Here is a 144,179-nt window from a genome sequence, read left to right as displayed (position 1 = left end):
TTATTTGAGATTGGTTCACTTTATACGCAGGCGCATTTGCTTGAGGGTTAAAATTACAAAACCTGGAAGAACAGTTAATAAAGAAATTTTATTCTTTGCAGGAAGTATACATAATTAGATTTGTGGGTATGAAAGATGTGAAATTTAATACCAGGCCTGCCACTGGCAGCAACAATGGTTCATACCTATCTGGGCATCAAGTCAAGCAATCAAGTGTGGATGTCAGATAAGGATATGGAATATCATGCTGCTTCAACTCCATACCAGAGTTCATCAACCACACTGACTTTGTGAGTGATGGTGTGCCTGTCTCTCTGCCCATGACTAGATGTTTTATGTTGGCAAGAGATTCAAAGAACATGTAAGCCAGGCCAACAGTCAAACAACCTCTTGGTAAAGGTAGGTTACAACAGCACGGGCAATGCAGTGTTGCACTAATTTATTGAAAGATAATGTCGTGGATACCTAGAAGATGGGATACATCCACCAGCATTAATGTATCAGAAATGTAATGGCAGTTCTCCTTGTAAGCTTCACAGTTGGATATTCCTCATGATGCTGTATGCAGACCTGGGGCTTGTATGGAAAGATGACCTGCTGCCACTCTTGTGCCCGGTGTTGCCTTTGGATGCACCATTGCTGGTGCACTTGTCTATGCTACCAAGCCGGGAAGCCGCAACATTGGCCATCATGGTGCAGCAGACATCATTGCATTGTCTGTGTGGATACTTGTCTTGCTTCAGCAAACAAGTCCGTCCATATGAGGCTGTGAACATTTCACCTTGTCCTGGTACTTCAGGTGAAACATAGGCCTCCTACACAAAATACAAAGCATTTCTGACCTCTTAAAAAAGGGTCTAGGTTTTGTTATACTAGTGCTTTTACATACTGTAGCATAAAGACACGCTGGAATGAGAGTACAAGGAAGAAGTGAAATTTAACGGTTGCTCTTGTGAAAAGAAAGAAATAAGAGTTAACATTACATAGAAATGCAAAAGTTTCATTATGGTAAATGGTTTAACCTCAGGCTTACAGCAGTACTAATTACTTCTTAAAGAGATACATATAACAACTTATCAGAATATAATGTACATTTCAGAAATGTAAAACACTCTATATGACGAAAAGTATAATGATGGAGAACATGGTGTGAATAGAAATAAAAGCAGCGGTTCTGTAAAATATCTATGTTCAGAAAGTAATAAATAACACCACCAGTTATTCAGTATAAAATCTTAAAATTGCTAGCTGATCATACCAAAAAGGAAAGCATGAATTATGGAATGCAAAATTAATGGCAACATTATTAATAATAGGTTTATTGTGTAGTGAGGGTGGTCAAACAAAGATTGCCAATACAGCAGATTGATAAATATATGTATTAAAACAAACTTCTTCATGAATTTTTTCCAGATCTTTGATAGGAAATAAGTTTTTCAGTGAATATTCAAACCACACTGAAAAAAACTCTGAGGGTGTGAAAGATGGATGAGTTCAGTAAGGAAGAGACTGCATGTTATGATTGGCTGCTGATGGGTGAGGGGAGCAGGAAAACAGTAGATTAATTTTATAGGAAAGTTCTGGTAGATAAATTTAGACAACATTGTCTATGGTGTGCAGCAATCTGTTGGAATATTGGTACAATTAGCAGTCGAGATCACAGTAATACTGTCCGTCCCCGGTAGCTGAGTGGTCAGTGCGACAGAATGTCAATCCTAAGGGCCCGGGTTTCATTCCTGGCTGGCTCGGAGGTTTTCTCCGCTCAGGGGCTGGGTGCTGTGTTGTCCTAATCATCATCATTCCATCCCCTATTGACGCGCAAGTCACCGAAGTGGCGTCAAATCGAAAGACTTGCACTCAGCGAACAGTCTACCCGACAGGAGGCACTAGTCAAACGACATTTTGCATTCACAGTAATACTTGTTTATTTACCAGTTTCGGCTTATGTTAAAGCCATCTTCAGAATTTTTGGCACCCTATGGCTGGCAGTGGTGGTTCATCAGTTTCCTCGTGATACTATGACTGTACATTGTTTATGTACTACCACCACAATCTGAAGATTACCTGGGGACATAAGCTAGGAGAGGTGACAGGATGCAGGAAGGGGAAACTGTTGGATGGAGGGTGTGGGGACAGTGGGTTACCAGAGATTGAAGCCAGGACGATTATGGGAGCAAAAGGTGTGTTGCAAGGATAACTTCCATGTGCATTTTTGACAGAAGCTGGTGGTGGTGGGGGGAAGGATCCAGATGGCCAGGTTGTGAAGCAGCCATTGAAATTGCGTGTTGTGCCACTGACTGGTCAACTATATTGTGGGCAACAGTTTGGTAGTGGCCAATTCATCCTGGTGGACAGTTGGTTGGTAGTCATACCAACATAAGAGCTGTGCAGTGTGTGCTGCAGAGTTGATATATAACATGGCTGTTTTCACAGGTGGCCTGCCGTTGGGGTAGGACAAGCATGTGACAGGAGTGGAATAGGAAGTGCTGGGAATGTGAATTGGGTAGATGGTAGCTTGGTCTTCCATTGGGATATAATTCCTATGATAAGGATTTGGCAGTGGAAGTGGCATAGGGATGGACCTGGATATTGTATCGGTTGGATGGGCAATGGAAAACCACTTTGTGATGGATAGGAAGGATCTTGAATGGATGTCCCTCATTTCAGGGTATGATGAGAGATAATGAAAACCCTAATGAAGGATAAGGGTCAGTTGTTCCAGTCGAGTGTGATATTGAGTGATTGAGGGGTGGGGGTGGGGGGCTCTTTTGCAGCTGATTCGTGGGTGTGGTGGGAGGTTTGGGGCTGTGTGAGGATATGGCATGTGAAATCTGTTTGCAGACTGGGTTTGAGGGGAGGGAGGGGTGCATAGTGCCTGCTGCCTGTGGAGGCCTATTACTGGGCAAGGAAGTTCTTATTGCTGCAGATGCGTGGTCTGCAGATAGCCAGACTGTACGGGAGGGATTTTTTGGCGAAAAAGGGAGGGCAACTGTCGAAATGCATATACTGTTTGTGGTTAGTGGGTCAGTATGATAACCAACTAGCTGTCCACCGGTTAATGGCCACTGCCAATCTATTCCCGAGAATAAAGTCAACCATCCGATGGCACAACATGGAACTGAGTGTAATGTGCTCAGTTTCAGTGGCTGAATCCTTCCTTCCATCATCAGTTTCTCAGAACTACGCAGATGGGAATTATACTTGCAACAAGTCCTTCGCTTCTGTAATCATCTTGCTAACCTATTGTCCCCACATCCTCCAATCAACAGTTTCCCCTACCGTCATCATGTCACCCCTACCAACTGACATCCCCACATCACCTTCAGTGTGTGCTGCTCCCAAACAACCCCAATAACCATGCATTACATGCCTGGTCCATGCACCTGCCATCCCTCTGCCCCCTCCACCCCCCTCCCGCCCCCTCCATTCCTAGCCAGCAAACCGGCTGCATGTAGGAGCTAAGGCATATGTTTGTGTGTGTGTGTGTGTGGGGGGGGGGGGGTTCTCTAGCCCAAGAAAGGATTACTCCACAAGCTAACAAGTTTTCTTTCTTTTTTGTATGTGGTTGTTGATGAATGATCTTCTTCACTCCAAAAAAGTAGATTAGATAGTTTTTTGAGATGGTGCCTGGAAGGCTGTTCCATTTGTTGGAGAGCACAGGCTTCAGTTTGGGAGATGGCATGTGTAAGAGTGGGCTGCGTAATAGAAGTATTTTGGAGAAAGCAGAGATAGCTGAGGGATGCCTGTGCTGTGAAAATTTCTTTCTGTAAGATCACGTTTGTGAGAACAAGGAATTGGCAGAATCTGAGGTCTTTATGAAAGCAAGTGTGAAATGGAAATTTTTACATTTAGGACAAGGAGGAAGGAGGGGGAATCCTTAGAGTAGTCTGTCTTTCAGGAACAGGATTTTGAGCTGGGTTTTTGCTAGGAACCTGGATGATTTCCTGAACTGATGCAAGCAGATGGACCAAGCTTTCATGAGGAAATTTAGTTGTAACTACTAATAAAGAAATTTAATACAAATCGCTCCAGGAAATGATCATAGGGGTTAATTGTTGGGAAGAAACATAGAAGGAAAACACTGGAGCTGTGAAAGGGTGGTAGCTGTAGCTTAAATAAGGCAACCACAGCACTAGAGCAACATAGTATGTGTACTTGTCAGTTAGGTAAGAGGGACATTCTTTGAAAGCTAACCTTCAAGTTCCAAATTTTGTTTATTTGTCTGTCTGTTTACTGCTCAACAACTCAGTTTAAGGGTAAGTGGTTAGCTTTACTCTTTCCATTGTTTTTACTTTAATTGTGACAATTTCTTCTCCTGCCACATAATACTGTTGGTGCTGTGAGACCAAGTTAAACCCATTCAAGCAAGACGCAATTAAGAAAGGATGAAGTACTGTCACTTGCAGATTTTGCATGGATGTACTTTCTTCTGTTTTTCACCACAGGTGGATTCACTGTCCGGAAACAGTATTAAGAAGTGTTTCATTCATTTGCACGTATATGTCTGCAATAGTAAATGGTCATCTAAAAGTTTAAACATTATTTGCAATGTCACATATCTGTAATGTGTTTTCTGTTGACATCTCTGTATGGGGGGGGGGGGGGGGGTCTCTTGTATATGTTCACAGCAAGTGGTAACATATTCACAGGGTTTTCCTGGTACCTGTACTGCAGGACTGAATAAATGTAATATTTTTGAATCTTGAACTTTGGTTAGAAGAATATATTCCAGGCACTTCCATAAATTAAATGTAAGACCTATAAAAAGCAAATTTTTCAATATGATATGTCAGACTTTCCCCTTGTTGCAGTTACCAAGTCAGGTATTTTCCGATAGGTGTCAGCAGCTAAAATTTGGCATGTGTATTCTGTGTTATGTTAACACCGAGTAACAAAACAATGACGTTTGTATTATTGGATGATAGTCATGGGAGGTTAATGTCAGAGTATTTTTAAGACAAGTGCAGGGCTCAACAATGACACCTGTGATTTAAACTCTTTGAGGTCTTATAAAGACCATGTAATAATAATTGGGAGGGGTGGCAGGGGGAGAAGGGAGTAGATAATAACTTGTTGGACCATTACCATAAAGATCATACCACTCTCTGAGTGGAATGATAAGTCATGGATGAAATGTTTAATGTAACATGTAAATATATAGTTTGGAAAATAACTCAGTGAGTTCTTTGAAACTGATGCATCAGCCATCACTCCGTCCAATCATATATTGAATGGATTACGCCTGAATTCTTCTGGTAAGAGGCTACTTGGCCTTTTTTAGGGTAAGTTTGTCTGAAACAGAGATGCAGAATAAATATAATTACTGTTGAAACAGCTTACAAAACAAAGTATGGCAGGTTGGAAAAAGCCAAGGACATTAAACAAAATGCACATAGTATCTTCCATCAAAACAACAAAAGTCTCATTAATAAAAAGGATGAAATTTTCATGGAAATAGAGGGAAATGAAAGGGAAGTTCTGCTAGAATGTAAATACCTTAGGAGTAAAGGAGACAAATCATTGAAAAGTAGAAACATTGAGTCGTCGACAGGCATACACAAAAAGAAAGGAAACTTGCTAAATTTTGGAGTAATCCTTTCTCAAGCTAGATCATACACCCACACACACATATGCCTACACCACTACATGGTGCTGGCTGGATGCAAAACGCCAGTGCTGCAATTTGGCAGGTGGACTACGTTGGGTTGGGAGTTATGTCAGGTGGGGTGGTTCGAGGGAGAGAGAGGCTGGAATGACTGCCAACCAGCTGTCCACCAGGATGACTGACCACTGCCAAACTGTTGCGCAGAACAAATTGGACCACATGGTGGAACAACATGCAGTGGAACATAACATGATCAATTTCAGTGGCTGCTTCACAACACAGGGCATCTGGATCCTTCTCACCACCACCAACGTATCTGAACATGGAGTTACCTTGCAACACGTCCTTCGTACATGGAGTTGTCCTTGCCTCAATCTCCAGGTAACCACTGTCCCCACACACTGCATCCAACAGTTTCCCTTTCTTCCTTTTGTCACCCTTCTCCCTCTACCCACCACACCTGATACAATCCCCACCCCAACCTAATCCACCTGCTGAACTGCAGCAATGATATTGTGCATCCAGATTGCACTCTGTAGGTGTGTGTGTGTGTGTGGGGGGGGGGGGGGGGTGTACTCTAGCTTGAGAGAAGATCATTCTGAAAGCAAACAAGTTTTCTTCCTTTTTGGTGTATGTGTGCTTGTTGATTCAACACTTCTATTTTTTAGTGAGTGATCTTTACTCCTAAAATGAAAAGGCTGATGAAATTTCAGTAGACTTGTTGTTCATACACTGCCAGAAAAGAAAATTGTTACACCTGGAAAGATTGTGTTGAATTGGAACCAAAGACAGCATATGCCCCCTCGGGGATAGTAAATGTACTGATATGGTTTCAACGTTGTCTGCCAATAGATAGCATAGTGGCGTAGCTACCAGAATGCCGTCTTTGTCTACCCTTTAATAGGGAAGGCCCACAGCCAGAAGGCTCAGTGTGATGCAAACATGTGAAACAAGCAGTCAACATGCCGTGGAGATGCACTACTGCTTCCTACAGCCAACTAAGTGAAGTTGAAAGGGGTCAAATGCTAGCTTTCTGAGTGGCGTGATGGTCATTTCAGAGAATTACCACATGAGCTGGATGTGCTATACCAGTTGTGCAATGATGTTGGTATCAGTGGTCTCATGAACATTCTCACAGTCATGGATGAGAATTCCACTCTACATCTACGTTTATACTCTGCAAACCATTGTGCGTTGCGTGGCAGAGGGTACGTCCCATTGTACCAGTTACTATGGTTTCCTCATGTTCCATGCATGTATGGAGCATGGGAATAATGATTGTTTGAGTGCCTCTGGCATGCAGCAATTATTCTTATCTTATCCTCACGATCCCTATGCGAGTGACACATCTGGGGTTGTAGTATGTACCTCCAGTCATCATTTAGAGCTGGTCCTTGAAATTTTGTTCACAGACTTTCTCGGGATAGTTTACACCTATTTTCAAGAGCCTTCCTGTTCATTTCCTTCACTATCTGTATGGCATTCTCCTATGGATCAAACAAACCTGTGACCATTTGTGCTGCCCCTCTCTGTATATGTTCAGTGCCCCTGTTAGTCCTATACGGTACAGGTCCCACACACTCGAGCAATATTCTATAACTGGTCACATGAGTGATTTGTAAGCATTCTCCTTTGTAGACTGATTGCACTTCCTCAGTATTCTCTCAATAAACCATAGTCTGCCACCTGCTTTACCCACGACTGAACCTATGTGATCATTCCATTTCATATCCCTACGAAGTGTTACACACAGGTATTTATGCTTTTCAGAAATGAATAGTGGTTGCCTTGATCCAAAACTTTCAGTATGTCATGTGAGAAAAGTGCAAGTGGTTTTCACGTGATCGATGTTTTGGAAATCCATACTGATTGGCATTGAGGAGATCATTCTGTTTAAGATACCTCATTATGTTTGATCTCAGAATATGTTCTAAGATTCTGCAACAAATTAATGTCAAGGATATAGGCAGTAGTTTTGTGGATCACTACTACTACCCTTCTTGTAGACAGGTAGGACCTGTGCCTTTTTCCAAGAATTGGGTACAGTTTTTTGTTCAATAAATCTATGGTAGATTATAGTTAGAAGAGGGGCTAACTGAGCCGCAAATTCAGTATAGAATCCGACAGGGGTCCCATCGAGGCCTTTAACTTTGTTCAGTTTTAGCTGTTTTTCAGCATCAGTGGTACAAGGGTTCAATTAGGGCAATTCACCTGGGGTTTTCTTTGTTTGAACATTTGAAGCATTCAGTTTTTGCTTTACTACCCTCAATTGCAATTCCTGTCTCATTCATTAGGGCTGGACACTAGCTTTGTTTATTTATTTATTTCATGTTCCATAGATCCAGTTAGTGAGTCAATCACAAGGATATGGAACGTGTCAAATTGTACAGGTTTCAATTTAAACTTACAATAAATACAAGGGCAATTCAATGCCAAATTGTACATAGTTTACACAAGACAAACTATAAATACAGTAATAGATATAATGTCAACCAGATAACATAACAACCATTTAACAGAAAACGGAGTTTCAAATAAAGGTTAAAGATAAGAGCACAAAGTTAAATCAGATATTAGGCCTACAAGAGTAAATACAGGTACAGCCAATTTGTTGTTACAAAAAGTGTGTTAATGCTCAAATGCACAATAAGGTGCCATTAACAGCCTTTACATATGACCAGAATATCCTTGGGTTCTGTGAAAGATCATTTGATAATATTCTGCTATTTTAATCATGGAAGGCATCATGTATTGCTCTCTTGACAGCTAAATGTGTTTCATTTGGCATATATCTATCTATAGCTCTACACTTTGTTTTACACCTATTATGCAGCAATCTGTTTCTTTACAAGTTTCTTTACAGTGAGTGTATACTATGGAGGTTCCCTCCCATTAGGAAGTGTTTTACTGGGTACATATCTATTCAGTACATGGTCAACTATTCGTTTAAACTTGAGCCAGAGTTCTTCTACCTGCCCCTGCCCTGTGCTGAAAGTTTCAAGTTCCTGATTGAGTTATGACACTGCTGATTTTTTATCTAGTTTGCTGAACATAGATATCTTTCTGCTTGTTTTAGTTGTCCTTTGTTCTCTGGTAATCATTGTTGCCACAACTGCATCACGGTCACAGATACAAGTTTTGATGTGGATGTCCTCAACAAGGTCAGGTCTATTTGTTGCAATTAGATCCAATATATTTTAATCATGAGTGGGGTTCCTAACTGTCTGTTCGAAGTAGTTTTCAGAGAAGGCATTTAGTAAAGTTTCACAGGATGTCTTATCACTTCCACCACTAACAAAACTGAAATATTTCCAATTAATTCTTGGTTCTGGATGTCTACGCAGCACAGATGCCTGCTAGGTTCATCACCACCTAAGGGCAGCAGTGGCAGATTGTACAGCGAACACAATAAAGATAAGAGGGCTTGCGAGCCAGGATGTGTCAACATGAGCTGTTGCAAACCAGTTATTAGCAGTGTGGCTATAGGCATGCACATCTCTAGCCTGTCTTCCACTGTAGCCAAAGCATCAACATGCACTACTCGACTGGTACCATCAGAGGATCACTTGGAAAATGGAATGGCGCGTCATGCTCTTCAGTGATGAAAACAGATTCTGCCTGCAAGTAGTGATGGTCGTTTCCACGTATGACTTAGATCTGGTGAGAGCTGTCTCGTAGAGTGCATTCATCCAAGACACACTGGCCCCTGCCAGCCCTTATGGTCTGGCCTGCAATAAGCTGCAACTCTCATTCATCTTTGGCATTTCTGGAGGGAAACTAACCAGCATTCATTATGTGCAGAATGTTGTTAGATCCACTCTTTTGCCATTCTTGCAATAGGAAGGTGATTTGTTATTCCAACGGGATACTCCTCAGCCACACACTGCCTGTGAAACTCAATGCGTTCTGCAAGATGTGCAGCAACTTACATGCCGAACAGGATCTGCCGACTTGTCTCCAATCGAGCACATATGGGATATGATGGGCAAGAAGTGGCGTGTGGGACTAGTCAACTAACAACTCTTACAGAACAACATGAACAGATTGAGCAGATGTGGCATAACGTATCCCATGACAATATGAACCATCCATACAATCAAGAGTCAGCAGCTGCGTTGCTGCCCTTGGAGACTACACCACAAACAAATATGGGTGTTTCACCATGGTTCTATACCTGATACCTCAGAACTGCTTGTGCTACTGATATGTAAATGTAATCATTTCATGTACACCATTGCAACAATAAATATTGAGTGAATTGGAAACCTCTAAAAAGGTGTAACATTTTTTTCTGGCATTGTATTAAAATATGTGGAAGGCACTTAAACTGAAAAGAGCCATCTTGGTCAATACAAACTAATATCATGCTACTGTATGACCAATTAGAAGGAGACGGGAGTCACTGTTTGTACAAAAAAAATGGATTTAATTCTCCGGCCATTGAGGTTAATGTGTATTAAGCTGAACTGCTTTTTGAATTCTATGCCACAATAACAGATAGTGAAACACACATGCTTGTAGTACTGACAGTTCATAGGCCATCAATGAAGTATCATAAGCTTTCTAAAGCAACTAGAAACAGCTTTAAAAAAGTTATGCAGACTTAGTTGGAAAACAATTGTTTATGGGTACCTCCAATATGTATTTTTTGTCAAGTAGTATTGATCAAGGGTACCTAGAGTTTTTGATGTCCACATTTTTATTCATTTCCACAGTAAACTTTTCTACATGGACTGAATGACATGATACAACAACAGCCATTGAGAATTTGTTTTTAGGCACAATAAGTTGCAGAAATTTAACTGTAAAATGGTTAATCAATAGTTTATGTAGCCACAGTGGTCAGACATTAATAATAAAAAATAGTTACCGGTTGGGTTCAGAACACAGATAAATGGTATTGTATTGTAAAACAATAAACAATGACTCAATCACAGTGATTAGACAGGAATTATGGAAAGAAAAATGGGCATAAATTTATAAAGCAGACAGTGTGCCTTTAAAAATCTTGCAATTTTGTAGTATAGTATATGTAGTATAGTGTGCTATGCCATGTAGCTATAATTTTACTGAGAATTACCAATTTTATGTCAGTTCCAATGTCTGTAATGTTATATGGTTTTAAATGTTATCTTCTTATGAAGTATTTTATATGATGATAACATTTTTCTCACAAATCTCTTCATCTGTTACTATATGGAATCGTTTGGGTTTTCTGATGAGGACCCACAGTCAGTGTCGAAACCAGGTTAAAGTAAAAATTTGTTGCAACTGGCTGGCTGTATCATACAAATCAAATGCAGGCAGTGTTAACAGAAAATTTAACAGTATCTTAGACATATTCCTCCAAGACTTCAAAGGGAATCAAAGACAAAGGAGTAGAATACTTTCTGGTAGGAAGAGAAAGATATCCATATTTCAGAGAACAAACTGCGGTCAAATGTTCAAATTTCATTGCAACCAGTATAGTAAAATCCTCCTGTCCGTTATTAAAAAAGCAAAGCTCATGTACTTCTTGAAACATAATTATACAAGAAACAGTCAAAGCTAGTAACCCAAATTAAACTGAGCACCCAGAACAAAGTTCTGGCAGAAGTACTGAAGATTTCAAATAATTGAGGAGCATTTTTTAAAAAGTTGATAAATGTTCAAGTGAACATAATTTAGATTTTTGTAATTACAAGTCAAGCTTGTTGCCATGCATGATCTGTTGAAACAGTTTTGTGAAAAGCTGAAGTTTGCTGTTGTTACTGGGTGTTGGAAACCACAAGTTTGTGCAAAACTCGACATTTGCTCTCAGCCAGTCAAAGCAAAAGTCACTAAAAGCGAACTGTGCTTTGTTTCAGAGAGACCTGGAGGTAGAATAACAGTGCAGATGTCATTTTCAATGATAATGTGAGAGAGTTTACTAGGGAAGGGGAGGAGGAAGAGGAGGGGGGGGGGGTGAGGGAGTGGACACCAGCTGTAGGTGAACACTTGCCACCAGAACTAACAATAGAAATAAATGAGTCGTTTACAAGTCAACATTAACTGCTGATTATTTCTCAGCTTGACCCAGCTTTGTCAGGGAGAAGAAACATCACGAAAAAAATCAAAAAGGAAGAATGCTGTTTCAATAAAGTACAGCATAAGAGAAAAAGATGGCCACACAGTAAATATGTGTGCCACAACATTGCAAGCAACATCAGGTATGTCCAAAGGTAGACTCTCAGGAGAGACAAGATCTGGAGAAAAAGTATCAATAAGTAATGAACCACAGGTTACACTAACTTTGTGCAAAATAGAAGCGGTAATGAAGGAGAAAAATCCAAATGTCCTTAACGTATACGTTGATATACAATATGATCAGTCTCTACTTTGGCCATCATCAGTTATAAATCTTCCTCATTGAGGGCACTGCAGTCATATACTTATTGAGTGTGGCCTTTTTCTTCCACTCTGGGTGTTATTTATTTACACTTTTCCTTTGCTTCAGAATATCTAGAAAAACTGCTATATGCTATATTTTGTGCTTCCATTCATTTTGATTAACAAAATAACAATGACAAAGACAAGAGCATAAATAAAGATTTTCAATTAGACAAATGAAAACTTTGTCTTTAATAAATGAGTGAAACAAGGTGATGGAATGTCCACTGACTTATTCAGTATAGAGGGAAGTGGACAAAAATATGGAAACATCAAAAACACAACACACTACTGTACCTAATATGGTGTAGGAAAACCATTTGGATTCAAAACAGCTTTCAGTAGTCTCAGAATGGATAAATAGAGGTCCTGTATGATTTTCAACCATTCTTTCTCCAAAATAGTGACAAGTTCAGATAACTATGATAGAGACGGATAGCAATTATGCACTCTTCTCTCCAAATTAGATCACAAAGTTTCAATAATATCAAGATCTAGTGGCTAAGGTGATGAGAGATGCAACAATTTATCCTAATGCTGCAGTCCTGGATGATGTGAGCTGTGTCAAAATGTGCGTCCTGTCATCTTGCAACATAGCATCACCATTGGAGAACAAACATTGTACCATTGGATGGATCTCATCAGCCAAAATTGTCACTTTATACTTGGCAGTAATGTGATGTTTCAGAGTAACCATGGGGACCATGGACTACCATGATGTAGCTGCCCGAATCATCACCAACCACTGCCATATTTCACTCTTGGGATGTAAACTTGGCCAGAAATTGGAAACAGTGTGAAACAAGACTCATCCAACCAAATTACTTTCTTCCATTGTTCCGTAGTCCAGGTTGTATGGCTTCAGCATCATGTTTGCCTGTTAAGGGCATATAAATGATTAATGGAAAATCTCATATAGAGATGTGAAACAAATACTAACAAAGAGATAGAGGGGCTGGCCAGTACTTACCTCAGCTCAGTACAGCCGATAGATACACATAAAACAAAACCAAAAATTTATGTTCCTAGCTTTCGGAACAAATGTTCCTTCATCAGGGAGGAGAGAGGGGAAAAAAAGGGAAGAAGGGAAAGGAGATTCAGTTACTCACAACCCAGGTTATGAAGCAACAGGGAAAGGAAAATAGGGAGGGTAGCAAGGATGGAGGCATGGTTGTCAGAGGGAAGCCAAAGATATTCTACTGTAAGTACTGTGCCAGCTTCAAACCAAAGAGGATGCATACAGAAGTAAAGAGGTATATAGTATAAAGATAAACACAACTATGCAGGATGAAAAGATGCGTGAATGGCTAAGAGGAAAGGGAAAGAGGAGAAGACTGAAGAGTAAATGGGAGTGAGGTTGTTTAACGTAGGTTCAGTCCAGGGGGATGGCGGGATGAAAGGATGTGTTGGAGTGCAAGTTCCCATCTCCGCAGTTCAGAGGGACTGGTGTTGGGTGGGAGAAGCCAAATGGCACATACGGTGTAGCAGGTTCCTAGGTCCCTAGAATTATGCTGGAGGGCATGCTCCGCTACTGGGTATTGGGCATCTCCTAGGCGGACAGTTCGTCTGTGTCCGTTCATGCGCTCAGCCAGTTTAGTTGTTGTCATGCCGATGTAAAAGGCTGTGCAGTGCAGGCATGTCAGTTGATAAATGACATGTGTAGTTTCACATGTGGCCCTGCCTTGAATTGTGTACGTTTTACCAGTAGCGGGGCTGGAGTAAGTGGTTGTGGGGGGATGCATGGGGCAGGTTTTGCAGCGGGGTCGGTTACAGGGGTAGGAACCGCTGGGTAGAGAAGGTAGTCTGGGAATATTGTAGGGTTTAACAAGGATGTTACGGAGGTTAGGGGGCCGACGAAAGGAAACTCTGGGTGGTGTGGGGAGAATTTTGTCAAGGGATGATCTCATTTCAGGGGTTGACTTGAGAAAATCATATCCCTGGCGGAGTAATTTGTTGACGTTTTCGAGGCCAGGATAATATTGGGTGACAAGGGGGATGCTCCTGTGTGGTCTTGGGGTAGGAACATTGTTGTTGGACGGGGAGGAATGTATTGCTCGAGAGATCTGTTTGTGGACAAGGTCTGCAGGATAGTTGCGGGAGAGGAAAGCACTGGTCAGGTTATTGGTGTAATTGTTGAGGGATTCGTCACTGGAGCAGATACGTTTGCCACGAATACCTAGGCTGTAGGGAAGGGAGCGTTTGATGTGGAATGGATGGCAGCTATCGAAGTGAAGGTACTGTTGTTTGTTTGTGGGTTTGATATGGACAGAGGTGTGGATGTGAGCTTCAACAAGATGAAGGTCAACATCCAGGAAGGTGGCTTGGGTTTTGGAGAAGGACCAGGTGAAATTCAGATTCGAAAAGGAGTTGAGATTATGGAGGAAATTAAGGAGTGTTTCTTCACCATGAGTCCAGACCACAAAGATGTCATCTATAAACCTATACCAGGCCAGGGGAAGCAGCTATTAGGTCTTCAGGAAAGCCTCCTCCATGCGGCCCATGAAGAGGTTGGCATAGGACGGAGCCATCCTGGTTCCCATGGCCGTTCCCCTGATTTGTTTGTAGGTCTGGCCTTCAAAAGTGAAGTAATTATGGGTGAGGATGAAGTTGGTAAGTGTGATAAGGGACGAGGTTTTTGGAAGATCTTCGGGTGGGCGTTGGGAGAGGTAGTGCTCAAGGGCAGAGAGACCATGGGTATGTGGGATGTTTGTGTAAAGGGATGTAGCATCTATGGTGACAAGAAAGGTTTCAGGTGGGAGAGGAGTGGGAATGGATTTGAGGCGTTCTAGGAAATGGTTTGTGTCTTTGATGTAGGATGGGAGTCTGCGGGTGATAGGTTGGAGGTGCTGGTCTACCAGAGCTGAGATACGTTCGGTTGGGGCTTTGAAGCCTGCTACAATGGGACGGCCAGGATGGTTCTCTTTGTGGATTTTGGGTAATAGGTAGAAGGTAGGGGTACGTGGCTCAGGTGGAGTGAGTAATTCTATGGAAGCCGTTGTGAGGCCTTGTGAGGGACCTTGGATTCTTAGGATTTTTTGCAGCTCAGTCTTCAAGCACTAAACATTTTGGCTACCTTGGTTATGGACTACCCACCATATGAGCACTAATTATTTGACCACCTTTGAATTCACTTAGCTCTGACATAATGCATTCACAACTATATGGAACACTGTTCTGGCCATGACCATGAAATATGCTTGCCTATGGAAACAGAAGCATTAAATGAAAATTAATAAATGATAATAAAACAAAATATATCACAAAAAGAAAGATCTAAATAGCAGTGGGTAAATGTTTCAAAGGAGTGTCCTCTTTCAGTTACCGGAGAGCCTTAATGTCAAATGGTAACGCACTGGAAAGGCTATAAGGGAAAGAATACAAACAAAGACTGAGCTTTGCAAATTTACAACTCTTTAGAAACAGCCTTTTTACAAGAAGAATGAAGCTCTTAGTGTATAATTCCCTAGTTCACCCAGTTGTCACATATGAGTCAGAGGTATGGATGCTGACAGAATATGGAAATATGCTTAAAGAACCATCAAGCAAAAATTACTATGCAACATTTTTTCGCCCAGCAACTCAGGGAGCACACTGGAGGATAGACTTATAACACTGAGCTATGGGTTTTAATACAAGGAAGAGAGATATAGTAACATTTGTCAAATCATAATGAACATGTTGGCTAGGGCATGTGAAGAGAATGGCAAAGGACAGAATACAAAAGGAGATAATGAGAGGTGTGTTCCACAGTACTAGATGAAAAGGCAGACCTAGAAGAAAGTGGATTGATGATGTAATAAAGAATCTGACCAGTATGTGAGCCCAGGGATAGAAAACAGGTGCATAAAGAAACGAGAAGCATGAAGGAAAATGGTTGAAGAAGCCAAGATCCACCAAGGGCTGTAGCTCTATGGAAGAAAAAGATGGTTCATTTTGGTTCACAAAAATTTAACTGTTGTCAATGATTTGACTGTTAGTTTATGCAAATATTGTGGGAAATGTGCAAAGATATAACACTGCCCAAAGAAAAGGTGAAATAAATAAAAGCCTGAGTGTAAGAAAATGCCCATACATTCATCATCAGTTATTTTAAACCCTAAAGAGCACATCTGATCTACTGCTTTTAGTGTCTCATTTCCTGACCAAATTCCATCAGCATCACCTGATTTCAACTGGTTACATTCTACTGTTCTCACTTTATTTTTGTTGATGTTCATCTTATAATTTTTTAGACACTATCCATTCCATTCAATTGCTCTTCCAAGTCCTTTGCAATGTCATCAGCAAACTTCAAAAGTTTTTATTTCTTCTTCCCAAACTTTAATCATCTTCCCAAATTTCTCTTTGGTTTCCTTTACTGGTTACTCAGTGTATAGACTGAATAAAATTGGTATAGGCTACAGCACTGACTCACTTCCTTTTCAACCACTGCTTCCATTTCGTGCCCTTTGATTCTTATAATGAACCTGGTTTCTAAAAAAAGTTGTGAATAACCTTTCACTCCCTGTAGTTTAACTTGGCTACCTTCATAATTTCTACATCTACATCTACATCTACATCTACGTTTATACTCCGCAAGCCACCCAACGGTGTGTGGCGGAGGGCACTTTACGTGCCACTGTCATTACCTCCCTTTCCTGTTCCTGTCGCATATGGTTCGCGGGAAGAACGACTGCCAGAAACCGTCCGTGCGCGCTCAAATCCCTCTAATTTTACATTCGTGATCTCCTCGGGAGGTATCAGCAGGGGGAAGCAATATATTCAATACCTCATCCAGAAACGCACCCTCTCAAAACCTGGACAGCAAGCTACACTGCGATGCAGAGCGCCTCTTTTGCAGAGTGTGCCACTTGAGTTTGCTAAACATCTCCATTACACTATCACGCTTACCAAATAACCCTGTGACGAGACGCGCTGCTCTTCTTTGGATCTTCTCTATCTCCTCCATCAACCCGACCTGGTACGGATCCCACACTGATGAGCAGTGTTTTGTAAGCCACCTCCTTTGTTGTTGGACTACATTTTCTAAGGACTCTCCTAATGAATCTCAACCTGGCACCCGCCTTACCAACAATTAATTTTATATGATCATTCCACTTCAAATCGTTCTGTACGCATACTCTGAGATATTTTACAGAAGTAACTGATACCAGTGTTTGTCCCACTATCATATAATCATACAATAAAGGATCCTTCTTTCTATCTATTTGCGTTACATTACATTTGTGTATGTTAAGGGTCAGTTGCCACCCCCTGCACCAAGTGCCTATCCGCTGCAGATCTTCCTGCATTTTGCTGCAATTTTCTAATGCTGCAACTTCTCTGTATACCACAGCATCATCCGCGAAAAGCCGCATGGAACTTCCGGCACTATCTACTAGGCCATTTATGTATATTGTAAAAAGCAATGGTCCCATAACACTCCCCTGTGGCACGCCAGGGGTTACTTTAATATCTGTAGACGTCTCTCCATTGAGAACAAAATGTTGTGTTCTGTTTACTAAAAACTCTTCATTCCAGTCACAGAGCTGGTCTGATATTCCGTAGGCTCTTACTTTGTTTATCAGGTGACAGTGCGCAACTGTATTGAATCCCTTCCGGAAGTCAATGGCATCTACCTGGGAGCCTGTATCAAATATTTTCTGGGTCTCATGAACAAATAAAGTGAGTTGGGTCTCACACGATCGCTGTTTCAGGAATCCATGTTGATTCCGACAGAGTAGATTCTGGGTTTTCAGAAATGTCATGAAACGCGAGCAAAAAACATGTTCTAAAATTCTACAACAGATCGATGGCAGAGATATAGGCCTATAGTTTTGTACATCTGCTCGACGACCCTTCTTGAAAACTGGGACTACCTGTGCTCTTTTCCAATCATTTGGAACCTTCCATTCCTCTAGAGACTTGCGATACACGGCTGTTAGAAGGGGGGCAATTTCAAAGAGTATAGTGCAGTCAACATTGTCAAAAGCTTTCTCTAAATCTACAAATACTTTCTTTAACCTAAGATAAGTCATAGGGTCAGTATTGCCTCGTGTGTTCCATCATTTCTCTGGAGCCCAAACTGATCTTCTGTAGATTGGTTTCTACAAGTTTTTCCATTCTTCTGTAAATGATTCATATCGGTATTTTGCAACCATGACTTGCAGAACTGATGATTCAGTAATGTCCACACCTGTCAGAACCGGTCTTCTTTGGAACTGAAGTAATGACATTCTTCTTCAAATCTGATTATATTTCATGTGTTTCATATATTTTGCACACTACATGGAATACTTTTGTCACAGCTAGCTCACCCAAGGATTACAATAATTCTGATGGAATATCATCTACTCCAATGGCCTTGTTTTGACTTAGGTCTTTCAGTGCTTGTCAAGGTCTTGTCACAGTATCATATCTCCTATTTCATCTTCATGTACTCCTGCTTTCAAGTTAATTATCCTTTCATAATCCTTCCATAATACCTTCCATCTTTGACATCTTCCTTCTTTGCTTAGCATTGGCTTGATATCTGACTCTTAATGTTCATACTGCTGTTTCTCTTTTCTCCAAATGTCTGTTTAATTTTCTTATAAGTGCATCTATATTCCTTCTGGCTATGCCTACTCATGCAGCCTTGCATTTGTCGTTTCTGCTTAGCCATTTTGCACTTTCTGCAAAACTCATTTTCAGATATCTATTTCCTTTCACCTACTTCATTTGCTGCATTTTTATAGTCTCCCCTTCTGTCTGTCCAGGAATTTCTACTAGACCTCATCTTTTCACCTTCCTTGACTCCCTTCACTGTACCATTTCTCAAAGCCACCAATTCACCTTTTGTTGCATTCCTTTCCCCTCTTTCAGTCAGTTGTTGTCTAATGTATCCTCTGAAACTCTCAACAACCTGCATTTCTTTCAGTTTATCCAGGTCTCATCTCCTTGATTTCCTAGCTTTTTGCTATTTCTTCAGTTTCAATCTGCGGTTCTTAATCACTAAATTGTGGCCAGATTCCACATCTGTCCCTGGAAATGTCTTGCAGTTTAAAATTTGGTTTCAAACTCTCTACTTTACCACCTATAATCAACCTGAAACCTTTCTGTATCTCAAGTTTTTTTGCATGTATACATCCTTCTTACATGATTCTGAAACCGAGTGTTAGCAATGATTAAACTTGGGCTCAGTGCAAAATTCTACTAGGCAAGCTTCTCTTTCATTCCTTTCTGCTAGTCCATGTTATCTTACTATTTTTTCTTATCTTCCTTTACCTGCTATCAAATTCCAGTACCCCATCACAACTAAATTTTTGTCCCCTTAACTCTCTGAAAAATTTGTTTTACCTCATGATACATTCTTTCAGTCTCTTCATCTGTGGAGCCAGTTGGTATATAAAAACTTGATGAAATTTGTATTTGTGTCAGCTACAATGGTGCATTCACTATGCTGTTCATGGTAGCTTACCCACATTCCTACTTTCCTATTCATTATTGCACCTGCTTCTGAATTACCCCTTTTTAATTTTGTGTTTATAACCACACACTCACTGGACCAAAAGTTCTGTTATTCCTGCCACTGCACTTCACTGATTATCATTATATCTAACTTTAGCCTACCTGTTTCCCTTTTTGAATTCTCTATGCTACCTGCAGGACTGAAGGATCTAACACTCTGTACTCCAACTGGCCAAATGCCAGTTTTAGTTTTGTTTCTCCTGATGAAGACACCCTCCTAAACAGTCCCCATCTGGAGATTCATATAGGGGACAATTTTACCTTCAGAATATTTCACCCAAGAGGATGCCACCATCATTTAACCATACAGTAGAATTGCATGTCTGCAGGAAAAATAACAGCTGTACTTTTCCCTTGCTTTCAGCCATTCACAACCCAGCAAGACCATGTTGGCTAATGTTACAAGGCTAGATCAGTCAAGCACCCAGACTGTTGTTCCTGAAACTACTGAAAATGATGCTGCTCCTTTTCAGAACCAATAGACTAGTCTCGCCTCTCTACAGATAACCCTCCTTTGGTTTTGCACCTACAGGATGGCTCTCTGTATTGCTCAGGCAAGCAAGCTACTGTGAGGTCTTCGGTTCATGGAGGGGTCAAATCTCTAGCAGAATATGAAAATTTTGATAGGATTATCCTTAAGCTATGTATATTTGTAATCAGTCAATAATTCAGTGTATATTTTCTGACAGATTTAAATATGCTGTAGTAGCATCCATGTGTAAAACTGAGATAAGCAAAGCACTTCTGATTATAGACCTATTTCACTCTTTCATATCTTTTCAAAAGTTTTAGAGAAAGTGCCCTTTGATAAAATACTGTGAGCTCACTGGGCTATTTTTTGGGTGAGTGGAGCTGAGCTCCAGCTATTTTTGGATGAGGGGACCAGTTGTATACTCACTGAGCTCCTGTAAATCTCAATATGCAGTGGTCGGACAGACACACAACCTACAATAAATGTGGCTCAACTATATCTAAGGAAGGTCAGCTGTGTACTGCTGTCACTTGGCTCAAATAATTAAGCATTGATGTGGCTTTGCATGATAGTGAAAATTTTTAGAATTAAGCAAAGGTTTTCAAATATATTAAATGAGAATGATAAACATATGGAATGGGATATCTGAAGGATAAGAATGGAGTCTAATGCACTGGTTTAAATTCAGTACTTACATTTAATTACAAGTAAAGTATCAAAAAACATGTGCAAAAAGATGGCCATATAATTCTATATAGATTTGCAGCAGTTACTTAAATGAATCAATTGACAGAGCAGAGCAAAGCAAGCAGAGTGACAAAAGAAAGGTTCGAATACTAATGAATCTCAGAGTTAGTAGGTAACACAGTTTCAATAATTTGCACTGTTTTCAAAAGTTCCACTAAACTCATTAAAGATCAAATTAACTGTGATATTGATATTGATCCTATTATTCACTTGCATAATACTTTAATGTGCCAAAGCAGTCAACCATAATCACACCAAGTCCATAATACAACTATCCTGAACACATGCGGCTTGTCAAATGCCCGATCTTAGCAAGCTTACACACAGAGATCACTGCAACAGACCTTTATTATATCAATGACAGTGATGAAAAGACAACACGGCCCATCTGCTTGCTTACTTCCAAGCTTGGTCACATGACTGACTACTGCAGTCAGGTCTGCTACTTCCCTGGGCCACCTTATTGAAAATAATGTGCTTTTCATTTCTTTGTATGCTTTTTATAAATTTGACAAACATATTCTTAAATCTACATATATTTATACCTTTTCCCATATCTAAATAAATATCTATGCTTTATCCTTATAATTTATTATTTTATGAGGGCATGCTGAAAAGTAATGCTTCCGAATTTTTTATTCTGTTCTCACCATTGGTTGAGGCATGTTGTGCATACTACGTGGTCAACTTTAGCGCTTCACTGATGCAATTTGCGGTTTGGCAGTGTGTAATGTAACTATCTTGGTGCATAAGAAACAACTTGCTGTAATGACAGCATTGCAGTTTAGATTAGATTAGATTTACTTTCATTCCAATTGATCCGTAGTGAGGAGGTCCTCCAGGATGTGGAACATGTCAGAAAAACAACAATACATGACAAATATTTACAACTAAAACAAATAAGCTAATGTACCATTCCACAGGTCCCAAGTGGAATGATCGTCATATTTTAATGAACACTAAGACTCATTTTACAAATACTAATGCACTGAATTTAAAATAAAAAAGTTTTTTATTTATTTATAAGGTAATAAACATGTAATACAACTACTGAAATACTTATTTACAATGAACACATTACTGCACTGAAATGGTGCAGAAGTTAGATTATACTTACACCCACACACACACACACACACACACACACACACACACACACAAATTTTCAGTGAACACATTACTGCACTGAAATTGTGCAGAAGTTATGTTGTACTTATATACAAATCAGTTGGTTTTACTAAGAAATTCATCAATGGAGTAGAAGGAGTTGGCCACCAATAAATCCTTTAGGCTTCTCTTAAACTGAATTTCATTGGTTGTTAAGCTTTTTATGGCTGCTGGCAAGTTATTGAAAATGTGTGTTCCTGAATAATGCACACCTTTTTGTACAAGACTAAGTGACTTTAAATCCTTGTGAAGATTATTCTTATTTCTAGTACTGATTCCATGAATTGAGCTGTTGGTTTGAAAAAGTGATATATTTTTAATGACAAATTTCATTAAGGAATAAATATATTGGGAAGCTGTAGTTAGTATCCCTAGTTCCCTAATCAGGCTTCTGCAGGATGTTCTTGAGTTCACACCACATATAATTCTTACTGCACGTTTTTGTGCCCGGAAAACTTTAGCTTGGCTTGATGAATTACCCCAAAAAATAATCCCATATGACATTATGGAATGAAAGTAAGCATAGTATGCCAGCTTTTTCATTTTTATATCCCCTATGTCTGACAAAATTCGCATTGCAAACAGAGATTTGTTAAGACGCTTCAGCAGTTCTGTGGTGTGCTCCTCCCAGTTGAATTTATTATCAAGCTGTAATCCCAAGAATTTAACACTGTCCACTTCTTCTATCTTCTTGTCATCATATGTTAGACATATACTCTTGGGACACCCCTTACAAGTTCTGAACTGCATGTAGTGTGTTTTTTCAAAGTTTAGTGACAAAGAATTGGCTAGGAACCACTGATTAATGTCCACAAATATTTTATTGGCTGATCTTTCTAAGACTACACTTGATTTGCTATTTATTGCAATGTTTGTATCATCGGCAAACAAAACAAACTTGGCATCTGGTAATGTTACTGATGAAAGGTCATTGATATACACAAGGAAAAGTAAGGGCCCCAAAATGGAACCTTGTGGGACCCCACATGTAATTAACTCCCAGTTGGATGATGCCTGATAGCTTGATACATGTCTCTTTCCTAATAACACCCTTTGTTTCCTGCCAGAGATATAAGATTTGAACCATTTTGCAGCATTTCCTGTTACACTATAATATTCTAGTTTACTTAAAAGGATATTGTGATTTACACAGTCAAATGCCTTTGACAGATCACAAAATATACCAGTTGCCTGCAATTTTTTGTCTAATGAATTAAGTACATTTTCACTGTAAGTGTAGATAGCATTCTCAATATCAGAACCTTTTAGAAATCCAAACTGTGACTTTGACAGTATGTTATTTGAGATAAGATGGTTATAAAGACGACTGTACATTACTTTTTCGAAAATTTTTGAGAACGCTGGCAACAGTGAAATTGGACGGAAATTTGATGCTATTTCTTTATCTCCCTTCTTAAACAGTGGCTTAACTTCAGCATATTTCAGCCATTCAGGAAATATTCCACTGATAAACGACTGGTTACACAGATAGCTTAATATGTTACTTAGCTCAGAATCACATTCTTTAATTAACTTTGTTGATATTTCATCATACCCACTAGATGTTTTTGATTTTAAAGATTTTATGATGGACATTATTTCTGTTGGGGTAGTGAGGGTCAAATTCATATTATGGAAGTTACTTGAAATGTCTGGTCTAAGGTAATCCATAGCAGCATCTACCGAACCTGACAACCCCATCTTTTCAGTAACAGTTATAAAATGTTTGTTAAAAAGTTCTGCAACACTATACACATCTGTCACCAATGCATCATTTACTCTTAATGCTATTTGTTCCTCTTCATGTCTGGTTCTACCAGTCTCCTCCTTCACTATATCCCATATTGTCTTTATTTTGTTATCTGATATGACTATCTTTTCCTTGTAATATATTTGCTTTGACATCCGTATTACAGTCTTTAATATTTTGCAGTATTTCTTATAATGTGCTATAGCATCAACATTGGAAATGTTTCGGATTGACAGATACAGTTTTCTTTTGGTTTTACAAGATACCCCTATTCCTCGAGTAATCCATGGCTTCTTTGTAGACTTTACTCTAACCTTGGTAAGTTTTGGGGGAAAGCAGTGTTCGAATAAGGTAAGCACTTTATTAGCAAAAATGTTATATTTTTCATTCATGCCATGAGCACTGTAAACATCAGTCCAGTGAATGTCTCTGAGGAGTGTCCTAAAATAATCAATTTTTGGCTTACTGATTACCCTTTTGAGCTCAGATTTAACAGATTTTATATCCTGTTCAGTATTAACATTTAACAGAAGGAACTGCATGTCATGGTCTGAGAGGCCATTGACTATTGGTTTTGTAATATAATTTTGTTCATTTGACTTTTCTATAAAGATATTATCAATGGCTGTTTGTGAGCAAGTGGCTATCCTAGTGGGGAACTTTACTGTGGGAATTAAGTTGAATGATAGTGTTACTAACTCAAATAAGTTCTTATTGGGAGAGTCTTTAAGGAAATCTACATTGAAATCACCAGCAACCACTATTTCTTTGTTTTTGGTTGTTAAATGGGCCAGTACAGCTTCAAGGTGGTTTACAAACAGATTAAAGTTACCTGCAGGTGCTCGATATACACTTAATATTATGAAAGATTTTTTGTGAAAATCTAATTCTGTTGCACATGCTTCCATATGCTGTTCTAGGCAAAATTTATGAATGTCTATGTTCTTAAATTTATGACAGTTCCTGATGAATGTGGCAACTCCTCCTTTCTCCATTTCTGATCTACAAAAGTGAGATGCTAACCTAAACCCTGTAACACTTAAAAGTTCTATACCAGTGGTCACATGATGTTCGGAGAGGCAGATTATGTCAGCTGGGTTTGAAGACTCTAATTCATCTATGCAGATAGTTAATTCATTAATTTTATTTCTCAGTCCTCGAATATTTTGATGCAATAAAGATAGCTGACATTTCACATTGACTGAGTTAAAATTGGGTGGAGTTAAAATATCTGCTGACAGTTGAAAATTCTTAACCAATGGCTGTTGCAGTATCTGCAACAATCCAACATCCTGGGTTCACTGTCATTGATCAGCTTCCATATAGCTCCAACTTGGTCCCATACAATTTTCACCTGTTCAAAAACTTAAAGACCAGCCTTGAAGAATTAACTTTGATAGTGACAAAATGGTGCAAGCAGAGGTGAAGCTGTGGCTCTGTCAACAAAGTCAAACATTCTACAATGATGGTATCAATAAACTGGTCTCTCATTGGGACACTACATTGAGATATAAATATGTAGACATAGAGAATAAAGTGTAGAATGTTAAAAAAGTTTGTTTTATTTAAACATCCTTTTAAGGGTTTTCACATAAGAAAATTCAGCCCACCCTTGTACATTTGTTCTGAAGGAAAAGCGCTGAACCGAGTCAAATGCATGTTATTCTGCTCGTTGTAGTAAATGACTCAAAGCACATTTCCTAATTCTTACAAACTTAACAAATCATATTTACATAAATTATTATATCATAGTCCCTAAGGCAATGTCCACATACAGAAGCTAAATAACAGTGTGCATGTATGGAATTCTCTGTTTTACCACAGCTGGATTAAATATTATAAATAATTTGTTTAACAAGTTATTTTATCTCACACTACACAACCAAGTTCACTCAGCAAATGGCTGAAATCATGACCTATTCATTGCTGTGTCATTTGCATTAATTACGTTTTCAATTACTTATTACTTCGATATAAATAAATAAACATTTAAACTTAAAAAACTTCTAACCGAGATGTTGTACAAATATGGTACTAATTTTATTGTATTCTAGGGCTTCTGGCGATTCCAAAGGTGTCCCTGTATTTTCTGTACTCAAGTGTAGGCAATTTTGGCTATTTTAGGGTTTTAGTGGACATAATATGCTCTTAATGTAACACATACAGTCAGCAGGACATTTTGGCATTCACTCATTTTATCGCCAGGCCTTTAGCCTTGGGCTTTCTCTAGTCCTGTGCTCTGTATGGAGACCCACTGACCTTGGCAGCTTCGCTCATGCTATGGCTCTGCCCAGCCTTCCTGGCTTATCTTGCCCACCCATATGCAGCATTATGCTACCTCTCTGCTGCTCGCCTCTATAATCGGTCAGCAGATTGACCAAGTTGCTTGTTTTATCACATAACCCCCTCCCCCTTGTGTCATATTAGCTTACTTGATGGACACAAAGTAGCACTTATTTATTGATACTCTCAGTCACCTAATCATTGTGCCACAACATTTGTATCAGTTCGTAGTGGTGAATTAGCTTGCGTGTTGCATACCCATTGCCTATCTTACATCTAATTCAGCAAGTAAATTTACTTGCACTTATATTTATTACTCTATAATCGTATCCTATCATGTGTATACTATTCCTAACAGGTCTGCATTATGCTGCACTTTTCACATAACCCTTAAATCACAAATGAGGGAAAACTAAGTTTGGTTGAACTATATGCTGATTGTTGGTGTCTGTTGATTGCAGCCCTCAGTCTCTTGAGTCAACATGAGGCATATGTCTTACCAAAGTCCATCAGCCCATCAGCAGTTATGTGCACTTATCACCAGCCAAACCATCTATCAAAATACAAACAAATTCTTCTTCTCTTTCTATCCTTGTCATTGGTACAGGTGGATCTCTCTCCCCCTAGGATCTATTCTTTGTAGCTTCTCCCACTTCATCCCTCTGTCCTCCATTGTGGAATAGACTAATAGTTCTGAATGGCAGAATAATGTCATCATTTTTACTTTTATGTGTGTCTATCAGCAATACTAAAGACTTTGTCTCAGTGCCTCTTGCAGGGAAGTGCTCAACCAATTGAGCTACCTGAGCACAACCCACGACCTGTCCACACAAGTTTACTTTCACCAGTACCTTATCTCCTTCCTTCCATATTTTGCAGAAGCTCTCCTGCATACCTGGTTGGACTAGCACTCCTGGAAAAAAGGATATTGTGGGAACATGGCTTAGCATAGCTTGGGAGATATTTCCAGAATAAATTTTCTTTCTGCAGAGGAGTTTAGGAGGTAGGACATGAGGTGCTGGTGGAAGTAAAGCTGTAAGGACGGGTAATGACTTGTGCTTGGGTAGCTCAGTTGATACAGCATGTTCTGGGTTTGAATCCTGGTCCAACATACAGTTTTAATCTTCCAGGAAGTTTCTTATCAGAGCACATTCTGCTGCTGAGTGAAAATTCGTTCTGGAGTTCTGTCTCATATTTATTAGTTTTTTCAACTGAATTTTCTTACAATAAAATCAAAATAATTGTAAGTATTTGAAGAGAAATTATATTCAAATGCAACTATGAGAGAAGTTTTCAAAGATTGTGAGAATGCAACTTAAAAGTAATGGAAGTTTGTAGAAAACAAAAGTAAAACTGTAAAAGGCTGGCTTTTAACTTGAAATGTGGAGCAGATTTGACTTCTCTACTAACTTCTGTTTAATGGAAATAACTGTAGCAAGAATATTTTGTATGGGATTAGAAGAAAGCAAAACTCACCCTGTCCATCTGGAGAGTCGTAAGACGTATGTATAGCTCCCTGCAACATATCATTCATTCCTGTAACCCTCCCAGTCTCAATCCTATACTTGCCTTCTATTTTGCAGATGCACTTGCAGTCCTTCACAGACTCCCAATGTTGCATCTAGCAGCCCACATCCTTGCACACTGCCATAGGTGACACTACACTTTTCCCCTATCCCTATTCTGCTCTCCCTCTCCCTCCTCACTCCACACTTCTTCTGTACCCTGCTACCCACCCTAGAAAAGATCTCTGTCACTTCAGATGCAATTGCAGTTGGGCTTTAGCGTGTGGAGATGACAGCAGCTGTGTGTTCATGAGTTATGTAGCTGTGAATGTGTGTGTGTGTGTGTGTTTGTGTTATTTTGTCTACATCAGATGAAGGAGCTAAAAACATCTAGCAGTCTTTTATCAGTGTGATGTTGTTGACTCAAAGCCTCCTCTATATGGTGACTTTTTTTCATATTGTTTTTTGCTTATGTGATAGTGGTGGAATCTAAAACACATTTTGTGTCTTAATATTAATACTTTCCTTGAAGCTAGACATCTTTGTTTCAAAATCATTATGAAATTTAAAAACACAATTTGTTTGAAAGCCATTATTCTTCTTATTCACATAATTCATTGTATATAAAAGCAGTAAGAGAGAAGCCATTTTCATTAACTGTTATATAGATACTGACACTGTTTTGTATTCCATACAAAATCATTAGCAGTTGAATTAGAGACATCTACTTTATTAGAGGGTACTACTCTCATTTGACTGATGACAGTGGTTCTACACATGGTATGGAGTTCACAATGCACCAAAAATACTGAGGAGTCATCCTAATCTATGGAAAATCAAGTACCTCTGCAAACTCATAGAAATTGATCAAATCTGGATCAAAAGTATGCACATCTTGTTTAGTGGTGTCCCAAATGTATGTCGCAATAGGACTGCAGTCAGCTGATCTTGTAGACCACGTAAGTACTTTCATATCCATGGAGAGTTACTCAAACATGTCTGTCATAATTTGGGAACAATGGAGTGGTGCATAGGTTTGCAGAAGTTTCAAGTTGCCTGCTGGGTGTTGTAGATGGGGGAGTAATAAAAAAAACATTCATTGTCTGAACAGTAGGTTTTTGTATTGTTAACTACTGAGAGATGATAGACATATAGACATGCTCAGTTTCATACCTTGCAAACATCTGCCATGTGAGAATGCCTTCAACACTTGTAGAGAGCTAAGTGTATGTGCCACACCACTGTGTGCTTAACTTACAGCTTTTGTCCCTTCTAACGGTTTCATCGTATAACACCACTTGATCACCCATTTTAAATTCTTTTGGATTTTGATCTGTGTAATAATACTTCTTATTCTTCTCCTTAAACTGCTTATTATAATCACTGGTGTACTGATGCATCAGTCTCATTTTGTCTTTTGAGTACATAATCATCACAATGACAAGTAACACATTTAAAATCTCTTTGCAATACATCCAGTATGTTACAGTCTCCATCAAAGAACAACTCATGTGGAGTACAATTTGTTGTGCTGTAGGGTGTGGAATTATGCACATATACCATGTATAGGAGCCATTGGTCCCAATCTGGTTGCACCCTATTGATACAGTGTCTCATAAATTCTGTTATAGTTTGGCGTAATCTTTTTTAATGCTCCATTAAACTGAGGATGATAACAAGAAGTCTGTATCCTACCAGTCTTTAATAATTTGCACTTGTTTTAGTGTATTGCTCAAAAAATTGCTTCCATTGTCACTTGTATTAACAAGGGTACCCAAAAAATGAAAATTATGCTTTCCACCAGGAAGCAAACTGCTGTATCTGCATCCTACTATTGTATCAGTTCTGCTACAATTAACTTTTTTAGAGTATCCCTCGGAATAATACTATATACTTATTATTTCTGTCAGACTGTCAGTGGACTGACTATTTCAATATCACGTCTATCAAACATCACTTTTGTTGTTGGTGTCATAATGAAAGGCATTTTGTCTTATTTTTGGCTATTTTTTGACAACTAACACAGTTTCTGATATAGTCCTCAATATCCTTCTCCATATTGGACCATGTTCAGTATTTTATAATTCAATTGTATGTTCTCACTATCCCTTGATGACCACCCGTGGGTGTGTCATGGAATTGTTGCAAAATTTCAGTTATTTTCTTCAGATGTAATCTTCTGCCATTCATCCTCCTTGACTATCACCTTTTCCTCACTTACATTTGTCATAGTTTCATTATCAACTAACTGTACTTCCCTTATTCCCGACAGTGCATCATCTACCTGACTGCTTTTTCTCTTGTTGTACAAAATTTCATAAACATACTCCTCTAATTTCAATCTAAACATCATTAAACATGAGGACAGGTCAGTAATATTTCTCATCCATTATAGTGGTTTATGATCTATACAAATGATAAACCTGTGACCAGATACATATGTTCTGAAATGTTTGACCAGCCAAACTGAGGCCAGTAACTCTCCCTGAATTGTAGTATAATTTCACTCTGCATTGTTCAGAATTGTGGACATATATGCAACTGGAAGGTCTTTTTGGCTGAGAACAGCACCAATCGGTTTGTGGCTGGCACCAATTTTTATCATAAACTTTTTATAAATATCTGGGTATTGTAATAGAAGGGAGTGAGTAGCTTCTCTCTGAGCTCTTGGAATGCATTCTATCTCTTGATGCCCTATTCATGCTTAACACCTTTTATCAGCAACTCATGTAGGGGTTTTACCAGTATACTATGGTCATTAGGCAAACATGTATAGTACCACATTAATGTTAGAAAACTTTTTACTGCTTTTGTTGTATCGAGCTACGAATCTTTTGCTACTCCATTAGCTTGTTTGTATCACGTCTTAACCCATCTTCGGTTAACATATGTCCCATATATGTGACCTATTGCCATAAAAATCCACATTTATCCATCTGCAACTTCAAATTGTGTTGCCTTAGTCTCTCGAAAGCCCCACCCTATCAGGCTTGTGTTCTTCCAGAGATGGACCAGAAATTACTATGTTGTCTAAATTAATAAACAATTTTTCACCCTGTACACCAATTAGTACTGATTTAATCAATTTTTGGAATGTGGAGGGTGAGGAACAGAGTTCCATTGGCATTATTTCATACATATAATGCATGTATGGTGTACTAAAAGCTCTAAATTCTTGGTTCTTTTCATCTAACAATACCTGATAGTATACTTTAGCCAAGTCAAGTGCTGAAAAATATTTTGCTGTACCTGATCCATCCATAACATCAACAATACATCAGGGTGGGAAGACCGTGTTGACAGTAATGTCATTTAGTTTTCTATAATCAGCTGCTGCTCTCCATTTCTTTTTGCCAGATGCATCAATTTCCTTGGGGATCAGGGGCTTGTTCAAGGTACTACGATGTTGTCCTATAGCGTCTGATTTATCTCTTTTTGTAACATTTCTTTCTGCATTTCTGGTATTTTGTTTGGACAAGAGCAAATTACTTGTGCCTCTGCTTTGGGTATTAATTTAATTTGATGCTGAATTGTATCTGTATGTGTCAACTTGTCTCCTGATGGATGAAATAAATCATTATAAGCAGAACACACCTCTAATTACAGAATACTTTTCTACGGCATTTAAATGATCTAGCTGTAAATTCTCTTTTAATAAACTAACTCTCAATTTTTTCATGCTTTAGACCATTTCTAGCCTGTGTACAAGTTGCTTTGGATTTGTGCTAAATTTGAGAACTTCTTCCACTTCAGTACAAGGCAGCTCAATATTGTATTGTATTGTATTGTATTTATTGGTCCAGTAAATCTTACATGTACAGTACAGCACATCAGATATTGGACAGGTCAAAGTATATCTTACAATTAAAACACTTTAGAAACTAGAAAATTATGTTCACAAAATTTTACAGCACTTCATATACTGGGCAAGTCAATGTGTAAGTTATAATTAAACCACATTAGAAACTTGAAGTTTACAACTGAATACATGTATAAGCCAATATTAACGATTAAAGTATTTGCATGGTCCTCTCTTAAGCTCTAAGGATTTTTGAGGAACTCTTCTACACTATGAACTGACATGTACACTAGAGAATTACATTCACAGAATTTTACTTCATATACTGGGCAAGTCGCTATACAACTTATACTTGAACCCCATTATAAACTTGAGAATTACATCTGAATGTATTTATAGGCCAATATTAATGGTTACAGTATTTGCATAATCATCACTTAGACTCTCGAGGATTTTGGAGGAACTCTTCCACACTATAAAAGCAATGTGTCAACAGATATTCTTTTAATGCTGCTTTAAAATTTTTTACATCTGTCATTACTTTAATTTCTCTTGGCAATTTATTGTAGATAATTTTTCCATGGTGTAATGTTCCTTTTTGGCACAAACTGGTTTTTGTATGGAGTACATGAAAGTCAGTTTTCTGTCTTGTATTATGATGATGAACATTTTCATTTTTGGGGAGGAAACTGCCTCTTCTCATGTATTTAAAACACTAATTAAACAAGAGCATTATTGTGCTCCACCAGTGCCTCTGATAGGTACTTGCCTTCCTGCAACTCTTGTTTCTCAACTATGCCTTTACTTAGGCTAGTATCTGCACCCTTGTCTTCAGAATCCTCTCCTCATGAGGACCTAAGTTTTTTCTAGCCATCTGGCCTGCCTTAGGCTCTGCAGCTTCCTTTTCTTGTTGGTCACACATCAACCTACTGGTGCCTTGTTTACATCATCATTTCTTCAGCTTATTTTTGTTTTGCTAGGTCCTTCAAGAGGCTCAGAGAACTATGAACTCCACTGCCTTCACACTTTGTAGTTACAAAATCTTTTTGTGACTTTCTAAGCCATTGCCCCTGTGTATTTGCACCTCGTGCTTCTATCTCCATACACAATTTAAAGGGACAGCCCCTAACCCACAGGGTACACTTGGTGTAATCAATTCCTACTCCACGTTTTGTGAGGAAGTCTCAACCAATGACACTGGTATAGGGAATATCAAGTTCCCTCCTACCAGAAAAACTTAAGTTTCACTCTTCAATCTCAGCTTATTCCAAGATCTAAAACTTCTGTCCCATACATATGTATGAGTTGACTTAATTTTTACAACTTCTTCAGGTCTAAACTCAATCTGGCTTCACAGATACTTCATATTAAACAAGCTAATCTCTGCTCCAGTGTTTAGAAGCAATCTTAACAGACATTCTCTACTCTGTGGGCAATTCAATCATAAATACTTTTATTTTCACAGATGACTAAGTACTTTTCCCAGTTCAGCATAAGGCAACTGCAATCTTATGCTTTTCTGTCATTTCTCTGCACAGATAATTCTGCATTTTCAGTACATTTTCTGGCCATGTCCCCTGGCCTATGACATATGAAATACACAACTGGCTTTGCTTTCTTAAAGGAACCTTCATGTCCCAATAAGTTGTAACTTTTTCATCTGAATGGCTCCAGAGTCTTTGGCACTTGTGCATGCTTGAGCTCATTCTATTTTATGAATTCTTTTCTCAAGTGGGCAGTCTCATGCTAAATACCCTGACTTGCCACATGCTTTGCACTTAATATTACTTCTGCACTCCTTAGACATGAGAAACACTTAATGATAACTTTCCCCACTTTGTCCTGATGATTTTTGTTATTAAATCCTTTTTCTTTGGTAGATATAACTGCCATTTTTTCTGTGATTGATACTCCTGTAGCCTCACATAGGGTGATAAAATTGCCCATGTGCAATCATCATACATTCTTTGAATGATTTTTGCTTGGCTTATTTTTCCTACTAGTGACAAAGATCCCACCAGTTCTGATTCTGGCATTGCACCATGGACAGCATCACAAAATTGATGATGAAGTGAATCTACCTTACTTCTGCTGTCTGCAACTGGTCTGGCCTTTGATTATCTACTGGAAACATCTAACATGCATAAAAGCCCAAGTACACTTACATGTGTAATTTTCTAATAAAACACGGCTTACTTCTTCCCATGTGGAAGATAATTCGTGCATGAAGAATTTACTCTGTCAGGACTCTTTATGTGGATTTTTACAAATTTTAAGATTATTGGATGGTCTGCTTCATGCATTAGTCCACGTTATTTATAAATTCCCTTAATGTGAACTTTGTACCATTGAAAGCCTTGGGAATGAATTTAAGGGCATCATGAATATAAATGTTAGCTATTGCTCAACTCTTGGTAAAAGCAGTGTTGACTGCGGCCATAATTTACTTTTACACTAATGAGATGTGCATTTATAAGTTGAGAGTGTGCTGCACTATGTGTTTGCTGTGCTGTGTGGGTGTGCACAGCTCCCACGATGTGATGTTGCCCTCATCTGTGTTGTGTTGAGCAGGATTGCCTGCCGAGCTGCTACTCACTGCCCTTAGCCTGCCTGGTCACTGCTGAAGGACACCTCACACTCTTCACCTCTGGGCCTCAATGCCTCTGCCACCATCCCCCCGTGAGTCCTTGTCGTGGCTGTCCTCTCTGGACCATGACTGCCACAAATCCATTAGACTTCGTCTGATAAACAATAGAACAACTTATAATATTAATCTTTACCACTGAACATTCATGGTGCCTGTTTAAAATACTGTGAAATTGATGCTGCTAAATAAAATGTGCAATACTCAACTTGTTCTACAGAAGCTTGAAAAATTTCCTGGACCTTCTGATAAACCGAGCTTGCTCCAGCATTATGAAAGAATGTAGATACTTGTTACATTCTGTTCCATCCTGAGTTGTTTTCCTGGACACTGGATTATTTTGTGGCTTGTTTTCAATTAATGGCTAGTCGCACCACTGGTGTATGGTGTATTGGGAGAGTCATAGTGGACCAGATAAATGGAGTAATTGTGGTTTTTAGTGGAAGTATGAAGAGAGATAGGCAAGTTTTCTTGAAGAAGGTATCTATAACCTGCATTTGCTCTTTCCATCAGATTTGTTCTTCCTATGTTATTGGTAGCTTGTTACCACATGACTACCGCAGGATTTGAAATTAATGTTTTGGTTACATTGGTATAATGTATTTCTACTGTGCTACAATTTTTTGATCCTTTGAACTAATCATGAAATACCCAGGTGTGCAAAACTTGAGGACAAACATAACTTTCACATTATGTGTCACTACAAAGTAACATAGCTCAATAAAACTTAGCTCCACACATAGAAAGAACAGTAGAGTACAGAAACACCCAATATGACAAATGGAAATGATTCTTTTATTTAAAGACAATAGTTACACAGAAGCCACTATGATTTACAGTAGTCTTCTGGACATTACAAAATGTGGGACATGGTTCTTAGTAGGGTGTGTGATCACCATGCACAGCAGTACACATTCTTTCTTGTTGGCCACAAGGTTTCAAAGGAATTTTTGAGGTAGGGCAATCCATTCTTCCACCAGAATGGTGGACAACTGCTGGATGGTTGTTGATGCATGTGGACACACTGCAACACCTCTCCCCAGTGCAGTCCACATGTGCTCAATGAATGGGCTCGGGGTGAGAGGCAGACCGGTCCATTTAACGAACATCCTCTTGTTCCAAGAGCTCCTCCAACTTCACTATTCGATGTGGTCACACACTGACAGCCATAAAAATGAAGTTAGGGCTGAATGTACCATTGAAAGAAGCATATGGGAAGGAGCATAGTATCACAATATTGATGATCAGTGACAGTAGCATGTTGAAAGATTTTGAGATCAACATATGCAACATTATGTGTCCCCACACCATAAGATCTAGACCATCAGAAACATCATGTTCAACAATGTTCCTGAGCGCATTATGTGTTCCCAACTCTCATCATATGGGGGTATGTCCAGAATCACTATTGAGACTGAATTTGCTCTTATCCAAGAAGACCACACAACCTCACTCCTTGTCGGTCCATCCCCACACTATGGCGCCATTGCAAACTGTGCTGCTGAGGCGCAGGTGTCAGTGGAAAATGATATACTGGTCACTGGGTGAAGAGATCACCTCCATGCTCTCACCATGCAACTATGGAGAGTGAGACTGCATGCCTTGCAGTCCAGTTAAATATGAGTGCAACTGCACCTGCTGTTTGAAGTTGGTCCCTTCTTGCCTATCACACAACATAGTGGTCACCTGGTGCTGTAGTTGACCACAGACAACCATCTCTTCTCTTTCAAGCAGCAGTGCCTGTGGTTTAAAAGGCTTCCCATACCATAAAACAATGCTGTGAATAATACCGAACTCCTGGGCTACGCTCGTCACACTTAATCCTTTGTCCAGTTTTCCGACAATTCTTCCGCGTGTGAAGTCAGGCAAATTTTGTCTCCAGGCCACGTTGTAATGAAAAACACAGTGCGACATAACTGCTCACTAATTCACACACAGTGTCTTTTCCCATTCCTTCAACTGCCTTGTGTTGTGGGGCCAGCCACATTTGGCACTTTAGTCATGCTGACCTCATGCCATGCAATGTCCAGCTTTCCGTACAGGACTGGGAAGAATCTGGCAACATACTGTTACACTTTCATTCATTTCCACCAAGTAATTAATAGGTTATGCTGCTTTACGTAGCTCAACCTTGACTTTTGTTATGTAGTATATTTAGAGTTACATTTGTAGTATAAGGGGTGATCAAATCATTTGTGTTTGAGGGTGTTGCTGCAGCATATATTCAGTGTGGTGTGATTTCAATGTGGGTATATAAGAAACGGCATGTAGGCAAGGGATTAGTGTGCCATTCATATCTTTCCAATGTGCATATGGTAAATTCAGAAATGTGAACTATGACAAGTTATTACTGAACAGGACCAACAGGCTGTTATTCTTTTCTTGGCTGCCGAAGGACAGACATCTATCAGAGAATGAAGAATGTTTGTGAGGCAGCACATATGTCGAAAACCACAATTGTGGAATTATGTGCCAAGTTTCATGCTGGATGCAGTTCAGCACAAGATACTGGTTGATATGGAAGATCAGCCTCATCCATTATGGATAAGTGAGAGACACTTGAGCTTCCAACCTATTGTCCTGATCTCTCCCCATGTCGTTATCACACTTCGGTTCCTTTTAAAAAGGGCCTCGAATGATCGATGATCCCTGTTCGGCAAGAAAGTGCAGTAGGCAGGTACAGACTTCTTCATGCAGCAGGATAAGGTGTTTTACCAACATGGTGCACTGGTGGAATGACTGCCTCAATGTTCATTGACATACCAATTCTGGACTGCACCGGCTTAAAACATAAACTTTTTGATTGCCCCTTATGTTATAGAGAATTACCACTTAGTTTCTTTTTCCTCATCTATTTGCTTTGATAATGCATTTCTGAAAGACAAAGGAGGCACAGATGGACTTACATTTATTATGATGCATAGCATGTTCTTATGCAGGGCCATACCAAATGTGTAGCAAGATAGGCCCCTAACAAGGGCACAGGCAAAAGAGAGGGCATGACAACTGAAAAAAGGAAGAAAGACAATTTGAAAATTAATTGAGAGATAAACACATGTTCTCTTACCCCTTGTGTTCCAATGAGAAGAAGCCTGTCCCTCAGCCCTCAACTGTAAATGTACACTGTTGTCTCAGTATCATTTTAACAATGTCAGTTCATTCAAGTAGTATCATAAAAAAACAACTATATTGAACAAGCAGATATTGCTAACGTATTCTCAACAGTAGGCTTGGTTGCCATCTACACAAATCACTCATGGTCAACAATGGAGTTCCTGCTTAACTTTGTTATGGTGTTATAAGATCTCAGAGGTTAGCAAACAGGTGCTAAAGCAAATATGTTATTTAAATGAAGACTTTTGATTTTTGTCACTTTTTGCCAACTGAAGACTGGAGTGTGCTTTGAAGTGTCTGACAGTATAATATAAGTCAAATGGAAAACAATGTGGGGACATTTGTCCCAGAGTGACTGAATATCTTTGACATGAACAGTGGAAGCTCTTGGGAACCTGGCAACACAAAAAGGGTATGAATAGAGGAATGCAAATGACTGGATCAGTTCTCTGATAATAAATAGCATTTTCATGATCTGTGTATGTTGACTCTATTGGTGGCTTATTACCATTGTAGTACCCCACCTCTTACATTGGTGGTCCCCCATCAACTGTGAATATCCACGAATTCATCTCAGAACTTGATCCTGCTTACCACGCAGTGACAATGTAGCCATGGTACACTTCACCATCAGGTACCACACCTACATCAATGGACTCTCTTCACAGGACAGTGTGTGAATCCAACTGCGAAAACTGAGAGCACAAATAATCCATTTTTGTTCTGGGAAGCCAACAATGGCACAATGCTGCATCAACAATGATGGCATATGATAAACCACTTAATTGACACTAAAAAAAAAGTACCTCCTCAGTTTGCCTCACAAGGGCTGAGTGCACTCCGCTTGCCAACAGCGCTTGGCAGACCGGGTGGTCACCCATCCAAGTGCTAGCCCAGCCTGACAGCGCTTAACTTCGGTGATCTGAGGGGAACCAGTATTACCACTGCGGCAAGGCTGTTGGCTCTTAATTTACTAAGACCCAATGAATTTCACAGACTCCTTTGACTGCCTTCTCAGTCCACATCATCCACTTCTTCAGCACTGTGCAACATATTTCAACATTCACAATTCACCACGCAACAACCAACTACGCACGAACAGTCAGCAGCTTCATGCCTCACATTCTTCACAGACACAGTGCGACCATCAGTTAATTGACATGTGCGGGTGGTGCTCAGCTGACTGATCTGGCCTTGTAACACTAATCAAAACGGCCTTGCTGTGCTGGTACTGCAAATGGCTGAAATCAAGGGGAAACTACAGCCGTAATTTTTCCCGAGGGCATGCAGCTTTACTGTATGGTTAAATGATGATGGCGTCCTCTTGGGTAAAATAGTCTCCCATTCGGATCTCCGGGCAGGGACTACTCAGGAGAACGTCGTTATCAGGAGAAAGAAAACTGGCGTTCTACGGATCAGAGCATGGAATGTCAGATCCATTAATCGGGCAGGTAGGTCAGAAAATTTAAAAAGGGAAATGGATAGGTTAAAGTTAGATATAGTGGGAATTAGTGAAGTTCGGTGGCAGGAGGAACAAGACTTTTGGTCAGGTGAATACAGGGTTATAAATACAAAATCAAATAGGGGTAATGCAGGAGAAGGTTTATTAATGAATAAAAAAATAGGAGTGTGGGTAAGCTACTACAAACAGCATAGTGAAGGCATTATTGTGGCCAAGATAGACACAAAGCCCATGCGTACTACAGTAGTACAAGTTTATATGCCAACTGGCTCTGCAGATGATGAAGAAATTGATGAAATGTATGATGAGATAAAAGAAATTATTCAGGTAGTGAAGGGAGATGAAAATTTAATAGTCATGGCTGACTGGAATTTGAGAGTAGGAAAAGGGAGAGAAGGAAACATAGTGGGTGAATATGGATTGGGGGAGAGAAATGAAAGAGGAAGCTGTCTGGTAGAATTTTGCACAGAGCATAACTTAATCATAGCTAACACTTGGTTCAAGAATCATAAAAGAAGGTTGTATACATGGAAGAATCCTGGAGATACTAGAAGGTTTCAGATAGATTATATAATGGTAAGACAGAGATTTAGGAACCAGGTTTTAAATTGTAAGACAGTTCCAGGGGCAGATGCGGACTCTGACCACAATCTATTGGTTATGAACTGTAGATTAAAACTGAAAAAACTGCAAAAAGGTGGGAATTTAAGGAGATGGGACCTGGATAAACTGACTAAACCAGAGGTTGTACAGAGTTTCAGGGAGAACATAAGGGAACAATTGACAGGAATGGGGGAAAGAAATACAGTAGAAGAAGAATGGGTAGCTCTGAGGGATGAAGTAGTGAAGGCAGCAGAGGATCAAGTAGGTAAAAAGACAAGGGATAGTAGAAATCCTTGGGTAACAGAAGAAATATTGAATTTAATTGATGAAAGGAGAAAATATAAAAATGCAGTAAATGAAGCAGGCAAAAAGGAATACAAATGTCTCAAAAATGAGATTGACAGGAAGTGCAAAATGGCTAAGCAGGGATGGCTACAGGACAAATGTAAGGATGTAGAGGCTTATCTCATGAGGGGTAAGATAGATACTGCCTACAGGAAAATTAAAGAGACCTTTGGAGAAAAGAGAGCCACTTGTATGAATATCAAGACCTCAGATGGAAATCCAGTTCTAAGCAAAGAAGGGAAAGCAGAAAGGTGGAAGGAGTATACAGAGGTTCTATACAAGGGCGATGTACTTGAGGACAATATTATGGAAATTGAAGAGGATGTGGATGAAAATGAAATGGGAGATACGATAATGTGTGAAGAGTTTGACAGAGCACTGAAAGACCTGAATTGAAACAAGGCCCCGGGAGTAGACAACATTCCATTGGAACTACTGACGGCCTTGGGAGAGCCAGTCCTGACAAAACTCTACCATCTGGTGAGCAAGATGTATGAGACAGATGAAATATCCTCAGACTTCAAGAAGAATATAATAATTCCAATCCCAAAGAAAGCAGGTGTTGACAGATGTGAAAATTACCGAACTATCAGTTTAATAAAACACTGCTGCAAAATACTAACATGAATTCTTTACAGACGAATGGAAAAACTGGTAGAAGCCGACCTCGGGGAAGATCAGTTTGGATTCCGCAGAAATGTTGGAACACATGAGGTAATATTGACCCTATGACTTATCTTAGAAAATAGATTAAGGAAAGGCAAACCTACATTTCTAGCATTTGTAGACTTAGAGAAAGCTTTTGACAATGTTGCCTGGAATACTCTCTTTCAAATTCTAAAGATGGCAGGGGTAAAATACAGGGAGTGAAAGGCTATTTACAATTTGTACAGAAGCCAGATGGCAGTTATAAGAGTCGAGGGACATGAAAGGGAAGCAGCGGTTGGGAAGGGAGTGAGACAGGGTTGTAGCCTCTCCCCGATGTTATTCAATTTGTATATTGAGCAAGCAGTAAAGGAAACAAAAGAAAAATTCAGAGTAGGCATTAAAATCCATGGAGAAGAAATAAAAATGTTGAGGTTCGCCGATGACATTGTAATTCTGTCAGAGACAGCAAAGGACTTGGAAGAGCAGTTGAACGGAATGGACAGTGTCTTGAAAGGAGGATATAAGATGAACATGAACAAAAGCAAAACAAGGATAATGGAATGTAGTCAAATTAAGTCAGGTGATGCTGAGAGAATTAGATTAGGAAATGAGGCACTTAAAGTAGTAAAGGAGTTTTGCTATTTGGGGAGCAAAATAACTGATGATGGTCGAAGTAGAGAGGATATCAAATGTAGACTGGCAATGGCAAGGAAAGCGTTTCTGAAGAAGAGAAATTTGTTAAAATCATGTATAGATTTAAGTGTCAGGAAGTCGTTTCTGAAAGTATTTGTATGGAGTGTAGCCATGTGTGGAAGTGAAACATGGACAATAAATAGTCTGGACAAGAAGATAATAGAAGCTTTTGAAATGTGGTGCTACAGAAGAATGCTGAAGATTAGATGGGTAGATCACATAACTAATGAGGAGGTATTGAATAGAATTGGGGAGAAGAGGAATTTGTGGCACAACTTGACTAAAAGAGGGGTTCGGTTGGTAGGACATGTTCTGAGGCATCAAGGGATCACAAATTTAGCATTGGAGGGCAGCATGGTGGGTAAAAACCGTAGAGGGAGACTAAGAGATGAATACACTAAGCAGATTCAGAATGGTGTAGGTTGCAGTAAGTACTGGGAGATGAAGAAGTTTGCACAGGATAGAGTAGCATGGAGAGCTGCATCAAACCAGTCTCAGGATTGAAGACAACAACAACAACAACAACAACAATAAAGATGAACTATAATGACATAAAACATTGCGCACAGCAAATTAAATGCGTACACTGAAGCAAATAATGGAAAATCTGGGATGGCATAATGACAATATTATGAAAGAGACACATTGCTACTCACTATATAGAGGAGACGTTGAGTCACAGACAGGCTCAACAAAAAGACTACTAAACCTATAAGCTTTCAGCCAGAAGGGCTTCTTCTGAAACAGACAACACACACACACACACACACACACACACGTTCACGTAAACACAGCTGACTCACATGACCACTGTCTCTGGCTGCTGGGGTCAGACTGCAGTCTGGCTGGCAGCTTACATGTTTAGCAGTCTTTTTGTTGTGCCTGTCTAAGAATCAACATCTTCACTACATGGTGAGTAGCAACCTGCCTTTTTTGTAGTATTGTCACTGAAGTAAAAAATTACAAAGTGTATAAACTTCCTGAAAGAACTGAAAGTAAAACAAAACATATACTGGGTGATCAAAAAGTCAGTATAAATTTGAAAACTTAATAAACCACGGAATAATGTAGACAGAAAGGTAAAAATTGACATACATGCTTGAAATGACATAGGGTTTTATTAGGGGAAAAAAAAGTTCACAAAATGTCCGAAAGATGTGCATCGTTTGATGATGATCGGGTGCTCAGCCACCACTTTTGTCATGCTTGGTCTCCCAGGTAGCCCATGCTATTATTGGCTTTGGGGTTACCTGAAGTCCAAGTGTATCGTGATCGACCGATATCTCTAGGGATGCTGAAAGACAACATATGATGCCAGTGCCTCACCATAACTCCGGACATGCTTTACAGTGCTGTTCACAACATTATTCCTCGATTCCTCGACTACAGCTATTGCTGAGGAATGATGGTGGACATATTGAGCATTTCCTGTAAAGAACATCATCTGTGCTTTGTCTCACTTTGTTATGCTAATTATTGCTATTCTGATCAGATGAAGCACCATCTGTCGGACATTTTTTGAACTTTTGTATTTTTTTGGTTCTAATAAAACCCCATGTCATTCTAAGCATGTGTGCCAATTTGTACCTCTCTATCTACATTATTCCATGATTTATTGAGTTTTCAAATTTATACTGACTTTTTGATTACCCTGTATATTATTGGGTGATCCTAAATTGGCTTTACAACTTCACTTAAAAGTATAATTTTATTGAGATGAGTTAGACTAATGTTTAAGGTGCCATTTTGTAACATTACGAGTATGTAGGTGAGTGATTTGGCCTTCTTGAATTGGTAGAAGGTAAGGTGAATTAGCTTCTGGGGGCCTGGGGCTCAGTGCACGGGATGGCCAGCCCGTCCAAAGTGCCATGGCTGGGCAAGCCACAGTAAGCAGTACAGGTGAACCATGTGCAAGGGTGTCAGCAAAGGGGTGGATATGAGGTAACTCCCAGTATGGGGAATTTTGATGACAGACTGTCGCTTAGGAGGACAGACAATACTCCAAGAAAAGACAGAGCATCAGACAATCCTAAAGATGGCTAAGTTACAGCCCTATGAACTTTGACAACTAATCACAGTTACGTATTAAAGTAAATATGAATGAATTTGTAATCTCAGAAAAATGAGGCACAGCCAGTGACACAACAGTATTTCAGTATCTTTAGAACTACAGAAGTTAATATTTCACAGTGAGTAAAACTTTCCACAATGAGCCGCTGAATTAACAACTTTTAAATGCTTCATGTAATTTCAGCATACAATACCTCAGATGATAGCATTGCACTATAGCTACGAACTCTGAAATCTACATACCTGCATCTATTTTATTTCTTCATTTATTATTTTTTTAAATCTTTTAATTATGCAAATGCTTGTCAGGACATTGTATCTCCAACAACTATGCAGCAAATGAATACGGCATGAATATCTCACCTTTTGTCATACTTGTGGATTTATTTAATGAACAGTTTACTATTTTACCAGTAACTTTATTTAAATATTAATTATAATTGATAATACAAAATCATGGTAATTTAAGAAGTGATCAGTCATATGTGTTAGCTGACATCACCTTTGTGAAAGAGTGCCAAAAGACACTTCCAACAAGCAGGCCTAAATAATTGTTTAAACAATATTTAATGGCAATCTGTTGTCATTTCTCAAGAGTGCAATTGTGCAAGAATACTGGCTTATTTATTTACTGGCAACCCTTTATTTATATTTATCCGAGTGTGACTGAATGTTTATAATATTTCTTTATTTAAATATTGTTCTAATATATTAGTTTGGTGTGGAAGAGGTCATGTTGAGTTAAATCATGTCTGTAAAGCTTAAGGACAATGAAATCGTGGGGAGAGCCTTCAGCCAATGGAAAAGCAGATAGTAGCAGAACACTATGGGAGGCAACTGTTGACTGGGCTTTTTGAGTGCAGAGGTCAAGGTAGTGATTTGAGCCACTTTTACATGAGTTGTGGATGGAAGCAGACTTGCCTGTGGTAATTAGTGGTACTCAATCATGGAGGTGTTCGATTCTGGACAGTAAATGGCCCCTACCATACTGTAATTTCTGAAGGGATTTTATATTTCAACAGGTCTGAAAGTGATCCAGGGAACGAGTTACTATGCTTTGTATTGTGTGTGATAATTTGTAAATCATCATCTTGAACTCTGACCTGTTTTGAGCTGGAGAATATTTTATGTACTGTGATTACAAAATTGACTTAATTTTCACATATCTTTGATGACTATTCAATTTTTGGGAATTTGGCTACCAGATAATGCTCTCAACATAATTCTACTGCATTTGATAATAGTATTTTCTGACTGTATTTTAATTGAATGTCGTAGAACCAGTTCCTGTTTATTTCAGATGTACTTTCTTGAATAAACATTATTCAAAATAATTCTCAGTCATCTACATCAATTACAGGCATTAGCATATAATGCTTCTTATTAAATCATTCATTCAACTTTTATTTTGTATTTCAGTGTATTTTACTAATTCACAATTCCAGCCAATGAACAGACTATTTGAGTGCAGGACCACAGCAACAGGTTATTATTTGCAGCAAATTAGCTACGGGACATGAAATCTGAAATGCGTGGTTTGACACAATGGCTTTATTGTGCTATTCTTTTTAAACAGAGCCATGCATAGCCCAAGTACCTGAAGTATGAGTAACCATAGGTAAACATGCAACTGGTTTGTTTGTAAAGGATGCTGTGTGGAAAAGCAACAACACTAGTAGTAACCATTAGGGACCATCAAAATTGAAGTTTTATTGTCCGGGATATGAGTCTCATCCCTTTAGAATTGCAATTGTAATTTTAGTACTTTACAATATTCTGTGATTCCAGTCCCAAATCTACTGCATGATAGGCAGTTTGTGTGGGAGCTCTGAGCATAAGTTTTTGCAGCAGTTGTATACATGATAATCGGCAGCAGAAGTTAGGTGTGGGGAAGTTGAAACTTAAAAATAGATGAAGAAGCTATGCAGAGGCTGCAGAGTTTGAGTCTCCAGTGTCCAGCGCCAGTGGAGACTTCAGTGGTGTGTGAGCAACAGCGGCAGCACTGACCACATCAGCATCAACACTGAGGGCAGCAGCAGTACAGCAGAGGCAGTCAGCATGACCAATACGTTAAGTACTGGAGCCAATAGCATTAATATGTGTGAAACTGCATGGTCATCATTAGTGACAGAACTTCGAGTGATTAAGCAATCACCCAGTGTGTGTGGATCAGGTAATGTTAGTGGGCCAGTTAGTCCAAAATGTGAATGAGGTATTGTGGACAGAGACAATAATAGTGAAACAAATAGTTCAAAACCAGAAAGGGAGATGTAATTGTGGATTATTCAGTGGCATGGTTAAGGGAATTTCTGCAAAATTTGAACTCTAAAATGGCATATTGGTTGCAGGGATAGGCCCAATAAAAACAGAGATAGGTTCAGTAGAGGCAAATGTAGCAGAAACAGTAAAAGCTGAGGTAAAGAAAATTAAGTCAGATGGAAAAGGGATGATTGAGTCAAAATTAGAAGCTATAAGGGTAGATGCTGAAAAACTTTCTGAGGAGGTTGGCCTTGTTAACACTGGAGTCAATGTTGTAAAAAAAGATTTTGGGGACAACTTGGAAAAGATAAAGGACAAGCTGGGTGGAAGCGACCACTAAATTGGTTAATAATTTGTCAGGTAGAGTGGTAAAATGTGAGAAAGAGGTGCTTAAGAACAGAGAATATTTCGAAATATTACTAATTAAACAAGCTGCAAAGCATGAACAGCAGTTTAAAGACATGAGGGCAGAATTAAATTCTTTAGCAGCACATTAGGCTCCTGATAACTGTGCCAGATGCTGTACATATGGTAGGGAGCAAGGTGTTGTGGTGGTCATCTAATGCAGCTGTACTGTACATATGAGGTAAGAGATGATGGACAGAGTAAGGGTAACAACTCATCGTATAGTTGAGTTGTAAGTACATAAGTACTTGAGTTGGAAGTACATAAAGGAGGGTGATAATAATGCTAAGCTTTCAGTGCAACCCTTCTTCAAAACTAACAGAATACACAACAGACACTGTCAGGGCAATGTAGCTGTGCTTCCAATATTTATATTCAACCAAGACCTTTTCATTACAGTACTTGTTCTGCATTATAATGTGCTCTTTCTTGTAACATATGAGACACAGAAACAAATACCCCTCTTGATGCAACAGACTGATGACCTTTGGTGCATATCTGGTTATTACCAGAATACTTCATCACTACTATGGAGGAAATAGTAAGCTTGGTGGCAGATAATACAGCTTATGTGTCGAGATGTTGCAGTTTGTTGCAGCGCGTTGACTTTTGATATCTATTTCTTCAAGGCTACCACAAGGGACCCAATGAACTGTTTAAGTTTTGCAGCCTTGAATGCTGTCTTTGATTTGTCAATTTTTTTTCTATGCAATGTAGAAACAAGACATTCCCTCACCAAAGTTGTCTGTTGTTCACAACAATTAATGCACACTTGCAAGGAGGAGGATCCTGTGCTTATTTTGTACAATGCTTGACACATTTCCCATAGTAGAGTGTCATTTATGTGCAGATGTCATACAATCAATTTCAAAAACTTCTAAGATGTTGCATAGTATCTGGGACATGCCTCCACAGAAATAAATATCACCCAAATATGTTCAGGTAAGCTGAATTAACTAAAGGCCAACATAAATGAAGCAACCCTCTCCAGATATCTAACAACTCTTTTTCATATTGCATCTGCTGCTCGTGGTCTTGCGGTAGCGTTCTTGCTTCCTGAGCACGGGGTCCCGGGTTCGATTCCCGGTGGGGTCAGGGATTTTCACCTGCCTTGAGATGACTGGGTGTTGTTGTGTCGTCTTCATCATCATCACTCATCCCCATTATGGTTGGAGGAAGGCAATGGCAAACCACCTCCACTATGACCTTGCCTAATACGGCGGTGCGGGTCTCCCGCATCATTCCCCTACGCTCATCATTTCATATTGTAGCTTATTTTAATTAATGGTTTTGTTTACTCACTTTTCCTACAATCCCACAGTATCTAGGGGAATGATATCTCCAGATCATTTAAGTCTGTGATTAGAATTTAGGATGCTGTGTAGCTCAGCATCTATATTTTTCAAGTTTCTTTAATAGGTTTGTCACTTGTTCAACAACAGTAATTTGAATCAGAAGCACAGCAATTTCATAATCTTTATACAGTCAGAATTTGTTGACTGTTCCTGCTACACTACAGCAGATGTCTTTGTATGATAACCAAAATGTATTGATATAATTTTGTCCTTAACATTGTAGTTTTCATATGTTGATGTATTTTGAATCTGATATATATATTTCACAAAAAAATGTTTGCTTCATTTGACACCTGTGTTATGTCTACATTGTGCCCTGTGTACCATATTTTCCAGTTATGATCAATGCCCCCCCCCCCCCCTACCCCACCCATGAACCATGGACCTTGCCATTGGTGGGGAGGCTTGCGTGCCTCAACGATACTGATAGCCATACTGTAGGTGCAACCACAAGGGAGGGGTATCGGTTGCGAGGCCAAACAAATGTGTGGTTCCTGAAGAGGGGCAGCAGCCTTTTCAGTAGTTGCTGGGGCAACAGTCTGGATGATTGACTGATCTGGCCCTGTAACACTAACCAAAACGGCCTTGCTGTTGTGGTAATGTGAACGGCTGAAAGCCAGGGGAAACTACACCCGTAATTTTTTCCTAGGGCATGCAGCTTTACTGTATGATTAAATGATGATGGCGTCCTCTTGGGTAAAATATTCCGGAGGTAAAATAGTCCCCCATTTGGATCTCCGGGCAGGGACTACTCAAGAGGACGTCGTTATCAGGAGAAAGAAAACTGGCGTTCTATGGATTGGAGCATGGATTGTCAGATCCCTTAATGAGGCAGGTAGGTTAGAAAATTTAAAAAGGGAAATGGATAGGTTCAAATGGCTCTGAGCACTATGGGACTTAACATCTATGGTCATCAGTCGAAATGGATAGGTTAAAGTTAGATATAGTGGGAATTAGTGAAGTTCGGTGGCAGGAGGAACAAGACTTTTGGTCAGGTGAATACAGGATTATAAATACAAAATCAAATAGGGGTAATGTAGGAGTTGGTTTAATAATGAATAAAAAAATAGGAGTGCGGGTAAGCTACTACAAACAGAATAGTGAACGCATTATTGTGGCCAAGATAGACAAGAAGCCCACGCCTACTACAGTAGTACAAGTTTATATGCCAACTAACTCTGCAGATGATGAAGAAATTGATGAAATGTATGATGAGATAAAAGAAATTATTCAGGTAGTGAAGGGAGACGAAAATTTAATAGTCATGGGTGACTGGAATTCGAGAGTAGGAAAAGGGAGAGAAGCAAACATAGTAGGTGAACATGGATTGGGGCTAAGAAATGAAAGAGGAAGCCACCTGGTAGAATTTTGCACAGAGCATAACTTAATCATAGCTAACACTAGGTTCAAGAATCATAAAAGAAGGTTGTATACATGGAAGAATCCTGGAGATAGTAGAAGGTTTCAGATAGATTATATAATGGTAAAACAGAGATTTAGGAACCAGATTTTAAATTGTAAGACAGTTCCAGGGGCAGATGCGGACTCTGACCACAACCTACTGGTTATGAACTGTAGATTAAAACTGAAAAAACTGCAAAAAGGTGGGAATTTAAGGAGATGGGACCTGGATAAACTGACTAAACCAGAGGTTGTACAGAGTTTCAGGGAGAGCATAAGGGAACAATTGACAGGAATAGGGGAAAGAAATACAGTAGAAGAAGAATGGGTAGCTTTGAGGAATGAAATAGTGAATGCAGCAGAGGATCGAGTAGGTAAAAAGACGAGGGCTAGTAGAAATCCTTGGGTAACAGAAGAGATACTGAATTTAATTGATGAAAGGAGAAAATACAAAAATGCAGTAAGTGAAGCAGGCAAAACGGAATACATATGTCTCAAAAATGAGATCAACAGGAAGTGCAAAATGGCTAAGCAGGGATGGCTAGAGGACAAATGTAAGGATGTAGAGGCTTATCTCACGAGGGGTAAGATAGATACTGCCTACAGGAAATTAAAGAGAACTTTGGAGAAAAGAGAACCATTTGCATGAATATCAAGACCTCAGATGGAAACCCAGTTCTAAGCAAAGAAGGGAAACCAGAAAGGTGGAAGGAGTATATACAGGGTCTATACAGGGGCAATATTCTTGAGGCCAATATTATGGAAATGGAAGAGGAGGTAGATGAAGATGAAATGGGAGATACGGTACTGCGTGAAGATGTTGACAGAGCACTGAAAGACCTAAGTCAAAACAAGGCCCCGGGAGTAGACAACATTCCATTAGAACAACTGACAGCCTTGAGAGAGCCAGTCCTGACAAAACTCTACCATCTGGTGAGCAAGATGTATGAGACAGGCGAAATTCCACCAGACTTCAAAAAGAATATAATAATTCCAATCCCAAAGAAAGGAGGTGTTGACAGATGTGAAAATTACTGAACTATCAGTTTAATAAGTCACAGCTGCAAAATACTAACGCGAATTCTTTACAGACGAATGGAAAAACTGGTAGAAGCCGACCTCGGGGAAGATCAGTTTGGATTCCATAGAAATGTTGGAATAAGTGAGGCAATACTGACCCTACAACTTATCTTAGAAGAAAGATTAAGGAAAGGCAAACCTACATTTCTAGCATTTGTAGACTTAGAGAAAGCTTTTCACACTGTTGACTGGAATAGTCTCTTTCAATTTCTGAAGGTGGAAGGGGTAAAACACAGGGAGCGAAAGGCTATTTACAATTTGTACAGAAGCCAGATGGCAGTTATAAGAGTCAAGGGACATGAAAGGGAAGCAGTGGTTGGGAAGGGAGTGAGACAGGGTTGTAGCCTCTCCCCGATGCTATTCAATCTGCATAATGAGCAAGCAGTAAAGGAAATAAAAGAAAAATTCGGAGTAGGTATTAAAATCCACGGAGAAGAAATAAAAACTTTGAGGTTTGCCGATGACATTGTAATTCTGTCAGAGACAGCAAAGGACTTGGAAGAGCAGTTGAACGGAATGGACAGTATTTTGAAAGGAGGGTATAAGATGAATACCAACAAAAGCAAAACAAGGATAATGGAATGTAGTCGAATTAAGTTGTGTGATGCTGAGAGAATTAGATTAGGAAATGAGACACTTAAAGTAGTAAAGGAGTTTTGCTATTTGGGGAGCAAAATAACTGATGATGGTCGAAGTAGAGAGGATATAAAATGTAGACTGGCATTGGCAAGGAAAGCGTTTCTGAAGAAGAGAAATTTGTTGACATCGAGTCTTGATTTAAGTGTCAGGAAGTCGTTTCTCAAAGTATTTGTATGGAGTGTAGCCATGTATGGAAGTGAAACATGGACGATAAATAGTTTAGACACTTTCTCCCAGCATTGGATTAACAATACTTTTGAAATTCTCCCAGCTTTGGATTAACAATACTTTTGAAGAAGTCTGAATTTTAAATTTGAAAAGGTTTTCTTGTAGGAATGTAACTTTTAATTTTATTACCTGGGCAGCATGATCAGAGTGTCCAAGATTTTTTACAGGAACATCAATACATTTCATTTCTGCATCTGTAATCACATGATCAGTTACTGGTGCTGAATTTTTAGATGTCCTTGTTGCACTATTAATTAACTGTGATCTGCCAAATACTTTGAAAAATATTATCCCAATATTACTGATTTCCACTATATCTGTGTTCAAGTTCCACATAATGTGATTTATTTTTGGGAGCTAATTTGAGGCACTTAAAGTGTACCACAAAACACAGTGTGAAAGACCACTCACTCAGAAAGCAGGGATATGATTCCTATGCCACATGGTGTTTACTTGGAAAAAAATGTGCAGTGCAGAGTATACCCTGTTAAAGAGTATGTAATATAATGACCATCAGATGGAAAAAAAGCAGATTGAAAAAAATCAACTTTTTGCACCTATTTCTTTATGAATTCCATTTGGATCCACAGCTGCTGCTTGTCTTGGTACAAATCAGTGATTTCTGACCAAAATAAACTGTGTAATATCTTGCCACATATTTCTTCATGTTAAACAGATAAGACAGTTCCTTAACCATTTGTTAAGAGTGGTCACCTTTGTTCTCAGTTATGTGGGGGCAATATGTCAGATACTTGCTCCAATTTTCGTGTACTGGCCCACACAGCAGTTCTTGAGTGAGCACATTGGACATTCTGCTGGCAGAGGAATATGAATAGTAGCTGAAATAATCAAATATATGTCATTTGCCTATGCTGATACCGGGCAATGTGGTGCAGTGGCTAGCACACTGGACTCGCATTTGGGAGGAAGACGGTTCAATCCATCATCTGGCCATCCTGATTTAGGTTTTCTGTGATTTCCCTAAATTGCTCCAGGCAAATGCTGGGATGGTTCCTTTGGAAGGGCATGGCCGACTTGCTTCCCTGTCCTTCCCTAATCCGATGAGACTGATGACCTAGCTGCTTGGTCTCCTCCACCAAACAAACCCCCCCCCCCCCCTATGCTGACAATAAAGTTTTCCAATCTTTAACACTATACTTCACCATGACATTCATCACTGCATAACAGCCATGGTTATTTCAACATAGGCATCTCATAAAAACACATGGACGGGAAGCCCTATTTGGGTTATTGTTTGATCACAATCTACAGCTGAAACATACAATAAACAAGAACAGATCTGTAAAAAGATTAACTGAAACAGTTTCTTTCTAAAACATCTCACAAATATAATAAAACTTCCTGTAAACAATATATTATGGAGTAACACACTTGGATTTGCAATAGGAGATTATAATTTGGGGTCGTGCACCTGCAGCCTTCATAGATCAGATATTCAGGATTCACAAAAGGACAGTTAGAATAATTGTTAATATATACAAACATCAGTCCTGCAGCAACTATTTCATCAAGTATAATTCACTGACTGTACTCTTTGTATGTCCTTTAAGACAATTACCGCATGTCTGTAAACAACATTAAAAAGCAGTAATTCGGATATGGTGGTGTTTGCAGCAGAATACTAAAATCTTGTGATGATCTGACAGAAGTACTCTTAAGCTACCTTTGTAATCAATCAATAACTCAGTGCATATTTCCTGATCTACTTAAATGTGATGTAATAACATCCATCTTCAAAACTGAACGTATGCAAACTGCTTATACTTACAAACCTATATAATTCCTTCCAGTCTTCTTAAAACTATCTGAGACAGTGGCCCACGGTAGAATAATGACACGTTTAACTTATTATAACAGGTTCACCACCTCTCTGTTTGACTTTGGTAGGGAATGCTCCACACCGAACACAATAAAAAATTTCACATATGAAATACCAACATGAGCTACATGGATTTATTTAGCCATTAGATGTATTTCAATTGGTACATGTTGTATCAGATTTTGATTATAAAATAACAGTTATATATTGTGTTCTACAACTTAGTGCATTTATAGCACACATTGCAGCATTATATACTGTATTTTACAGTGTATTCAGTTCTTTTTCACAGTGTATTTCCCTTATGTTTAAATTTGCATACATGCATTTATGTTGTTTCCTGAACTGAAAGGCCTTCTTCATTTGCCTTCCCCATCACATTTTTGAGTTTTCCTTGCAATAATAAGAAATTATTTAAGGAATAAAATGGTTTTTCCTCCAGTATTTCTCTGATGTGTCCTTAAAAGGGTTAATGTTCCTTATTTGGTTGATACTGATTGGAAGTAACTGAATAGGTGTATCCCCAATCATGTTACCTTTATATAGACTTGTTACCTTCATATAGACTTGTCCTGTATCAGATTGCTCTGTTTCCAACAGCTTTTTGTTTCATGCTAATGAACCTCTTCATTTTTCTTACAATTATTGTTTTTCTTAGTGTGTACTAGTATTTTATGTATATGAACACTTGTTACTGTTAAAATCTTTGGGACATTAAATTTTGATCTGCAGAGTGTTTGTTGTTTGACATTGGTCTTTATGTGTATAGCCCTTTTCTGCACAACGAGTACCTTCATATGTACTAAGCTTCCCCATATTTCTATTCTAAATGATATTATTGATTCAAAGTAAGCAAAGTAAAACATTTTGAGGACTTTACAATTTCGGCTAACTTCTGCAGTGCATAGCAGCCTGAACTTTACTTACTATTACGTTAATTTATCCTCAAGGTGGATACCCAGAACTTTTACAAATGGTACTTGTTCAAGTTTGTTTTCCTCAATTATTAATACTACCTCATTATCCTTGGTAACTGTTTTTAAAGCTCATGGTGTTCTTCTTTATCTTTTTTTGTAGTTTATTATTTCTAAAACAGTTTTCTAAGTCTGCATAATAAACCTTCAGCTGCATGTGTAGCTTCTTCTATCCCCAGTAGGACATTAATGTAATTTTCCGTTGACTTCACGAATGCCTTCAATTATGTGGATTACAAAATTCTACTTAGCAAACTAGTGTTACGGCATTAACAGAATTCTTGCTGCATGGATGGAATCTTACCTCCATAACAGGAAGAAATTAACAGATTCTTTCTCATGCATGAAAATGACCTCAGAATGTGGGGACATAACACATGGAGTTCCACAAGGATCAGCACTTGGACCACTGTGGTTTCTAGCCTATGTAGATTAGATTACATTCAGTTTTCATTCCATAGACCCAAAAACGAGATGATTGTAGTGGGTGTGGAACATATAAGAAAGTACTACATAAAAACATTCAACATCCAAATGTAATACTCACTTCCCAGGTAATTTTTCAGGAGATTGTCAAGATACGTGAAAGCATTACATTAAACTGGAACTGCTAATATTTACAGAATTAATACACTGTCATACACAAAATACCTAATCATGATTGTTGTGATCAAGTGCTGTCAAAACTGAAATCTAACAGACATCTTTACTTAAGCTGGTCTAACAGTCCCTGTTAAGATATCCATATACAGAGTAGGAGGAATTTGTGATGTTCACCTGCTTTATTTCTTTGTTGATAGTCCCCAGTGTCGATGTACTGTGCATTCTTATACTGGCTGAAAAATGGGGGTTGAAAGTTCAACACTGACTACTGTAAATGATGTAGCCAATAGTTGCACAATTGCGTTTCACAGTTCTTTACTTTCACTGTTCACAACCCCCCCCCCCCCCCCCCCCTCAATATTACACAATTATATGGCCAACTCACAATTGGTAAATGTTGATAAGCCTCATTAATAGGTTCCAGGCAACATCAGCATACTGCTACAATAGTTTGCTGTTGAACATCTATGAGCAGTAAAAAGCTAATCAAACAATTCACAGTTCTTGCAGAATAATACGGTATGTGTGACAATATTTTTCAAATAAATTAAACAGACATTGTCATTAAGTGTTCTAACACATGGCCTATTTGTGTTATACTTATTCCACTTTAAAGTTGATGCATTGTTGTTAATCTAACCAATACACATTTCACTTCTGAAAATTGGCTGTGGACTGCCTGTTTTGGGAGCAAAAATTGGTCAATTATATATCCTCACAATAATAAATAGGCACTGAAACTATACACTGTTCGATGTTTAAGTTACAGAAATTACACTTAAAACATAACTCATTCACTTATCTGAATACTTCAAAAAATTCCTTCCACCACAAAAGTTAGGCCAAATTGTATGTTTAAATAATGAAATTAACAGATATAGTTAAACAAACAATACTTTTGATAAACCTGGTAATTACTTTGGAATTAATTAAGGGCTGGCTTTGCTAATATGTTTACAAATAGAGCCAAATAAATACTTTAAGAATCCTAGTAGTTCTTCTTCCAAATGTTTATAATTAGTCCAGAATTTATATTTGTTTATAAGTCAAAAATAAAATCTAACTCATGAAACAATTACCCTATAATGATCTGTAGCAAAAGATATTAACTAGGAATGGTCAGAATAAATTAGGAAATCAATTACATATACAAAACTAGCACAAAATAAGACCTGGTGCTACATTCCTTAAGACTGAGGGCGAATCTTTCACTTTTATGGAAATGCAGATTATACTAATGCATGTTAACGGTAATTAGGCTAAAATGAAAATAAAATCAATTTAAGAAGGCAGATGGCAAAACAAGAGAGGAAGTAAAGAGATCCCAGCTTGCTTCGTCACAAATTCTCAACCAAAAAGTCTTTGAAACACTGTTTAAATTGTGATTTATGTGAAACAAAGTTTTAATGGTTGCTAGCAAATTATTGAAAATGTTTGTTCCTGAATACTGGACCGCATTTTACACCAAGGTGAGTGAGTTTAGATCTTTATGTAGATTGTTCTTATCCCCAGTACTCATACTATATATTGAAATAAAGACATATTATTTCCAACAATTTTCATCAATGAATAAATAAACTGAGGATCAGTGGTCAGAATGTCCAGTCCCTTGAACAGGTTTCTTCATGATGTTCTTGAATTTATGCCACAAATGACACTTATTACACATTTTTGTGCTCTAAAAACTTTTGCTCAGTTTGACGAGTTACTCCAGAATATGAACCCACAAAAACTATAATGTTTCTGACAGCACAAGCATACTACTCAATGGTCCAAACTCTTCTCCAGCAGACACAGTGCAGATGATAGCTGAACAGGTCTACAAGTGGTTCACAACATACAGCATAAGTCTTGATCTCATAAAGACTCACATTATGCATTTCAAACAAACAAAATCAACTGTTAACACCGTAAGTAGACATTAATGGTCATACACTAAATGAAGCATAGTGTGTGCATGGGGTGCAGCTGGATATCAAGTTAAGATGGAGTCAATGGACATCAAGTTAAGATGGAGTCAACGCATGGATAAACTAATTAGGAAGCCCAGTTCAGTGCTTTGTGCCCTTAGAAGCACCTCCCATTGTGTTGACCTAAAGACATAAGTGTTGCTTATTTTGCATGTTTTCACTCCCTGTCGTCCTATAGAACAGTCTTCTAAAGTAAATAAAGTGTTTGTTCAGGAGAAGGAAGTGATAAGAATATTGTGTACAGTAATCATAGAACTTTCAGAAGCCTTTTTAAAGACCTTGGAATCTTCACACTCACTTCACAATACATTTTTTCCTTAAGGGTTTCTCTTGCTGATAATAAAAATTGGTTTCAACTGAACCATGATACTCACAGGCACAATAAGACACACACACAAAAAAAAATTCCATGTGGACTTTGCTTCCCTGTCGAGGATTCAGATTGGAGTTATGTGCCCTGGAGGTTAGATATTCAACAAGCTCCCATCTAACAAAAAGCTAGAAATTGAGTATCAAATTAAAAAGAAAATTAAAAACATATCTCATTAGCCTCTCTTTCTATAAATTATCTGAATATCTATATACTGGGATTCAAAATTTGTGTTAGCTACATTCCAAGTAACAGGGTTGGTTATAATGTGCAGTAGAACTCCAATTATCTGAACTCCAACTATTTGGATCACCAATTATCCAGATAACTTTGAGGAAAAAGAAACTTGTACCGTATGACTAAAACTGCTGGTTTTATTCAATAATTATGACAATACATGGTGCACTGCATGTTTCTTTATTTTTCTACAATCAAAATCTTCCTGTGAACAAATAATACATTGTGCACATTGTTGAATGTGCAATACGGAGTTGTGTTTGTGGAGCCTGTCATTCAGTATGGCCTACATCAGTCTGTGTTGCGACATTGACATACGCACCGATTTATTGCCATACATTCTGTCTTCTGTATCTTTTGTTTGGTTTTGTGCATGTATTTTAATTTACTGTGTGGCATATGCTTTCTAAAATGAAACATGTTGTTTTATTGTTCACAGACAAAATAAAAGTTCTTGAACAATTAGACAAAGGCATGAGTTGTAAGCAGCTAGCTGAGATCCAGAATGAAATTTTGACATTCCGCTGATATGAAACTTCATGGCACGCAGTTTTAATTTGCAAGTAAATTTCATATCAGTGCACACTGTGCTGCAGAGTGAAAATTTCATTCTGGAAACATCTCACAGGCTGTGGCAAAGCCATATCTCTGCAAATCCTTTCTTCCAGGGCTGCTAGTTTCACAAGTTTCGCAGGAGAGCTTCTGTGAAGTTTGGAAGGTAGGAGACGAGGTACTGGCAGAAGTAAAGCTGTGAGGACGGGTCATAAGTTTTAAACGATGTGTCTGTTCTTGAGAATGAAAATGGTAGTTCGTTGAGAAAAGCAATGAAAACAGCAGAAAATAAAGAGCTCAAAGAGGTTGTTCTCAAGTGGCTTTTGCAGCAGTGCGCATTGGGAAACCCTTTTCAAGACCAACTGTTTGCAAAAAAGCAAAAATTTTAGCTGAGAAAATTGACAGTTTGTCTTCGTGTAAAGTGAGCAATCTCTACCTATGTAATTTCAAGGAATGGCATGGTATTCATGATTTGGATTTAAGAGGTGAAAAACTGTGGTCAAAAACTATCAGCAGACCCAAATACGGCCAAACATTTTATTGAAAAATTCAAAATCGAAGCAGAATCTCATGACCCTGAATTTTTATATAACACAACAGAGATAAGCCCTACCTGGAAGGCACTGTCTGAAACAGATTTACACTATGTGATGAGAAGTATCCAGACAACTGGCTGAATATGACTTACAAGTTTGTGGCGCCCTCTATTGGTAATACTGGAATTCAATATGGTGCTGGTCCACCATTAGCCTTGATGACAGCTTCCACTCTCGCAGGCATACATTCAGTCAGGTGCTGGAAGGATTTTTGGGGAATGGGAGCCCTTTCCTCATGGAGTGCTGCAATAAGGAGAGGTATTGATGTTGGTCAGTGAGGCCTGGCACGAAGTCGGCATTCCAAAACATCCCAAAGGTGTTCTATAGGATTCAGGTCAGGACTCTGTGCAAGCCAGTACATTACAGGGATGTTGTTATTGTGTAACCAGGCCGTGCAGTATGAACTCATGCTCGATCATGTTGAGAGATGTAATCACCATCCCCGAATTGTTCTTCAACAGTGGGAAGCAAGAACATGCTTAAAATGTCAATTTAGGCCTGTGCCATGATAGTGCCACACAAAACAACAAGGGGTGCAAGCCCCCTCCATGAAAAGCATGACCACATCATAACACCGCCGCCTCCGAATTTTACTGTTGGCACTACACACGCTGGCAGTGACGTTCACCAGGCATTCGTCATACCCACATCCTGCCATCAGATTTCCACATTGTATACCATTATTTGTCACTCCACACTACATTTTTCCACTGTTCAATCATCCAATGTTCACACTACTTACACCAAGCGTGCCGCTCGGTCATGAAATCTAAGTTTTCTCACCTCCTAACTAACTGCCATAGTACTTACAGTGGATCCTGATGCAGTGTGGAATTCCTGTGTGGATAGATGTCTGCCTATTACACATTACGATCCTCTTCAACTGTCGGCAGAGGAGAAGGAAGCACAGAGAAGGGTTTTTTGGCATTCATTTACACAATTATTATCTAGAAAGAATCCAATATTTTCCAAAAGTAATGCTTGATTTATTTTTATAATTCCACATAAATACACAAAAGTCAGCGGTGATATATACATCAGTCTTCCTAGTTCTCTTTAGTTCTATATTTTGACCAAAAATATTAAAAACATACAAAATTTGAAATTGTAATCTGCAATTAACAGCTGAAGGTAGTACTGCATTTAGCAACTCTCTGGGTCTTTAATTCTTGGAAGGGTAAGTTACTTTTAGTATTGTTGACGCCGTATGTATTCTCACTCACTTCATTCATTAAGAAGCAAATTCTGAATGAGAATTTATTTTTAAATGTTACCCCCAGATAAATACTGATATGCTGTATTGAGCTCGAGCCATTTCACTGTTGTAGCAGCCGAATACAAATGTTTACTTCTATACACCAGTGATAAATATGGACTTAAAAACTCACATATTTTTCCACAAGTAAGATTCAATCTGATTTGTACTATTAATGTAGCATAAATAGATGACAGTCACTGTTTATCATCAAAACAGCTATACAGCTGTAAAAAGTTAATACATGCCAAAATGGAAGAATAAATTGCAATTTAGTTGTCCAGCTGCAAAACAATAGTTTCTCCTGGGTACAATGTTAGAGAACGGAAAGTAATATACTGTCCTGTGCGACCAAGTAGATCAACCTTTATGGTTCCACCGAAATATATGTATGACAAATCTCGCACCTGTTTGTGAGGAGCCAGATTGGTAACTACAATGTACGTGTGTCGACGAGGATAGAACCGCTCCATCACTACAATATCATTGTCAGCATAACTGTAAACAAAATAAATAGATAAAACAGAGTTTGGAATGCAAGTACACGTAAATATAGGCAAAATTAATCTTAGTTATGAGACAATAGTAGATTGACAGAGGAGGAGAAAGAAGATTTACAAGCTTCTGTAACTTTGTCTTCCTTTGTCTTAGGAAATGAGAGGAAATGACACTCTACACTACCACAAATATGAATAAGTGCCAATAGAAAAACAAAGAAAAAGTAAATGCTTTGAGAAATGCTGAAAAATGAAACATTGAGCAGAGGAAAAAAGACAGAAAATAATACAGGAGAAATAAATATTTAAAAAGGGAAAGGAAAACACAAACAGATAATAATGGATTAGGTGTCTGTGAGTGTGCAGTTTACCATTCTACAACACACAAGTATCACACAATCCTCAACCTTCACAAAAAGGAATCAATGTCACTACACTTATGTATTACCTAAGGAGCAATCATTGTAAAAAAAAAAAAAAAAAAAAAAAAAAAAAAAAAAGCACACACACACACACACACACACACACACACACACACACACACACACCTCAGCCCTTACACTGTCTTTTGGCTGAGCTGCAACAGCTGGCTCAGGTGTCTGCCTCTTATTATGTCATAACACATTTGTTGACAACTGTATCACTCTCGCCCATTTTCTTGGTTCTTTCATTTTAAATCTTTATTTTTAGTATTTAACATTTTCCCACTAACCATTCCTACATACATTGCCTGACATAAAAATTAGACCACGAGAACTGGAGGTGGGAAGGAAATGAAACTTCACAGGTTGAGAAAGTAAGTGACATTATTTCAGTGATTACAAAATTGAGTCATATTTACAAAGAATTGGCAGTATGAGCCCACTTATCAGTATGATATTGCATCCACTTTGGCCTGGATGATGTGCACTGATTCGGGTGGGAAGCGTGTCATAAAGTTGTTGTATCCCCTCTTGTGGCAAGCTGGCCCTCAACTGTTGTAACTGGTCCGGGGTACTAGCACCAGGATAGGGTCAACAACTGAGATGGACACATCAGGGGATCTTGCTGGTCACACCAGTACCTTAATATCGTGCATACAGTTCAAAGAGCTACATGTTGTATCTGGATGAGCATTGTGATGTTGTATGATGGCAGCACAATCTGTTGAATAATGTTTAAAACATCAGGGGCCAGTAGCTTACTTTGCATTGGTATGCTTAATAGCCCATGTGATTTTGTTTGTGCCAGTACATCTGATCTACAAGTCATGTAACCTCCCGGTCCATTTCAAGTGTGAATACTGGGTCTAATGGAACCAGATTCGGCATGAAAGACACATCAAGTGTTCTGGCCATGTGGTGTGCCTCCTCCTCTGTGCAGTATGCATGGCTGTCTAGTTCTTGTACAGTACGAAAGTACTGTTTCTCCCTGGTGAAGTGTCTGGCTATATCCCACATGCCAGGATGTGTAGAATTTAGCCCTGTGAGTTTTTGATCCCACTGTTCATTTTTAAAGTTTGTATTTTCTCCAGTATTAGTCCCTGGAGACTGTTAATGTGTAGTTATAGAATGGACACCTAATATGCTGCCAATATCTCCTGAGGCAATTTCTCACTGAAATAAGGCCCAGGATTTCCTGGGGCAGGGCCATTGAGTGTTGTTGAGGTGTTGTATGTAGAATGGCATCAGACATTGTCTCTTGGACAGCAATAGAGATAACCTCCACTGGCTCTTCAATTTATTGTACGTTGTTAATTTCGTGAGTGTCCGGAATACAACTATCAAGCATTTCCTTGAACAGAGTCCAATTCACACACCTGTAGTTCAGTATCCTGCATGCTTCTGTGTCGCGACTGTTTTCAACCATAAGGTTGAGTGTGCATGAGACACCCTTGATGAAGACTATGTCTAGCACACTTGGCCTGAGTTGGGCACATATGTGGAGATGTTCAGCCCTAGTAAATGCGGGTAGCAACACTAATCCACTCTGGTGGCTCTTCTACCTATCAAAGACAAAATTGCAGCTCCAGTTATTTACATACCTGCCAATGTTGTGTATGTGTACGAAGTTACATTGACATCCAACCATTTTTGTGAGGCTGTATACGTATTGTCTGTCCACATATCTGCCAGAATAAGTTTCACAACTTCAAAATTGCCTGCTATTAGCATATTTCCATTTATTTACATAGAAATCTTCAAAATTAGTAGCTTCAAACATATTTAATAATGGTTTCACAACACAAGACTTAGTGGTGGTTTGGGAAATTGCTGCCTCAGTCATAATTCTTAAACTTTTGAATATCTACATTTATTTATGCCAATAATTCAATTTCTTGTCATTATTTTACAACTGAATTATGCTTTACCTTATATAATAGTTGGGTCGTATTTGACCATCCTTCCATACACCATTCATGTAGATGACAGGATTATCATAGCGCAAGTATGACATTTTACCTATGGCATGCTGGAGTCCATTACTCACAGTGGTATGGCTAACAGAAGGAGATACCCATGGCAGAACTCTGGAAGTAGTGAATCCCAGGCCTGGACCATCAGTCCAATGCATAGGAACTACTTGCCTGGGGTGATCCACATCTGGATGCTGGAGCAAAAATATCAAATATTACATTTCATAGTAGTTATTACTATGAACTACTAAACTTTGAAACATAAGCCAATGATCTATAGAACATCTATCAACTCCACACAACTGCTAAAAATTTTGAGCACATTCAAGTGCTTGAAAGATCATTTATATTGAAGACAAAAAGACAACTAGAACAGGGGAAAGGAATACAGTAGAAGACAAGTGGGTAGCTTTAAGAGATGAGAGGGTGAAGGCACGTGAGGATCAAATAGGTAGACAGACAAGGCCTGGAAGAAGTTCTTGGATAACAAAGGAGATATTGAATTTTACTGATGGAAGGAGAAAATATAAAAATGCAGGAAATGAATCAGGCGAAAGGGGAATACAAAGGTCTAAAACAGCAGATTGGCAGTATGTGCAAAATGCTAAGTAGGAGTGGCTGGGGGACAAATGTAAACATATAGAAACATATTTCACTAGGAGAAAAGTAGATACCAACTACAGGAAAATTAAACAGGCTTTCAGGGAAAACAGAAGCAGCTGCATTAATTAAAATAGTTCAGATGGGAAACAAGTCCTAAGCAAAGAAGGGAAAGCTGAGAGGTGTAAGGAGTATATAGAGTCTACACATGGGAGATGAACTTGAAGGCAATATTACAGAAATGGAAGAGGATGTAGATGAAGAGGGGAATCTGACAGAGCACTGAAAGACCTAAGTTGAAACAAGACCTCACGAGTACACAACATTCCATCAGAACTACTGATAGCCTTGGGAGAGCCAGGCATGACAAAACTCTTCCATCTGAGTGCAAGATGTATGAGACAGGCGAAATACCCTCAGACTTCAAGAAGAATGTGGTAATTCCAATTCCAAAGAAAGCAGTTGCTGATGGGGGTGAAAATTACCGAACTATCAGTTTATACATCATGGTTGCAAAATATTAGCACAAATTCCTTACGGAAGAATGGAAAAACTGCTAGAAGCCAGTCTCAGGGAAAATCACTTTCAATTTTGGGAGAAATTTTGGAACATGCAAGGCAATACTGATCCTACAACTTCTCTTTGAAGGTTGGTTGGTTTGTAGGATTAAAGGGACCAAACTTCTCTTTGAAGATAGGAAAGACAAACCTACGTTTACAGCATTTTTAGACTTAGATAAAGCTTTTTACAATGTTGACTGGAATATTCTCTTTGAAATTCTGGAGGTAGCAGGGTAAAATACACGGAGCAAAAGGCTATTTATGACGTCCAGAATGAGTTTTTCACTCTGCAGCGGAGTGTGCGCTGATATGAAACTTCCTGGCAGATTAAAACTGTGTGCCGGACCGAGCAGGAGATGAGGTACTGGCAGAAGTAAAGCTGTGAGGATGGGGCGTGAGTCGTGCTTGGGTAGCTCAGTTGGTAGAGCACTTGCCCGCAACTCGAGGGCCATGAAAGGGAAGCAGTGGTTGAGAAGGGAGTGAGACAGGGTTGTAACATATTCCTGATGTTATTCAACCTGTACACTGAGCAAGCAGTAAAGGAAAGCAAAGAAAAATTTGTAGTAGGAATTAAGGTTCAGGGAAAAGAAGTAAAAACTTTGAGGTTTGCTGATGAACTGTAATTCTGTCAAAGATGGCAATGGGCTTGGAAGAGCAATTGAATGTAATGGATAGTGGTTACAAAAGAGGATATATAAGATGAACATCAACAAAAGCAAACCAAAGATAATGAAATGTAGTTGAAATAAGTCAGATGATGCTGGGGGAATTAGATTAGGAAACAAGAAACTTAAAGTAGTAGATGAGTTTTGCTATTTGGGCAGTAAAATAAGTAATGATGCCTGAAGCAGAGTGGCTATAAAATGCAGTATGACATGCCAAGAAAGCATTTCTGAAGAAGAGAATTTGTTACAGAATTAAGTCTGTTCTAAAGGTATCTGTCCAGAGTGTAGCCATGTATAGAAATGAAACATTGACAATAAACAGTTTAGACAAGAAGAGAATAGAAGCTTTTGAAAAGTGGTGCTACAAACACTGCTGAAGGTTAGATGGGAAGATCACATAACTAATGAGAAGGTATAAACAGAATTGGGGAGAAAAGAGCTTTCTGGTATAACCTGACTAGAAGAAGTGATTGGCTGACAGGACACACTTGGAGATACCAAGAGAAGTGTGGGGGATACAAGTCACAGGAGGAGGCCAAGAGATGAATACAGTAAGCAGATTGAGAAGAATGTAGATTGCGGTAGTTATTCAGGGATGAAGAGGCTTACACAGGATAGAGTAGCACGGAGAGCTGCATCAAACCAGTCTTCGAACTGAAGACCACAACATCATCATCAGCGTCATCATCGTCATCAAAAACAACATTGTGACTATCTGAAGGATAATGTTTGAATAGGCTGTCTTATTGTTCTTTCATTCTGTTTTATTGGAGTGTTAATTGTAGTTACACTTCACTGTAACTTATCATTTAATTTATTCAGTGCAATAAAAATGCCTGATCACTGCTCTATAGATGAATATAAGTAATATCTTTAGAAAATTAAAATAAGAAACGTATTTATAAATTTGCCTAATTTCCAGTTTTATCATGTGACCCATTATAACAATTGGTCCTATGTATGGTACCGGTACATATATTTTATGCTTTATTCAGTTTGTTCCATAGATCCCACCATGAAGAAAAACCTTCAGGGATAATTAGTTGAGGCAAACAATAACAAAAGGAAAGTGGCTGTAAGAAAGTAAAATGTTCATTTATCAACAATAAATAATCACTACACTCTACATTTGCTTACACAGGATAAATTTAATATAGCAAAACCAACAGGTAAGCCACTAGTTTGAGGAAAAAGCTACTGCTTCTGTTTACCTTCTATTGGTAAATTAATATTTATACAAGAACATCAGTTACCAAAGTTTGTGAGAAGAATCTAGAAATTGCATGATTTGTGGGAGAGACTCAATCTTAAATGCATATAATCAGATATTTTCTTGAAAGTGTGACTAATGAAATTTTCTTACACAAGTGGCTAATAAATGGCATTATTTCCTAGGTGTTTGCTTTATTTCTGTTAGCAGCTTGTGAAAGATATTGACAACTTGAATGCACAATCACACAAAGGACACTACACAAAGTGGCTACATTGAGACTGAAGTAATTTCTGTTTTGCATTGTGTGCATGTATGTATAGCATTTAACCATTTAAATATTGCTTTGAATCTTTAACAACTTAGGATGTACCATACTGCTCTTAATTTTGAAGCATTGCTAATGGTTCTGCACCTCAATATTTGTCCAAACAATACTTGGTTTTTATACTCAATGGGCACAAAGGCAATGTCTCTCAAAGCAATTAACATTCTACAATATGTTAAGCAAAATGCACGTGGGGAACTTGTACATAATGTCTTCCGCTGATTTTTCATAGCCTTTATATGATCTTAGCTTGATGTTGGATACATGGAATGTAGAACTGCTGGACCATCATAATTTAAAAAATGTTCAATACAGTCAATTGTATGTATGTTTTATATGATGTGTCAGGCACTTGGATACTATTTGCTCCATGCTGAACAACATGTTACTTATTAGTGAAGAATAACATCACTTGGGCTTCAGGTAGAGAACATCTTTCTAGGAGTTTGTAAGATAGTTATTAACAATATTATGAACAGGATAGATTGCTGTTCACTGTATAGTGGAGATGTTGAGTCGCAGACAGGCACAATAGAAAGTGTGGCCTCAGCAGCCAGGGACAGTGATCATGTGTGTGTGTGAGTTGCATTTGCATGAATGTGTGTGTATGTGTTCTATTTCAGAAGAAGGCCTTCTAGCTGAAAGCTTATTTGTTTAATAGTCTTTCTGTTGTGCCTGTCTGTGACTCAACGTCTCAGCTGTATGATGAGTAGCAATCTATCATTTCATAATATTGTCATTATTCCATACTGGATTTTCCGTTGTTTGAGATGGTTATTAATGATTATGCTGGACTGTAGACAAAACCACCTTTTAGTGTCATATAAAAAAATTCAAAAAGAATGCACTCCAAGTTTACCTTTCAGGCTATCCTTTACTACAAACTATGAGATTCTCTTGGCAGCTCAGCCAGATTGAGTATACCAGTATTTTGCTTTCTTGGTGAATGCTGCAGTTGCTCCTTGGTGAATGCTGTAGTTGCTCCTGATAGTACTGAACTTTCATTTAAATATTATATTTGTTAGATTATGAAGGACTAGTTTCAAATACGGTAAATGAGGCATAAATCAAACAATGGAAAATCCAGGTTGGAATGTAACAATATTATGAGAAGGAAAGTTGCTACTCACCATATAGCAGAGATGTTGAGTTGCAGATAGGCACAACAAAAGATTTTCACACTTAAAGCTTTCGGCCAATGGTCTTTGTCAACAATACACACACACGTGCACACACATACACTCATGCAAATGCAACTCACACACATGACTGCAGTCTCAGGTAACTGAAACCACACTGTGAGCAGCAGCACTAGTGCATATGGGAGTGGCAAACGGGCGGGGGAAGGAGGAGACGGGGGGCGGGGGGTGGGAGGGATAGTATCGTGGGGATGGCAGAGAGTGAAGTGCTGCAAAGTGGGTGGCGGGCAGGGGGATAGGTGAGTGGAGGACAGGTGGGGGGGAGGGGAGGGGAAGTTGCACAAAGGGAGAGAAATAGATAAAAAATATATAAAAAAATAAAATAAATAAAAAAGACTGGGTGTGGTGGTGCAATGACGGCTGTATAGTGCTGGAATGGGAGCACGGTGAGGACGGCGACTAACGAATTTTTTTTTGTAATGAATATTTTATTTTTTGAAATTTATTTATCTCCTTTTCTGCATCTCCCCCCTCCCCCCCCCCTCCCACCCTGCCCACCGCCCAACCTGTAGCACTTCACTGTCTGCCCTCCCCACCATACTATCCCTCCCCCTCCCCACCCCAGCCTCCTTCTTTCCCCCGACCCAGTCGCCACTCCCACCATGCAATGGTACTGCTGCTCGCAGTGTGGTTTCAGTTGCCTGAGACTGCAGTCATATGTGAGAGTTGCACTTGCGTGAGTGAGTGTGTATGTGTGTGTGTGTGTTTGTCTATTGTTGACAATGGCTATTGGCCGAAAGCTTTAAGTGTGAATATCTTTTTGTTGTGCCTATCTGTGACTCAGCATCTCTGCTATATGCTGAGTTGCAACTTTCATTCTCATAATATTGTTACAAATGAGGCATGGTACACAAATTTACAGGGAAAAGTAGCTGTCAGCAACAACTTGTATAGAACTTATTTACAATTAACTTTTATTACTCTCTTATATTTTAATTGTGAATAAAATGCTATCATCACAAATAATTCAATTATCAGATAAAGCATGGGACTTGGTGGCATTGTTTTAAATGCTTTGTTATCGGATGTGGTGTGATTCCTGTGTTCTCTGAACTTCTCTGATTCTCTTAGGGCACAGAAAATGATTCAAAACCTATTGTCTTTGGTATCAGAGACCTTTGGAATTCAGAAAAATGAGTAAGCTTATCCACAAGCCAGGAAGGACTACGAAAGAAACAGTAACACACTGTGCCATTCTTCTGAACGTCATGCAACAGCAGTGATGTTGATGCAGAAGGACTCAAGATGGAGGACAAGAAGCTGCTTGATAAGACCAGTATACCAGCCTTGGTGTATCACCTTCCAGCCATTATGGTAGGATGGAAGGCATTGCCTTGTTTTTCTTTAGGGCACTAGTTCATGAAACATGCCTTTTACTTAAGTAAAATGACTAGTGAATTTAAGACCCTCGTGGATCACATCTCAATTTCTTCAAGTCACCAGTCTTGTGACCGGTTGCCGCTTCCCTCCATCTTTTTGCATCTTGGGATGATATTTTCAGTTCTACATTACTATGACATATAATATCCTCTACAATCAGTTTCCTACTGTATATTCTTGTCTTTTTATTATTCCTTCCCAGTTGGCTCTCCTTGGGTGTCACAACAAATGTTTCATTACCCTGCCATTTATTTCAGTAAGGGCTTTCCTTAGACTTCTTTCTTTGCCTATTCTTTGTAGTACCTCTTCTTTCAATATCTTAATTGCCACAACACATCAATTTCTCACAGTTCAACAGAGTACACCTAATCTCTCATGAGAAAACATTGGATTTATTTTATCAGACACTGTTTACATTACAATAAGTTAAAAAAACACAACCCCTAACAAGATTTAACAACCATTATGATTCTAAAATGAGGCAGTTCTTCTGGCTATAGCAATGTTTCTGGTAAAGTATTACAATATTGTTCTTATCTGATATAACCAACCTTGGACTATCTTTGTAAGCAATCAATGACCCATGGTATACTTTTAACAGACCTACGTATGGGCTCAGTCATAAAAACAGAGACATGTAAAATACCTGTAGTTACATGTGCCTTCAGTTACTCAAGAAACTGAGAAAATGGCATGTAGCAGAATATTGACTCAGACCACAACACATTAACTGCATGGCTTTCACATTGGTGCAATACTGTGCAGTTAGGTTTGATGAAATTGTCAGATAATTCAAGTACTGCTCATTATGTTATGACTGCCACTCAGATATGCAGCAACATAATCTGGCAATGTAGCTCGTGTGCCAGATGGCCTTTTTATTTGTCAATGGGACAGAACTGCTACAATCTGGCTCTGAGCCGGGTGGCACAGTGGTCAGACGTTGGACTTATATTTGAGAGTGACATTCAAATCCTCATCTAGTGATCCATATGTCAGTCTCTGTGGTATTAGGAAATAAATTAAGCCAAATTTCTGGACAGTTCCTTGTAAAAATGACATGACATTTTTCCTTTGTTATACTGCCAGTTGCAGCTTGTACTCCACTGTAACACTTTTGCTGCTAAGAGCAGTTCTTTGCATTCTGTGCTGATGCTGCTTTTTTTTATGGCTGTACTGCTCACCATGTAATGGTGCCAGTGCTGAGAGTGGCAATTAGAAAACTATTTGGTGAAAAAATTTGACTTTTGCACATCTTACAGTCTGATATCTTCATTTGACAAAGAACTCAAGGTCATTTTGTTATCCATCATACTTGCTGCACTGCATCAAATTAAGTAAAGCACTGCATGAAATTTTAAAGAGTTCGCAAAGGTAAAAACACAATGTGTAAACTGCATGTTTGGTTGATTTTAGCTCATCATTTCAGTGAATGAAATGTATATAAGACACAAAAATTTTATTTAAAATTGAGAGCAGAATGATATCTCATCTTGTTCTCGAGTTACTGGGTTTTATGTCTCATGGATGATCGGGTGTGATGCATCCAGCTCTGTCCATGCAGACTTCCTGACTGCTATGAAATACTTATCATCCATTTTTAAGGAAGCTACTAGGTGAAAAAATTTATTTTTGCACACTTAATTTCCTTTTGTTATAAGCCTTAGTTACTGTGTTGTATCAAATTAAGTAATACACTGTGTGAAATTTTAAAGACTTTGAAGAGGTGAAAGCACATTGCGTGAACTTTTGTGTATGGTTGACTTTAGCTCATACACTGCAGTGAAGGAAATGTAGATAAGATATCAAAATTTTATTTAAAATTGAGAGCAGAAGGATATCTCACTTCATTCTTAAATTATTGGATTTTATATCTGAAGGACGATTGCGTGTGATGCGCCCATTCATGTCCTTGCACACTGTGGGTCCTGTGGTCATAACAAGTCATCATATCTCATAAACGATTCAATATATCAAAACTAGGTTTTCTGCAAATGACTGCACTCAATGAGGCACATATGTTGCGCAATAAATACTCGAAACTTTTTTATTTACCAAGATATGGAAGTTACTCGTCCGCAGCACTGAGAGCTCAGTGGCTCAGGATGCCTTCAGCACACAGCAACTGCGAAACAGTGTACCAGTTCATGTATACACACTCACAGCAGCAAAAGGGTTAAATTACCTAGTTGCTGAGGTGACACTAAGCACTACTCTCCCTTCTCTCTCTCTCTCTCTCTCCTCTTTTTTTTTTTTTTTTTTGTTAAAGGGGGGGGGGTCTATATGTGATACCATGTATGACCTCATAATTAAGAACTGGCAGAACTAAACAATGTGGATTATTGTGTTGGTACATTTTGTGTTGAACTTGAGAAAGCCTTTAACTGGTAAGAGGCTAGAATTCCACATGGGAAAGTAAAATGATATGGCAACAAGGGCATCCTTATTGACTGGAACAAATCTTATCTTCACAACAATATCATTGTGTCAGCATTAGGCAGGCCTGTGCAACGGGCCAAGGAATATGCAGTCCAGCTGCTAACACAGATCTACAGCTGGATGCTGCAATACTACTGCTTGGCACCCTGCTGTGCAGTGCTGTACTATCACTGATGGACTGCGTTGTTCACTGTGTAGCACAGTGTGACATTTCCACAGCTCAGCTGGCTATGTGATATGAGCCTAACTCCTGTCATAGCATACCCGCTGCAGTTGTGACCTCAATGGCTACTTTCGGATGGACAAACCAACTGTGTGTTCACTGAGGTCTGGATGGCAGCATGCAGTGATGGGCAAGCATACAACCTACAATAATTCTGGCTCATCTATATCTAACATTCAGTTTTGTATTGCTGCCTGTTGACCCAAATAATTAAGCACTGATGTAGCTTTCACAATAGTCAGTGTAATTTTATAAAATTAAGAATATGTTTTCAAGTATATATTAAGTCACAATTATTGTAAATGAAATAAGGTACAGTATTGTCAAGGGTAATGAGGTAGCCTAATGCACTGGTTTAAACTGAACTTGTAAATTTACTTGCACACAAAGAAAACATGTACCAGAAGGTGGCCGCACATTTCTAAATAGACTTGCAGCAGATGCCTAAATGAACCAATTGGTAGAGCAGTGCAAAGCATGCAGAGCACATCAAACAGAAAGTTCTAAACAGTAATAAATTTCTTTGCAATGTTTTCAAAGTTCCACTAAAGCTCAGTTAAAGTGACACTGATATCATTCCTACCATTCATTTGCTTAATACTTTTATGTTCCAATACTGTCAACTATAATCGCACAAAGTCTGTACTATGCTATCCATAACCACTGCATCACACGTGGCTTGTCAGCTGCCTAACCCTACTGACAGAGACCTGCTCTCTTCTAACAACAATGGTCAAAAGGCCACTTCACTCCACAAACAATGGTGACAAAAGATCATGAGGTCCCCTCTGCTTACTTACTCCACAGCTTGCTTACATGACCAGTTTTTGCATCCTAAGTCTGGTACTTTCCCTGGTCCACCTTATCAAAAATATTCTTTTGTATACATCAAGAAAATTTGATAAACACATTCTTTAATCTACATATACAGGTTGTTCAGAAAAAGTGTCAATTACTTTAAGATGTGGTAGTATTCAATGAAACAAAAAATATAAGTATAATAAACATGAGTCCACAAACACATACATTCCGAGATAAACATGTGTTTATAGGAACAGCTGCACGACACTTGACTAAGATATTAGCACAGTCGCTGCATTGGCACTCTGTCAAATGTGTTGGCAGGGTATTATGATGTCTTACTGACCATACTTTACCTACCATTAGATTGTTTAAAGTCAATTGTGTGTTTCAAGTTGTATTGTAGGATACATTAGTTTTCGTCATGTTCTTGTGCCTTATTGTACAGTACTGTCAATCCTGGGTACGAATCATGGTGTTTTACTTTTTTCAAATGTGGATTCACTTATGTGTTTACTATTATTGTGCTGTTTGTATGAACAGATGGTGTGTAAATTTACATTTTCTCTCTTCCACAACTTGTTAGCAATGGAGGTATACTACTCGACAAGTGAAATGACGCATATGATATTCTGCTATGGTTTAGCAAATGGATGTAGCCTGCGAGCCCATGCCCTCTATGCAGAATAATATCCACAGCACAGAGTGGGCTCTGATAAGCTGTTCAGCAGACTTTTCCAGTGTGAGGGACACAGGTAACCCTTCCACCTCAGAAATTGACAGTGAAAAGCCCTGCTCAGTCCACACACTTGACATTGTGGAGCGTGTGCTACGTTCAGTGGAAGAAACTCCTAGGACCAGTGAGTGACGATTAGCAGCAACAGAAGCCATGTCTCACTGTCGTATCTGGGGAGTACTTCATGAACAATTGCTGTACCCATATCATCTACAGCGCATTCAGGCCCTAAGGCCACAGGAACATCATGGCAGATGGCGGTTCTGTCAATGGCTCTTGTAGAAGTGTGCCGCAGATCCACTGTTCACATCCAAGATTTTATTTACCAATGACGCAGGCTTCACAAGAGATGGTGTTGTGAATTTCCATAATCAGCATGTATGGGCGTATGTAAATCCTCAAGCAATTCAGGAAAGAGGACATCAACACAGATTCTCAATCACTGTATGGGCAGGCATCCTTGGCGAGAGATTAATAAGACCATAAGTGCTACTGCAAAGGTTAACTGGGCACAGGTTACCTGTAGTTTCTCATCAACTTATAGCTTACCTTGTTGGAGGTTGTGACACTGCAGCAATGAATACAAATGTGGTTCATGCATGAAGGCGCACCAGCACACTTTCATCACAATGTGTGCAAACATCTGATGCAGACATTTCAGGTCCGCTGGATTGGTCGGGGGGCCCCACACCTTGGCCCGCTCATTCCCCAGACTTCAATTCCCTAGATGTTTGGTTATAGGGACATTTGAAGAAATTGGTCTACGCCATGCCAATCAACAATGTGCACACTCTACAGGGTTGCTTCTTCACTTGTTTACCAGCAGGTATAATAACAACAACCAGGTATACTTCAAAGGGTGCATCATTCCTTACACCAGAGGGCAGAGGTTACATTCTCATGAATGGATGCCACATTGAACACCTCCTGTAAATATGTGTTCATCACAGAAAGTATGCATTTGTGAACCCATGTTTATTGAATTTATCTCAGAAAGTATGCGTTTCCAGGCGCATATTTACTGGACTTGTTTTTCTCATTTCGATAGGTACTACTACCTCTCAAAGCATTCAACACTTTTTTTTGAACACCCTCAATTTACATCTCATCACATAGCTAAACATCTATGCTTCATCCTTTTAATTTATTATTTTACTTTTGTTCAGGAAGGAAATCACAGAACCTCGTCAAATACATGACTATATTCTACTACCAGTAGTTGTCGTGACTCTGCATGACTCGAAACCATTTCTTAATGTTTATAAGCATAACAAATCATATTTACATAAATTATTATATAGCAGTTCCTACTGCAATGTCAACAATCTGAAGCTAAATAATTCTCTGGTTTATTAAGGCCGAAATAAATATTATAAATAATTTGTTTAACAGTTTGTTTTCACGCATATCACACACCAAGCTTCCTTATCAAGTGACTGAAGTGTGTGTGTGCGTGTGTGGGTGTGCACGCGTGCACGTGTGTGTGTTTGTATTTGTACTTTAGCTCATCAAAGAATTTCTTCTGAAGTCTAGCAAGTTTCCATTCTATTTGTGTGCGCCTGATAATTACTCATTGCTGCTGGTATACAGTGGGTGGTCTCCTTTACTCTTGAATTGCTTATGTTCTGCCAGGACTTCCCTCACTTCATTTATCCTTGCCATTCAGTTGGATAGCCAATGGCCTTGCTGCAGTGGTAACACCGGTTCCCATCAGATCATCAAAGTCGGGCTGGGCTAGCACTTGGACAGATGACCATTCGGTCTGCCGAGTGCTGTCGGCAAGTGGGGTGCACTCGGCCCTTGCGAGGCAAATTGAGGAGCTACTGATGGAGGAGTAGAGGCTCCGGTCTCGGAAACTGACATATGGCCAGGAGAGCGATGTGCTGCCTACATGCCCCTCCATATCCGCGTCCAGTGATGCCTAAGAGCAGGGGATGACACGGTGGCTGGTCAGAACCATTGGGCCTTCGTGGCCTGTTTGGGAGGAGTTAAGTTCTTTTTCTTTTATTCAGTTGGATAAAATGCTCAGTTTGATAAGTTTTTTGCACTGAGAAGTACCTTTTAATTGTGTTGACCTGAAGACAAGGTACTAGCTTATTTTACATTCCTTTACTCATTGTTTTCTGGTACTGTTATCTTCTGTGGCACTGCACCTAAAGTAAATTAACTGCGTATTCAGCTGAAGCATGGAGTGAGAATAATGCACATAGTCAGTAATCACATGTCTTGCAGAGGCTTTTCCAAGGACCTGGAATTTTTATGTCCACTCCTTAATGATATGTGTTGCCAATGAGACACTGAGGAGACAAAGCCACTTGGTGGTAGTACCACTTATACAAGATATAAAAGGGCAGTGCATTGGCACAGTTGTCATCTGTACTCAGGTGATTCATATGAAAAGGTGTCTGATGTGATTATGGGCACACGATGGGAATTAATAGACTTTGAACACAGAATGGTAGTTTGTAGACGGATGTGGCATGCCAGTTTGGAAATCATTACAGAATTCAATATTCTGAGATCCACAGTGTCAAGACTGTGCCGAGAATACTAAATTTCAGGCATTAGCTCTCACCACGGCCAATGAAGGGGATGATGACCATCACTTAACGGCTGAGAGCAGTGCTGTTTGCATAGATGTGTCAGTTCTAACAGGCAAATAGCAATATGAGAATAACTGCAGAAATCATTGTAGGATGTACGATGAAAATTTCACATCAACCACTCCTAACACTCTTAAAAATTATCTCACAGACTGAAGATTTATGTCAGCTGCATGGAAAAAAAATTTATTCACTTGGCATGTTGTTAAACATTATTTTCTGATTTAAGGTGACAATAGGATATACAAAGCAGCTATTTAATACAAGTAACACATTGTTCTATGCAACTGTTTTCTTGCTAATTTTACTATATTAACTTTAGTGTCATTATGTGCAAAGAATGTGTTGCTGTTCGATAATGGTTAATTGTTAATGGATCTTTTAGAATTTGCCTCTATTTATTAATGTATATACTGCTTTATTCCATATTCTAAGGATTCTCCTCCATAATGGATGCCGTAGAATACAAATGATTAATGAATATTAGTAACTGGTGAACAGATATTCAAATTATACCTGTCACTTTTCACTATTGCCTTACATGATCTAATGACAGTTTCTGTCATGAATTTGTTTTTAAATATTGCCACTTGCAATATTAAGTGGTACCCAAAAACTTCTTGAATGATTCCAAAATCTCAAGGATTCACTCGTTTGTGCTACTGGCCCCACCTATTAATTATCTTTAAAACTCTGATACTTAAGTTTTACTCCTTTGATTCTGGCATGGAGAGTGAATGGTGTGTTTCTCCCTCCAACTAGCATCTATATGAAATCTTGTTATCATCTAAAACAGGAAATTGAATTCTGGGTTCTCAGATCTTACAGCAGTGTTAATCCAAGACTGGTTATGGCACTAGAAATTACACTGTGTCTTCATTTTCTGATTCTGTTTTATGCTGGACACACAATAATAACATTTTATGTGCTTCAACAGCTGTATTTTAATCCTAAGAATGAATCAATACACAATAGTCCAAGGTTTGAACAAGAATATCTCAAACATGTTGCTAAAACTGTTTGATTTCAGTCCTCTGATTACTGTCTTTTCACACTGTTTTTTGTTCATGTTTTTCACAGAAAGGTGGCATTGTTCTTTTTCTTTTTAAATCTGAATAATTCAAATTTCTCTTTTCCTTACTCTGTTTAAATGTCAACAGATGGCAGATGTGGCAAATAACAAAGCACCAAAAGCTCCCATCATAGAACAAGCCACTCTATGGCAAGAACAGTCTAATATATATGGTGAGCAAAAAAAGATGGAAGTAATGGACAAATAATTTGAGTAACAATTCTGAACTAATGTCACTGACAATGAGGAGGGTGACGGGCAGGATACAACAGCTATCAGATGAGTTACTTAGATAAGAAATACCAGGCTAGCAGCAAAATTCAGACCCATTAGTAAGCCAACAGTATGAGCTGTAATCAAGCACCAAGGGGATCATGAACCTCCTGGTCATGACCACATCCACACCCCTCTCTTTAATTAACTTCTGCCAGCCACTATAACCTACCTGATATGCTTATACAATGCTTGTCTTAAACTAACTTACTTCTACTCTCAGTGGAAAACTGTAAAGCTGTCACCTCCTGAAGCCCGATAAAAACCTACTCCACCCACAAAGCTATTAGTCTGTCTCTCTCCTAACAGACCTTAGCAAAATCTTCGAACTAATAATTCTCACCTACCTACAATTGTTCCTATCAAACAACAACAACCTGATGCCTGATCAATCTGGTTTCCATAACAAGCATTCCAGCAATCCTTGCACTTAGTTGAGCACATCTATTAAGCTCAAGCTGTGGTTGCGAAACTTTCTGAGACCATTGCTCCAGAGTGTAATCAGATATTAGCTAGTAACCCCTCCCCTTCCTCCATCATCATCTGCATTAGCGTCTAACCAAACTTTAAAATGGGGGGAAAATCCAGGAACACTTTTATTTTTACAATGACAAAAGTCAAATATCTGTAGGTTTTTTATTGAATCATGGACTAATGAGACAGTGAGACAATAGGTACTGCTTATTCTAACAACCTTTCTTCATTGCAATGAAGTAATTCTCAGTGCATCGCAACTGCCACCAACAACTCCTCCTCAGAAAAGAAAGCTATCTATCTGCCTTGAGGGCAGAAGTCACTTGCTACAAAACATGCTTCCTTTGTACCAACACTCTCCCTGGTGACATTTGCTTCATCCACATCTCCATTTAAAACAAAACAAGTTTTCTGGACTGGCAGAAATTGGAAGACTTCAGGCTGTCAATACTTTGTGTCTGACCAATGCCATTATTAATTACAATAATAGTAATAATAATAATAATAAGAAGAAGAAGAAGAAGAAGAAAACTATGTAGACAATACAGAAGTTTAGTAGCCATTACAAACATTACAAAATTGTGTTGTGCTGTAAATTAGTTGACTTATGTGTTGCAAAGTGAATAAAGAAGTAATTTCTGGTCCACTGCTGGAACTAAAACTTGGAGAAGACACTTTCATGACATATGTAAGCATATGTGCTGTATATGACTCCATAGTGCTCAGAGCCATTTTTGTATATGACTCAATGTTACTTTTGTAGATGCTTGGTACAAAGTATAAATATATGTCTAGTGGTTGCACTATGTGAGGAAAAATATGTTCATACATTCATTTCACAAGCTGTAACCTCCACCACATTGTGTCTCACATTAAAGCTAATATTTGAAAAAAATGTGATTACAGATAACATGGAATCAGCATTACAGTGTTGCAGAACAGTGATAAGGATATTGATCTTTTAAAAATAATTTAGTTTCATTGCAGAAACACAATCAAACCATTTTGTTTAAAATTTCATTTTACCCCTCAGGGGGTAATTACCCCGAGGTTAGGAATCACTGAGCTAGACCAAAGAGAGAATCAACAAGAGCAGTATTCCTGAATATGGAGAAAGCATCTGACTATGTCTGGCCCAATGGTCCCATTTATGAACTAGGTCAACTTGGGTACTCAAGAGCACAGTTTGTATTATCGCTTCCATTTTTGTGGAGCACCAATTCTTCAAGCAAATGGTATTTGATTCAACTATAAGCAAGTAACTGAGGCAGGAGCACTGTAATATTCAGTGATAGGCCCTGATTTGTATGTAATTTACACCACACCACTCCAACATTGCTCCATAGGCTGCTGGCATTCTTGGATGCCCATTACCTCTTGTACATGTACAGTAAGCTACCCCCTCCCCTTCCCAGGCAATCTTATCACATGCTTTCTATGCATGCATGGGACACTTTGCCACCCCTGACTGTGTGTGCTTGGCCAGTGCAGTACATTTGCCTGTGCTACATCCCAGCTACCTGATTGTCCATGGGTCAGTTGTTTGCCCATCCCTGCCAATGTGTGCCCTTGAGTGTCCAACTGCCTGCCAATGGGCACTTGAGCTGGAAAAGCCCAGCCTACACAAATGATACAACCAAACTGCAAAACCAGTTGGCAAAGAGATTGCACTCAATGAGGACAATACAGTGCTATACATTACAGCTGTTACTACCTTATCTTCATCCATTGTAACCTGCAACAACATCTGGACAAAACCATCCAGTGGTGCAACATTTGGAAGATCAAAGTTAACTCAACCAAATGCCAAGCTGTTTACTTCATTGCCACAAAACCATCCAGTGGTGCAACATTTGGAAGATCAAAGTTAACTCAACCAAATACCAAGCTGTTTACTTCATGGCCAAATACAATCTTCCTGACAGCCAACTCTCCATCGACGGCCATGTTGCTTTGCCATGGATCAGTTACATATTTGGTTGATTGATAAATTTCCTGAACAAAGGATGTAGTCAATGTTACAAGCAAAAAAAATGGTTCAAATGGCTCTGAGCACTATGAGACTCAACATCTTAGGTCATAAGTCCCCTAGAACTTAGAACTACTTAAACCTAACTAACCTAAGGACATCACACACACCCATGCCCGAGGCAGGATTCGAACCTGCAACCGTAGCAGTCCCGCGGTTCCGGAGTGCAGCGCCAGAACCGCACGGCTGTTACAAGCAAACTTTCTGCACTCTTATTTCAATTGTACCCTCTTGTTAAAGGCCAAGGGTTAACAACAAACTGTAAATTGTTACTGTGACACCAGCACAACCTTCTAATCATTTGTATGGCTTGGAAATGTGATCTATGGCATCAGACATACCCTTTCGTACCTCCAAATCCTTCGACATAAAGAATTCTTTATTATAGTGGTAGCTGACAGGTATGTTCCCAATACATACATTAGAAAATGACTAGTCAATCCAGCATTTATTCCGTAACACAAAATAAATTAAATTTTATATTCATTCACAAAAATTGCCCCACTTTCTAATAAAAAAACTAGGCAATGAACCTTCTGAAGCTTCCCACAAAAGACAACAACTGACAATAACATTGTATTTTAAATACACAAAAGTACACTAAGACAATTACACAAGACACACAGTCCCCAAACTTCCATTTTCTACACCGCACTAACACAATTTGAACTCTGTTGGATCCAAAGTACTGGGACACATCTCCACAAAATCATTTTGTTTATTTGAATAATCCCTATGTGTTCCACAGTACATTAAATGGGCAAGTCTGAACAAATAATGGAAATCTTCCTTTCTGAGTGAGTGCAATTGCAAATCCCTCCACCTTTCATTACTTTACTTGCGAGCTAGGCAAGTCTTTAAGGATAAGAACTAGTTACCTCAATGTTGTGGTAATTTTCCAATCCAATTTCATCTCCATAAAATACTGATGTGGTACCAGGCAACATCATGTTGAACAGCAATGCTGCCAGACTTCCATTGGCTGTCTGAAGACGATTAACAAGCCTGTCAGTTTCCACACTACCCATATTCCAGTGGATCCATGGATAGTTAGGCCTGCGGAACAAATAAATCACATAATCACTGTTCACGGCTGTTGCAACATTTATCTGTCTCACATTTTATGTACTTATTGTTTTTATCAACATACATGGAAATTACTATGGAATCATTATTTTTCATGTAAAATAGTGAACTGCATAAACCTCCAATTGTGAAAACTTGAAATATAAATAATAGTTCTTGTCTTAATCGGGAAATTCAATTGAGAAAACTTTTATATTAGAAGAAGACAAATTTGTTGTCCGGTATAATACCTAATACCACCAATAGAAACAGTTAAAGTAGAAATACTATTCTCAGTTTTTAGAACTTGTACGTTCCTCCTTCAGAGAGGGAACCTGGATTCATTGGCGATAACTGGAAAGGATGGCCAGGTCACTCAGAACCTTAGTTGGGAGGGACCAGCCTTCTGTGATGACAAGAGAAGACATATCTGTCTCCTCTTGCCTTCACAACAGGCTCTCTCAACTTAGGATCCGAATAACTTGACAGTGGTGTGCATCATGTTAGAAGGCGGCTACGTGATTTGTTCTGTGCAAAGAGAGATGAAGGATGTTTTGCAGTGACACCAGTGTGTTCTCTGTCTCTGACCATGCCTCATGCTTCAGCCGTTGCCTACCTTGTTAACTGACATCACTGGGGTAAGCACTACACTGGGCCATTGTTTCTGCTTCTGACTCTCTCTAGCAGAATTTACACATTCATAAAACTATCACCTCTAAACACAATACTTGTCATGTTTGTTTTATGCCATCCATAATAAACACCACAGTGGCTACATAACCTCACCATACCTTAACTAATACAAAAATCAATGCTAAATATTCAATGCACATCCTGAAATGCATGCTACAGGAAGATGTGGCACAATTATGCCATTGGTTGGATCATCACGTAGTATGCTGCTCCCTGTCACTGTGCATCACTCATCCACCGGCCTTCTTGTGTGAACACCACTACACCAACCATCCACACCAAACCCCTCCTTTCCCTCTGTAGAAAGAACACAAAAACCTCTGAAATATAGGACTAGTACATCCACTTTAAGTGTCTCAATCAGCAATCTACACCTACATCCATACTACGTATTTTACTTCCTGTAGTCAAGTAGTTATCAGCCGTTTTGTCTCTTTATAATCAGATAATATTTTTTGTTAGATTAAGACAGGAGACCTGTAATTTACCTCATTCTGATTTTGTGTTAGATGAACAATGTTAAATGAATATAAAAACACTTTAACAACAATGGAAATTCCTGGATTGAACAACACATAAAATAAAGGAAAGGCAACCACTAACCTACAAATCACTGAAGTGTGGCACATAGAAACATGCAACAGAAAAAAAAGTATTTACACATGCTATCGAGCTCTTGCTCTTTTCCTAGTCAAAACACACACATTCTCTCACACACAGACATCAAAACTAACACGCCCACAGTCACAGCTAAACTGACTGTTGATTATTGATTGCTCCTGCTCTTTTTCTAGTGAAAGTACACACACACACACACACACACACACACACACACACACACACACACACACAATTCCACAGACACCTAAATTTACACACCCATGGCCACAGTGAGACTGACTGTTGATTATTGATAGCAGTTACCTAGGCAGATGGAGGTGGGGAGGGGGTTGGGAAGGATGCAGGAGATAAGGAGGGGGTAGCATGGTAGTCTGATGTGGGTCCTTTGACAGATATCTTGGTGGTTGAAAAAAAAAAAAAAGGGGAGAGAGAGAGAGAGAGAGAGAATTAGAGTTCAGAGTGTATAAGAGGCAGAGAAAGGGAGAGCAGTCAGGGATGGAGGGAAGGAAAGTAGAGGATGGTAGAGATTAAGAGGGAGACTTGTAGGGAAGAGAGAAAAGGAGAGGGATGGAATAAGGCAAGAGGGAGTGCCCACATGAATGGGGGTGGTGGTGGTGGTAGAAGACAGTACACGATCTGTAAGGGAGTGATGTGGACAGAAGAGGGAAGGCGAAAGGCAAGGTGAGGCAATGGTAAACAGGTTATCTGATGTTTAGGCTAGGTGGATTGCAAAAAGGCAGGTTATGGAGAGACTATTCCAACCTACATAATTCAAAGAAATTAGTGCTGGAAGTGAGTATCCAAATAGTGAATCAGCTGTTTTGTGATGCACAACATGTTCAGCAATTTGATGGTCACATTTGCAGCTTGCCACAGTTTGGCTGTGGCTATTCACATGAGTAAACAGTTGGTTATATGTCATGCCCACACAGAATGCTGCACATTAATTGCAGCATAGCTGATATGTAACATGGATGCTTTCAGATGTAGCCCTGCCTTTTATACTTAGAAAATCCAGTGACTGGACTGTGGTAGGAAGCGGCAAGTGAGTGTATGGAACATGTTTTGCACTGGGGTTGACCACCACCTACTCCCCAAACACCACAAACCCAACTATACAGGTAGCCCTACTCATCATCCCACTGCTGTTAGGTATAATGCTCCCACAAAATGAACCTCTTCAACCAACACCTGTAACCTACCAAATGGTTCAAATGGCTCTGAGCACTAAGTGACTTAACTTCTTCTAAGGTCATCAGTCGCCTAGAACTTAGAACTAATTAAACCTAACTAACCTAAGGACATCACACACATCCAAGCCCGAGGCAGGATTCGAACCTGCGACCGTAGCGGTCGCTCGGCTCCAGACTGTAGTGCCTAGAACCGCACGGCCACTCCGGCCGGCTGTAACCTACCATCCTACATTCAAGACACCACTCACTTAATTCAAGACACCACTCACTTCCTTCACTGCCTTCCCATAGTTCCTGTCGGTTGGTTGGTTGTTTGGGGAAGGAGACCAGACAGCGTGGTCATCGGTCTCATCAGATTAGGGAAGGATGGGGAAGGAAGTCGGCCGTGCCCTTTCAGAGGAACCATCCCGGTATTTGCTTGGAGTGATTTAGGGAAATCACGGAAAACCTAAATCAGGATGGCCGGATGCGGGATTGAACCATCGTCCTCCCGAATGCAAGTCCAGTGTCTAACCACTGCGCCACCTCGCTCGGTTAGTTCCTGTCCTATTACCCCCAGATTCCGTGTTGGTCACTGTGAGTGTGATGTCCTTGTCCACCAACATCCCCCATGCCAATGGCCTTGCAACTATGAAACATTACCTTTCCAAATGTTCTGCTGATACCAAACACACAAACTTTTTCCTAATTCTCCTAGCCAAACACAACCTGACCCACAATTATTTCACTTTCAAAAAGCAAAATCTATAAACAAATCCAAGGTACAGCCATGAGTACTTGCGTGGCACTGTCCTATGCCGATTTATTTTGGGTCATCTGGAGGAATCCTTCCTAACCAGTCAACACCTACAGCCCATTGTCTGAGTCAAATTCGGTGATGGCATTTTCATGATCTGGAATCGTGGCAGGGACCACCTTTGCTCTTTCCCCCACAACCTCAACACCTAATGCTAAATGCACTTCACGTGGTCTTTCTCAACTCAGTGAGCCATCTTCCTACATGTCACTCTCCACCTCTCAGATGGCTCTGTTAATACATCTGTTGATATCAAGTGCACCACCCACCTACAGCTATCACCTGTTACATGTCAAAAAATCTCTTTCTTACAACCTCACTATTTGCTGACGCCACATCTTCAGTGGAAAGCAGGAGTTTTCAAAATACACCGATAACTGACCAGAGCCTTTAGTGACAGACAATATCCTATTCAACTCGCTCATAAACAGATATCCCACGTCATCACCTCCTCTGACACCAGTAAACCTATTAGCCAGCCACCTCTGGTCACTCAGTATTACGATGCCCTTGAAAAGCTCAATCACACCCTTCATGTCTTCAACTATATCTTCTCATGTTGTGAGATGAGGGATATACCCACATTACCCAAAGTTGCCACCTGCCCTCCATCCAACCTAATAAAATATCTTTGTCCATTCCTCTTCCAATCCTGGTTCTAATCCTGCACCTCACGGATCATTCCCTTGTGGTCAACCCAAACGCAATACCTGTCTCATAATACATCCACCCACCACTTCCTACAGCAGTCCAATCACAGGCATTTCATGCCCTATAAAAGGCAGGGGCCTCTGTGAAAGCTTCCATGTTATATATTAGCTATGCTGCGATTACTGTACAGCATTCTATGTGGGCGTGACAAGTAACCACCTGCCTGCTAGCATGAATGACCACTGTCAGACTAACACAAAGTGCAAACTTGACCACTCACTTGCCAAACATGTTGTGCACCACAACACAAACACGTCCAACAGCTGCTTTAATCCGTCCATCCATCCATCCATCCATATGGCACAAGCCATATGGATACTCCCTTCCATCATGATGTTGAGAACTGCCTCTCAAGCATATCCTGCACTCTTGTAGTCCCTCCTGGTCTAAACTTCCATTAATTTTTTTCCCACTGCCTCACCCTGCCTTTGCCTTCTCTCCTCTGACCACACCACTTCTTCCCCATCCAGATTGTGCAGTGCCTTCTCTCACTGCCCCCCCCCCCCCCCTCCTCCCATGTGGATAGTCCCTCTCTTCTTTTTACACCTCTTTCCCTTTCTCTCTTCCCTCCTAGTCTCCCTCCTCATCTCTACCTTCCTCTATTTTCCCCCTTCCATCCTCACCCCTCCTCCCTCACTCTACCTCTTATATGCTCTACCTTCTGAATGCCTTTTGTCTAGTCGTCCAGGTACTGAGTCACCTATCAATAGATCTGCATCACACTATTGTGCTACCCCCTGCTCACCTCATGCATCTTTCCATACCCTGTTCCCACCTCAATTGTCCGGACAATTGCTATCGATAATCATCAATCTGTCTTGTCATGGCTGCAAGTTTATATCTTTGGGTGTCTGTGTGTGAATGCGTGTACTTCAACTAGAGAAAGAGGGAGGGTTCAAAAGCTAGTGTAAATACTGTTTTCTGTTGTTTGTTTCAGTGCTATGTAGATAGTTGGCTGTGAATAGTAGAATCTGGTTCAGTACTGCGACACATAATGTAGACACATTAGACACAAATTAACATTTCCATGCCAGTAAAAATGGTCCGTATTCACCACCAGGATTAGCCCATTAGTGGAAAGAAAGCACACACATTTCAGCAGAATAATGTTATGCTACCGGAGATGCTAAGCATGCACACACGTACAACACCCACCCATGCACACATGCACACACACACACACACACACACACACACACACACACACACATACAGACATGCACACACAAGGAAGTGCTATCTCACATGACACTAGTGAAATTACATATCTATGTGCCTAGGATTACCCAGCTGACAGACCTTCAATAGGTAGACTGTAAGTATTCAAGAGGTACTGATTTTACAGTGGTTTGAACTTTCTATGTGATAATTTTTCATTGACAAACTGAAGTAAAAAATATTGATAACTATTACCAATTTAAAAAAAAAAAAACATCATGTGGCACTTCAGTTAAGGCAGTAAACCCGCAGTGCAGTTCACATGATTATATTATACTCAGTATGAAGACAATTAGTCATAAGAACAGTTTTTAGATGAGGACCAGGATGGCAAAGCACTGAAGAAGATGTGTTATTTTATCATGATAAATAAAGACACAGTGCTTCCTACAATATGAGCAATGACATCTGTGCTTACAAATGTGATTGAAAGTGATCCCATAGCAAAAATTTCAGTTGTATGTCTGGAGAGTTTTGAGGTTTTACAGGTGAGCAACTTGGGACTTTGTTATTGCTTGATTTTGTGGCAGTTAAATCACATACTAGAAATATTGTCTTTAATCAAAAATTTTTTGGTAACCTATCATTTATCACATGCACATATTTCTTCCATAACATGAAATTTAAGTCAATCATTTTTTATGAAAAAAAGTAAAAGTCATGTAATCGGAATTTTTCATTAAACATCTGTCAGTAAGTAAACTGTCTAGACTAAAAAAAAGATATTGTCACAATGAAGCTGTGTGGAAACTGTGGTAGAATAGTGAGTACTGTGTGACAGTGTGAAGACTACCACACTTTTCCATGTTGGGTGCTATGAAACAAGCCAGCTTGATTGGAGCTGTGGCTAGCCTTTGGTGCTGTAGTAGTTGTTAATTATGGACAAAGAGCAGCTGATCTTGAAACTCAAATCTGACAGCAGCATAGGCAGAGTGAGAGGAGCAGCAAAGTTAGGAATGGGATAGATAACAGGAAAGTGGTCAAATCTACAGATCAGTAAAGAGTTTCATGAGATGCTGCAAATCTATTAGTATTAGTTTAGATCTCTCCAACTGCTTCACTGCACTGGAGATGGAGGTCCAGATCACACAAGAAGACCCTTCTATTAGTGAGTTGTCATGTGTGGGAAAGTCTGAACTAGTACAGAATATCTTGTATAGTGGACACTAAGTAACAATATTTTTAAACCAACTGCAGAGCTCAGCAATGTCCCCTGTGATTTTGGCCCTCTGGAGAAAGTGTGAATGCTCTTCACACAAATGCGAAAACTGTGTCACTCTTTGAGCAATACGATGTAGCATTCTGTTGAACATGTAAATGCAGAGCTTTACGAGTTTCTCAGTACAGCAGGGTGATCACACATGGGTTTGATTGATCCATTTCCCCTCACACAGTCACACCACACATGGCCTGGTCTACCTCTGAATATTTATGGTAACAGATTACTTCCATGACTAATTTCCATAGGCATTGATTGTAACCCAAACACTGTCTGCCTAATCCTTGCGATTTCTAACTGAACTGTCAAGAGACACTGTTATTGAATTACACCAATACCCCAATACTTGAAACTGTATGAAACAACCTCATCTGGCAGCAAGATGATGCTCCACTTACATTTTGGATTACAGGTCTGTGTGTTTTTGGATGACAATTTCCTGGAGTGTTAAATCAGTTGGCCTCCAAGATCATCAGACCTCAGAGAGTGTGATTTTTCAATGCGAGGAATACTGAAAGACAATGTTTGTGCTACAAAACCATTAAACCTACACCATTTAAGGGATATGATAGAACAAGAATTTGAAAACATTTCTGGCAATAGTGGGGAATTATGCGACATTATATGAGTTTAAACAATGTTTTAAATGTCCAGATAACTACTGAAGACACTTAAAACAATTTCAGTTATTGTGTATAAACCACGAAAGCTACAAAACAATGTACTGCATTTTCGACTACGTGACTACTGCCACACCTCGTGCATACAAAAATGGATTAAAGTCTCAGGCCATAGTGCTTAATGAGTATGTTATTGGAAAGTTTTCTGAGTTTTGCACTTCAGAAGTACACTTCTTAACATACAAGGTAGGTGTTCTGAATATCTACAGCTTATATAGAATATGTTTAAAATTTTATTTAGCAATCTGAGAGCTTACTAATAAGACTTAGTAGAAATAAAAGGGAACTGATTGTCTGTGATGATCTTGGAAGTGTATGTGGTGATTTCAATACTGACTTCACCTTTGATACTTATGGTCAAGAGCACCTAGAGCTTTTGTTTCATTGCCACAATAACATTCCCAACAAGAACTGACACAGAAGTTCATAAAACAGATGTGAACCCCCTAATAAATGGTTTATCTGACCAAGATTTTCAAATGACAGCAATAAAGCATCCTCATCAATCATATTTGACTAAGAAGGCAAAAATAAAATTTCATAGAATTGTAAATGCTGACAAAGTCACAATATTATTGAGAATTTACAGGATGAAAAATGTGAAAAAGTTTGCCAACAGCACACAGCAGATAAGAAATCTAATTCTTTGCCAAAAATATTCTTAGAACACTATGAATTCAATTTTACTTTATCATGAAACAGAGGAAATTACAGTGTACACTCAGAGAAGAGATGACGAACACTAGCATCCAAGTAACTTGTGCTAAGATGAGAGATTTTCTATATTACAGAGGAATAACTCTTTTAATAATTAGAAATGCAAAAGAAGCAGTATTTGCAAAATTCTTCCCCATGTCATTAACAAGCCAAAAATCATGTACTATAATTCAAAATACTAAGAACACAGCCAGGAGAATTTGGAACATTATTAGACATGAAATGAATAAAGTTGATAAGTAAATTATATTTTACTCCATGATGACACTAACATTAAGACACAATACAAAATTCAAATCATTAGCCACTAAATACAACAAGAGCTCAGAAAATGCTCCAGCAAAAGCAGTCCACTGTATTTCCTTAGATAGGCATTGCAAACTCCGCCACCAAAAAACAGTTTTGCCAAATCATCTGTTAGAGGGATCACAAAAATCATTACATCACCAAAAAGCAGTAACTTGCCAAGAAGGTTTGATGATGATATTTCAAATCTTATGCTGATAGGGTAGCACCCCTTCCCCCCCCCCCCCCCCCCACCCCCTTATAAGTTACCACTGTAACCAGTAAGTGAGCCATGGCGTATAACTGAAATATGCAATGTGGCAATAACACTCATCTATAAAAGCAGAGATAAGTGACTGACCTCTAACTGTTGATGAATCACCCTCCTTCTTGTGTTCTAAAAACACTTCTTTCAGGGATACAGTATTATCATAACAACAGAAAACAGGGGGTCACATTACCAAATGAGACATGAATAAGACACAGAGCAGAAACATTAGATATAGTGAGCAATAAGGTTAAGCAAAAAGTTCAGTTCAGCCTGCTTTGCACTCAGAAATCTCTCTGTTTGAGTTGACCTGCAGAAAGGTTTGCCAGAAGATCTCAAAAATACTCTCCTATGTCAAAATCTGCAGTACAGTTAATTTCAATGAAGTATTTGCTTTACAGAAGTGTGCAGTGAGAATAACAAATTATCTTGCAGAAATCTCTTGAGGAACCTAGGTTTTCTTAAATCTGTGTCATAATACATATACTCATTGTATTTGCCATTAATGAAAAGAGTGAATTTATGATGAAATCTTCAGTCATCACCTACACTATTGCAAGTAAAAATAATGTGTTCTCCATCTATGAGACACTAAAAACAAGGGAAAAACAAAGGGGAAAGCATAAACTATAAACTGAAATCCTTATTTTTTGTGATGGATATAAGAACCTCTGTGACAAACATTGTAAAATGGCTGTGTAGAACATGATGCTGAAGAATTTCGGAGACTGTAGACACATGGGAACATACCTAGAAAAAATAAGACAAAAACTCCACTGCTTCAAATGAACAAACATTCTTCTGTGGAATCTGTACAAAAAGAAGGTGATAGCCTATCAGAAGGATTTACTATTCTGTTTTCTTTCTGTAATATTTACCACTTTTTAAGAGAGGGAACAGTTAATTAACATAGCATAAGAGAAACCTACAATAAAACTGCCAGATTTCAATACCAAGCAAATGGTAGTAAAAATTTTTGACTGATCTTACCTGCCAAATACAGGACCAAAGAAGATCTTATTAACATGCTCCTTTATTTCAGTTCCAGCATTAGCCGAAGAGATGTTAATATATACATCAACAAGATCCATATGACTTAAGACCATATGCCTCAGATTTGCATCAAAGTCCAAGGCATCGATTGCAGCCATGCTGCACATTAGTATCCTGCTTGGAAACTTATCTATCAGCTTTCGCCACCTTATTATACTGTCTGAAAAATCACTGCCATGCACAACATATTCCAGCCCTTTTAAATAAAATCCATCAATTCCTTGATTTAACCAAAACTCCACTGCTTCAGCAATTATGTCATCCTCAGCATCAGCAAAGATTGCCTTGGTGTAAGTCTCTTCATGACTTGTGTCATTATATGTAGTCACATCACTACCTGCCAACACATGAATTGCTTCAGCAACGGGGAGATCAACTACCACTGAAATATTCCTTTGGTGCAGAATGCTCACAACAGCTTGAAAGTCTTTCAATGTTCCTAATGATGGATCTATTTCAAGTAAGTTTTTTGGATGAGCAAAATGATCTGGATAATGGTCTGCGGCAAATATAGAATTCAAGTGCACAACACGAACTCCTAGGTTGTCAAGGTACTTCATGTGCTGTAACATTCCAGGAAAGTCTCCAACTCCATCAGCATTACTGTCCTGCATGAAAGAAAAAAAGGTACTTGCAGAAACATGATGTGGTAGTAACAAAACAGTGAACAAAATTCAATGAGAAAACCTGTGTATGCAATGCCAGCACTTCAGTCACAGATTGAGCTCATTAGCCATGCTTTAAAAGAAAGATGAATGTCACTCAAATATACAACATACGCTTCATGAACTGCACAGGAATGCTTTCTCTACAGAAATGATACGTTTCAAATATTTTTATCAAATTACTTAGCTTCATGAATTGTACTGGAAAAGCTCTCTCTTCAGAAACAGTATGATTCAAATATCTTTAACAAATCACTTAAATATCATAACTAAACAATTCCTACTGGATAAAGACAATGTCAAAGTATCAGGGGACATGATGTGGACTTACGAAATTTTGTTACTCTTCTCTAGTTTCTCAACATGAAGCTCACACTATTAACATATTACAACATGCAGAATAACGAAATATCTAAATTAATTAATTTGCTTGGTCTTAAAGAACTTGTACAATTAGAGTTTCTAGGTAGAAAGCTTATGGTTTAATTTGTCTTAGTGTGCAGGACTAGGGCATAAACCTGGACCACTGCACTACTTGTTCAAAATTTTTAACTTTTTCTCTATGTTCAATGAGTTTTAGTCCACTAAAAGAGTATAAAGATTTCATCTCAGTACATTCCTCAGGCTATTATTAAGATTTAGTTTCCACAGTTATCATTTCTTCCAGAGAGGCAAGTTTAGCAGCCTTGGGGTAGCTCTCTAGATTTGGAGGGAAATAACTGGCAAGCTGAAACTTTGAGTTGGTCTATGAGAAGTGCATGATATGAGGATATGGATTTGAGTCCCCATCTGGTACATAGTTTTTAGTTTTGATGAATGTTGGTCATATTATACACTGCACTATGGAGCAGGAAAAGTCATCTGTATGTTTGAATATGGTACAAAACTTTTTTTTAGTTGAATAAAATGGACTAAATCTTATTAGACAGATACTCTGAAAATTACATATAAGATGAATGAGGAAAGAGTGAGTACATTACCTGCTATTTTATTAAACTTTGTATCTTTATTTGAATGTACCAGATGGTTATAGTTAAAGTGCAACTACTTAAAGAGGTCTTGTATGGACTGTAATTATTATATGGCAGCAGAACAGGGTAGATATTCTAATTCATTAATGAGGAACTGATTTACACTTGCAAAAAAAAAAAAAAAAAAAAAAAAAAAAAAAAAAAAAAAAAAAAAAAAAAGAAAAGTTCTGATTTTGGCTACCAGAATGCTAGAATGATTTGTAAAAATGTTTGCACATGTAATGGAGTACAAACTGGACATGGGCAGAAAAGGTTAAGAATGTGAGAAAGACATAATGTTGAGTTTATTATTAACTGCTGCTTCCACATGTTGTTCAATATGAGTACCAAAGATGTTGACAAGATGCTGCATCCATAAAACAACATGATCAACAGTTGCTCACAGAAGTTTCGGTGAAATCTGAGCAATGGGTTCCTGTATACTGTCTTTCAGGTCAGTAGTGGTCAGATGTGTCTCAGGTAAATGGGTTCATTTACACTTCCCCAGCACCAAAAGTCCTATGGATTCAGAGCAGTTGATCTTGCAGGCCACACATCTAAAAAAACCTTTGGAGATAACAAATTCATGGAAGACTGCATGACACAGATCTTTTAACTGGGCAAGCAGCAGGAGGCATTGCCCCCTCTTGCAGGAAAACAGTGGTTTCCATGCAGATGCGCTCTTCCCAAGCACAAATCACATGCTGTACAAGGAAAGCTCGATAACATGTGATGTCACATTACACCTGAGAGACCCTCTGGGCGTATTCTCAACACCAAAAAACAGACTGAGAATAAAGTTGCTCGTCAATCCACACTACACAGCCAATTATCACAAATGCAATAATGCAATGTCTCCCCATGCACAACACGTGGTTTAAGAGCACCACAAATCCGGCAGTTCTGTGTACTCACTGCACCCTGTAGTATAAAATGTGCATCATTGCTCCATGCAATATTGCTCAGCCACATGTTATCAACTTCCATCCATGAAAGAAACTGAAGAACAAATTCGGAATGATGCTATGAATCATGAGTTTTCAGTTGCTGCACCATCTGGATCTTGTATGGGTGCTATTGTAAAACAGACGCAAAATTTTCTGCACTGCTTACTGTGGGAAGAACAATTCTTCAAACACTGGATTAGCACTAGCAATATCAAGTGCATGTGCTGCATAGTCAGTTACAGCACCAGCAACCTAATCAATAACTTGCACTCGGATAGTTGGGTTGGGTTGGGTTGCACTCAGATAGGATGCCTTCCTCTTCCTCATCTTCTTTAAACCATTTAATGACATCGGACCTCTCCTCAAACTTTTCAGTCAGACATACTCTCTCAATAGAGCACTGCAATTGCTCCATTTGCATAAAACAGTTTCACTAACAGTGCATGGTCTCCCTTCTTGATAGCTAGCGTAAATCAGTTCCGCATATCTACTACAGTTCACTGCTGTACAATAATTACAGCCCATGTATGGGCTTGTAGTATATTCTTAGGTTCCTTGCTATACTAGTTCCTGAAATTTTGTGAATAGGCTTTCACGAGATAGTTGGCATCTAACTTCACAGGTTGGCAAATTCAGCTTTTTCCGTATTTCCGTGATGCTCTTCTTTTGATCAAACAAACAAACAAACCTGCAATCATTCATATGCTGCCCCTCGTTGTATATGTTCAGTTTCTCCAGTTAAACCTGTCCAGGTGTGGCTCGAGATTTCCCAAAAAAACGAATCCACAATCTTTGATACTGTAAGTCCGCAGCTAAATCCACTAATTTTCTGTGTGTAATTAACTGACATTTAATTCTAAGAAATATTACAGAGAGTGACACATTTTCAATATGCCTTCAATGCGCCACTGTCTTGAAAATGCATGCCTTCATGACACGAGTTATGATATAAAAATAGCAAATTAGAAAATTCTTTCACCATCAATGTGACACTTCCTGTCATGCTCTTACAACAAATCATACCAATAATGACATGTTTTCCAGATAACCAATATGTTGGTGCTTTGAAACAGCATTTATCCATAAGTTATAATATAAAATCCACCAAATGTGGACTTCAACTGATTAGGATTAAGCTGTATTCTGTATAAGATATGCCCCCAATGCTCACACTAAGTAGAGGTTAACCTGCACTTGTTTTGGTGTAACCATAACTACTACCTGTTCGAAAACCGTCAGTTGACAGCAACAGTTCCAAGCATGTTGACTGTCTTATGTAAATCTGTGTGGGAATTATTCAAAATACATCCTGATAATTTTAAGTCAGTAACTATCAACTGAGAGACGTGTTTTAATATGTATTTTGGGGCAGCAGTGCCTAAGAACCTTTAAGTATGAGATGTGGCTAGTCCTATCTCATAAGGGTCCCAAAAACTTAAACAACATTTTAGGAATCTCCTTTGTAAACAACTTGCATTTTCCCAATACCTTATGAATGAACAGTAGTCTGCCACCTGCTTTACTTACAACAGTGCCTATGTAATCATTTCATCTTATGTCCCCACAAATAGTTAGACCCACGTGTTTGTATACATTAACTGATTTCAAGTGCGACTTACTGATATTGCAGTCACAGTATTTAGTTCATTTTTAATTGTAACTGTATATAGAACCCTACTGAGAAATTCTGAACCATTTATGAGGCTTATAGATTCCTTACCATGCTATCTATCTGACAAGAACTACTGGTAATTAATGGTTTGCGGTATTTTCAATGTAGATTAAAAAGGATTCTGACAGAAAGAATGATCTGGAAAACTAATTTAGCTCCAACAGTTTCATCTCAGTAATTAATGCGCCAACAGATGTGAATAAAGACATTTAACCATGACAATGTTTCTTAAGCTCAAAACAAAAAATAGCTGTATTCACTGTAAAAATTGCTCTCTGATAATTATGTTCAGTTAATCAGAATAAAAAATATAGTGCCTTACAGTATGGATTCTGCTTAGAGAGAATCAGTTAGCAAAATAAATTACTCCAGAACAAAAGTTTTTAAGAACAGTTTATAAGAAGGATAAATTTATAGTGAACAAACTCATCTACTCCATTATAAATTAATATCAATATTTGAAAATAGTTTTCCTCATTACTAATTAGAAAGGACATTGAACAGCCATAACAATGGATCACTAAGGGGATTAAAAAATCTTGAGTAAGGAAAAAAGAAATATATCTGTTGACACGAAGCAAAAATCTTACAGTAGTTGCACACTACAAAAAGTACTCAAAATTGCTAATGAAAGTTATTAAATGCATATTATGTACAAACTGTAATTCTGATGCTAGTCTTGAATCTATAAAAGACCACAGATAGGATAAAATCACAACTGACTTGAATGGAAGAGCTACAAATGTTTAGTCATAGGTAGCAGGTATGATTAATAATCATTTCTTAAATGCAGCTGAAAAAATATGAACAAGCAGTTAAGCAGAAACATCAAAGCAATATGTTGTAAAAGCAAATCCCACAAAATTCAATCATGTGCATGTCTTACGCACTTCTCCCTCCGAAATAAAAAAAATTTCATGCTCTTTTAAAAATAAAAGATCATCTAGATTTGACAAACTGCCTGTTGGCTTGTGTCTCAGGTTGTTCGGCCGATGTTCATTTGATGATTCATTAATTTGTATTAAGTTATATGGGAGCAAACTGCTAAGGTCATCGGTCCCTAGGCTTGCACATACTTAATCTAACTTACACTAACTTATGCTAAGGACAACACACACATCCATGTCCAATGGAGGACTCGAACCTCCAATGGAGAAAGCCACACGAGCCGTAACAGGGTGCCTCAGACTGCTTGGCTACCTCGTGCAGCACATTTGATGATTTTCCTTACATTTTGCTAGCACGAGTGGTGTCATTGTCAAAGTTTCACCCTCCATTGCTGTTGGTAGACTGAAGACGATCTCACGGCTGCAGATTACTTGCATCTGGTGTGCTAATGTCCAAGGGCTTCTCTGCAGTCATTCCTGGTGTGGTTCTTCTTTTGCTACCTGCAACGGTCTGCAGCACAGGAAGCCTGGATCCGTTTACCTTGAGGCTTTCGTATTGAAGCTATTCTCGTGTTTGTGTGTTTCTCTACCTTCTCTGAACATGCAGGTGTGATAGCTCTTCTTTGCAGCCAGAACTCCCGTGTCAGCGAATTTTACTAGGTGGTCGGTCTCACACAGCGCGTGCTCTGCCATGACCGATTTCTCCACCAGCCCCAACCTGCAATAATGCTTATGTTCTGTGATCCTGGTATTGATTGATCATCTAGTCATTCCAACATAAACTTTTCTGCATGTGCATGCTATGCGATATATTCTCAACACTGCATGTGGGTCCCTTTTATTCTTTGCCTACCTGAGACACTCTTTGACCTACTTTTTTGGTTTGTAAATAGCCTTTATGCCATGCTTGGCACTTTTTAAACCTAAGGTGTGTTAGAGATATGTCAATGAGACCTATGTTGTGTGAAGCCATGGTAAGGAACAGCTCGGTGACTTCTTAAGACACTTGAACAGCCTCCGTCCCAACATAATATTTACCATGGAAGTAGAAAAGGACAAAAAATTACCATTTATAGATGTGATGGTCACAAGGGATGGTGAAAACTTGGGACACAGTGTCTACCGAAAACTGACACACATAGACTGATACCTCCACGAACTATCAAATCACCAGCCAAGCCAGAAAAGAGGCATGATTAATATGCTCATAATGCGAGCAACATCAATATGAGCCGCAGTGCCTCGGATGCGAAATGCAACACCTGTAAAGTGTTCTGAGGAGCAATGGGTACTCCACTAGTTATATTAAAAGTATAACAGAGTCAAACACTCAGAAAAGTGATACATCAGAAAAAGAAAGTCGCGTACAGGCTTTCTGCCATACATTGCTGGACAGAATTAGCCGTATATTGCGCAAGCACAGTGTAAAGACTATTTACAAACTGACAAACGACGATCAAAGAGTGTCTCACATAAACAAAGGGTAAGAGGAACCTACTTGCAATGTCAGGAATATACTGCATACCATGCACATGTGGAAATGTTTATGTTGGAATGCCTGGATGATCAATCAACACCAGGATCACAGAACATAAGTGACATTGCAGGATGGGACAGGTTGAGAAATTGGTCATGCCAGAGCACACGCTTTGTGAGACCGCCCACCTAGTAAAATTTGCTGACACAAAAGTTCTAGCTGTAGAGAAGAGTTATCACATCCACTTGTTCAGAGAAGCTATAAAAATACATGAACAGAAGAATAGTTTCAATAAGAGAGAAGAAAGCCTCAAGGTAAATGGATCCTGGCTTCCCATGCTGCAATGAATGACTGTTGCAGGTAGCAAGAGGAGAACTGCACTGGAAATGACCACAAGAAGACCTTGGGCATTGGTATGCCAGCTACATGTAGACTGTGGCCACGAGTTCAGCTCCAGTCCACCACCAGCAATGGAGGGTGAAGCTCTGATAATGTCAGCCACTCTTGCTGGCAAAATATCTGGAAAATCATCAGATGAACATCTGCCAAAGAACCCAAGACAGAAGCCAACAGGCAGCTTGTCAAAAAGTGGCCATTAAAGCCTTAACAATTTTGTTATCTAGATTTGATGATGTTTCCAACAGAATACTTAAGAGTTGTCCCCACATAATAAGTAATATCTTTTCTGAACTTGACATTTTTCAAGAGCAATTGAAATCTACCATTATTAAATCCCCCCACAAGAAAGGTGGGAGGAGAGATGTAAACAATGAGCAACCTGTTGCACTACCGGCACCATTTTCACAAAAAATTGAGAAGGAGGTGTACTCTATCATGGTATTCTACAATAACATCCTTAGTAGATTACAGTTTGGATTTTAAAAGAGTTGTTCAACAGAGAACACCATTTGCACATTCACTCGAAAAATGTTACAAATATTAAGTACCAGTAACACTATAGCACTGGCTGATATTGTTTGTGGCCTATCTAAGCTATTTACCTTCATAAATCACAATATCCTCCTACATCAACTGAAGGTCTATGGAATAAATGCTATAGTTCACAAATGGATAAATTCTTATATAATTAATAAACATGAGAATTCCATACAAATATGTGTTTTTACAGGATCACTGGATATAGGAGGGTGAGTCAAATGAAAACCTTAAATTTGTAATAACAAATCGAAATTTCGCACCGTTATCCTTTAAGTTGGTAAGTGTGTTACAAACAGCGTGCAGAATGGCCTGTAGGTGGCAGCATAGTGCAGATGCACACATATTGTCGCAGTATCAGTATAAAGATGGCCGCCCCACTTGCGACTTGCACCACGGAAGAACAGCATTCTGTTATTCGGTTTTTTCGTAGTGAAGGTGTGAAACCTATTGAAATTCATCTACAAATGAAGGTTCAGTATGGTGATGCATGTTTGTCACAGCAGCACGTCTACGACTGGAGTATGAAGTTCGCAAACGGTGTGACTTCAGTGGAAGATGCTCCTCGTCCAAGTCAGGCACAACGAGTTGTGACTCCACAGAACATTGCAGCAGTTGAAGCCATAGTGAAGGAAAACTACTGAGTGACACTGAATGACATTGCAGCATGTTTACAGAGTAGTCATGGTGCATGGTTGCGCGGACTACCAAAAGAATTTTTTTCTAAAGGAATTTTTGCACTTTGTAAGTGCTGGAGGACTTGCATTGAGCATGGGAGAGATTATGTTGAAAAGTGATACAGCTTTGTACCACTTCTGCACAATAAATAATATTTAAAAAAATATTTAAGATTTTCATTTGACTCACCCTTGTAGCTTAGACTTAGGATGTATCCATTTAATTACTTTCTGATTCCAAATTGTATACTTTTTACATGGGTGTTTGCATATTTTGACCTTTTTGGTGAAAAAACATGCATAATACATATATAAGAAGAATTTCAAACTGACTCCATATTTTTAGCTTTCCAGAAGGCTTTTGACACCCTACCTCACAAGCAACTTGTAATCACATGGCATGCTTATGGAATATCATCTCAGACACGTGACTGGGTTCATCATTTCCTGTCTCAGTGTCTTAGCATGGAGTAATTGACGGAAAGTCATCGAGTAAAACAGAACTGATTTCTGGCATTCCCCAAGGTAGCATTATAGGCCTTCTGTTGTTCCTTCTCTGTATAAATGATTTAGGAGACAATACGAGCAGCTGTCTTAGGTGTTTGCAGATGATGCCATTGTTTATCATCTAGTAATGCCATCAGAAGATCAAAAACAACTGTAAAATGATTTAGATAAGATATCTGTATGGTGCGAAAATTGTCAACACACAGCGGAAAGTGTGGGATCATTCACATGAATGCTAAAAGGAGTCCATCAAACTCCAGTTACATGATAAATCAATCAAATCTAAAGGCCTTAAATTCAACAAAATACTTAGGAATTACAATTACGAACAAGTTAAATTGGAAAGAACACATAGAAAATGTTGTGCGGAAGGTGAAAAAAAGACAGCACATTATTTGCACAACACTTGGAAGATGCAACGGGTCTACTAAAGAGATTGCCTACACTATGCTTGTCCGTCTTCTTTTGGACTACCGTTGCATGGTGTGGGATCCTTACCGGATAGGATTAATGGAGTGCATTGACAAAGTTCAAAGAAGTGCAGCATATTTTGTGTTATTGAGAAATAGGAGAGAGAGTGTATGGACATGATACAGGATTTGGGGTGGACATCATTAACACAAATGTGTTTTTCATTGTGGCAGGATCTTCTCATGAAATTTCAATGAGCTACTTTCTCTTCTGAATGCGAGAGTACTTTGTCGACACCAACGTACACAGGGAGAAATGATCATCATATTAAAATAAGGGAAATCAGAGCTTGCATGGAAAGATACAGGTGTTTGTTTCTTCCGCGAGCTGTTTGAGAGTGGAATAACAGAGCATTATTGTGAAGCTGAGTCAAAGAAACCTCTGCCAGGAATTTAAATGTGATATGCAGAGTAGCCATGTAGATGATGTAGAGGTGTAGATGCAGATGTAGACTCAATGTCAATTGTTGAGGAATTCCAAGGAGACCTCAGTAATGCCCATGGTAAAGTGAGAGATGATGCAAAGAACAAATTGGACTGTGTCATAAACAACAACCCAGATTATGGATTCTTTTGTTCAATGAGCAAGGTATTTTGTGGTGAAAGCATGAATGAAAAAGTTGACCTGACACTGTCACAAATTTGTTCATTTAAATTTGTGCCTATAACTTCTTGTGATGTAAAGAGGTCATTTTCTGCTCAAAAATATTTTGAGTGGTAAGTGCAGGAAACTCACAGAAAATAATTTAGAAATGTTGTTAGTTGTTAACCGTGCAAAATGGGGAGTGAACTATAAGGAACAAAAAATTAATGATTGTGCATATTTTAATGTAGTTTTCACTTGATCATGCATGTATTGTAGTTTGATAGTGCATGAATGCATTCATTTTCTGAGATTTTATAGCACGTGGAATTCTAATCTTTACTGATAACTAATGACAAACACCCTAATGCTGCCACAGATTGGCTGGGCATTAGATAATATGAAGATGCAAAATAATGAAACAAAATACATAAATGACACTATCACACAGTTTGAATTTTCACTATATACTTTTTGCACATGCATTCTAACATGCCCAAAGAAATAAAACATTGGTACCTGACACACCACAGTGCTGTCATAAAAAATATTACTAACCATGAAAGATGCTGGGAATATTTCATAGAAAAGTGTTCCTTGCCACCATTCATGCGCCGGCTTGCAGCTTTTGGGTATGCTGACCATAATTGCAATGACAGCACATGTGGTTGCCACAATTAATGACATAGCTCCCATAAAAGAAATACGTCGAATTATTCGCCAGTTCCAATTGAGGAATGGATAATCCTTTGCTGATGGTGATACTGCCAACTGGATAGCAGACAAAGGTGACTTGCCTCCATTTTCCTGCAACAATGAAAGAAATACATGATAAAATCCAAGGAATCAGAATATAGATAAGGCTGATTGTAAAATAAAAGAAACCAAAATGTACATTTAAAAAAAGGCCAATAGTGAAATACCATCTCTTCACTGTTGCAGAATTGGCCACTGAATGATGTGAAGCTCTCCATAAAGTATAAATTTAAGCTTACTTCTTAATTTCTTTTCAAATAACTTTTTAAGGACTATTCTATTTCCATGCACCAAAAAACAGTAAAACATTGCTTCACTCTGAGCTTCAAGTATGAAGTTAATATTTATTAGAGCATAACATTTGGAGATGCTAGTATGTAAATAAGAATCAAAACAGTCAAAGATACGAGATGAAACCTACATGATAAAGTATTAACACAAAACAATGGAACTGTCAATTTATCTTCTTATTGATTCATCATGATCCATAGGTATGTGGAATAAATCAAAGGTTTCACTGACAAAGAGAATATAACTTTATTTAAGCAATATTTTATACAGCGAAAAACAGGAACACTGCAATTTTTAAATACAGCTGCTATTATCTCAGTTTTATAAAATAGGCTGTTTATCTTTTAGTTCTTGCCAGCCTGCTGGACTGTGCTGGCATGCTATTCTTTCATATTTCACTATGACACATGTGCTTGTATGCGAGCTGGGAGTAGTAAATAGCTTCTTGTTTCTGTGTGGCAGGACATACCTGGCAAGATAACGCATTGCTATGCATTCAAATTGTCTATGTACATGAGCACACCAGGTATGCATGCCTTGTGGATGGAGGTACCTGGATACAGATACCTGATCATTTGGACAGCTGCCGCCTGCCTGTTCATGATAGTGTTGGGTCGTGGGATCGATTCTCACTCTGTCACACATAACCCATTTGTCAGCCAGCTGTATTACACCAGATATTGTCCTTGTTGCAGCCTGAAGATGCTCACTGTGAGTGTTGAACGAAGCCACAGTGACTGATAAGCCAGGAAATGGAATAAGAAGGTGTGAGACTATCTATGTCAAGAAAACAGCTTTATTTACAGCATAATGGAGTTATGAGACAGTTCCTGGCTACCTCGACTTTCACTGAAGCAGTATTTGCCTGATAATATTTGTTTATTACTAGTGATTTGTTGTCTTGTTTATCTGAGGTGTGACACTATGCTATTTACCTCATTAATTTACTCTTTGTGTTAATCTTGCAAATATTTTTAGAAAGTAGGCTGAAACAGAGAAGGGTTAAGATTAGAGATCAGGTGGAAGACGCTTGTAATGAAAGTAATTCAACTGTATTGTACTGTGAATGACTCGCAAATTGCAACTCTTATGTTAGAGAATCAAAAATATTAAAGGAAAATTAAACCAGACACTTGCAGCTGCAGCAGTATCTACTGCTGATAAAAACGTACAAATACCCCTTTAGCAGTGGTTTCAAGTTGACAAGCTCCTGTGGTTTCACAATATGTGACAAAGGCAGTTAATCTGGTAGTAGACATTTCTTTGAACAATTTTAAATTGTCTTTTGCAGGCAAGTCAAGTTCTCTGATGAGTTCCAAGTGCACATGTAAAATAATATGTCAACAAGTTGTACTAAATGAAGAAATATTTTTGCTGTGTAGTATTTATAGTTTTGACATTACAAATGCCATGTTACCCCAGGGAACAGCTTTTATAAGCATCCAAGAGTTGCCAAATAAATAAAACTGCACACTGAGAAAATGGGGTAACAAGAAGGAACAGGTGGACATATAGTAGAGAACATGTAAATAATGTAGACATCACAACCCCTTAAAAACATGAAAGGTGTGTCCGCATCTGCCTCAGAAGGATAGAAATTTGTCATATTCAGTATTTGAAGGATTTAGTACAGTTTACGAGGAACAAGGGGATTTGCTTGCTACAAATTTGATGCGTGCTGAGATTCACATCAGAGACGCAAGGTCGATTAGTGTTCCAGAATGAGATTTTCACTCTGCAGCAGACTGTACGCTGATATGAAACTTTCCTGGCAGATTAGTATTCCTTATCATTTGCAACCTGTTGTTGAAGAGAGGATTTGGGACTAGTTGAACAATGGGACAATACAATTGTCATGCAGTCCTTGGGCTTTGCCTATCACGATTATTCCTAAAAGTACATAAGTAGGAGGAAAAGAGTACTGAGTATGCATCAAAATGAGAGTTTTGAATAAAGTAACCATGCCAGACACTTATGCACTCCCAAGAATTGACAAAACTTTGGGCCATTTTGGCAAATAACAATATTTCTCAACTTCAGATATGAGCTGATTATCAACAGATACCTATTGCTCCAAAAGATCATGAAAAAACTGCATTTGTAGTGCCATCAGGGCACTAAGAGTATTTGAGGATGCCTTTCAGATATAGCAACATTTAATGGTCTGTGGATATACTGGTGAGGGGATGGAAACCTTCAATGTCCCTAGTTTTTTTTACACAACATCATTGTGTTTTCCAGTTCCCTAGAGGAACACATGCAGTGACTAAGGGCTCTCCTGTTGCACATACAAAATGAAAATCTCAGTCTGGAATAAGGTAATGTAAGTATTATTTTGATCAGGAGAGTTTGATCTGATCCACAGTTAACTGGCACAGTACAAGACTTCCCTGCCCTGATAACACGAAAGAATTACAATCTTTTCAGGGCTTGCCAAAGTTTCTTTGTTCTGGAATATGCCAAAACTGCCACCAAACTGCTAAAGAAGGGAGTAGTATTTACAGGGACCCCTGAGTGTGAAACATACAGTGAAAACTGAAACGAATTCTAACCCAGTCACCTGTTTTGGCATTCCCCAATTTTTAGACACCACTTATACTCTCCTGTGATGCCAGTTATTGTGCCACTGAGTGTGTTCTTGTCAAGTTCATAAGGAATTTGAATGCCCTATTGGGTACACATCTAGGCAGTTTAACCAAGGTGACCTTAACTACAGTGGAATAGAGAAGGAGCTATTAGCTCTCGTGTACAGAGTAAACTATTAAAAATGGTACTTATATGGGAGAAAGTTTAGGGGTGTGACTGATTATGCCACACTGATGTGGTTATTAAGCCTCAAGGGCTCTGGTAATGAACTAACTAGATGGGCCTAGAAGTTAAGTGAACATGACTACTCGGTGAGGCACAAGCTAGGAGAGCTTCACTGAATTGTGATTCCTCGAGTTGGAAAGTTCAGTATACACAGGCTGACGAAGTCCTGACAGCTGAACTAGAGAAAGAGCAGTAAGAGGATAAAGAATGCAAGCAAATTACAGCAATGCCCAACTTTGGGGTTGTTCATAAAGTATTTTATCGTAAAATACCCCAGGGCAATCGGCATGTTATTCCAAAAGCCCTTAGAGAAATAATTCTCCATCTGTTATATGGTAGTACATAAGCAGGCCACAGAGAGAAGAATGCAACAAAGGCAAGTGTAGTCTCACTGTGCTGGTGGCCTACTTGGTGATTTTGAAAGAAAAGTATGGTCTTGTGTATCATCTGCACAAAGGGCACAATATGTAAAACTAAAAATTCCTCTGCAAACACTTCCAGGATATACTAAACCTTTTAACTTTGTTGTCCCTGAAATAGTGAGACAATTCCTTTTTTCAGCTCAAAATAGTAAATGTTTTATCAATTATTGGTTACTTTTCCCGTTTCTTAATTGTGGCTCATCTCAGGGATGTGACTGCAGCAACAGTTGCCAAAGCTTTTGTGATGTAGTTCAGTTTTTATTTGGAAGCCCTGAAACCATCATAACAAATGAAGAAAATTGTCTCTTTTCAGATAGGTTTGCAAATTATTAAAAATCAAGAAGAGGTGAACTACTCCATCCAAAAAGTAATGTCCACATAGAGCGTGTCCATAAATATAATCTCAAAATGATGTCATATCACATGAATCAGATCCATACACACTGGTACAGACTACTTCCCTGCATTGTGTCCTCATAATACTAGAGAGCTTGAATCTATTGGCTGCACTCTGAGGTGGTAGCAAAATGCATTCATCATTCAGGTTAGATAAGTTTCCCTCAGATGTTACTGCTACAGCAATGAAACAGCTGCTACAGTGCTTGAGATCTGACCAGGAAGGATACAGGCAAGTTATGCAATTAATGTTGCTGGAGTCAAAAGAACTTGAGACTTCCAGACTACAAGCCTTGACAAAAGGTGTTGCTTAGGACTAAGAAGCTCATCCCTCTTAGGGGAGAGACTTACAAAATATTATGACTAACCTCATGAGACAATGCAAAGGGAAAGAAGATTAGCATTTTAATGTGACGTTGGCAATGAGGTCATTAGAGATGGAGCACAGGCTCGGATTGGGAAAATATGGGGAACAAAATCGACCATTCCATTTCAAAGGAACCATCCCAGCATTTGTCTTAAGTGATTCAGGAGAATTACAGAAAACCAAATCAGAATAGCTGGAAGGGAATCTGTATCACTTTCTTCCCAAATGCAAGTCCAGTGTAGTCAGTGCAGACATACAGCTGCCAGACAGTATGGTCATGGAACACTTTGACTGACTGAAACTTTATCAGAGACAATATGGCAGTGACAAACAGAAATCAGCTTACACAGCACTCAAAACTCAAAAAAGAAACCCATGTGCCCTGAAGCCACACACTAGTTGGCAGTGTGTTTACGTGCACCTCTGTATCACCTTCGTTCTAAGGACTGAGCAGTTATCAGGTGTGAGAGAAAGTAGACTCAGACAGTTATTGTTATGGTTTCTATTTGATGAATATGTCCCTTTTATGTCTGATGTCTTTAGTGAATGGAATCTATAACTTTGGTTTTATCATACAATGGTCAATATAACGAATGACTTTGCTTTAGTAAATGTACTAGTACAGAGTTCAAAAGAACACAGTATAGCTTTGTGACAACATATACATGTTAGTGGAAATGTTGGAGAAGGATGTGATGCCATGCAATACTTCTGTAGTGGCAGCCATGAGAAATGACAGGCAACCAGACTAAGCTTTCTTTCAACTAATGGGTTTTTTGTAAAGGAAACGGTAGTTCGGATTCTGATCTGCTAGCAGGAGTAATTTATCAACAACTAGATAATAATACAGCCACTTATAGTATTCTTGTGATTTCTACAAAGCCTTGTGTAGTACAGTACTTTTCAGTGTATCCACTGCTTTCCTCTTGGTCTGGGAGGGTACTTAGCTGTCCATGAGATTTCATGATCATACCAACATCCTACAGGCATAATAAATGACCCAGATCCATGTGTTCCTTGAGCTGAACCTTGACTCACTGTTATCAATTGTAACCAGGCAATTCCTTTCTGCTGCAGCACTTTCTTTTGTTGAGGATGGAGGGAATTGTGAATTGTGTTTTATTCATTTCATGACATTTGCAATCCATTTGGTTTGCGTGCAGGAGAAATGTCAAAAATTTATAACACAGTTACAATGATTTTTACATTAATAAATAATAGCACTACAATAAATAATAACACTATAAGGATATTTCTTGGAATATGTAACACACTGTATCCAGTGCAAATTTCCAGTTTGTCCTGCGTGAATTCATCCACTGAGTAATAACACTTCAGTGTCAGTACCTCACATAGCTTTGTTTTAAGTGAACCTAAATTCATCTGCATCAACTTGTTCCCTTTTAATTTATTACAAATTTCCATTCCCATGTAATGAGGTCCCTGGGCATACAGTCTGAGGCAGTGAGTAGGGAGCATAAAATTTTCTTTGTTTCTAGTATCTTTTGATGGTTTCCCTCAAATAATTCATGCCTGGTCTACAACAATATAACAATCTCATATATGTATAAAGATGGTAGAGTTAATATTTTAAGTTTTCTAAATAATGGTTGACATGGGTTAAGTATCCGCACTATGTTTGTCAAGTTACCACAAAAAATAATATACTGTACCTCATAATGGATTTGAAGTAGCTTGTATACATTACTTTTCATGTGTCCATGTCGGTTGCAGTTTGTTGTTTGCTGCAAATGCAAAGCTGCTCAGTTTATTTGCCAGGTATTCAATGTGTGCCTGCTAGCTGAAATTTTTATCTACATTTAAGCCAAAGAATTTGACTGAGTCAACTTCTTCTATATCTTGGTTGTTGTATAAATCTTAATCTGCTCACATTTTGACTGGTTTTGAACTGCATCACGTGAGTCTTAGATATGTTTAGATTCAACCCATTTAGCTGAAACCAAGTTTCTAAGCTACTGATCACAGATCTGGGAATTTTTTCCGAATCCTGATCTTCAACTAAGACAGAGGTATCATCTGTAAACAGAACTGATGGGGAGCTGATATTTAATGGTAAGTCATTAGCATAGAAGAGAAATAGGACTGGGCCTAATATTGAGCCTTTTGGAACACCCTGAGATATTTTTTTCCAGTCAGAAAAATAATACGAGGCATTTGAAGATATGCTAACTCTTTGCTTTCTGTTGGATAAGTATGACTTAAGCCATTGTAGGACACTACCGCTAATGCCATACTTTTCAAGTTTGTAAACAAGCAGTGCAGGGTTTACAGAATCAGACCTTTGTGAGGTCGCAGAAAATTCCTGCCGCCTTATTTCTCTTGCCTAATGATGTACTTATTTTCTCAATGAAACTGTTCCCCTGCTGAAAACCAGATAGATTATCTAGAATAACAGAATACTTCGCAACGAAGTTTTGGATTTGTGCAACAGAAAATTTTTCAGATATTTTAGATGGGACTGGGAGAATCTTAATTGGATTATAATTTCCCATGATCTCTCTTGATCCTTTCTTGAAGAGTGTTTTGACTTCAGCATATTTCAGTACCTCTGGGAAACAGCCCTCTTCAAAACATAACCCAACTTATCAGTGAGACTATTTTCCCAGACAGTCACAATTTCATGTATGGATTGGCTATCCAACAGTATTTCTATTTTCTACTACAGTATTTCTGGTACAGTATAACTAATCCCTTTTTAAATTGTGAAACCCAAATCCTTGGTTTCAACAACTGTATTTTGTTGGTTGTAACTGATTTTTACATTAATGTCAAGCCTACAATTGGGCTAGTTGAACACTGTCAGACAGATATTTCCCACCCAATACAATAATACCTCCAAGGTTTTTCTATAACTATAAATATTTGTACTTCCACTGAAGAACACAAAACAGGTGCCTCAGGTAGTAGAAATCAATGAGAATATACAACAGCTGTTTCTTACTGGAATTTCCAACATGTATTCATTTGCTGTTATGCATGCCAAGCTTATAAGCGCACTACAAGCTACTGTAAGCTCAGAGCTGTCACCAAATCAGTTAGCTGCAAACACCACTCCTACACATGCAAGTGTCATATGTCACTATCAAGCTATTGTACCTAATTCAAGCTCATCCCTTCTGCCTTTGCTATGCATTGTTGTAAAATCTCTAGCTGCCACATACTCTCATTTCACTTTCGCATGTTTTCTATTTGCTATTTTAAGTCTTGAAAAATCCTATCGATGTTATTAATGAAGGAATTATCTTCCTTCTTGATCACATACTTGTGATGAAGCAGAGAAATTACTAGACCAATATCCGAGACTCACATTGACAACCACTTAGGTAGAAGGTTATTAACAAAAATGTTTTGATACGCCAAATGTACTAAGAGTCTCCTCACTTCTTCTTATCATTTTGAGAATCTTAATTTAGATTCTCTGGCCCTGAATGTGTATCACTGTATGTCGTCTCTCCTGTTAGTGTGTCGATAATTAATTAGTTTGTGATATTACTGTAGTTATTAAGCAGTGAGATAGATTTGTTTTAATAGTGATTATCACTAGCATATAACAAGTTTCTTGTGGTGGCCATTTTTACAGCAGCTGTATGCAATTTGAAGTACTTTAAGAGAAAAATGCCTTTTTGCTTGCTGCACATAAAGTTTTTTATTTAACTTTTGCACATATACGTGTTTCACCTTACTTATGAGGCATCTTCAGTGGGTGTCCTGATGTATTATAAAGCATTTTCATTTGCACATATAGGTTATAATTTGCATATACAGGTTACAGATTTAAAACACTTCACTGTTATACTAAAATGGAAAGGGACTTACCGTTCAGCATCTAATTCATATAGCTTTCTCTCATGTGGCAAACTGGTTGAAAGCTTGCAGTTTTCTTGGTGCTCACTCTGTAAACAGTTGACACATGACAGAAAGCTGTTTGATTTATAAACCATGAATTATATGGTGAACTGTAAGTACCTTTATGTTTTAATATAATACTGAACTGTTTTAAATCTGCAACCTGTATGTGCAAACCTGCATCTGAAAATGAGAAAAAAGCATGTAATATTTCAGGCCACCCACTGAAGATGCCCTGTAAGTATGGCAAAATGTGCCTGTGTGCAAAAGTCAAATAAAAAACTTAACATGCAGCAAGCAAAAAGGCATTCTTCTTTTACACTACTGAAATTTTCATCAGCTTATGGTAATGAATTGCTTCAATCTTGACATTATGATTTCTAAATATTCTTTTTGCTGATGCAATTCAGATAAAAATCTGGCTATTGATTTTACACTGACTAAGAGTAACTGTTATTTCAACAGGCTGAGAACTGATCATTCAATGCTGATGAAAACCAATGTTCAATGCTGATGAAAACCAATGAGAAATTGCATTTTGTTTAGTAGACGTTGCAACTTCCCTCTGTTACTGAGTGGTCACCAATTTAATTAAGTCAGTTTCTGCTAGGATACATAATAGTTGACTATATGTTACTCCCTATCGCTTATACATTTCAATTACGTGTTATGATAAAGTGTTTATTGTACGTACTAACCACTGGTTTTGGGTGACAGTAGATTGTTTTGCATCACTTGTAAATATAATATTGTTAATTGCAGCTTCAAGTACTCTGCAGAGCTAGGACTCTCTTCGAAACAGTACTCTGCAGCCATTCTTGTAATATCTCCCTAATTTCATGTACAATTGACCTGTTACCAGAACTGCCTAACTCTAGTACATATGAATTAATTACTGTTTTGTAATAGTAGTTGTACAAATAGAAAGAGCAAATCTTGCAGGAAAGAACAATCATCTATACTGTGAATTTATACTATCAAAACAAGATACTCAAATCAATGTTATATGGTACCTCATTTACAACTGCAACTTCATCATAGCGATACTTGGATATGTTTTGTATACAATGGGTGATGATAGAATGGAACATATCTCATCTCCTGAAGCTGAAGGAAGTAGTCTCCTAGGATTGGCAGACATTGGTGTTTAACTGTATACAATTCATCCAATATTGTTTATGCTTATATATCAAACAACAGAAAATCCAGGATGGAATAACAACAACATGGAATTTCTGCTCTCGTAGACCAACATCTTCAACCTATTACCTGGAACCTATCCTCCTATATAAAAGATACCAACCATTTCCTCCACTGACACTCCATAGTTCCTGTCCCTTTATGACACGGTGCCCTGCTCATCACTATTAATGCCACCTCCCTGTACACTAGCACTGCTAATGCCAATGGCCTTACTGCTATTGAACACTACCTTTCCAGACACTCTATGGATTCCAAACCAACAACCTCCTTCCTAGTCGCCATGAACAACTATATCCTCACCCACAATTACTTCTCTTTTGAAGGCATTACCTACAAACAAATCTTGGGTACGGCTATGGGCACCTGCACGGCACCATCCTATGCCAACATATTCATGGTCCATCAAGAGGAATCCTTCCTAAAAACCCAGAGTCCTAAACCCCTCACCTGGTTCAGATTCACTGATGACATCTTTGCTATCTGGACTGAAGGTGAGGACACCCTATACACATTCCTCCAGAACCTCAACAACTTCTGCCCCATTTGCTTTACCTGGTCCTACTCAACTCAACAAGCCACCTTCCTATATATTAACCTCCACCTCAGAGATGGCTACATCAGTACCTCCATCCATATCAAACCTACTAACTACCAGCAATACCTCCACATCAACAGTTGCCACCCATTCCATACCAAGAAGTCCCTTCCATACAGCCTAGTCATCCATGGTCGTCGCATCTGCAGAGCAGTTCCTCTCACTAAAACCTTCACTGACCATAATTATCCTCCCAACCTTATACAAAAACAAATCTCCCATGCCTCTCTTTCCAGTCTCCCACCACCTCCCAAAGTCCCTCAGTCTGGCTACAGAGGAGCATTCCCCTCGTAACTCAGTACCATCCAGGGCTGGAGCAACTGAATTACATTCTCTGCCAGGGTTTCGATTACCTCTCGTCATGCCCTGAAATGAGAATTGACCTGCCCATTATCCTTCCCACCCGTCCTACAGTGGTATTCCGCCGTCCACCAAACCTACACAATAAACTTGTCCATCCTTACACAACCCCTACTCCCAATCCCTTACCTCATGGCTAATACCCCTGTAATAAACCTAGATGCAAAACCTGTCCCATACATCCTTCTATCACCATCTACTCCAGTCCGGTCACTAACATTACCTATAGCAACCAAGGCAGGGCTACCTGTGAAACCAGTCATGTGATTTACAAGCTATGCTGCAACCACTGTGCTGCATTCTATGTAGGACTGACAACCAACAAGCTGTCTGTCTGCATGACTGGCCACCGACAAACTGTGGCCAAAAAACAAGTGGACCACCCCGTTGATGAACACACTGCCAAACATGATATCCCTCATCTCAATGACTGCTTCACAGCCTGTGCCATATGGATCCTTCCCACCAACACCAGCTTTTTCTGAATTGGATGTTTCCCTGCAATACATCCTATGTTCTTGTAACCCTCCTGGCTTCAACCTTCTGTCCTCACCCACCCAGCCCCCTCCCTGTTCCCATTCCAGCACTACACAGCTGTCATTTCACTGCCACAGCCAGTCTCTTAATTTCCTTTTTTCTCTCCTTTCCGCTACTTAACCCCCCCCCCCCCCCCCCCACTTCTCTCCTGCCCTCCATCTAAACTGCAGCACTTCACTGTCCGCCACTCCCCTCATACTATCCCTCCCCTTCCCCACCCCAGCTTCCTCCTTACCCCCACCCAGTCGCCACTCCCATCATGCATTGGTGCTGCTGCTCGCAGTGTGGTTTCAGGTGTCTGAGACTGCAGACGTGTGTGCAAGTTGCGTTTGCATGAGTGTGTGTATGTGTATCTATTGCTAACAAAGGCCTTAATGGCCGAAAGCTATAATTGTGTGAATCTTTTTGTTGTACCTACCGAGACTCAGCATCTCCGCTATATGGTGAGTAGCAACTATCCTTTTCTAATATTATAACAACATAGAAAGGATAGATAGGCCCCAATACCTGGAGACAGTGGCCCATGTGTGTATTTTCTGTTTTGAAAGAAGCACTTTGCCTGGAAGCTTCAATATTTTAGCAATCTTTTTCATTGTGTCTGTCTCCGATTACTGCTTCCTCTATGTGATGAGTAGCAATCAATACTTTCTGTATTGTTCTTGTACTTATAAATGTTTATTAGAGTGAGATTTGCAAAGCGTGACACCACATTTCAATCTGTAACATGTATGTTAATTGTATGTAATACTTTTGTTAATACATACAGACTGGGTTAATTTTTTTCATACATGATCAACCTGCTTGGTCCATAAAAAATTGTAGTCCGAGTATAAGCCCAAAAATTTACATCCCAAACAGATCTTTGACAGAATCTCATCAATCATAACATTTTTTAAAACTAAGAGAAATGACGTACTTGGCATACAAATGCAGCCACATCAGGTCCCTTGGCTAGGTGTGCGTAATGATGAGAATTTAGAAGTTGTGCACAGACAGTGGGTTCATGCAGAACAGAACTGCTTGAGGAAGACGACTCCAGTGTTGCTGCTACTCCTGGAAATGCTCCAGATGGGCCATCTGAAAAACGTAACAGTATTATGAGCTCTGATTTAGAGGTTGTCACCTTAGTTTGTATGCAAATGTTTAATCTCTCTTCAGTATCTTTTATGTAAAACGTTTTTCATGACACATTGTCTTCTTTCCTACATTTCTACATTTCTGACAAAGCAGCTCATGGTTTTGAAAGCAGCGTATGCATTAAAGTGTGGACTTGTGTGTGCACTTAGTTTAGACATAATTAAGTGTTAGTATGTGTGTATATACATTATGATATAGTCAACATCTATTAAGTTCTACTTCAATTCAATTTTTTGGAAAACACTATTTACACATGTACTTCTTTCACCTTCTATGGCTGGGCTGCTGTCATGTGCAGGTACATTGGCATCATTCATAGCAGTGAAACCTGGTGCACCATCAAGACCTGGCAGTGATGACGAAAGCTCTGGATCAGTAATTGATGGACTGATTTGATGCTCATATGCCATACCTGTAACAAAGGTTTCTGCATTCAATGAAAAGTTATTACATACATTTTAGGCCATATCTTGTCTCACACACACACACACACACACACACTGGAGTCTAGCTCAAACTGAGTTAGCAAAGAGTACTTTTTATTACATCAATACTAATATATTTTCTTTTTGCACCATTCTAATACAGCATAAAATGAACACTATGTGATAAATATACCAAAAGATAAAACAATTATAAATTTCATCTTTCACTAACATTTGCTGGCAAAACAAGCAATGGCCCAAGCTCTACCTTACCAGACATGGCCCAAATAGTAGCTGAACAATACACAAGTGGCTCACAGCAAACAGTTAAAGACTCACTCTCACAGAGATTCACATTATTTGATTTCAAACATGTGAAATTGGCCTCCTAGTACCATGAACACACATTAATGGTCATCTGCTGAATAAAACAGATGAGATGATAAAATAAAAAGTTCATAATTTATATGTATTACCAAATCCTTGCCTTATGTATGACGGTACTGTGCTGAAAACCTTTTCTCTAGAATACAGAATCCCACTCTGAAATCTTGAAAAGTAAGCCTAGTGTATGAGGAAATTATGTTTTAATTTTTCATCTTTAAATCACAACTCCAATGGTGCATATTGTTATTAGTATCTATTGTCATAAGGGAGTACAGGTTGTGAGCAGTGAGTGTAAGAACCTAACATCTTTGAGCAGACTTTCGCAAGATATGGAGTATTCTCTTTGCACATTATTGTTACAGCTTGGTTTTGATGCATAAACATTTTATTCAATTATATTTAATTCCCACAGAAGAGATACACAAACAAGGCGAAGTGAAAATAAACAAAATAAGCTAACATCACTGTCTTCAAGTCAATACAATGTGTGAAATGTCTACGTGCAAGAAATGCCGAACTGAGTTGCTTGATTATTCTACACTGAATAGTCAAAGAAACTGGTACACCTGCCTAATATCGTGTAGGGCCCCCATGAGCACACAGAAGTACCGCAACACGACGTGCATGAACTCGACTAATGCCTGAAGTAGTGCTGGGGGGAACTGACACCATGAATTTTGCGCGGCTGTCCGTAAATCCATAAGAGTGTGAAGGGATGGAGAACTCTTCTGAGCAGCACTTGCAAGACATCCCAGATATGCTCAATAATGTTCATGTCTGGGGAGTTTGGCTGGCAGCAAAAATGTTTAAACTGAGATGATTTTTTCCGGAGCCACTCTGCAGCAATTCTGGACGTGTGGGGTGTCACACTGTCATGTTGGAATTGCCCAAGTTCGTCGGACTGGACAATGGATGCAGGTGATCAGACAGGATGCTTACGTACGTGTCACCTGTCAGAGTCCTATCTAGACCCCATATCACTCCAACTGCATACGCCCCAACCATTACAGAGCCTCCATCAGCACAAACAGTCCCCTGCTGACATAATGGTCCATGTGTTCATGAGGTTGTCTCCACACCCATACACGTACATCTGCTCAATACAATTTGAAATGAGACTCTTCCAACCAGGCAACATATTTCCTGTCTTCAACAGTTCAATGTCAGTGTTGACTGACCGAGGCATGGTGTAAAGCTTTGTGTAGTAAAGTCATCAAGGGTGTACGAGTGGGCCTTAGGCTCTGCAAGCCCATATCAAAGATGTTTCATTGAATGGTTTGCACACTGACACTTGTTGATTGCCCAGTGCTGAAATCTGCAGCAATTTGCAAAAGGGTAGCATGTCATGTCAGTCACGCTGAATGATTCTCTTCAGTTGTTGTTGGTCCCATTCTTGCAGGATCTTTTTCCAGCTGCAGCGATGTTGGAGATTTGATATTTTATCAGATTCCCAATATTCGTGGTACACTTGTGAAATGGTTGTCCAGGAAAATCCCCATTTAATTCCTACCTTGGAGGTGCTGTGTCTCATCGCCCGTGCGTTGTCTGTAACACCAAGTTCAAACTCACTTAAATCTTGATAACCTGTCACTGTAGCAGCAGTAACTGATCCAACAACTGTGCCAGACACCTATTGTCTTATATAGGCGTTGCTGCCTGCAGCGCTGTATTCTGCCTGTTTATGTATCTCTGTATTTGAATAAGCATGTCTATGTCAGTTTCTTAGGCACTTCAATGTACATATGTTTTGCTTCCATTTTACCTTAATATCCAGAGTGAGGACAAGATATGTGTATGGTAACTATTGTTAGCCTTATGGCAAACTTCCCAAAAATATAAAAACAAATACTGAGCTCAAAACCTCTGGAAAATCATTAAAGTCATATTTATAGCAGCACTGCTTTTACTCTATTGGAGAATTTTTAAGTGTGTATTATTTGTAATTTTAAATATGTATGCATAGAAGTCACTTTCATGTGCACACATATAAATTGTCTTGTCCAATGTCTTATGGACAAACTGCTTTTGTAGGTCCAATAAAAATACTACACAATAGTATCAGTGAGTTACTTTTGATTAGCTGAAATTGCATATGAATCCTTAAGTGATTATGATATAAACTGTTTTCTTTGGACTAACGATATGCCTCTTCTGTCCGTATTTGGGGTGTGACTGCTAAAGCTGAGTTTGTGTTTTTGAGTCATACAATTGTACCATCAGCAAGCATTACAAGTTCTGAGCAGTGTTTTGGTCATTGGAAGATTACTAATGTAGGTTAAGAACAATAGTGGAATTAGTACCAAAACTTGTGAACTCCATATTTTATTCTACTTCATTCTGGATTTAGTGACATTTCTGCAATGTAATAAAGTATGATCATATGGTGTATCAGACGAAATATGAGACTGAATTGATGATTTCTTTGTAGGGAAGACACAGTATTTTATCTCAGATGGAGAGCCATCGAAAGTAACTTTGGGTGTGCCCCAAGGAAGTGTGTTGTGCCCCTTATTGTTCATGTCATATTTTAATGATCTTGCGGATATTATCAATAGTAACCAAAGACATTTCACTTATGATGCCGTTACCTACAAAGAAAATCAGTCTGAACAAAGTTTTACAAATATTCAGTCAGACCTTGGTAAGATTTCAAAGTGGTGCTATGACTGGCAGCTTGCTTTAAATGTTCAAAATGAAAAACTGTGCACTTCACAAAAAAGTAGTATCAATGAATATAATATTAGTGAGTCACAGCTGGAATCTGTTAACCAAGCAAATACTTGGGTGTAACACGTAGCAGACCTAGTCATGGTAAAGCACGTAGCTAAACTAACACCAAACTCCACCTGAACAGGCCTCAGAAGGCCCAATGGTACCAACTGACTGCCATGTCATCCTCAGTTGATAGACATCACTGGATGCAGCTATGGAGGGACCTGCAGTCAGCACATGGCTCTCCTGGCCATTGTCAGTTTTTGTGACCAATGCTGCTAGTTCTTAATCAAGTAGCTCTTCAATTGTCCTCACAAGGTCTGAGTGCACCACATTTACCAACAGCACTCAGCAAACCCAGACGATCACCCATCCATATGCTAGCCAAGCCGGACATGGCTTAACTTTAGTGATCTGATGTGAGCCACCACTAGGGAAAGGACACTGACAAAGCAGATAGCAGACTTTGTTTTATTGGTAGGCTACTAGGGAAATGCAATTAGTCCACAAAGGTGATTGCTTACAAATCACCTGTGCAACCCATCCTAGAAAGTGCATGGGACCCATACCAAATAGAGGATACTGAACATATACAGAGAAGAACAGCATGGTGGTCACAGGTTTGTTGAACCCCTGGGAGATGTTGAAAAAACTGAACTGGCAGACTCTTGAGGATAGAGGGAAACTATCCCAAGAAAGTATGCTAACAAAGTTTCAAGAACTGCCTTTAAATGATGACGCTAAGAATATACTACAACCCCTTTCATATCGCTCCTATGGGGGTTATGAGGACAAGATTAGTTTAATTACAGCAGGCACATAGACATTTAAACCATCATTTTTCCCGTGATCCATACATGAATGGAATGAGATAACGCTCTAATAGCCAGCACAGTGGAATGTACCCTCTGCCATGCAACACAGTGATTACAGAGCAAAGGTGTAGCTGTACAGTGTTATGGTCCACATGAGTAAAGGCCTTGACAAGGCCACAGGATATTCCCACAACATAATTAGTGTTATTTAGATTCGCCAAAGGCTTGTGAGAACATAAGGTGCATTTTCGTACAAAATCCTCCATAAAATCCAAAACACTAGGCAGTTAGCAAATTATGGTGTACAAATGAGTGCTCCTATTGTAGATTACTTTGTAACAAATGGTTGTAAAAACCAAAACAACTGAAAGGAATGTGTAATTAGGGGTAAGTTAATTGTTACATATTTTCATATTTTGATATCACTACTGCATACTTAACATAGCCAGAAAAATATAACTGGAGTTATTGACTGATTCACTGCAAAGACAGCTTAAGGATAGTCCTAACAACCCAGCAAAAGGTTGCAATAGCCAGAAGAATTAATACTTTGTTGCAAATAATCTCAATGTGTCATTGTATCTGTTGCAGCTGCTACATTCACCTCACTATTTTTAATCGTCTCTTATTTAATAGTGCCCCAAATTCTTCATAATTTTCTTGGACAGAGCTCATGTTCCAGGTAGTCCCATACATGTTGTACCAGGGGCAGATGTGGGGAATTTTTTAGCCATGGGAGTACCTCAATGTCACACAGACAATTCATAGAAGCCAGTGCCATATGTGGACAAGCATTATCCTGATGAAAAAAGGCACCACAAAACTGTCATATGAGAAAGTATCCAGGACAAACTGAGGTGCAATTGGAGTTCCCCCAATCACTACAAGCTCTACTTGAAATCAAACCAACTGGCTCCTCATATAATGATGCCAAGAGTAACATTGCTGTGCCCATCCAAAACACTGGACGCATGAGAACTCTCTCCAGGCTGCTGCCAAACTCACCGAAAATGGTCATTTCGAGTTGTGCATAACTGTGACTCATCGCTGAACACTATTTGATGCCATTCGTCAGTAGCTCATGCTTCCTAGTCACAGAACCACCCCAAACACAGCTGTTTGTGTTGTAGTATTAATGACACCTGATACGTGTTGTGGTGCTAACAGCATCTTACAAATTGGATGGTAATTCTCTAGTCCAGCTGCTACCAGTCATAGCTGGGCGCAAGACTATTAATAATTAATTAATGTAGTTAAATTTTCAAGTAATGGATTAACTTTTAAGTTAATTCTGAAAAACAGTAATGGACTCTTTAACTTAAGTTACCTTTCTTTAATTCTGTTAATCGTTAACTATGTACCTACTATTTATAACAAACATGACGTCATGCCACCTGCAGAATTCGTGTTCTGACAACTTCAGGTCTTGTAGGTGTGCGGCTACTCTAGGGTGTGTGCAATTGATGTAAACAATCAAGTATGAGTGACAATAACTGTAGGTGTTGGCTATTTATTGTTGTTTGTTTACAGAGTTTGCATTAACAACTACTTTTTGTTAGTTGATTGACAGTGGAAACTAAATTGTGGAATCAGATTCTAGCTCTACAACTGACAAAAATTTGTGGGTGCGTTTAAATGATTATGTTAATTTTGTATCTGGCTCAAGAGAACAAATACTTTTTGACTGTAAACTGAGACTGCCTAAAAAATAATCTGTAAGGGCTTGCACTTTTAGCCTGAACAATTTGAAACAACACACAAAGAGAGCCAATGAATTGTGTTATTTACATTTTGAAGAAATAATGCAGGGTCCAGTCAATGAAAGCCACAACAAATATCAGTCTTGGGCATTCAGATATCAACAGCAGAGCTAGTAGCAGTAATCTGGTTAAAATCATATGACAGAGAAGCGTTGGAGAGTCTTTTGACGTTGCAGTAACTGGCAGAGGTGTGTCTCAAGCTAATGTGGACCAGTGCATACTAAAGTTTGCTGATAGAAACATGATTCCTTTAAATGTCCTTGAACTGAAGTCATTTGAAAAAGGGATAAAAAACTTTAAACCCCAGCAAAAGTTCAATTTTGAGTAGACAATTGCGAAGATGCATCATTGATTCAATTAAAGCAGCATCTTATTAAGGGAAATATGCACCGACAATCAGAGGCTGTTCTTTTCTCCAGTATTTTGATTATCCCACAATTTAATATTGATGTTGTTGTTGTGGTCTTCAGTCCTGAGACTGGTTTGATGCAGTTCTCCATGCTACTCTATCCTGTGCAAGCTTCATCATCTCCCAGTACCTACTGCAACCTACATCCTTCTGAATCTGCTTAGTGTATTGATCTCTTGGTCTCCCTCTACGATTTTTACCCTCCACGCTGCCCTCCAATGCTAAATTTGTGATCCCTCGATGCCTCAGAACATGTCCTACCAACCGATCCCTTCTTCTAGTCAAGTTGTGCCACAAACTTCTCTTCTCCCCAATCCTATTCAATACCTCCTCATTAGTTACGTGATCTACCCACCTTATCTTCAGCATTCTTCTGTAGCACCACATTTCGAAAGCTTCTATTCTCTTCTTGTCCAAACTAGTTATCGTCCATGTCTCACTTCCATACATGGCTACACTCCATACAAATACTTTCAGAAACGACTTCCTGACACCTAAATCTATATTCGATGTTAACAAATTTCTCTTCTTGAGAAACGCTTTCCTTGCCATTAATATTGATAGCTAAATAATTATAAAATGAATGATTAAACTGTTTCCTATCTCCGACGTCATACCTAAACTTCCCCATGCAAAAAATTTAAACAACGGTAATGCATTTGATTCATTTGCTCATTTTACTATTACCACAACATAAAGTTAACTATTACAAGTTAACGATTAATTTCAACTTCCAATAAATTCCCTGTGAAGCAATGCTTTAATGTTTAACAAATTTAAATTTTTTAGTAATGCCTTAACGGCCAGTGAAGCTAACTTTTGTGATTAATGTTGCCCAGCTATGCTGTCAGTCTCTGATGAATTGTGTGGAAAGACACAGAATATTGCAGAGTCCATTGTTTGTTCTTGGATGGCAGGCACAAATGTGAAGGGGTTCTGAGGTGTTTGGTGCACAATATGGCAATCCTCCATTGTGGTGGTCAGACACGGTCAATGGGAACCCTCATTAGTGTACCTACCCTAACGCTCACATGCAGTCCAACAATGGGCCACTGCCACATCTGAACACCCCTAAAATCTGAACACTGCTTGATTCGAGCAGCTGGCCCAATGGATACCAATTATTAGGCTCCTTTTAAATTCTATTAGGTGCTAACAATGATGTCTCATGCAAGTAATGGCACCTCTATGTCGTTCACAGTCCTTGTTCTACATCTGACTCAATTCATGCCCCTTATATAGTCCTACTATGCCTGGAAGAACACTAAAGACAAATAATACTAATGCACTCTGGTGGCCATTCTACCTTTTGCAGAGGATTGCACCTCTACTCATTTTGATACCCACTGCTGGCATGTATGTGTATCATGTTAAATTGACATCTGACCATGTCTTCTGGGTGCTTCACTATCCTTTGAATTAGATAGATCTTTATTTTATCCACTAGACATTTTAATCCATAGCGTTAACCATCTTCCTTCTTTTGTTTTAAAGGAAATTATTACTGAAAGATCATAGAAAATATTTAAAAATGAGGTTAATATTTCATCTAATCTGTTTACTTTGTACATCTCCTCCTGGTGCTAGGCCTGTAAGTTCCCTCAAAACACTGTGATTGAGTCACGGGCTGTGAACCAATTTTACAGTATTTATGTATCACGACATAAACTTGGTCACTGATGGTAGTTGTATCTAAAAATTTATTAACGTCTTCTTGCTGGGAATGTTATTGCAGAAAATATTTAAAGATGGACATCAGTCAGCACCATCTACAAAGAGATCAATATTAAAAGCTCATCACAAATAAAAGGTCTTCAGTTAAGTCTGTATAGCATAATTAATCATCTCTGTGAATGTTTCAGGAAACTTACAATATTTTCTGCTGGGAGACTATCACTACTACCACTACTAACAGTTTGTGTGTTATTAGAAATACACTGTTGTGACACAGCACTCCAAGAATAGTTTAACACTTTACTCACTTTCCTGTAAGGCCCAGGATTCGACACAGATTTATGTGTATATGTGGACAACTCTTGTCCCGGTTTTGTTTTATTTTCTCTACAATAGTGTGGTAGTATGACATTAGCTTGTATTTGTCCACAAATGCCTGGTCAATTTCACAAATTTAGAGGTGACATTGTGACACATGTAATGAATCTGCTGATATTTACTTGACTTTCCATTTATTTGTATTAACATTAAAAGTTTATCTCTTTTATTTATGACGCATCTTATGTACGATGGTAGGTTTGAAAATGAATATAGAGCCTGACAGGGACTCTACTAGGTCCTGGCACCTTGCTAGGTTTTAGTGATTTTAGCTGCTTTTGTATTTGAGCACCATAAGTATCGAACACTGAAAACATAGAATCTGCATGGAAATCTAATGCAGGGAATATTTCTTTATCCTCCTTGCTGAAAAAACATATAATAACATTTGTTTTCAATAGCCACCTTCTTCAGTCCAAGTATTATTAATAAGTGCACAAACACTAATTTTTGTGCTGCTGGCAGTTTTAAAATACAGCCATTATTATGTAAGTTTTTTTGGAGAGGCTCTGTGACATTATTTTGCTGTCACATTTATTGTATCCGACACATATTGGTCACACAGTTAGTATCTATCTATTGTAAGATTTATGCTTTGTTTTATAGCTGCAGTAGGCAATGGCCTTGCTGCAGTGGATACACCAGTTCCCATCAGATCACCGAAGTGAAGCACTGTTGGGCGTGGCTGGCACTTGGATGGGTAACCGTCCGGGCGTCCATGTGCTGTTGCCATTTTTCGGGGTGCACTCAGCCTCGTGATGCCAATTGAGGAGCTACTCAACTGAATAGTAGAGGCTCTGGTCACAGAAAACCATCATAACAATCGGGAGATCGGTGTGCTGACCACACGCCCCTCCTATCTGCATCCTCCGCTGAGGATGACACAACGGTCGGATGGTCTCTATGGGCCACTTGCAGCCTGAAGTTGGAGTGCCTTTATAGCTACAGTGCAGCAGCCAGGATATTGCTTGTCTACTGGAAGGGATCTCCATCAGCTTTAATTATTGTGGTAGGTATATATTTTTCTACAGCATGACTGAATACTCACTCAATTTTGAGCCACAGTTCCTCTACATGTCCATTGTCCAACTTATATAAATCTGTCTCCTGTCTGAGGTATGAGGTAACATAATCTTAATTCTGTTTACTTAACGTGGAGAATTCTCTGCTTAGTTTGCCACTCTATGTGTTTTGATGATGGCTGTTGCCACGACTTAAGCATGATCACTTATCCCAACGCTCTGTGGGCATTTGGAAAAGATTTATATCATTCCCGTCTTCTCCATACTCTTCAAGTCTCTTATATGCAACTAGCTAAACAAATATTTCGAAAAGCATTATCTCCCCAACAGACAGTTTGGATTCCAACAAGGTAAAAATTCTGCTGTCACTGAGGTCATTAACTAGGTAAACTGCATTTTAAATGAAGGATTTGGTATCAACTGTACTTTGTGTGATCTCAGTGAAGTCACTGACTTACACTCTTTCACATCCTATATGTGCAAACCGGAATTTTATGGCATACACAGGCCATCTTTAGCTGTAATCAAATCCTCCAATTTAAGCAATAGGAGACAGTTTGTCTCAGTCAGAAATATTTGCTCTATGCTGATGAAAGGTCAGACTTTTGTGCTACTGAACTCGCTCCTTGCTCCGTTCCTTTTCATTACTGCAATTAATGAAACATGGAGGAGTAATTCAAAGTCTGTAATGCAGATGAGAAGGCACTGCTTGATATGTATCATGCCACAGCAGAACTACATCAGGAAACTGAGGAAAAATTATAACTAGCAATGAATTGGTTTTTCTTGTATTGAACTACTTAGTAAGCCTGATAATGCACATGAACTAATTCTAGTATTGATTTAAGGTGCCCAAAGTGAATCCATAAAACTGTTAGGCTTTCACACTGATTCCAAATTAAACAGGAAGGGACACATTAGCCATGCCTGGACGTGAATAAATCAAATGTGCTAGAAACTGACAGGTGTAGTCATTAATGAGAATCTGAAGATGGAATACTTGGATTTTTCCATTCACACATCTCCTACAACATACTGAAAAGGGGATATTCCTGTTACACTGTCAAAATTTTGAAAACTTATCAGAAAAACCATGGACCTTGCCGATGGTGGGGAGGCTTGCGTGCCTCAGCGATACAGATAGCCGTACCGTAGGTACAACCACAACGGAGGGGTATCTGTTGAGAGGCCAGACAAACGTGTGGTTCCTGAAGAGGGGCAGCAGCCTTTTCAGTAGTTGCAGGGGCAACAGTCTGGATGATTGACTGATCTGGCCTTGTAACAATAACCAAAACGGCCTTGCTGTGCTGGTACTGCGAACGGCTGAAAGCAAGGGGAAACTACGGCCGTAATTTTTCCCGAGGGCATGCAGCTTTACTGTATGATTAAATGATGATGGCGTCCTCTTGGGTAAAATATTCCGGAGGTAAAATAGTCCCCCATTCGGATCTCCGGGCGGGGACTACTCAAGAGGATGTCGTTATCAGGAGAAAGAAAACTGGCGTTCTACGGATCGGAGCGTGGAATGTCAGATCCCTTAATCGTGCAGGTAGGTTAGAAAATTTAAAAAGGGAAATGGATAGGTTAAAGTTAGATATAGTGGGAATTAGTGAAGTTCGGTGGCAGGAGGAACAAGACTTCTGGTCAGGTGACTACAGGGTTATAAACACAAAGTCAAATAGGGGTAATGCAGGAGTAGGTTTAATAATGAATAGGAAAATAGGAATGCGGGTAAGCTACTACAAACAGCATAGTGAACGCATTATTGTGGCCAAGATAGATACGAAGCCCACATCTACTACAGTAGTACAAGTTTATATGCCAACTAGCTCTGCAGATGACGAAGAAATTGAAGAAATGTATGATGAAATAAAAGAAATTATTCAGATAGTGAAGGGAGACGAAAATTTAATAGTCATGGGTGACTGGAATTCGAGTGCAGGAAAAGGGAGAGAAGGAAACGTAGTAGGTGAATATGGATTGGGGCTAAGAAATGAAAGAGGAAGCCGCCTGGTAGAATTTTGCACAGAGCACAACTTAATCATAGCTAACACTTGGTTTAAGAATCATGATAGAAGGTTGTATACATGGAAGAACCCTGGAGATACTAAAAGGTATCAGATAGATTATATAATGGTAAGACAGAGATTTAGGAACCAGGTTTTAAATTGTAAGACATTTCCAGGGGCAGATGTGGACTCTGACCACAATCTATTGGTTATGACCTGTAGATTAAAACTGAAGAAACTGCAAAAAGGTGGGAATTTAAGGAGATGGGACCTGGATAAGCTGAAAGAACCAGAGGTTGTACAGAATTTCAGGGAGAGCATAAGGGAACAATTGACAGGAATGGGGGAAAGAAATACAGTAGAAGAAGAATGGGTAGCTTTGAGGGATGAAGTAGTGAAGGCAGCAGAGGATCAAGTCGGTAAAAAGACGAGGGCTAGTAGAAATCCTTGGGTAACAGAAGAAATATTGAATTTAATTGATGAAAGGAGAAAATATAAAAATGCAGTAAATGAAGCAGACAAAAAGGAATACAAACGTCTCAAAAATGAGATTGACAGGAAGTGCAGAATGGCTAAGCAGGGATGGCTAGAGGACAAATGTAAGGATGTAGAGGCTTATCTCACGAGGGGTAAGGTAGATACTGCCTACAGGAAAATTAAAGAGACCTTTGGAGATAAAAGAACCACTTGTATGAACATCAAGAGCTCAGATGGAAACCCAGTTCTAAGCAAAGAAGGGAAAGCAGAAAGGTGGAAGGAGTATATAGAGGGTCTATACAAGGGCGATGTACTTGAGGACAATATTATGGAAATGGAAGAGGATGTAGATGAAGATGAAATGGGAGATACGATACTGCGTGAAGAGTTTGACAGAGCACTGAAAGACCTGAGTCGAAACAAGGCCCCCGGAGTAGACAACATTCCAGTAGAACTACTGACGGCCTTGGGAGAGCCAGTCCTGACGAAACTCTACCATCTGGTGAGCAAGATGTATGAAACAGGCGAAATACCCTCAGACTTCAAGAAGAATATAATCATTCCAATCCCAAAGAAAGCAGGTGTTGACAGATGTGAAAATTACCGAACAATCAGTTTAATAAGCCACAGCTGCAAAATACTAACACGAATTCTTTACAGACGAATGGAAAAACTAGTAGAAGCCGACCTCGGGGAAGATCAGTTTGGATTCTGTAGAAATACTGGAACACGTGAGGCAATACTGACCTTACGACTTATCTTAGAAGAAAGATTAAGGAAAGGCAAACCTACGTTTCTAGCATTTGTAGACTTAGAGAAAGCTTTTGACAATGTTGACTGGAATACTCTCTTTCAAATTCTAAAGGTGGCAGGGGTAAAATACAGGGAGCGAAAGGCCATTTACAATTTGTACAGAAACCAGATAGCAGTTATAAGAGTCGAGGGGCATGAGAGGGAAGCAGCGGTTGGGAAGGGAGTGAGACAGGGTTGTAGCCTCTCCCCAATGTTATTCAATCTGTATATTGAGCAAGCAGTAAAGGAAACAAAAGAAAAATTTGGAGTAGGTATTAAAATCCATGGAGAAGAAATAAAAACTTTGAGGTTCGCCGATGACATTGTAATTCTGTCAGAGACAGCAAAGGACTTGGAAGAGCAGTTGAACGGAATGGATGGTGTCTTGAAGGGAGGATATAAGATGAACATCAACAAAAGCAAAACGAGGATAATGGAATGTAGTCAAATTAAGTCGGGTGATGCTGAGGGTATTAGATTAGGAAATGAGACACTTAAAGTAGTAAAGGAGTTTTGCTATTTGGGGAGCAAAATAACTGATGATGGTCGAAGTAGAGAGGATATAAAATGTAGACTGGCAATGGCAAGGAAAGCGTTTCTGAAGAAGAGAAATTTGTTAACATCGAGTATAGATTTAAGTGTCAGGAAATCATTTCTGAAAGTATTTGTATGGAGTGTAGCCATGTATGGAAGTGAAACATGGACGGTAAATAGTTTGGACAAGAAGAGAATAGAAGCTTTTGAAATGTGGTGCTACAGAAGAATGCTGAAGATCAGGTGGGTAGATCACATAACTAATGAGGAGGTATTGAATAGGATTGGGGAGAAGAGAAGTTTGTGGCAGAACTTGACCAGAAGAAGGGATCGGTTGGTAGGACATGTTTTGAGGCATCAAGGGATCACCAATTTAGTATTGGAAGGCAGCGTGGAGGGTAAAAATCGTAGGGGGAGACCAAGAGATGAATACACTAAGCAGATTCAGAAGGATGTAGGTTGCAGTAGGTACTGGGAGATGAAGAAGCTTGCACAGGATAGAGTAGCATGGAGAGCTGCATCAAACCAGTCTCAGGACTGAAGACAACAACAACAACATCAGAAAAATGAGCATAGCTAGTTCATAATACTGACTGTTGTACACCTACATATCTATGCAGGATTACTTAATGAAAAAAGACAACTGAAGTGAATTTGATACAAGAGATAACATACACCATCTCCACACTAGAGGAAAACTGGACTTTGATACTCTGAAACACAGACTGGTATTTCACACAAAATAATGTTGTTTAAAATGTTTTATATATTTCCAAAGTCAGTTATTTAATATCTTTAAACTAAGATTTATGATTAGCTACTGGAACATCTATTCTACATGGCAACCGAAGTTTTTGAAGTAAACAGTGCTGTGTCTAGTTTTTAAGAATATTAATAAAGTACAGGTACTAAATATTTGGAATTTTTCCAAAAATGTAGCCTTATTATCAATTGTAAATTAAATGACTAAACCTATTCTGCTTAAGTAAACTTGATGAATACAGACTTGTGAATTGTTAATAGTCACTAACGAGACTAACACATTTCTACTGTGGATAAGGTTCCAAATCCATTGTCCTAGGTACTTTTGAGACATGGCTTTTAGAATAATGTAACAGAAAATTATGTCTCATCCACCACTTATGAAACAGTGATTTCATCAACTGATGGTGGGGTGGTTAAACACTCCTCTGCCTTTTATGACATGGCTTGACAATATACCAAAAAACAGAGGTTTTCTCTGTTCTGTAGACAAGTCTGGTGGTCGACAACAGGGTCCTTGATAGCTAACTTTACTCAATAATTTTGTAAGCAGATTCAGTTTTAACCATGGTTAATTTGTGATATTTTGTCTATTGAGCTATGACTGTGCCATCTCTCGTCCCACATGCCTTGTCTCATGGGTAACCATTTATATTTGCTTCCAAAATCTCAGTACTATCAGTTTTTGGCTTCAGTTCATTTTCTAGCTCTTTATTACATAAGCCTTGCTCAAACTCTAAAATCTCATTGTTGTTTATCCTTACAAATAATAATATATTGCATTCACTCCACACACACTTGTGGCTGTCTCTTGATGTGTAATGCACTCCTGAGCCACTTAGAGAGGCCATGTAGATTTAACGAGATAAGACTGGCTGTTTCAAACTTCTATGCCAGCCATTAAAAACTAAGTACCAGTAGATGTAACCAGATGTGAATCCATGTATGAGGCATTTTTCCCTTCACTATGGGCCAAGAGCTACAAAACCCATTGCTGGTTGGCCTCTTCTACATGTTGAATAAGTAATGCCACCCCCCCCCCCCCCCCCCCCCTCCATGCCTGGGTCATAGACATTGAATGTTTTACAGTTCCCCTTTCCATCTTCTGTTGTTTACTATCATTTCTCTAAGAGGAAATATTATTTGTCCCAAGTTCAAACTCATGACAAGTAATAGAGCCATTTCTGTAACAACTTTAACATGATAAGGAATGTTCATGGCTCTCCTGCAAGGGGAAATTGACAGATGAGTATTGTTTGTCAGAACACCAGGTGGAAATCATGAAAGCATTATAATGGTAACACATTGAAACAAGGCAATATATTATTATTATTAAACTAACAACTAAAACAAGGAGAGGCCTTATAAACAAAAGATAGAATCAAGTCACATTCTAGAGTTTAGTGGTTATTGTCTAAAATAGCTCTTTGAATGCTACACTTCAACAGAGCACAAGACTGTCAGTGTAACAATCACCAATGAGCTGCATTTTAAAATTCATTGATATGATTATGAGGAATTAACTCTAGAGTCAATTTCTAGAAGCATTTTAGTTCCCTGTCAGGGAGTGGGGCATACTGACAGGGTACTCCTAGTGTTGGCGATGTCCAACTTTGCCTTATTTCCAATAGCAAAGTTTCCAAAAAGTGTATACAGGTATAGTGCAACAGCTATTGACATCCTCTTGTTCTTGTAATAGTTGGGTCCCTTTTAATCTAAGGTCAGAGTGACAAGCCCATCCTTTTGAATCTTCCCCAACTAATCCTTTTTCTTTCCTGCAAGTTCTAAAACATACAATAAGTATTTTCTACTTTAAGTGTTTCTACATTCAGTACCTGGAATTTCACTCCTGAAGATAAGTAGGAATTCTGTCTGCTTCTCATTTTAACGGATTACTTACTAGAATTTTCCCATTTATACATACAACGAGATGACAAAGGTCATTAGATATCTCCTAATGTCGTGTTGGACCTCCTTTGGCCTGGCGTAAAGCTGCAACTTGATGTGGCATGGACTCAAAAAATCGTTGGAAGGCCCATGCAGAAATACTGAGTCATGCTGCCTCTACAGCCATCCGTTACTGTGAAAGCGTTGCTGGTGCAGGATTTTGTAAACAAACAGACTTACCATTACGTTCCATAAATGTGCAATGGGATTTATGTTGGGCAATGTGGGTGGCCAAATCATTCACTCGAATGAAATGATGCACCGTCATCCATAAAAATTCCATTGTTGTTTGGGAACACAAAGTCCATGAACAACTGCAAATAGTCTACAAATAGCTGAACATAACCATTTCCAAACAATGATCAGTTCAGCTTAATGAGAGGACCCAGTCCATTCCATGTAAATGCAGCCCACACCATTATGGAGTCACCATTAGCTTGCACAGTGCCCTATTGACAACTTGGGTCCATGGCTTTGTGGGGTCAGCACCAAACTCGAACACTACCATCAGCTCTTAGCAACTGAAATTGGGACTCAACTGACCAGGCCACAGTTTTCTAGTCTTTTGGGGTCTAAGCAATACAGTCACAAGCCCAGGACAGATGCTGCAGGCAATGTTGTGCTGTTAGCAAAGGCAATCATGTCAGCCTCTGCAGTCATAGCCCATTAAAATCAAATTTTGCTGTGCTGTCCTAATAGATACATTCGTTGTACATCCGACATTGATTTCTGTGGTTATTTTATGCAGTGATGCTTTTCTCTTGGCACTGAGAAAACTATACAAACGCTGTTGCTTTCCATCATTAAGTGAAGGCCGCCGGATCCTGCATTGTCCATGGTGAAAGGTAAAGCCTGAAATTTGGTATTTTCACCGTACTCCTGACATTGCGGATATCCTTGGATTCCTAATGATTTCCATGTGTCTACCTCAAACAACCATTTTGTATGGTAAGTCTGTTAATTCCCGACGTGCAACCATAATATGCCGCAAACTTTTTCACATGGCCCACCTGAGTACAAACAGCCGTTCCGCCAATGCACTGGCCTTTTACGCCTTGTGTACACAATATTACCACCACCATACTACGGACAATCCAGGATGGAATAAACACAGTATTATATGAAGGATAGACTGCTATGCTACTCACCATATTATGAAGATGCTGAGTTGCTGACAGGCACAAGAAGAAGACTACTAAACAAATAAGCTTTTGGGCGAAAGGACTTCTTCTGAACTACACAACATACACATACTCATTCACACAAACACAACTCACACACACACACACACACACACACACACACACACACACACACACACACACACATGCCCGCTGTCTCTGGATGGTCTCATGTGTGTGTGACTAGCATTTGAGTGAAGCTGTCTTCAGAAATGAAGGAAGAGGAGGGGGAGGGCAGGTGCAGAAAAGAAGAGGAGAAGAAAAAAGATTGGTGAGTGTGTTAGCAGAGAGTAGCCCACAATGAGGGCGAGGGGATGTGGAATTTGGAGGAGATGATAGGACAGAGAGGGTGGAAACTGCTGGGTGGAGGGTGTGTGGCAACATGTTACTGAAGGTTAAGGCCAGCATAATTTTGGAAGCAGAGAATGTGTTGTAGGGATAACTCCCATCTGTGCCATTCAGAAAAGCTGGTGGTGGAGGTAAGGATCCAGATGGTCCAGTTTGTGAAGTAGTCATTCAAATCAAGTATGTTATGTTCAATGGAAGGCCACTTTGCATTTGGTCACAGTTTTGTGGTGGCCACTCATTCTAGTGGGCAGTTGGCTGCTAGTCATATCAATATAAAAGGCTGTGCAATGATTGCAGTAGAGCTGGTATATGATATGGCTTATTTCACAGGTGGCTCAGTACCTGACTTGGTAGGCTAAGCCTGTGATAGGATTGGCATAGGAAGAGCTGTGTGGGTGGATTGGGCAGGTCTTGCACCTGGGTGTTCCACAGGGATAGGATCTCTGTGTCATGGGTTGGAGATTGGAGTGGCTCAGGAATGGACTAGAATGATGTGGAGATTGAGTGGGTGACAGAAGCCACTTTAGGAAGGATGGAAAGGATCTTCAGTACGATGTCGATATTTCAGGGCAGGATGAGATATAACCAAAGCTCTGACAGAGGGCATGGTTCAGGTGATCCAGTCCATGCGGTATTTGGTGATGAAGGGAGCACTCCTTTATAGCTGTTTCTCAGGCATGATGGGAGGATTGTGGGGTGTGTGGGGATATCGCACTGGAAATCTGTTTGCAGACTAGGTCTGGGGGGATAGTGCATGTCTGTAACGGACTTTGTGAGACCTTCAGCATACTGGGTAAGGGAGTTCTCATCACTACAGGTATGCCATCCTTGGGTGGGCCAGACTACAGGGGGAGGTTTTTGATGTGGAAGGGATGGCAACTGCCAAAATGTAGACACTGATGGTTGTTGGAGAGTTTAATGTCGACAGAGGTGTGTATGGAGCAATCAGAGAGAAAGATGTCAACATCCAAGAAGGCGGCATGCTGCGTTGAGTAGGACCAGGTGAAGAGGATGGGAGAGAAGGTGTTGACATTCTGAAGGAATGAGGATAGGGTGTCTTTCTGCCAAGTCCAGATCATCAAGATGTTGTCAATGAGCCTGAACCAGACCAAGTCTTTGGAGTTTGGGAGGATAGGAAGTTTCCTCTAGATGGCCCATAAACAGGTTGGCTTAGGAGGGTCATGTGGGTGGCCATAGCTGTGTCACAGATTTGTTTGCACATATTCTCTTCAAAGGAGAACATCATGATTCACATGATATAAAATCAAAGTGTTCAATCAGCATTATCAGTATGAGTATTTCACTTAGGACTACAATTATAACAAAGGGTCTTGAGACTGTAGTGTGTAAGTAAGAAGTGCTGTTATCTTTCAGCTATTTTTTCCTATGTTTGGGAAAGTCAGTCTTTCAATCAAGTTTTTCTTAGTGGAGGGCATTTACTTTTTTGTTTTGTCTGAGTGAACTTCCAGTGGTTTGTCAGTTCTATCTGTGGACTCAGGAACCGTGTCGGATTTATTGTTGGCAGCAGATACGGTCAGCCTCTGAATGATGCCTTTTCCTGTCTGGAATGTTTCCTGCAGCAATTCCAGTTGCAAGGCCATCCACATGAGTACGCCCTAAGGCCATCCACATGAGTACGCCCTCAGATATACAGTGAAAAGTATTCAGTGTTAAACACTGCTGGTCATTTTCCAGAATTCCTTCCAATTTTTGGGACTCTAGTTTTTATTTCTGAAGGTAATGTTGTTTGGGGGAAGGGGGAGGTTATAACCACTTCTCCTTGGATAGAAACAGTGGAGGAGTAGGGAGAAGTGGAGGGAAAGAGAGGAAAATGGATGGGTGGAAGAGTCAGCAAGTGAGTGGGATAGCAATGTGGCACCAGTAAGCCCGCCATGACACAGGCAGGGGAAGTTGCATACGACACATAATGACGAGGAGTGGGTTGCATACTTTGCTTATTTCTGCAACACCCTCCTCCCAACACACTCACAAGTAATAGCTGTCCTTAACCAGAATGGTGGTTTGGGCACCTCAGTGCTTTACTAGGCATGGTCGTATTAGAGGTCATATGCCCTTGCCTCCGTATGACCTCTGAATTGAATTACCCAGTCAGTTATGGTAGAACCTACAGTTTAGCATGGACTCCACATGAGGCTCACAAACACATATGCCATTAATGTTACAAATACAGTTACCTGGTGGTCGGGCCACAGCGGTGAGAGATATGTGGAATGCACCTGCAGGAGGTGATGGTGTCAACAGAGGACAAGTGGAGGCAGCTTCTTCGTCAACCAGAAATTCACTGCCTGCTCCAGGTGAAGGTGTCTTGTCTGCCGTCTCTGATCCTGATACTTCCATTGCGGAAAATGCTGTTTCACCCAGCCTTGTTGCTTCAAGTATACTGGACTGACCAGGAATATCCATTGCAGGAACCTGCAGTCAGTTTAAAAATTTGATAGAAACACTGTTAAAATATTAGTTACAGTTGTTAGAGTAAGATTTGTATTTCTGCTTATTAGCAATTGATATTTTAGGTGTTAATTATGTAGAACTCTACTTTTTCCCATAAAGCAGCATATTTATGTGCACAATGACACACTCAAAGATTTAAACACAGATCCCCCCCCCCTGTGCACGTCCATGTGTGTTTAGGCTCCTCTGTACTGCTGTTAGATGTGTTTTTTTGTGTGCTTCTAGTGTGTTCAGTTTGACAGATGCTTGTGTCTCCTGTTGTAGCCCATACAATTCTGGCTGTTAATTAAAGCATGGCAGTGTTACATGAAATCTCTACAACTCATTAATATGGTAGCAGATAATGGTGCTTGTGTGTCTTATTGTACCCAGATGTTCATTAAAGCATGGCAATGTCACAGACACATGATTCATCAATATGGTAGCAAAACATGGTACTATGTTTGTGGAGTGCCATGTTTTATTGTTACACTCTTTGAGTAATTGTTCTTCCTGTTTACCATTGTTGCTGCATTCATTACATCATAAGTCTAAACTGCTTGCTCGAATATTTTTGGTAGATTTATCACAGAGTTCCACGGTCTTGAGATATCATTAGATGACATGCTGCAAACAGGAATGTGTAGAAGCTTATGATACAAATTTTACTGTATGTTCCAGCAGTTAATGAATTTCATGTTACAAGCATCATAAAACTGAACTACTAGTACATTTTTGTGACTGTGAACAACCTGCACCATATAAAGTGAAACTGACAGATGGCAATAATTCTCATGATTATGTTGAACATTAGAAGGTTATGTGGCACTATAGATTGCATGACACAGCTAATGATACAGTGGTAAAATTAAATGGCCTTTTTTCTTTTGGCAAGAAAGAAAGCTGCTTAGTCTACCCAAACTGCTATACAAAAAGAAAAAAATTAAGACTGTTTTTATAATTTTAATCATATTTGAGTGAAAGACACTGTGAGTCACATAGCCAAATTTGAAGTTTTGGTTTTACACATACAACAGCCATATGTTAAACTTAATGATTCAGCTTTGATGGTAAAATTCCTTAATACATTGATAGATAGTTATAAAAGTTATTAACTGGTAAAAATTGAATGAAAAGTGACACCAACAATGCGCAGTTATCACAACAAAAGTTCACAGTGACCACAATATACACAATGGTAAATATAATTGGATCTATCATGCTGCCAAATCAGAAAGGCAGTTTCATTTGAAGTGCTTCAGTTACGGTGGAAAGATGCATGGAAAAATAGTTGTGTTTAAGACACAGTACAGAGATAATGAACAATAAGGCAAAGAAAGCATCAGAAGCTATTTGAAGATGATGTCCAAATGTGGAAAAGGCAAAGTGACCACTAACATAGTGGTGTCAAACGAAAGGGTTGAGGCGCCACAAAACTTCATGCAGAAGTAAGTACCAGATGGTTATAATTCAAGTGCGGCTCTTCACAGAGGTCCATTGTGGGCTGTATTTAGTGTACGACAGCAAAACTTGGTAGAAACGCTAATGCATTAATGCGGAACCGATTTAAGCTGGAAAAAAGTTAGTTCCAATTTTGATCAACAGATGAAAATCTGGCAAAGTACACTGGTTGTATGACAACATTCATGCTGTCATTTGAAAAGCCATAATGTGAGTGAGCAGTATGGCTATTGAGAAGAGAGATAAAGCATTTTTAGTGAAACTGTTTTATGTGAATGACAGCAATTACAATGTGAAATTGAGAGAGTATCTCCAATGTAAATATGTGAGGAGAGGTCCAATGTCATTAAATGATTTAAACAAGATGATAAAGAAATTTGGAAGTACAAGTGGGCTAGGTGTGGCACCTGGAGGATGAAGGCTATTACTGATAATGTTGCTGTTGCTGTAACTGACCACACAACATGTGGTCTGGGTAGTGCTAGTGCTCATGCAGTGTCACAAGAAATGCCCATCCCATGGTCAACAGTACAGAAAGTTATGCAATCTATATTACACTGGTATCCGTACAAGATCCAGACAGTTCAGCAAATGAAACCTCATGATCCACAACAACATTCTGTATTTGCTTTCAGGTTTCTGGCACATACCAAAGTTGATGACATGTGATTGGGCAATATTCTGTCGAGTTACGAGGCACATTTTACACTACAGGGTACAGTGAATATACAGAGCTGATAGATTTGTGGTACTGTTAAACTGAGTGCTGTGCTTGAAGGACCATTGCAGCTGCCGTATGTGACTATGTCGTGTGAATTCACAAGCTTTTACGAATTCATTGAAAATCTGACATGAGTGAATGGGCTGCTAAAAAAAAATCATGTTTATGAATTCCAGAACCATCAAGTTGACAAAAGGAAGCAGCATCACATAAATTTTCAGTCACATTTATTTATATTTCTTTATTTAGTACCCAGTTATCACAGTCATGATATAAGACTTGTCAAAGTATAAGTTAGTATAAAATTTTATATAGAAGCAGATACAAAAAACAGGTACATATAAGTTGTAATATTACATCTAGAGTAGTAGCTTTTCTGATCCACACATATTGATTCATTGTTATAAAATAAGCAATATTCCACTTAATTAATCAAAAGAAAATAGAACTTTATGTAAAACACACACACACACACACACACACACACACACACATACAGAGAGAGAGAGAGAGAGAGAGAGAGAGAGAGAGAGAGAGAAGACACATAGCTGAAAGATTATTGACATATCTTGAGTGACTGTTATAAAGTAACTAATATAACACCAGAATCAACTGTAAGGTGAGGGGTACGCAAGTGGGAAATATGCTGTGGGCCCCTGGTCACTCAGGAATTAGAGGTAACGAACAGCCTGATACACTGACCAGGGCAGGAATGAAGAATTCATTTGTTGAACCAGAACCTTTCCCGTTACTAAGGCGATAGTAAAATCTAAACTATGCAGTTGGATCAACAGCCAGCACAAAGAATATTGATCTAAGATCAAGAAACATGAACATAGCAATATAATGAAGGTGTGTTTTAAGAGAAGTTTTGAAATTTGCAAATTGAACAAAAGGCAGACTAAACTAATGCAGGTCTAATGATTGGCCATGGGAGCTTCAGATAAACACCTCCCCATGATGTGTATAGTGAAAGAAGCCATGTAGTGTGGGAGATGACATCACACCACATTTAATACTCCAATGTGAAGCACAGGAGTTTAAAACACACAAAGTATTTGGATGTTTCGGTCATTACTTTCTGAAGGGACTGTTTTTAACAATGATCTAGTAAAGGATCTCTTACAACTCCTCAGGAGTATTGTCTGGTTGTACTACAATAACAGGGGGACAAACTACGCAATTAACTTAGTTTTGGAGCTGGTAACAGCGGTGTAAGACCATTGTTGTTTTGCCTCAGCAATGAAATCAAATCAAAGCAAACAATATTCTAGTTAATATGGTAAGAAAAGTTCTGGCAGAACTTAAAAAATTTAGGAGTAAAGGAGATCACTCACCAAATAGTTGAGGCTCTGAGTCATTGATAGGCACACAAAAAAGAACGAATATTTTGCTAGCTTTCGGATGAATCCTACAACAAGGTAGTCCGCCCATGGCAGCCTGAGGTATTTGGTCATGTAAGTGTGAATTGTACTTCCGTGAACATGTGTTTTAGCACTTTCATCTTGAGAAGTAGGCCTTTCGGCCAAAAGTTAAAGTGTACAACACTCTTTTCATTGTGCCTATCTGTCTCCTCTATATGATCAGTAGCAATCATGTAACAATAACAATATTACAAAAAGGATAGTTACTACTCACCATATAGTTGAGCTGCAGAGTCACAGATAGGCACAATAAAGAGACAGCTCGATATGTAAGCTTTCAGCCAAAAAGGCTTTCATCAGAACTAGACACATACACACACACACACTTTCACACCAACGCAACTGATGTCTGCACGTGCGCGCGTGTGTGTGTGTGTGTGTGTGTGTGTGTGTGTGTGTGTGTGTGTGTGTGTCTGTTGTCAATGTGTGTGTATGTACATTGTCTAATTCCAGTAAAAGCTTTTTTTGATCTAAAGCTTACTTGTTTGACAGTCTTTTTGTTGTGCCTATCTGCAACTCTGCATATCCACTACACGGTGAATAACAACTATCCTTTTCATAATATTGTCTTTTCATAATATCATAATACTGTTCTGTAACAAGCTAGAGTACGCGAGCGCGCGCGCGCACACACACACACACACACACACACACACACAAACAGGCATGCATGCTGCTGTGTCGTCCGAACAAGACACAGCCAGGGCAAAAGCACCACAGGCGCAAAGATGCGAGCTGGTCCAGGCCATAGAGACTCCCCATTTGCTCGTGTTCCACCAGCGCCATGGGCGGTGCTGAGGATGAAGATATCGACTTCGCTTCAGCCAACTGCCAGCGAGTACAGTCTGCCAATGACTGGACTACAATGGACAGAAGCCTACTCTGAAGATAGAAGAGCAGCTCTTGCCCATATGGTTATAGATCATCATCCAGGGCTGACTTAAGACAGGGAATGCCGTTTAGTGAACTCTTAGAAGTGAATGGACAGTTGCTGTAAATTGCATTTGCTATGTACTGTGAAGTTGACCTACGATTATTTGCAATTAGCCATTGAGGGCCTTTTTTGTGTTGTACTCCAAACAGTGTTGCAGACTTCATATTTCAACTAATCACAAAAATAAGTAAACCTTTTTAACTTATTTGTGTCACTATGTTACTAATTTGTTGGAGTATTGCAGAACTTTTGTTCTCATATCCTGTTACCTGACCCTGGGGCATAGCAGTGTAATAGTGGCATGGAGAAATTATCTTAGAAGTGTACTGTACTAGAAGCCATTTCACGAACTCACAAACTTGGCAAACTGTAACAACAGTGGCAACTTGGCCTCCATAACAGCAGCAACAAGACCTTCAAAAAACTGGCGATGAGGGTTTACAAAACATACACATGACTGTGCCCTCATGTGGTGCCAGCTGAATGAACAGCACCAGTGCCGTAATTTCATATCCATGTGTATGGCCACCATCATATATAAATCAACAGCACTCCAATGAAAATCAATGCAGATTAAGTGCCCTGAAAAAATTTCTGAGCTAAACATTCAATAGAACACTCATAAACTTTATTAAAGATTTGCCACATTTGAGTAGGTGGCACCAAAAATTATGGAAGAGTTTCAATCTTGTGTTTGAGCCAAAACTTACTACAAAAAAATTCTGACAATGTTACCAAAAGTTGAAAGAAAGTTAGTATCAAATCAAGTAACTTAAGAGACTGATACTTTTAGCAGAGAGAACATCATAGATGTGACGGCAAGATAAAACGCGAACAGTCCAGTAGAGCATAGGTCTACCTTTGAAATAAAAGTAAACTCAAAGATCCGACTGTTTCAAGCTTAAGAGAAGGCTGGTCACAGAATTACACTTATGGAATAAGGACACCAAATGGAGTAAATGTCCATCATCACTGAAAAAAGAAATTGAATAGTTGGAAGAGAAGTCTACATGAACTTTGACAAAATAACAGATAGGATATGATGAATTCTCTAACAAACAGGATTTTCATGCAGAACATGTAAGAAAGTGTATCATCACAGATGAGCCCTAGTTCTACACAGTTTCAGTCAATGTGATGGTCCTGCTTATAATGGAACGGTCATGTTACACAATGTGGCATACTTTGAGTAGTGTTGAGGACTGGATCTCATTAATGTTTAAACAAAACACACTCTGGTGTGATGTCATCATTTTTGTAGTCTACCATAGGAAGAAAAATATCTGGAGCTGTTTAAGGGATTTTATGATAAGATTGGTATGGTATGCACACACTTTACTAGTCTTTAAAGCTTAAAATGATCTCCAAAATATTCAAACTATGATTAATTTTTCAATGCTCAATTTTGCATTAGGCCCACTGTATAACAGGATACATCTCTGTCTGTATTACTGCATTTCTAATGATAATAAGCATCAATGGCTTTCAACATGACTGAAAATGGAATTCTAGTTTGTGGAACATTTTGTTTTGTTTGTGGTCTTCAGTCCTGAGACTGGTTTGATGCAGCTCTCCATGCTACTCTATCCTGTGCAAGCTTCTTCATCTCCCAGTGCCTACTACAGCCTACATCCTTCTGAATCTGGTTATTGTATTCATCTCTTGGTCTCCCTCTACGATTTTTACCCTCCACGCTGCCCTCCAATACTAAATTGGTGATCCCTCGATGTCTCAGAACATGTCCTACCAACCGATCCCTACTTCTAGTCATGTTGTGCCACAAGCTCCTCTTCTCCCCAATTTTATTAAATACCTCCTGTTTAGTTATGTGATTTACCCATCTAATCTTCAGCATTCTTCTGTAGCACCACATTTCAAAAGCTTCTATTCTCTTCTTGTCTAAACTATTTATCGTCCACGTTTCACTTCCATACATGGCTACACTCCATGAAAATACTTTCAGAAATGACTTCATGACACTTAAATCTACACTTGATGTTAACAAATTTTTCTTCTTCAGAAACACTTTCCTTGCCATTGCCAGTCTACATTTTATATCCTCTCTACTTCAACCATCATCAGTTATTTTGCTCCCCAAATAGTAAAACTCCTTCACTACTTTAAGTGTCTCATTTCCTAATCTAATTCCCTCAGCTACACCTGACTTAATTCGACTACATTCCATTATCCTCATTTTGATTTTGTTGATGTTCATCTTATACTCTCCTTTCAAGACACTGTCCATTCTGTTCAACTGCTCTTCCAAGTCTTTTGCTGTCTCTGACAGAATTACAATGTCATCGGCGAACCTCAAAGTTTTTATTTCTTCTCCATGGATTTCAATACCTAATCTGAACTTTTCTTTTGTTTCCTTTACTGCTTGCTCAATATACAGATTGAATAACATCAGGGATAGGCTACAACCCTGTCTCACTCCCTTCCCAACCACTGCTTCCCTTTCATACCCCACGACTCTTATAACTGCCATCTGCTTTCTGTACAAACTGTAAATAGCCTTTCGCTCCCTGTATTTTACCCCTGCCACCTTTAGAAATTGAAAGAGAGTATTCCAATCAACATTGTCAAAAGCTTTCTCTAAGTCTACAAATGCTAGAAATGTAGGTTTGCCTTTCCTTAATCTTTCTTCTAACATAAGTTGTAGGGTCAGTATTGCCTCACGTGTTCCAACATTTCTACGGAATCCAAACTGATCTTCCCAGAGGTCGACTTCTATCAGTTTTTCCATTCATCTGTAAAGAATTCGCGTTAGTATTTTGCAGCTGTGACTTATTAAACTGATAGTTCAGTAATTTTCACATCTGTCAACACTTGCTTTCTTTGGGATTGGAATTATTATATTCTTCTTGAAGTCTGAGGGTATTTCGCCTGTCTCATACATCTTGTTCACCAGATGGTAGAGTTTTGTCAGGACTGGCTCTCCCAAGGCTGTCAGTAGTTCCAATGGAATGTTGTCTACTCCGGGGGCCTTGTTTCGACTCAGGTCTTTCAGTGCTCTGTCAAACTCTTCATGCCGTATCATGTCTCCCATTTCATCTTCATCTACATCCTCTTCCATTTCCATAATATTGTCCTCAAGTACATTGCCCTTGTATAGACCCTCTATATACTCCTTCCACCTTTCTGCTTTCCCTATTTTGCTCAGAACTGGGTTTCCATCAAAGCTCTTGATATTCATGCAAGTGGTTCTCCTTTCTCCAAAGGTCTCTCTAATTTCCCTGTACGCAGTATCTATTTTACCCCTAGTGAGATAAGCCTCTACATCCTTACATTTGTCCTCTACCCATCCCTGCTTAGCCATTTTGCACTTCCTGTCAATATCATTTTTGAGACGTTTGTATTCCTTTTTGCCTGCTTCATTTACTGCATTTTTATATTTTCTCCTTTCATCAATTAAATTCAATATTTCCTCTGTTACCCAAGGGTTTCTACTAGCCCTCGTCTTTTTACCTATTTGATCCTCTGCTGCCTTCACTATTTCATCCCTCAAAGTTACCCATTCTTCTTCTACTGTATTTCTTTCCCCCATTCCTGTCAATTGTTCCCTCATGCTCTCCCTGAAACTCTGTACAACCTCTGGTTCTTTCAGTTTATCCACATCCCATCTCCTTAAATTCCCACTTGCAGTTTCTTCAGTTTTAATCTACAGTTCATAACCAATAGATTGTGGTCAGAGTCCGCATCTGCCCCTGGAAACGTCTTACAATTTAAAACCTGGTTCCTAAATCTCTGTCTTACCATTATATAATCTATCTGATACCTTTTAGTATCTCCAGGGTTCTTCCATATATACAACATTCTTTCATGATTCTTAAACCAAGTGTTAGCTATGATTAAGTTATGCTCTGCGCAGAATTCTACCAGGCGGCTTCCTCTTTCATTTCTTAGCCCCAATCCATATTCACCTACTATGTTTCCTTCTCTCCCTTTTCCTACGCTTGAATTCCAGTCACCCATGACTATTAAATTTTCATCTCCCTTCACTACCTGAATAATTTCTTTTATCTCATCATAGATTTCATCAATTTCTTCAAACTTGTACTACTGTAGTAGGCGTGGGCTTCGTGTCTATCTTGGCCATAATAATGCATTCACTATGCTGTTTGTAGTAGCTTACCCGTACTCCTATTTTTTATTCATTATTAAACCTACTCCTGCATTACCCCTATTTGATTTTGTATTTATAATCCTGTATTCACCTGACCAAAAGTCTTGTTCCTCCTGCCACCGAACTTCACTGATTCCCACTATATCTAACTTTAACCTATCCAGTCCCCTTTTTAAATTTTCTAACCTACCTGCCCGAGATTAAGGGATCTGACATTCCACGCTCCGATCCGTAGAACGCCAATTTTCTTTCTCCTGATAACAACGTCCTCCTGAGTAGTTCCCGCCTGGAGATCCGAATGGGGGACTATTTTACCTCCGGGATATTTTACCCAAGAGGACGCCATCATCATTTAATCATACAGTAAAGCTGCATGCCCTCGGGAAAAATTAAGGCTGTAGTTTCCCCTTGCTTTCAGCCGTTCGCAGTACCAGAACAGCAAGGCTATTTTGGTTAGTGTTACAAGGCCAGATCAGTCAATCATCCAGACTGTTGCCCCTGCAACTACTGAAGAGGTTGCTGCCCCTCTTCAGGAACCACATGTTTGTCTGGCCTCTCAACAGATACCCCTCCGTTGTGGTTGCACCTACGGTACGGCTATCTGTATCGTTGAGGCACGCAAGCCTCCCCACCAACGCCAAGGTCAGTGGTTCATAGGGAGGGGGGGGGGGGGGGTTTGTGGCACAAACTGCTGGAATTTTTTAAAAATATGATGGAGATAAATCAGTTTTTATGAGTCACCAGATGGACCATATCATCATCTAGTTTAATATGGCAGAAGCAAATTGTCTTAACACCATCTGAGAAATTTGTGCAGATGGTAGAATTAAAAGATACGACAACTCAATCCACCTATTAAGAAGCAGTAGCATGGTTGACGTATTTGGCTGTAGTGACAATTTTATAAATTTTTTTGTTGTTGTAAGCTATCTCACAGCTTCTGGAAAAACCAGAAGATAGTTAATGATTAAACATATCTTAAATCTTACAATATGTCAAAGTGAAAATGAAACCTGGGTTTCAGTAACTACCTAGACCTACTAGACTTCCTAGAGAGCTGAAAATATTTACTTCTGCTGAATATGCCAGTGAACCAACTATTTGCTGTCCTGCAAGCATACTTCTCTTTGAGTGCAGCAGTAAACTTTATTAGCAAACTGTGTGGCCTCATCAATAACTGAAGCTGAGCTTTTAGTTGCCAGTGAAGCAGTAAAAGAAGTCCTATGGATGATTTAACTCTTCAGTGAAACTGCAACACTGGAGGCTGTACTCAGTCATCAAGCTGTCAGGTTGGCTGGGAATTATGTGTTACCCAAACACACAAAGAACACTAATGTGGATGTCCACTTTGTACCTACAAGAGCCAGTACTGGAAAGTAAATTACATGTTGAACACGCCAAGTAACATGTAAATTCCATGTTGTAGACATCTACTCAAATGTGTAGCTTGTGAACTATGGTTCTGCTTATTTGGTATGGTGTAAATGTCATGGTTTTAGGGTGTTAGCAGCGATATGTTTTATGTGTAACTTATGAATTCTTGTTTTGTTTTGTTTGTTTGGTACCATGTAAATGTCATGTTTTTGCAGTTTTGGCAATGATATTTTTTTAGGTGAAATAGAAGAGCAGAACTTTCATTACTGCTTATTCGTATCAGATTTTTGTGTGCTAATTATATGGAGTTTATGTTTTAAAAATTTAAGTGGCATATCTACACATACAATGGCAAGTAGAAATATTTGAACAAGTGACTATATTTGCAGATGTGCTTAAGCTCTGTGTTACTAGATGTATGCTTGGTTATGCTTATACTATGGTATGTCTGGCTATATTAATACTTTGCATGTTGCTGTAAAATGACAGAAGTTGGTTATATTATGATATTGCTCACAAAGTATACACAAATCATTAATGGTTGTCAGAACTTAATAAGAAAAATAGTAGTTTCCGTTACACTATTTTCCACAAAGCCTTGCAATATGCTTATTCCATATTTCCACACTGTACTAACCAAAGGGATAATCTGAAAACTGAAGTGTTACAGCTACACGGGGTACAAAACAAATCACATAATATTTCTGGCAACGAGAAATTTCCATACTAGAATGATAGACCTATGGCTTATTTCATTTCGTGAACTAATCAGGAAGGGATTTAACACATACATGTTTAAAATAAAATTGTGGCCGAATAATTTTTTTTTTTACCTACCAACACTTAAGTCTTTATTGCGTTACCTAACCTGTAAACCACAATGAAATACTTACCATCAGCCAAACGTCAATAAACAAATTCACTGCATTTTTGGACTTACCGGCGGTTTCTTTACGCAATGTGGTCTTTATCTGACAGGTTATGCAATGCGCTTTCTCAAGGATGGCATACAATGTTATTGCCGCAATCGCCATATGATGGCATTAAAAATTAATTACGGTACCTAGCTCATTTACTTAAATGTGAGCAGATACTTCTTATTGAAAGGGGTACTTTTTTCGTTATATTACTTATTGCTGAACTACTGCTGAGTACAAGCTTTTGCTTCGACTGAACACTACTACTTTCACTTCGGCAACAATTAATTGTTAGTAGTACTCTACCTGTAAAACGCCAAAGCTGTTCGTTCCCACCGCTGTGAACACAAGCGGCGTCCTCGTTCTACAATGTGCGGTAGACTGAAGACCTTAATTAGTCCATCACCACAACATCGCTCACTCGACGCACCCCCTTTATTTTTAGTCGGACAAGCTACGTGAACTCCGAGCTTGCGCAGAAGCGACGGCGAAATCAATACAAGAAGTGAGCGCTTCGTCTGAAATGCCCGCGTAAGCAGAACACAATAATCACAAATGCGCGTACTGAAAACCATCTATATTGTCATTGCATACATATGCTTTTATTACCGGCCAAAATTACTAATGCTTGATGAAATTCACAGTATAGGCGACACAAATTAAGAGTTTTAAAAGTCAAAACGAACTGTTGGCTATGCTGGGAAAGGGGAATCACAGTCAGTTGTTGAACCACTCAGCGGTATGTGAACACGTAATTTCTGTGGTTTCCATCGAATTTTATCCAGTATATCATACATTTTTTGTTTTCATTCAGGTTGATTTTTTCCAGACATTCTCGTTTTTCTTAACATATATGATTTGAGCGCCATACAAATGTTTATAAGAATCGCAAAAAAGAAGGTAAATTTCAAGAATGTTCTTTATCGTGATGAAAATCGACGGGCTGTGTTAACTGTTGTGCATAGCCGAAATGTGTATTCATGGATATACCCTTCGTCGCCCTAGTTAATGGAATTCAGCCAAACATACGAATCTTTGTTTACGCATAGATTTGCGATTTTTTCTCGCTCTATTAGGGATGCGGAGTTCCGCTACTGAAACCATTGATTGACCTTCTGTCATAGCGCATTCAGAAACTGAAAATAAAAGGTTAAAAGATAATTCACTGATGATAGTGAGTATGGTGTGTTGAGTTGGATTTATCCTATGATAGCCACTTTAATGCTAAACGGCAACCAGTTTGCGGAAGAAATATTTGCCAAAACCAGAACTGTATATAATACCAAGTAAAAACAGTACTGCTATATCATGAAAGGTTCTGGGGCCAACGTGTTCATTTACTCTCATTAATTCGGTATCTCATTGGAGATACTTTGCGGAGCAACGAATTTAATTTATTTACATCCTAAGGAATGTATAGTACCCTGCCTGAAAGTCCAAGCCAATTAAAAGCTAAATTCTACACATAGATTCAGTCTATTTCTGTGAAATGGTATATAAGAGCCTCTATGATAGATTCTGCTATTTTGTAGAAGTGGAATATAGTGCTTCCTGTGAACAAGAAGTAATTCTGCATCTAATAGTCTGTCGAGGCAAGATAACTACTGGTATTGTCACATTCGACAGATGTGGAAATTGTTGCATAGTAGAAAGAACTGATAGGAGAAAACATGTCTACGACATGCCTCACCATTTGACCCGTAGTAATGTTGCCTGACACTCAGCAATTGTAGAGGAAGAGTGGCAGATCTTGAATGCTTGTGTGGGAATAGGGCAGGAGAATAGGAACAGAGGAGAGAAGTGGTGGCAGCAGTAAATAATGAATAGCGCAGATAGCTATATTGTGGTCATACCCATCAAGTCAGGCAGAGGTTAAGAGATGCTAGAAGTCTACTAGCTTTGTTCCTGATCTTTTACAGCTTCAGTGATATGGAAAAAAAAAAAAAAAAAGGTGCCGACATGGACAACTGAAAGAGTTTTGGAATGATCTGAAATG

General features: G+C 39.0%; 1 protein-coding gene and 2 pseudogenes across 1 annotated transcript; 1 reads left to right on the top strand and 2 right to left on the bottom strand.

Annotated features, from left to right (window-relative positions):
- Positions 1–37,827: 37,827 nt before the first annotated feature.
- Positions 37,828–37,945, bottom strand: LOC126093150 (5S ribosomal RNA; annotated as a pseudogene).
- Positions 37,946–58,276: 20,331 nt separating this feature from the next.
- Positions 58,277–142,637, bottom strand: LOC126092344 (neutral and basic amino acid transport protein rBAT-like). The gene is made up of 9 exons (XM_049907883.1): positions 142,490–142,637; positions 130,971–131,208; positions 111,412–111,555; positions 110,923–111,083; positions 98,960–99,208; positions 88,508–89,178; positions 78,930–79,107; positions 61,415–61,653; positions 58,277–59,065 (listed from the first exon to the last, which is right to left on the bottom strand). Exons 2-9 carry the CDS (start codon positions 131,197–131,199, stop codon positions 58,840–58,842), a joined length of 2,097 nt encoding a protein of 698 aa, XP_049763840.1. The 5' UTR covers positions 131,200–131,208; positions 142,490–142,637; the 3' UTR covers positions 58,277–58,839.
- Positions 120,318–120,435, top strand: LOC126092964 (5S ribosomal RNA; annotated as a pseudogene).
- Positions 142,638–144,179: the final 1,542 nt, after the last annotated feature.

Source organism: Schistocerca cancellata, chromosome 7 (assembly GCF_023864275.1).
Source record: "Schistocerca cancellata isolate TAMUIC-IGC-003103 chromosome 7, iqSchCanc2.1, whole genome shotgun sequence".
Taxonomy (NCBI): domain Eukaryota; kingdom Metazoa; phylum Arthropoda; class Insecta; order Orthoptera; family Acrididae; genus Schistocerca; species Schistocerca cancellata.
Note: the sequence above shows the minus strand (reverse complement) of the source record. Positions and strands in the feature narration are given on the sequence as shown.

Excerpts from the sequence above, each read along its gene's own strand:
- LOC126092344 (XM_049907883.1), bottom strand. The coding sequence starts at position 131,199 with ATGGATATTCCTGGTCAGTCCAGTATACTTGAAGCAACAAGGCTGGGT. Across the intron at positions 89,179-98,959 it reads TATTCCCAGCATCTTTCATG|GACAGTAATGCTGATGGAGT; the intron begins GTTAGTAATATT and ends TCTTTCATGCAG. Across the intron at positions 79,108-88,507 it reads TTTGGTCCTGTATTTGGCAG|GCCTAACTATCCATGGATCC; the intron begins GTAAGATCAGTC and ends TTTGTTCCGCAG.